Here is a 144,179-nt window from a genome sequence, read left to right on the forward strand (position 1 = left end):
GATGCGTCACGACTATAGAGATAATTGATCGCGTTGTAGCGAGTGCTTAATGACGACTCTGCGGCCAGCTGCTATCAAACTGCGTCTGTCGCTTCATCTGACTGATGCTAGGCGAAACGAATTCCCGAGGCTATTAATCAGACTCAACGTCGATTATTTGCACAGTTGATGTATATTGAATTTGCAAAGGCGAATGAATCTGTTTTTTTTCTAGTGATTAACTTCAGTGTCCATTTACGTATTCTGCGATAATATTAATCTTATATTAACCACTGAAGACGAAATATATGTTCTATTATCATTTCAGAGTTCGAATTATTATATTTTGGTCATTAGTTTGTTAATATATTGTTTTATTTTTATCCAGTTTATGCATTATGAAAATCATTAATGGGGTGGGAAATAGCAAGTGAGCCTCGATTTTTTGTTTACAGATTACATGACATTCGTACGGTGGAAAAGAGTCGTTGTGTTAAAAAAGTAAACTATTGCTGTTAAGATTTATAAAAAGCAACAAGTTTGTTTTGAAAGTCACGTCGTAGATAAGGCACTACTACAAAATACCTCAGAAATCACTGTCAGTCGTAATCCGTCACCGGACATGATCGACGCTGACAGCGCAAAATCAAATCCAGAGCAGGCGGGAATCCATGCAGCGAGATGCAAATGACGAGGCATGACTGTCTTTGTCAACACAACCAAGGCGCGCTATTGGTCGAGCGAGAGGGAAAGAGAGGCAAAGACGTGGAGGCCGCGTAGCGTCACTATGCAATGCGGCTCAGATCCGAATTGCGGCGGTATTGCTTCCCGTATGGCAAAGCAGAAAAACGCGCAGTCGCTTTGCTCGTACTTGCCTTGTCGCGATAAGACCGGCGCCAGATGATGAAGCAGGCCAGTGCTGTCATTCGGACGAGGCTAGAGACTTGTACGGTTTGTCAAAGAGATCGGTTTAAGGTGCAATAGGCAAACAAATCGCAGACCCTATCCTTGCATTTAAACACAAAGGGCGCTTACAGATGTACAGCAAGAAGGGAGAACTTTTTGTCAAATTGCGAATTTTCTGCCGTCACTCACTGTAGTAAAGCAAGGTCAGTAGTTAGATAAATTGTTTGCGTATTTTCAATTTTTAGAAAGGTACTGGCCCCTGAAGAAACTTTTATTGTGTGTAACTTAACTATAACAGTGTGTTTAACACGACATGCGGCTAACGTTGGTAAGCGATGGTTTTAGCGTTATTTCGAGTCAGTCTCCGCGAAATTAGATCTTATATTAAACGTTTATGTGTATTTAAATAACCAAGTGTGGGTAACTTGTTACATTAAAACCGAGCATGTGGCCACCACATTTTAGCTGCCCACTGATAACACTTCATGCAACAAGTCAAGGCGTGCTGTTACTCAACCACACAAGCACGAATTCTTGAATAGCCACATTGCATGGCGTTTGTTAGGTCACTATGACACTGAATAAGTAGGAATGTAGACTTCCAGTGTGAGGAATGTATGCAATACTTTCAGCGATTTTTGCTTAGTTGCCTCGAGAAACAGTATAAAGAACGGCTTTCAGTAGCAACTGTTTAGACAAAATTATAACGAGTTAATTTGTGCATAGTATCGTCCGTGATTTTTTGGATTAGTCTACTTGAATTAATTAGCTGAACACTAATGTTCGCCAAAATAGCCAAAATAGGCTGTAGCGCGTAGTTCTAAAAAAGATTTTAGTTTTGTAGTCTGTAAAAGGCAAGAACCGCATGTTTGCGACTAACTCATTCGTTTATTTACTGCTGTCACTTGGCATGCCTTCCGTCCATAGAAAATTAATGATTGCCGGGAAGGCAAACAGTTGAGTTTGCTGACGGCAGTTTTCTGACAATATGGAGGCAATCGGTTGGTCGGCGCCTCCATCAAGATAACTTATCTATTTTATGTGGTGTGGTATAACCTCTTGTTTATAGGTTCGATACTGTCTTGTTGTCTACCTATATGGTGCGAAAATATCACTATAGTTTGTTTCGTTTTTGGCGGAATGCATTGCATTCAACCTTCATACAATTTAAGTTTTGCCCTAAAGTAATTTCCCCGGTGTACTTCTGGGCTTTTAAATTGACGCAACATACTTTTTATAACCGATGTGTCGCGAAACTCAATCGAGGTGAAAAGTATCGAAATTGTCGTTACCCCATTGGCCGTTTTCGACTTTTATTTTGGTCGCGTGTCCTAAATATTGTTTTTGAAATATTACATTTTTTGTCGATGAAAAATTGTGAATTGTAAGCTGTTGTAGCATACTCGTTAAATGTTTCATAACTTTTGCTCTCAAATAGACGGGACGCAGCAGATACAGATGGTTGAAATCACTCGTATCGCCAAAAGGGAATTCCAACAAATACGTTTCTAAAGCAAATAGGGTCATTTCCTCAATTTTTCGAGATACTCAATAGCCAGAGATACAAACGCTCATTGGTCGGTGTGGGATATTTTCACTTTGGTAAAGTTGAACATCATACAATTTGAAAGTTGTTTGCCTTCAGCAACAAATTTTGGTTGGAGGATTTGTCTATTAGCTGAACCGTATGTTATCTTGTATTTGGTCTACAACAACATAGTTTTACTTTAATACAGCCAACCAAATAACAATAAATAAAACGAAAATAAGTCAGCCGCAATTCTTAACAAATAAAACCAGAGGTATAGGCTTATACATATTTAATTCACTTTGTTTGTAATTCCTACTATATTTCCTGATTAACACCGCACGTTTACAGCCTTAATATTAAAATTAGCACTGCAATGACATTCACGATTTATTTGCATACTGTTTTTTATTGTAAACATGGCACCGCTTTGACAGTTAAATAGCTTGTATAAGTTTTATAAAAAGTCGAATAACTTCCATAATTGCGTTTATAATTTTGCCGGCTCACCATTACCTTTGTAACAAGAAAAGCTGATTTAAACATGCCGTTAAGTGTGACAATAAATCGAATTATAACTTTCTACGTTGTGCAGAGTCGATGTGTGTTGTTCTAGTTCCGTTTATTGTTTCATTATAGTGAATTATCTACGGAAAAATCGTATATGGGTGTCGCAATCTTTTCAGTTATTTCTTAGGAGTGCCACTGGCCATAAAAGACTGAAAAACACTGTGTTAGCCGAAAACGTCGCAACAAAATTAATACCTCTCGTTCCCAGATGCATAGTTTTGTTTGTAAGTTGTTTCTTTTTACCAATAAGTATTTTGCAAGCAATCTTTAATTATAGCACTGTATCGATGCAAACTGCCACAGCGAAAAAGTTAACGGAAAGCGTTACCACGCAAGCCTCTGCGAAGAAGAGGCGCGGTTAGTAATCATTCCGGAGCCACCTTATGCGACGCGCAAATTGGGCGACAAGGGACTTTGGCTTATCTGCCCTTTAAAACCGATGGTGGCCGGTTTGTTTTACCTGGTCTCTTGGCTAAGCCGTGCGGTAAACTGGCGACAAGTTGCCAAATTAACCGCGAGCGCGCGTCGTTCTCCTGTGGCATTGTGGCGATTGGAAAAGGCCAGAAAAGTTTACCTTGCATTATTCACCAGCAACGAATGAGCCCTAAAGCGTTTGCGCCCGGCTAGGATGCGGCTTCGACCGGAAGTCAGAAGACGCTTTGAGCAAAACGACAGACACGCATTTATCTCATCGAAATTTTTTGCACATTTGCACCCGACACTACAGGATTAGAATGCCGTGTGCAACTTCTCGACGTTTTTTATGTGACATTTGGCCTTTCGCTTATTCGAGTCATGTTATCGCAATCAATTCTTGTGTCAATGGCCGTCTTTTGGAAATATCCAATGTATGGAGTAAATTAGGCTTTTTGTAATATTTTGGGCAAAAAATTCGTAGTCTGTTAATTCAAGAATCACATTGTTGTCAACAATCCTGCTATTATAGCAGCTTGTCTTTTGGTATAACTTGAAGAATATCGCTTTGCATCTGCTTGCTTTAAACGGTTGGACTTGTCAGTTTAAAAGTATATTTTTTCGGAAATGTTAAAAGTTGCCGTTATAAGATCGTGTGGTCAAGTGGTGTAGTGAGCAAATACTTTTAATTAAAAGTCCAACATAAGCTGATTTGCTAGAAACAAAACTAATAAAATACAAATATAAAAATGAGCGTTTAGATATAGATTTTACTTTTAAATGAACGCTTAGTGTAATTCAGTTAAGCATTGTTTTTTAAAATAAATACATAGAAAGTGAAGTTATGTGTAGTTTTAAATTAATTGTTAATCTACCACTTGATCGCTGCTACTGTGAAAGTGTAACAGCATATGTGCGATAATAAATTGACGTCTCTTTAAACGACGTATTATAGGTTAGCCTTCATTGTACAAATACTAAAGGTCGTACTCATTTTGCTATATGAAAATATTTAATATAAAGTTATAAATTTTTTATCATTGAACCATCTTACTGTGGATTATTATTATCGATGTCTGTACAACAGTAGTGCTGGCCACTTGTCGTGTAAAGCTGTTTAATAATGTATTTATATTTTGGTGGATTAAACTTAGTCAGTTATTATGCGTCCAGTAAACGTATCCTGAATTGCCCAAAACAAAACTTTTTTCTTCGGTTATACCTAAAGATTGGTTAGTGACCAAGCAAATGATCACGAATTGCTTGCGGTCAACTATTTGCTAATGTTACCCAAAATCATTTGCCCGACGTGTTAAAAAGACACAAAACAAGCTTTTTGTTTCAAACTTTGAACCACAAAAGCCCACCCCATACCAGGGTCCTTGTTTAATATAAAAGCCAGATTTTTTTTTGAAAAAGAAAAAAAAGAGAAAAAAAAAAGATTTAAAAAAAAAAAGAAAATCTGCCACAATATTTCTTATTGAAAAGATCTCAATCCTTCCTTAAATAATTAAGCAACACACTCTTGACGGCACCTATACTTATCCTAAATACAGAGAAAGTTTTACCCATCAGAGAAAATTTGTGAAAAAACAAGGTGAACGGCAACGATCCTTAGTATAAGTAGCCTACACAACTGGACACCAGCTGGCTTAGTTTGCTGTTTACGAAATTCTGTGTAGTGCCAAAATAGAAAAAATAATTAGTATTTATTTTGCCAATTCTTTATTTAGAGAATATTTTTTCTTTCGTTTTAACAACTGCTTGTTGCGCTGCAATTGCCTGGCACCGAGCAAGATGTCGTTTCCCAAACCACAATATATTCAATCCTTCATCGACGAAAAGATGAGAAAGGGAAAGAACACGGAAAAAACGTCCCTAATCAACGAAGATAGCCTTTCGAGGTACAGTTTTTTTTTATACCTGACTGATCAATACAGACGAACGGATTTTAATGATGGTTTAAAAATCGTTCGCTATATATTTTGCCTTTCTGCAAAACTAGAAAAGGAAAACGCTGGTTTAATGAAAACGCTTTTATAGGATTCATGTTGGGATGGTTTAAATTTTTTTAGAGGCATTGTTATAAAACAAAACGAACACTGTTCGTTTCCTGATATTTGTTATGTTTTAGCCTAATTCCGCTTAATTCAGTTATCTTTCTAACAAGTTCTTTTTTTTTTCTTAAACTGGCCTTTCTAGAAACTGCGATATAAAATCAATTGTCACCGCATTTTAAGACACCTTTCTTTTATTAAAAATCGAAAATGTTCTTTTAGTCAACGTTCGATTCGCTTTTCGCCTCTTCTGCAATCAGTGGCGGTCTATCGATTTACAACTTTTTGCCTTCGAACTGAAAGCCGATCCACCACAATGAAAGCAGACGTGCCACGAAAGTGACCCGAAATGTTGGGACTGGCGGAATTGTCGTCACACATAATTCAGCCGTAAACCTCAAATGTGCCATACAACACTATACATCACGGAGCATGTAGCGGTACCGGGCGGCCTCGATATGTCGATCGAAATCGCAATAACCTTCTACGCGTAATTGCACCGTGCAAAGAGAATCCGTGACCAAAGTTTGAAAGGCTTCGAAATGTAATATATATAAACTGTTAAAGGTCAACCTGGTTAACTGGTTAATACATTTTGTGATGGCGACGATTAAAAGTGGTTTGTGCTTTGTTCACTATAAGCTTACAAAAAAATCAGTAAAAAGAATGGAGTCGCCAAAACTTCGCTTTTAAACTTTGGGTCGCCACAAAAATGTTGTAAAACGCTGACTTAAGGAATATTGTCGTTCAATTCACATAGCTTCTTGCAATTAATTATGATTCACTTAAAAAAAATCGCAATTGTTTTGTAATTGTCCAGCCAGCGATAACTGTTACACAGCTATGCACAAACCAAAAAATGTCCATGCCGAGTGATGTCACAATACAATGGAGTAACGGAGTTCAAATGGTCGTTTATTATCTATGTAGTAATACATATATCATTATTTTTGCAAACTGACTAATTGCTAGGTTAAAAAACTATTTTACATTTAAAACGAACGTTCTACCTGTGAAAATATTTAGGCTTTAGAATAAAAAGTAATGCGGCAAGCAATCGTGCGTGCAATACGCACAAAGCGGTTTGGCCTATAGGTGACTCACTACATAATTAATTCATTATTAAACAACCACTCTACCGCAGTTGGCATTTCCAATATCTGACCAAGTTACGCGGACTGGCAAAACTTTACTCCGGGTTTATTGGTTACACCATTCCTCAGTTATTTTATAGCAGTTGACAAAATACCTGGCTAAGTTGTGCGGACTGGTAAAACTTGCCTCCGGGTTTATTTGTTTCACGATTCTTCCGTTATTTTATAGTTCAGAAGCTTACAAACCCCAATAGCTATAATTTTTACCAGATTGTCACAAAATTTTAATGCTTTTCAACTGAAAAATAATTATCTTTCAGATTATAATGCAGCAGCATATAGTCGATTATTTTTAAGCGGTTTAAGGGAAAGTTTAACGCGAAATCGTTTGCTTTGCGCAGAGAAAACGACGAAAACGGCTATAGCAACGGGCACGTCGAGGCCAGGCACCGTGAGCGGCACGACGGGTCGACGGGTTCCGCGTCGCCCTACTCCGGTTCCGAGGACCTACAGACGCGTCGGCGGCGCCACGGCGACAAAACAACTGGCAGCGAGGCCGACTTTGACACCGACGACAGCGCAGTCGGGGCCCGAAGTAAGATCGCGCGCGACCGACACCACAAGAAACAAAAGGACGCGCGGACTCCACTGCGTAGCGCCGACGGCGTGTCGGCGGGGGCTTACGGCGGCACGTCGGCCGTCAACATCGACACAGCCGAGACCCTGGCCAGTTACAGTCCCTCCAACAGCCCCGCTGGCATCCTGAAGGCCGGCGGTGCTAGCTCTAAGGGCGGCGACGCCAGGGAGCTGATCGCTAAGGACGGCCACGGAAAGAGGAGTGAGAAAAAAAGATGGGGAAGAGGCGCCGGCGGAGGAGGTGACAGCACCAGCGATGATGATCACGATCACGGCCACGGACATGACGGTCACGATCACGGACATGCGCACTCGTCGCATCATCACGGTAATTACCTTGTCGGTGTGCCTATTTTTTGTTCTGTTAGCAAAGCATACCATAAACATCGGCTACCTATAGACTTAATGGGTATTGTAGGCCAAGCATTTTTGTAAAAGCGACACTTTTATCGTCCCTTCGCTTATAGATTAGTGGTTCTAATACGATATCGTCTGGCGGACACCTTTTGCTTCCTTGATATATCAAATAACTATAGTCTAACTATAAAACACCACGCTCTATACTCACTTTCAACATTCCAATCAAGCAGACAATGACACAAACACAAGCTGTTAACAAGTTTGTCACCAATAAAGCTAAATTGAAAAAATATTCCGTCTAACTTGTCAGTCAACGGTTTAAAATATGCGCGTGCCCTTTAAACTTATTTATGTGCGTTCAGCGTTCTAGCCATATAAAAATGGCAGTGCATTTTATTAAAATTACATGTCCACACACCGCAACATATGTAGCGCTACGCCAAAGTGCTGGTACCTTTTGCAGTGTCGAATTCCAGTCCAGGTGTGTATAAAAGCGCACTTTGGCCTGTATAGTTTCAACTTGCAGTCGCGCCTGTAAGTCTGAGAAACGTTTACTGGTGCGTACATATTTACAGGCAACAGTTCCAGTTACTGAACTCAACGCATGGCCGTTGGCATTTTCTCGGAGTGCAGCATTGCTGTGTTATTCGTGCAGCGATTCCAAAACAATGATATTAGTGCGCCGGGATTATATGTTATTGCTATCTCGATAGCAAGCCCCATATACCGATATACTGATGATCTAACACATGTGTATGGATTGTTTTAAGATTTGCTGACTTCGATAACTTAGATTACCCACTGGAATTTAGCATGATCTTGATTTTGATATCACAAAGAGGATTTATCTGTCGAAGGAGTACTTCTGCAGCAAACAGTAGTGCAACATTCTACAAACAATTTCGATTTCTTATATCGACTGCACACTAATATAGTAAAAGCACAAACAACTTTAGTTGTTATGCTTGTTCACCTAATGTGCACTTTCCCAAACTGGTCCGTTAAGCAAGCCTTCTTTATACACTCAAAATGGAGTATTTACTTGTTTTTAGCCAATTTATTACACCTATATGCAAGTAACTTGTGAGGGCCTAGATCAGTGGTTCTTAACCGGGGTACCGCGGCGCTCTAGGGTGCCATTTTCAACGCACAAAAGGTGCCGAGAGATATTTCAAATTCTTTAGGATTTCAATCTTTGCTCTATTGGTAAGCTTCGTGATACAATTTTTTGTGTATGGTAAAAGTTTCAAAATTAAACGGGTTTTTAATCCTTGTTGCACAGTTAATGTGCTGTTTCAATCTCGTTTATTGTAACGTTGCTGTTAACCACTCAGCAACAACACGAGCTTCGTGTCGCGAACTATTTATAATTACTTTAAGGTGGCGTAAGCCAAAAAAGGTTTCGAAACACTGGTCTAGATCAAAATACGAATCGGGCCTGTCGTTGTATATACATTTATTGTAATAAATAAATTGCAACGAAGAGAGTGTATTACCCATACAAAACATATGGTTTAAAGCTGCCCAAGCCCATATTACATCCGTCAATCGCGCCTAAAAATATAGATTATATAGCAGGTATAGGAGGGGCATGAAGTCCAGATGCCTGAGTGCGTTTCGTTCTCACAAGTTGTGTTTGTTCCTTAGTATGACGACACGCCAGATAATATTTCGCCGCAGTCGACACGCACAAATAGACGTGCAGCCGGTTGGAAGATTGTCCAGCCAACCATGTGTTGTATGTGTATTGGGTTCCAAAGTTTGTGGCAAAACTTCCAGACTTAATGTGTCTGAGTGATTTTTTCTACAGCGATGTTTTTTTTTTCACTGTTTAAAATGGAAAAGAAACACATTTAACCGCAATAGAGAACATAGTGTGTTTAAATTCAATCTGAGGCAATTGATGGTATATTTTTGCTTGTCTTAAAATTCTGTACAAGATCCCTTAAAACAAAAGTAGTCTATTTACACTTGACAGCGCAGCATAGAACGCGTGAATGTTTCGCAGTTTATTATTATTTTGATCATAAATTGCGAGTAACTCCGATCGTAACAAATTACAAATTGGGGGCACTGGAACTTTTATCAACTTCAAGAGCCGTTCGTTGTCCGCGAGACACGATTTCTATGAAACGATTCCTATTATTGGCAGGGGTTTTTTAACCTTTTTTACTGCGGACCCTTAAACATAATTTTGCAACGCTTGGACCACGGTAGGCAAGAAATTTACAAAAAGGACGTCATAAATTTGACGTCACAATACTTTAGTCCAACTACATTTAGTGCAAACCGTTTTATTTTTGATTGAACTGTTTTCTTTGAAAAAGTGATTACTTCTTAAAGTAGACTAATTTTTCAATCAGGCCTTCATATACCCCCTAAAACTAGTTCACGGACCTCCAGGGGGTCCATGTACCCCAGTTTAAGAAACCCTGCTATAAGACTTTTGTTTTAAAATCCCTATTTAGCCGTAGACAAAATCCGTTTGAACTTAACCGTTTTCCATTTTAGATCAACTCAATCCCTCCGACGTAGAGTCAGAGCACTGTCACGATTCGTCCGATGAGCGCAGCGAAAAAGACCAAAAGAAACGGGACAAGGCCCTGAAGAAGCTAATGATCGCAACCGGGCTAAGCTTTTTCTTTATGGTCGGCGAAATCGTAGGTGGGTGCCGTGAAGTCACTATGACGTAAGAGATCTGCAAGCGCAGCGAAGGTCTGCAATGCTATGTTTGGTGTTCGTTGTGCACATATACGAGCTTTTATAGCACGACCGCACGCGCAAATGTTTACACACACGATAAGCAACAGTTCAAAACACTAGCAGAGCTAGCAATTCAGGTCAGACACAATTAACAGATCTTAAAAAGATATATATATATATATATATTTCACCAACAAAGGCATCGTCAGTATATCTGAATAAAAACAAACGCAACAGTATAGGAATAAGTCAGAAACAAAATAAATAAAACAAAGTAAACTAAAGTAACTAAAACATAAAAAACTGCAAGGCAAAAAGAAAAAAAAGGAAAAAAAGTTTTTTATTCCGATATACTGACGATGAATTTGTTGGCGAAATATATATATATCTTTTAAGATATGTTAAATGTGTCTGACCTGTATTGCTAGCTCTGCTAGTATTTTGAACTGTTACTGATCAGGAATTAAGGTCGACATTTATGTAAACTCAATTTTTCTAAAAAGTCACAAGAATAAGCTTACATAGCACCATTCTGTGGATGTCTGATAATGTTGGATGGGATGCTAAGTTGCAGAATTCGTACTTGTTCTATACAATCTGTGATGATTAGGCACTTTTTCTAATTAACAATAACTATGCTTCCCCTAACGCTAAACCAAATTTTTACGCTCAATAATCCGGAAAACATTACAAAACAAATAAAACTCAACAAATCATCATTCTCCGAATCTGTTTTTAAACAATAAACCCTAAACTTGTCATAACTGCGGCCGATATAATGAAAACGTAACATCATTTAGCAAGTTATTTCGAAATCACTTTTGCAGTATGCCCTAAATTTGACCTACTATTTTAAAATATGGCAAAATATGTTTACAAGAGAAACAAACAACGTCCGCAAAAACTATTTAACTCTAAGATGCAATTTAAGTTTGGTTACATTTGTTTCTCTATTTTTGAACATTTTTATATAACCGTATTGATATATATTTTTAAATAGTGTCGTTTTGAGACCAAGAATACAATAATAGTCACGTGGCTATATTTTCCCTTTTTTAAGCTTTGTTTTACATCATGTTACTAGTCCAACAAGACTGTTTTAGCTGGTAAGCTTATTACTGATAACGATGGGATGAGGAAGATTTATATGTCATGGGCGTCGTTCGAGATTCGACTGGTCACTTTTGACACGGCACGCGGTACAACTACCGCACGAGTTGGATTAGCTGCACGCGGCACGCGACACCTAAATGTTGTTTAGAAGGTTGCTTTGCTCCAATTGGTCCAAATGCACGGCACGCCCGCTGGGATTGATGTATTTGATGCTTATAAGTCATTGTCGGTTGTAAACCAATTAGTTAAGTACATGTCTAACAAAAGTGACATCAGGGGCACCTCCATTAGGCTAATCTTTGTAAGCTAGTAAATTTCAATCTTATCTTGTTTTATACGGCCTATATTGTCTTTAACACACCAACATGTAGCAACTACAGCTTAGCAAAAAAACACGCGTTAATTTACCAGTCTAGTAGAACACAGAAATACAGTAGCAAACAACTACGATAAACATACGATTTTTAGAAAATAGATCGAATTATAAACCACGAAAAACAATTACTATATTACACTTGTATATCGTTTTCCTAACTTAGTCAGCTCACATATACCAATGATGGGCGTGATATTGTACCACAGGTTAAAGGCCACTTCCCGGTTCGGAAAATGGCCTTATGTAGGTTTAAAAGCAGCTAACCGCTGATAAAGGGATGTAATATGGCACAAAGGCGTTTGTGAAAAAAACGGAGCCTGTGTCGAGTAAACTGGTATGATTTTGCAACAGAATGACAAAGACGAATCAACGGAAAATGCTCTGCACCCGAACCTAACGCGCTTAAGTCCGGCGCTCGTGCCTCTGTTTGCATTTCCCAATCCGGTCTTCGCCGAAATGCGGCGACAACTTGTGCTGTGGCAATTTTGTCGATACGCTAACTACTATCAGTTAATTGAATAAAGAGTGCTAATACTAGAAGAACTTACACTAAGTGGCGACTGCGCTAAGTAGAACCTTATAGACAGCATTTGGGTTTGGGAAATCTAGTCATACATGCAAATTACAAATGCTTTGACAAACTACGTATTTATGCTCTCGTCAAGCTCATCTGTCACGATACTATTTATCAATATGATTTAATTAAACGCATAGATAAATGCGGGTGGTGTTCGAGTTTAACCAAATCATCCACGTGCTAAACGTTTATCGAAACATGTGGGTGCCGTTATTGATTAATGTTAGGTTACTGTTTGTACCTTATGGCTTATATCATTTGGTTTACGGTGATTTTTTAAATAGATCACCGCGTCGTTGATTTTTAAATTGAACAACAAATAGATGGATATACGGGTCGGTCTCATCCCCGAAACAATATTGTTTAAAGGAAATTTTATTTTTCGGAAAAAGTTTAATGCTGTGTGAAAAGCAAAACACAGTTATCGGGTCTGCTTTCGTTCAGGACCTAAGAAATGTCGCACAAATCAAAGACTCCGTCACGAATCGATACTGTCTCGTTGTGATAGAAGTATATTGCGCTTCGTTTTCTCGAGCCGGCGTCTCCCCAAACGTCGCAAAAGATTCACCTCTAAGACGACACTTAGTGACGGCAAATCGATGACTGTCGTCGCGAAGCGAGACTCGTCGACCAATCCTTGGTCAGTCGAACGGGCTGCACTCTCCGCGTGTACATAAATTCGTGTCGTCGAACATGTAATTGGCAATCCCCCTTTATATAATCGCCTTCGCTCCAATCGATTTCCGCGGTCATCTGTGTCTCCGGAGAGCTCCTGCGATGATTATACGAAGGCCCGATGAATAAGTAAAGTCAGTCTACGTAGACACGAACGTATACGCATTGCGTAGGCATGTAATCGGGTGTATCCGTATAGAACCAGAAATTGTTGACAGCAGGTTTCTGCCTGACGATCACTTTTTGAAAATCCGTGTAAAGTACAAGATCCGAGAGCTTTGTTTAGCATCATCGATAATTACAACGTTTAATGCTGTTTTTACACTTATTTGTCACACAGACTTTTTTTTGACAAAAAAAACACTCGCTTGTACCGTTTGCAAGGTTATATTCTTGGACTGGTTTTAGTGTAGTCGCGGTCAGTTTTTATGTGAACAGCAGCGTCCTGTTTATGGCCTTTCGCACTAATCGATTGGAGTAATCGGTCAAGCCTCGTGAGAAATAAAGCGTCAATAAAGGGCCGTTTAATAAATAATGCCAATGAGACGTACAGAGCCTGTAGCAGGCTCTGTCTAGTAGCATTAAACATTTGTCATGTTTTGTCACATTGAATTAAGATTTCTACTACGGTAACTCCGTAGAAAGCATGGCCTGAATTGTATACAGTCGTTTTTTCATACCTTTCTTGCGATGCCTTTAGAAAACTTTGTTCTACCTTTTAGAAAACTTTGTTCTATGACTACCGACAATAGACATTTTACTCGTTTTTATTTATTTACCGATATTTAGTATCAAAAAGCATATGCAATTGGTGCAGTTATCTCGTTGAGTTCTAATGCCGATGTTGTGGGATAATAATATTAGTAAGCATTTTGTTACCGCAATTGCTACTAGATACGAAACAGAATCTTTGTGTGCGCCCTTTTTTTAAAAAACGACGGACCAGGGCTGTTAGAGAACCACCGGTATACAACATGATGGACCAGTTTATCGTCAGTGCAGTTCAACAAGGGCGGATCGTATCTCTACTAGTTCAAATGAAAACGGCTGAAAAATAGGACCGACATGGTTCCCAAGAGATCACGGAAACTTGAAACATGGATCCATTTTCTATTCATTTTCTCATATCGGCCTAAATCCGGGTTAGCCGAGAACAGCCGACAAATAAATTACACACAATATTCAAGGCAAAAATGCACCACAAGCCGGCTCGCACCACGTTGTTAACCGCGAAAGTCCGTTATCGATTAGATTAGGGCCAATGTCGCGGGTGCAACGCGAACATGGCAGGGGACACCCCAGGCTGACAGTGACGCTGTCGGGAGCGCGTCATCGCAGTGCGTCATGCGTGGCTCGTTAGTTACAGTTGGTTGTAAGATCAAAGTTTGTTCGGGAACGGGCGCACCGCTTGGACCAAGTGCAATAAGCACCTTTTCGGAAATCATACGGTATAGAAACTTTATACCTTTATCCAGGCCCGTCGGTTTTGGCTAGATTAGGCATTGTAAAGAAAATGCCAACCTATTAATAACTGCATTTGACCCACTTTGTGCGGCGCAGACCTGTCTGCTCATTTTGTACAGATCGCTTTGAAAAGAAGACTTTGTAACCATACCACTTCCAAAATCGGTACGCAAACTTAATTCAATACAACAGTCATTCGAAAAATGCTGTACTTTACTTTTATGGGTAGCGTATTATGCTATTCTTTTCGCTTTATCGTGTTTAGTAGCGGGCATTACGCAGTAAGGACATGGACGCAATCCCAGCTGCCTATCGGAATATCACAGGCGTTTAAAAACGCAAGCACTGGTAATGACTAAATGCAATTAAAAAAAATACGCGATGTATTAGCCTTATTTGTGTTTTATCAACGGATGTTGTGCAGATTGCAAAAAATAGGGTAACAAAAAGGTTAACGGCGAAGAGGATAAGAGGCCACCGCTGATATGCTAATTTGTTTAAGAGGCGTTTTTTAGCTCCTACGGGCAGTCTTCCTGTCGTAAATTTGTCTCACAATGTTTTCACTGGTAGGCGGATCTGTTGTTCTTTGATTTTGTTAGAGGTGGGATTGTTGTATCATTTGCAGGAAATTTAGCCAACTCGGCCAGGAATTTCATTACCTGATGAATGTGGATCATGATTGGGCTACATAAGCATGATCCAAATACTTTACGGAAAAACTCATCTTTGTTAAAGTTTGCAATTAGGTAAAGCAAACATATTGTTATTTAACTGTTAAGGATGGTAAAACTCCCATCAGGTTTGTCTAGGGTTCCAAATTGTTGCAATATTCTACTTTACAGAGAGTATAAGCTTGACTAAAAGTTGCCATAATACACCAACCTTCTGGCTATTTTACCAAACAAAGACGAAAAGGTTAAAATGGTTAAAATGGTTAATAATTCAATTTCGGTTAAGGGAAAAAGTATTTAATTCCATGAACGTTTGCTAGAAATTAACGAAATTAAACCTAAAACTAATGAAAAAAACAATACCGATCTGACTTGCCAATTACCTCAAGAAATACGTACTAAAATGTGCTCCATTAAATGTTCTTTTCATCAGTCTCAATGAGTCGCGAAAGACTTTATTACATTTAAAACCGTCAATAAAATAAAAGTTTAGCCCTTAAGCAAAGAAACTGCACAATTTTAATTACCACATTTTAAAATAAGGCCGACTGCATTTTATGATAATGACTTTTAGCCTCCTAGAGTTAAAAAAACCTTTTGTTATGTCACAGGCGGCTACCTTGCCAACAGTCTAGCGATCATGACCGACGCAAGCCATCTCTTGACGGACGTCAGCAGCTTTCTTATCAGCATCATCGCCTTAAAAATGGCGGCTCGGCCCATTTCGAAGAAAATGACTTTTGGCTGGCACAGAGCCGGTAAGCTTATGCCAATATTTGAGTGGGCATCTACCCCACTAGCAATGCCACTGAGTCTGATTTTATCTCACCTTCGCCATTTCAAGAATATTTTAATTTGCTGTGTGGGCCGATACTTGTTACTTGTTGCTCGCTTCACACTTACTTAATACGAGACTCGATTTACTGGCTTTAAGAGACAACAACTAGTGTTTCGTTGAGAGGTTTTATTACATGAATATGTTTTAATCAGTAGCTCTGCTCTTTACAAATACTTCATTTTTTTTAATTGCAAAATTACCACTATATTCCTTATATGCGTACCACGATTTTCTTACTTTTCGAGTTAAAGAACACATATTGACGATAAGGAATATTAAGTTGTTTCCAACCTGTATACCACTAACTGCTTGTAGATCTCTGAAAACATGAGTATTGACGCAATTTAAAACGTGAGAAACGCTATGGCGCAATAATTTGAACGGATTTTTACTACATTGATAAAAGTAGACCCTGTTTGGGCTGAACGGACAGTTAAATGACAAACCAAACCAAAGTATAATTCTCTTTTGTATTGGCAGAGGTAATTGGTGCATTGATAAGCGTACTGGCCATCTGGGTCGTGACCGCGGTGTTGGTCTACCTCGCTATCATGAGGCTGATCAACAAAGACTACGACGTCGACGGCAAGACTATGCTCATCACTGCCTCCATGGCCGTGGGATTTAATATTGTGTAAGTTCAACGAAAAATGTACATTTATTAAATATTGTACCAAGGTGTACGAAGGTGAAATGCTTCACACAAACTGTATGTTGCAAGTAAAGACCTGTTTTACTCAATATCATTCCATATCTAATTTAAAAATTATACTGTTTCTTTATCAGAATAAACATATTATTTGTTAAAGGATAATATACCTGGAATTAAATCCTGCTTTAGTCAGTAACTTAAGCACAAAACTTGTAAATTAAATTTACCAGTGTTGTAATGACTTAAGTCAATGCCTTGAGTGTGTACTTAAGTCACTGTTTACAAATGACTTGACTTTGAATTGGGTTATTTATCCTAATTTTTCCGAATAAAACAATTGCTTGCCCTCTATTGCCTTTTTGGTATTTTTTAGTTAAGGTATTGCTAATAATTGGATGAGTTTACTCAATTTTAATAGCTTAACATGTATTTTTTTATGAAAAGGACTTGGAATTGGCTTGCTTTAATTAATTATGACTTGACTGGGTCTTGACAAATATTTGTTCAAAAAGACTTGATTTGGACTTAAGTCATTTCAAAAATACTTGTTTACATTACAACACTGTAGTTGCCTTACACTACTGTTTTTGATCTTAGAATGGGCCTGGTCCTTCACGAGGCTCACGGTCACGCCCATGGGCACAGTCACGGACACTCTCACGGCCACAGTCACGGAGGCAGCAGCCACGATCACAATCACGATCACGAGGCCGGGAGCACGGCGAGCAGTGGAGAAGGTGAGAAACGTTGTTAATAAACCTAGATTAAAACAAAAATTGGTAAGGTCAAATGTCGTCGCAGTTTTATTTTATTGTTGTTGGTATATTCGAAATCTGTCACGCTAGTTTTTAACTCAGTATCACGAGATTTTAAATATATATTGCTCATGTTAAAACCTTTGAATGTTAAACTTATTATTTATTTTTTAAAACAGAACCTGCTAATGGGTAGAAAGTGGTGAAATACAAGCCAGTATTTTTAATAGCTTCAGGAAAAGCTAAGATACGCGTTTCCGTACTAAATTAGACTTTACATCTGCAGCGTAGGCCTGGTGTTTTTTAGTCAATGCAAAGCGTAGTCAATCGCTTACATTCAGAACCTATAAAACTATTTTATAACGCAAGGGGTAATTTTCCACCAGCTGGTTCACGATTGAAGGACAGTAGACAATTTATTTCATGTGTTACATATAAACAGGGCACACACGTCAATGAGGGACAGCAGTGCATGGGCCCCAACTTAAGTAGTTGCTTAACCTTAGGCACAGACTTCTTAAAAGCGTTGTGTTCTGTCTGCAGATGAAAGTTCCGGGAATGTGAACGTAAGAGCGGCATTTATTCACGTTATTGGCGATCTGATCCAGAGCCTTGGGGTCCTCGCTGCCGCTTTCATTATTTACTTTAAGGTGAGTTGTTACCTAATTGCAATGGGTATTCTGCCTCAGTTTACTAAACCAGCTTCTTGGCCGGAGTTCGGCTTGTCTTCTTCTGATTGTTTATTAAAGGAAGTAAAAACGTTGATATCCCAACGTTTGACAATGTTTTCAGTTTTAATTCTATATAAATTGATAAGGATAGATTATAGCGCCTGGCTTTTGAGTAACACTGTTTTGCATTTTCATTAAATCCGTTATTATTTCGTATTTCAGCCCGAATACAAGATAGCCGATCCAATCTGCACCTTTCTCTTTTCCATACTCGTCCTTATAACAACGATAACGATATTACGCGACACGATTATCGTTATTATGGAAGGTGAGACGTCTTTTGGTGTACCTGCTTTTATCAAGTATAATGCTATACCGAAGGTGTTTTCGTGATGTTGTTCCATGTTAATCAAAAATAATTCGCTTGGAATTATAATTATTCTATATTGTTTTGGCGACCTATTTAAGTCGCCTTCTGCAAATGTATGACAAATACACAAAGGATACACCTACTGGAGAAGCTAGTTTTGTCTAATATTATACCTGGTAGCAACAGTTAATATATTGTTCCTTTTTTGCTGTGAGAAAAATTTGGCCGCAGAACACTGAAAATGTTTAAATTTCGGACGTTCAGTGTTACTTCTATAAGGTTGAATATATTTAAATGTTAGGGTGCACTACAATTTTGTAGTTCTACATGTACAGCCTTGAACAACATGCGATTATTTTTCTTTTTTTTGTTTAAAGTCAATCAATATGTAAAATAATGAAATAAAATTGTTACGCTATTTTGTCGGTGAAAATCAAGTTGTATTTATAGACATCCTATTTCGTGGTTAACAGGTTCAAATATTGGCTTTTTAGCTCTGCGTTCAGCAATTTCGCTGAAATAATGGAGAGGTGATTTTGAAACTATCTATAGTCCCCGTGTTTATGATCCGTATATTTTAAATTTCATTTAACCCTTGCTTTATTTAAGGCAAAATAACCTTTTTAACGAAACGTTTTTTTTGTTTATTTAGGCTCGCCTGTTGGGGTTGAGTACGAAGTTGTGAAGGAGAAGCTTCTAGAAATCGACGGAGTTACCGCCGTTCACGACCTGCGCATTTGGTCCCTGACGCTGAACCAAACTGTCATGTCGGCACATTTGGCAATAGGTAATCATATTTCGTGCATTTATAAGTGGACCCTAAAAATTAATAGAATTGGAAGCCGTCGCTTAGGTCCTTAGATTAATATTAATATAAGCTTTGTCTAAAACTGCGGCAACCAGTTTTAAAACTGCTTATTGAGTGAGATTGCGCGTTTGGTTTCGCCTATTCGCATTACATAATCAAGTTTTCAACATAACGCTGTAGTATATAAAAATCATGTTATATCTTGGTTTTCAACGTAGCCAGATATCACATCATATTACGTGTGCTGCTGTATAGAGTCAAATACAATAAACACATATTAATTGTTCTTAGCGTACACACTATTCCTGTTAAACTGTATTGTAACCTGGCGGTAATACACACCTGTAAAAATATCCTTCTCTGTCATAACTGTACCTCGCTGTATTTCAGACAAGGCCACGGATTCGAGTGTCGTTTTGAAGAAGGCTACAAGGAAGCTTAAGGGCCTTTACAACTTCCATTCATTGACGTTACAAGTTGAATACTATTCGCTCGACATGGACGACTGTAAAAAATGCAAGCCTGCCTAAAGCTGTACAATAGCAGCAGCAGATGCAGCAGTCTGGCCTGCGTGACACTTTGGCAAGTGCCAAACGCGCGTGGCAACCTGCCGGTTCCACAATCCGTGATCGATGTGTCGGTGTTTTTAGTCAAGTTGCCTACAGGCGATTTATTTTGGTTCATGTCTTGCGAACTTTCTTTTTGAATTATTGCAAGTCTCGTAACTTGGCAGCTTTCGCCGTGCCCTTAACATGCGAATATTTATTTCGACAATTTCCCTCGAATCATGGTGTCTAATTTGTAATTATCCTCCGCCTATTTATTACTGGAAAGAAACTAATTTAGCTGTAATGAAATTTATGGCCAAAGCGAAAAAAAATTCAAGGCGAAAAATAAATCTATTATGTTGCAAATAGGTTCCCACACATCAGAATTGGTGAATTTGTGCTATGGCAATACCGCAATTTCACTGCTAACGTTTTGTGAGCGTTTTGTCACTTTGTCGTCTTTTACAATTATATGCTGTCAAAAATGACTGTAACTCTGTAACGATGTTTTCTTCGCTCAGTCGAATGCACTAAGCTGTTGATGTTGCCGTTGTTTGTCTCCGCCATATGTTTTTTATGATGCAGTTATCGCTCACCCCAGATTCAAATCTCACTTTTAAAAAATTCGAAACCTTAGTAACTTTCAACTCTAACCTGCGATTTTATAGGTTGACCGCTGATCCTAAATCCAACACAACTGTACAACAGTCGCATAATTATTCCGTTTCATATAATACCAATTTCTTTAAGTTGAAAATAGTTTATCTTTATATTATTGTACTCTCTTTCGTCTCTCTCCTAATCGTATTATTTATAACCCGTAAAAACTGTTTGTGCTGGTTTGTTTCTTGTTTCAAACAAGTGGCAAGTTAGGGGCAGGGGACCTTCTTTATTTCGTTCCTGGTGGAAAGTAACAGTTCACCCGATGCTTATCTTTAAACAGACCTAAATCACGAATATTGCCACAAATCACATAAGAACACTCTGTCTTGATTAATTCTTACCGCGATAACCCTATTGACAAGTCTATTGCAAGGTTATTATATTTAATTATAAAAAAATGTTGAGTCGAATTACCTATGAAAAAACAAAACACCGATATTACAGTTCTTGTTTAAATGCGGAATAATTTCACTTGTACTTGCGCCTGCGTATCTTAAAACTGAATGTGATCTTTTTGGTACGCTGACCTTTCACATTGTATTTGGGATCTAGCCAGAACGCGCCATTTTAATCCATCTGTGAATTTTTTAACAACGTTATATGGTTTGGACCGTCTATAGGGTCATGTACCGCATAACTGGGGCATGTACCGTTTTGTTTCTTTCTACGCAAAACGTCTACTTAATTTACTCTGTTATAAACTGGAACAAAATCTGCATCACCCCCATAAGCCATAGTGTTTAGGGTTTGGTGCGAAAGGTTGTTACCCGCTTACGAAATGACTAACATTTTACTAGAATACGTCTACAACACTTAGTCTATAATCGGTGAAAAACCGTATAATGTTTCGTAAAAGGCTGTTTTTTAACTGGATTTAACGTTAGTGTCACAAAACAAATATTTTTTTAAATATGCATTACCGTACGTAAGTTAGTTTTCACCCTACTGCTGACTTTCGTACGTTTCCGAATATTTTGTGATCGTCTTCCGCAACTGAAAACAAAGTACTTATTACTTTATCACCGAATGCTGTGCAATAAAAAGCAAATTGTTTGCTTTTTAGAATATACCGTTGTGTGGCTAATACAGCTCTAAAATGCTAAAAACAATATGCGTGTTGCTTTTCAAATACTTTAGTGCTACTCAAGTCACATTTTGTGAAAATTGAGATTTTGCCAGCAATGAATTTTATGGTTGTTAGTTATCCAATCACAGCGTTTGAAGTGTTGCGAAGAAATAGCTAAATAAAATGCTGTAGGAAAGATATTTGCCGATTTAACGTTTAACTGGGGTTGCCTTTGGCAGAAATCTTGTTAAATTAATTTAGTAAAGGAAAAATAAACCCTGAAGAATGGACTTGCAAAAATACTAAAGTGACCAGAGAGGCCGGTAGGGTCGACCCTAGGCTTAATTTAGCTGGAAATCTACCTGTCAAAGCTTGCTTAGATAAGTTGATTTGCCACCCGAAGTACCCCCTACGAAAACCTACAAGAAAGCAAGAATGTAGATGAAGCTGTACAGTACACGAATACTAGTAAACAGCTGCTATTTTGTAACAGTTTGCAATGTTTTTATTTTGGTAGCCTATTTTCTTTACACGTTTTAGTTTACCGGTAGGCTACTATGAATTTGCGTTTAAAACTACAGATAAGTAACGTTCACACGGTATGGCTAACAGTTTTCACTACGAATGACGTTAGCCATACTAAAAATGAAATGTGCTAAAAATAGCACAAAAAAATATTTTTTTCAAAAAAAAATTGAGTTAGGAGCAAAAAAGATATTTTCTTACTGTTTTATAGTTTTTTCAAAGCTGATATATTGGTAAAAAAGCTAATCAAGTCTAGTATTTTGTTAAAAGATACTACTTAATTCCACCCCTTTTATTCCAAACATAGCCTATATAGGCTACGTTTTTAGTTTCTTTTAAATAAACAAAAATATTATTAGCTAGAAACTAGTGAGTGCCCGTAAGTACTGCAATGTCATAAATCGAAGAAGATTTTAAACCAATCTCGCCAAAAATTATTCACATCAGCTTTACAAATCTTTACATTGATTAGGCTTTTGAGGTATATTATGTGATTTTCTAGTTTTTAAACTCAGGTCTTTAATCATATTACACTTTTTTTGCTTTTATTATACAAATTTAAATATATGCCCTTAGATAGGACACTTTATACAACTCGTTTGCAATGAAATCTTCTATCGTTTGGTATAATAAATAAACTCGTTAAGAAAAATTTTCAATTATTTATTTGCTTCCTTGTTCTTTTGCTAAATCAAAATCCCCGACCCTTACTTCATCACTAACCTCCTAATAATTTAAACCTCAATCCAATTTCTAACCAAACCTATTACCAGCCCCTAACCCTAAAACAACCCAGTGACAAAACAGCGGCGCCCGTTAAACCAAGGCGCCCATGTTTAGAACTTATTCCGACAGGTTTAGGTCTTATTCAGACGATTTCAAATCTTATTCAGTCGTGGTTATTACTGGTATTTGGCTTTATTCGCTCATTGGCCTTATGGTAATATAGATTTTTCTGCTTTATATATTGGTGGTCTTATTGTATCTTTCCCTTCGCTCAATATGATTTAAAAACTTAAAATATATTGTACTGACCTCTTGCAAATATACATTGCTTTCGCCAAGGGGTCCGCGGACACCAGTTTGTAATCTATTGTTTTTTAATAAAAGTCTGTTGGTGTTACACTTTGATTTTAACTTTTTGTGCTGTTTTACTGGTCGTCGTAAGAATCAGAAAGATAGTTACTTCTTACTTGTCTTCCTAGCCCAGATTTTGACAACTAGATAATTCTAGTTTTCTAATTCAATGAACAAAAATGCACAATGCGGCTAATTCTAATTCTAATCTAATTTTTGAATTTCTTGTGTGCACTAATTCTAGTTCTTATCTAATTCGGATTTTAACAAAAATGCTACTTTGTCCAAGGGCATTTTTAGTATCTTAGTCAAAACAAACAATTTAACTCTTTGGTTGGAACGTAATTTTCACAGTCTGAAAAGCACATGCTATGCCGAAAGGCATCAAAATTAGCACACATATATTTACCATTCGCATTCTTATTAGAACACTTCTCGATTTAGTAATCAAATGTAATTCTAGTTTAAATTCGTTTTTTGTTTACAGAATTCGGTAATTCTAATTATCTAATTAGAGAGAAAAAAATGATCTAATTTTAATTCTAATCTAATTTTAAAACGCTAAAATCAAACTAGTTCTCCAAGTATGCCCTGGCACTTCAGAAGAGTAAGAGCAGAAAATGCGCTCGAAAAATTCAGTGTAATAGAGCAATAAATAATAATCAAAACAAACATAATCGCGATTCGTCACAAAAAAGCGAGAAGGTGTGGATAGGAAAGAGACGTACAGTTGAACTTGACAAAGAACGTTAGCGGGTCAGCGAGATAATATGTACAGATATAAGGGAAAAAGATGTCTTCTGCCACAAAATATGTGTGTATATCGATGTTAAAGCATAACGGAATCAGTTGCTATTCGCCTCCTATTTCCGGAAACAAAACTGGAATAGAAGTGTAGACGGCAGTATTTATTTTATTGTCCAGTAACTTTACCATTGCGTTAATTTCCAATTCGTACATAGCGGCTATTTTGAGAGTGAAACTGATTATCTGTGTAACGACGATGCTCACAAAACTATAACATACAGAAGAGTTGCTCATGCGACCAGATGTTTTAATCGGCGTTTTTTAGCTAAAAATAGAACAGTTAAAAAGGATATTCGAAAGCGTAACGGTCGCTATTGCAAAGAACAAAATGTACGAGTTTAAGAGTTCAACGTTAAGGCGAAACAGCCAGAAGCGGCCGCCTTGCTAACTGTCCAGCGCTAGAACAGGAATGTCGCGTAACGTACTTGAGCAGACGCAATTTGGCAAAGGGTTTTAATAAAAAGAGAGAGTAAAAAACAGCCTGCGATTGGCCGATGGTGGATCGAGCGTCTATTAAACAAATAGCACAGCGCACTTGATTTTTGTCGCGATGAAAATATGCTATACAGCGTCGCTTAAACACTCGGACTCATTTGGGAAGCAGACATAGGTAAAATGAGCGCAAATATTTATCAGAAATAAACAAACAAATAAACATCAAGAAAACGTCGTTCGCAACAGGGGACGATCGACACCGCCTAATCCTGAAAACTGTCTGCCAAAAATACAAAAGCGATTTTAATAAGGAGTCCAAAAAAACATTCGACCTCTGTAGTTTGGACTATTATAGCTAACGTTGGTCCAGACATACGTATTTACGATAACCGTTTCTTTATCACACTTAGCTGTATCTAAAAAAGACTGGCGTTGTCAAGGCGATTTTAAATCACTTTATAGATTTTAAAATGGAACTTGCTCGACTAAAAAAACTAAAAATCGGTGCGCTGTACCGATTTTTTGCATGTACCGCAGCCAAGTAGTGTTAAGCACGTTACCATCGTACGCCGAGCCCCTGTGCAGCTTTGAATGGTAATTCTTAAAGTTCGAACTGTCGTTGTTTTTGACGCGCAAGGCAGTGTGATATATGTTTGAATGTTGCGTGCTGTGGTGTTTGGCAAAATTCGGCTGTGCCAAGACAACTTGCGATTATACGAGCGAAACCACGCGATGCACGAATCCATTTTTTAACTGCAGGACGCGCAATCAAATTAAAACAGCATGGATTACTCTATGAAGTGACAATTAAAAGAAAACGGCCCAGAAAATAGGCATTACTGTACTGTACTATATTTACGCAAACGTTCGCAATGCATTAACAATCGGTTGCGATTTTTGTTAAAGCGTAGGTTTTCCAATCTGTTTGAAAATACTGTCATAAAAGCGTTCGTCAGTGCAAATTAGGAGCTTTACATAGGGGGTTAAGTGCTGCAATGGAAATACACGCGCAAAAGAGAAAAAGACGACTTGTTAAAGCACCGTGCAATTTAAAAAAACAAGTATAGAGTGCAATAAAAGCAATATTTCTTCACGGATTGGCACCGCAGAAAACTTGTTGTCACGCAATTGCGCGCCTACTTACAGCGTAAAACTCAGCACCGCAAATAAAGGGCTTTCTATGAAGGAAGGCAATTCTCCGCACAACACAAATAAAATGCTCTCACTTTCAGCCAACTTTTTTTTAAACGTATCAGGTCTGAAACAAATCCTTAATATTTAAAAGAAAATTAAACCCTCCGACAAAAAAGAAATACAAAATCCGCTGCAATCTGTGTGTTTCAAGGCTTGTGTATTCCGGGACAGGCACACCGATTTCTGACCACCAATGCAGACCAGCATAGAACAACACCGTTTCAAAGTGAGCACAACAGACCAATACCAAGAGCAACACTTGGGGGTTGCATTTACCAACTTGGGGGTCGCATTTACCAGCGGCCGCTCTGACTCACAATTCCCTTGCCGCCGCTTAACAATCGACTGGAAGACAAGCTGCCATGAGAGGGATTTTCCCTGACGCGAGAACGGCTGCTAGGCATGATAGGGGCTTCCCCGGCAGAAGAACCCGACTCAAGCAGGCCGCTGAGCTTCTGGTGGAGCAGCATGTTGCCGGCGCGCTGTTGGGGCGGTGCCAATGGCGCCCGAGTTAGGCCCGGGGCGCCCGGAGCGGCGTTCAGGGCGTTGACGCCGCCGTAGAGAAGCCCGCGGTTCTTCTTTAGTTCTGCGTTGTGATAATGCAAAAGAGAAGCGTTAGGTTATGACGCGAAGCACCAAGTTATGCACTGAGTGATGGATTTTTCTTTTTTTTACAGGATTTTATTTCTTGATGCAAAGGTCTGCATATGTGATGTTAAGTTTTATCTTGATATAACCCAGTCGTTCGCAAACTTTTTTAGCTTGCGGCAGACTAAAAAAATCCTAAATATTTCGCGGCACACTTTTAACAGAACAACAATAGAGTATTTTTACAATCGCCCATAACACACAACAAACTAAATGTTAATGTCTCAATATTATAAATTTGTAATGGATAGTGCGTATTTAAGTCTTAAATGCTTGCGTGTATGCCTATTTGTAATGCACATAACTTTCTTTTTTCAAAATTTACAAATTTCTGCGGCACACTTGACAATCTCTTGTGGCAATAGTGTGCCGCGGCACGCAGTTTGGGAATCATTGATATAACATATACCCAATTTTATACAGAGGACGCATCGGGCATAAACCAATGTCCATTACCTTCGATTGCAAGAAGTATTTTCCTCCTCGGTCCAAACACCGTGATGCCCAACTCTGTTAAATCCGACTCAGTCAAGGTAAGGAAAGTCTGTAAGTCAACCTGGATAAAGAAATGCCAAATTCGTTAGATTGGCTCAAAAGTCCCACAAACGCAAAAGGCATGACATTGGCAGCTGGAAACTCGTGCTGTTAACTCGTGTAAAAAGAGTATAAAATGTTTATCGCGTTGTATGTAGTTTCAGTTCCTGTTTGACACAATCAAAGCACACACTTTTTTTAATTTGGCAATTAGAATTGATTAATTTGAAAATGGCAAAATAAACAACACCAAACTTTGGAGCATAATGGTTGGAGGTTGTAGTAAGACGTAATAAGAATATCAAAGCCCATACAGAAGTAGGTATCATTTTGGACGTTTCGAATAACTCTTTATTCATAAACAACACCAAGGATTGCAAATAGAGAAGAGTTTCACAGCCAATGGATAATAACCAAAATGTTAGCCCATGAATAATAACCAAAATGTTAGCCCATGGATAAATAACGAAAAAGGTTGCTGTTTCATTTAAAAAAAGTTAGGTGGCCGATTAATTCGACTTCATTATTTTACATGGTTTACATTAATTAGAATTGATTGTAAGCAAGATTACTGCAAAATTTAGACAACAGCGGGATTAATTCGATGATGTGTACAATCAAATCGATTGATGCTCTTGTCTGATTTGTGCTTTTGTTTAACTGATTAAAAATATTTTTTTTAAAAAGCTTTTTAGCAAATGTTAAAACTAACGTTAAAAAGCATTAAGGTAGAGGAAGCTTTGTAAAGTAAAATTGATAAAGTTTCGAATTGGCAATTTTTGTTTTTTGTTTATATTTTTTATACCGAACAAAATATATTTTACATCTTTGTCAAATTGTATTTCAACCAAGCATAAAAAATACTTTACGGTTCCGTACCTCGAAGTTTGAAAAGGTAAAATTAATGAAGTTTAGAATTGGCAATTATGTTTTTTTGTTTGCAGTTTAAATGAAAAAAAAATTTTTTTTTTTACATTTTTGTCAAATAATGGCAATTTCTGCTTTTTGTCTACAGTTTTTATGATAAAAAAAGTGATTTTTACATTTTTGTCAAATTGTATTTCAACTACGGAGCATAAAAAAAAGCCTTGTCGATTAGGTATATACCTCTTGCTTGGCGAAGACCTCGCTGTACTTTCCGAGGTTCAGGTGTTTCAGCAAATCGTGTAGGTCGACGCAGTTCGGTCCGCCTAGGTGGTTGTCAGTGAGCAGGGACAATGCTGCCTCCAGTGGCTGGTTCTTGAGGCCAGGCGCCGGGGATTTCCCGGCGTCACCGTCCCGGTATTGGGGCGGGGGGCTGGGGTCGTCGTTGGGGTGAGGGGGCGTGGGAATACTGCGGTTGATGTACTCGTAGGGGTCGACTGAAAAATGAAGGAGGGTAATTACTTTGAGAAGTTAAAAAATATATAATGTGATAAAATTAAAATGTTGGCTGCACTAAAATTCTTGCTTTTATTTAACTAAAAAAACATTCTAGTTATAGAACATTAGTTTTTTTCCTAAATGTAACATACTATCTTTTCAGACCAGTTTTATTTATTATATTTTATTAAAGTTTTGTGCTTTTTTTAATAAATTAAGCATTTTGCAGAAAAACATTTGTTTTTGTTAAATTTAGGGTTTCTAGAAAACGTTCAAACATTTTTATTTATAACCGATACATGCACGGAGTTAAGCAATTTAAAAACGCAGACACCATCTCGCAACGTATCGGATAGCCACCAATATCGCCTTAACGTTATACAACGTACCACACTGAAAAATGAAGAGTGGTAAATATGTGAAACATTAAAAATATTTTCTGTAATAAAATTAAAATGTAAGCTGCACTGAAATACTTGTTTCCATTAAATTAAAAAAGGCGTTCTTGAAATCAATTAAAAGAACAATAATTTTTTCCCCTAAATATAGCAATACATGCGCACAACGTGTCAGGTAGGCCTTAATATCTCCTTACTATCAAACAAAGAACCATACTTTAAATTAATATCGGCTGCGAGCTGATCCTGCAATCAAAAAACGTTAATACTCACAAGTGGAATGCTGTCTTCGTTTGGGCGGCAGAGAGTCGCCGAGGTCTGTCACCTGCGAGTGTAAGCTGTGCGAGAGGTTCTGTCGCTCCCGCCACGAAACCAGCGCCGAACCGCCTCGACTCGAGTTGGCCAGGTTTTGGCTCAGTGCCAGCTGGTTGGCCGCCGCGGCCGTCACCGCGTCAGGGCCTTCCCCTTCCTCGAAACTCCCGGAGTCTTCGCGCTAAAAAAGAAGCAATGTTGTGTTGTTTGAGTGCATGGGCTCCTAAGCAAAGCTTTGTACAACATTGACAGTGAATAAAAAGACACGGAATTGATTGAGATAATTGGGAAATCTAGACTGGGAAATTGTAGCTAACGCCATGGCTGACAAACGCTAGTTGTCCGACGGCACAGTTCTGATGACTCCGTCGCGTCACAGCTTATCGCATACTTCAGCGACGCCTAGATTTATTAATTTTACTCTTATAGTCTTTTTATTTTTATTCTTCTTTTATATTAACTGGCTTACGCACTCTCATTTTCATTACTAACCCTGATAAGGTCAGCTGCTATCTGCTGCCGAAACGTCGGTTTATACTTCGATTACACCAGAAGAGCGATTTCTATCTATTTATATGTGGCCTGGTGGAGCTAACTCTATTATTGACAGAGAATTTAAAAAATATTATTTCCCTGAAAAATGACGAAGTACAAAAAGTTGGCCAAGGCAAAATAAGAGGTATCACTACTTCTTCTAACAAAACTGATTTTTAAACGTAAAAGTTTAATGGGTTGATTTATATCAGTAGAGACAGACTGCATGTTTCAACGGTGTGAAGAGGATTTTAGACTGCGCTATTCAGATTTTGAGAAAGAGAAAAAAGAGTATTCAGATTTTTTTGAGAAGAGGATTCTAGAACGCGCTATTCAGATTTTGAGCCCGGATATTGATCGCACAGAATAATATTTAAACTTTAGGCTTTGCAATACGATCTTGGAATCTAAACAAAATCTAAGTTTCATGCTGAGTTGTTTTATAAGCAAGAGGTGACGTCGACCTGATAGAGCCTAAAAACTGAGTTCGGGTACGATTATGTAAATTTGACCTTTCCGTGTTACACCAGCATATTCGAAGGCAAAAACGGGAAAATGGCTTAAAGGAGATGGCCTTTTGCAAGGCGAGCAAACGATAGTGCGTTTGGCAGTCCGAAAGACTCACAAAAGTGGTTTGAGAGTTCGCTTTATCAACCGAAATCGCTACCTCGTAGGTGGTGGCCAGCTGCTGCTGGTACTTGGCCTCCTTAGCCTTCTTCAGTTCCTGTACAGGCATCGAGTGCGAAAAGTAAAGTCCCGACCAGGTGTCTGTGGGCGTTCGCACTTCGGTGGCCACCGGCTGGTGTCGCATCGCCTGGTACGCCTTCTGACGCCAGTTCTCGTAATCGCTGTCGTTCTGAAGGAAGAGAAAAAAAATTGTAACATTCAAAGACGCGTATTTATGTAAAAACAGAAGCATTGGGCCTATGGGTTTCGCGTTGGCCAACGTTAGCGGTGTTCGGTGGACAATGTAATTGTAAATTTTGGAGTTGTACAGTTAGTTGATATCGTTGAAAAATGCAAATATGGGGAAAATCCGCATTTAAATGAACACTATAGTTAGACACGTTCTGTTGTAAAAAAAACTAATATTGGGCATATTGGTTTTGGGTTGGCCAATGCTAGGGGTGCTCGATGGACATTGTAATTGCATACAGAGTTTTAGAGTTAGCTAATATCGTTAAAAAATGCAAACACGGGAAAAACTCCTCCTTTAAATAAACAATAGTTTTTTAATTATGAAAAACATAGGCCTAAGGCCTTTTGGTTTCGCGTTGGCCAATGTTAGCGGTGCTCGGTTGGAATTGTGCATGTAACTATATATTTGCAGTTTTACTGTTAGCCAAAATCGTTCGGTCTTTTACGATTTCATTCAAAAATGGAATCAATCTGTGTGTAAACTTTGACCTTGACAATTTACAGAGCCTTTCAGTATTCTGTTGGACCGCTGTCCATGACCAGTACGATTATAAAAGGATCAAAAGCTTTAACCTTTGGGTTTGTGGTGTTGGTTAGTAGGCCAAATTAAACTACGACCTATGGAAAAAAAATTTAAGGTGATAAAAGTCCAAGCATCTCCATTTTTAACTATATAAAATGGCGTATCTTTATGGAATCCAAAACCATTGGCAGGTTTCTGCACATGTTTTTGACTTTCTGTATATGTGTTTGACTCACTACGTTTTTGAATTTTTTATTAATTTTATTATTACTTTGCTATTATATGCCAGTATAGGCTAAATATACATTCCTTTAAAAAATGTATGACCCTGGTTTTACTCGGGTTTTTATTGAAACTTTTTTTTTTTTATTGTTACTTTTAACTACTCACCAGCGGCGAGTGCGCCGATTTGGGAAAATTCTCGAAGCCGGGCGGAGGCGCTCGAGTCGAGTCTCCGAAGTACTCGGTGAGTTCGCGCAACTCGCTCTCACTCGGCGTCTCGGTGGCACTGCGAGTAAAAAAGACGTGATCAAAACAGATATGTTTACCACTTTTTGAAATGTCCTACACTTGACAAAAATATATGTTTCAAACAATAATGCCTTTAAAAAATAGCTTGTGTTGGCATCTTTTGGTAAAAATATTTTTTACAATAATATTGTCATCATACGTCCTATTTTTTAATCTTACAATAAACAATAAGATCCCCAACTACATACATGTTTTTAAGAGGAATATAAACTCTATGCAAGCCACAGTATTTTTAAATTTACCAAAATACGTACATTACTGTATTTTCATCTGCGCGCGTGTTGAACCAAAAAAGGAAATATATCCAGTCACGAAAAACAGTAACCCAATTCGTCTGTGATATTTAGTTGGGGTCTTATAACTCAGAAAAAAAACTCAAGCATAAACGGAAAGGTAACTAACCTATACAGACATTCGTATAAACAAAAACAAACAAAAAAAGAAATAACAACAACAGCAATGTACCCATGATAGTGGTTCTTGCGTTCTTCGGCCAGCGCCACCATTCTCTGTTCTTTGGCGCGGTCGGGGTGCAAGTACGGTCCGCTCGGCGAGTTTTGGAGATGACGAAGCGCCGCTTGCAACTCGATCGAAGAGGCCGAAGAAGAGGGACTCTTGTGCATCGAGATCACTTTGGTAGCTGAAAGGGCGATAAAGGGTTAAACAGGAAAATAAAAAACACACTACACCGAGTCTATTTGTCCCATTCAAACTACATGTCTTCGTATGAGAGTAATCGTATGACGGAAACGCATAATATAAAAGAAAAATGTTACGTGACTGGGTCAATTTGTCCCATGTACTTTTAAACTACATGTCTTCAAAGGAGAGTATTCAATACATGTCACGGGCACGTTTGTTTTAAAAGAAAAAATATTACGTGTTTTCTTAGACAGGTGTCGGAAATATTTGTCAAATTTGGATCGCCACTACAACGCTGTATTTTTTTATATTCATGTGCATTGTGGGTAACAATTACCATTTGCTATTTAGCAGACGACAATGGCACATCAGAAAACAGTTCCCTAAGATAAACTTTCAGTACGAAAATTTGTCAAACTTGGCTAAAAATAGGAACTTTGCATTCAATACAAGTCAAGTCAACACTGGCCCTTTTCGGTTTGTATTTTTATACGGATAACACCCTTAAAACGGTTTCCAAAAAAAAACACTAAATTAGTTGTCGATTTTTTTCACAAAAAAAACACACTTGCACTAAAATTCTTTGAAGCGCCATTAAAACCAAATTAATGGTAAACAAAAACGAATAAAATATATAAGAGTACAAGCTCGTTTCCATGACAAGAAAATACGTACATCCATCAGGGGACGGTACACGAACATCGCCGATTCTCTCAGATAGAACAGACATCGGGGAGTTTCGATCGCTGCCTGGAGGAGTGTTCTTCGGAATCCCTGACAAACCGAGTCAAATGAAGGGTTGTTTCAGTGCTCAATTATAATGGCACCAGATTATATTATATTATATTAGTTGCTCGAGTGACCGCCATAGGAACGCATTTATCGTAACCTTTACTATGCAACAATCGAAAACATACTTAAAGGGTTCCAAATAAGGTAAAATTTTGGCGCAGTTGTAACAAATGATTTTCTTTGTTCGTTCCGCAAAATAGAATCGAACAAATGTATTTCATACAAAAAGGCAACGGAAACCGTGTACCACTTATTTTGTTTGTGCTTCGGGAAGTGTGTTTAATGGAAAACGTGAGAGCGTGGTTAAGTACCAAAGTATAAATATAGTTGATTCATAGCGCGAGTATAGTTGCCTTTGAAGTGCACAATGATGAACCGTAGAAAATATTTGATTCGATGTGTTGTTTGATGTACAAAGAAAGTGATTCGTCAGCACAAATAAGCAAAGTCCTCCCGACTATTTAACGTTTTTGCTACGTTATGTTCTGTAAGAACTTCTGGGCGATTTTGGGCATTAAAACGGGAAGTACATCGACCCACAAAACTGAATGGCCCCTTTTTGTAAGATAATTTTCCTATTATAATTTGTGTTGTCTTCTTTTGAGTAGCCATTCTATTATCAAAAAGGGGGGTTTCGTATATTGTACGCCGTTAATGACAATGTCATTTTACCAACTACAGCAGGAAACATGTTTGAGTAACAGTTTATTGTGGAAATTATATGCAAGTGTTTAACATCGTGTGGACCAATTAAACGTATAGAAACACAAAAATATGATTATGCTACTTTAGACCCACGAGAAAGAGATATGTCAACATATAACAAAACATTGCCCGTGATTTGGTGTGAGGAGATTTCATACGTTATTTTTGGGAGAAAAACATTTTACAACTGTGAACCAATAAATGTAAACGAGTCTTCATGCAAGATTATATGTACTCTAGTTGCATCTTAATTATTACATTATAACTGCAGCAAACAAACGACTCACTGTTTCTGCTGGCGCTTGATACTTGCAAAAAGACCTTATTGACGATGTCCATTCCGTCGGGCAACGAATGACGCTGGGCTTGGCTCTGCGACAAACAAACGAAACGTTATTCACCTTTTATTTTTATATTTGAAAAAAAAGTATTTTTTTACAAAATATATATATTTTTTGAGGCAATTTTTGTTCTTGTGGCATACAGATGTCAATTTTCAACCCAGTCATTTTTTCACTTGAAAAAAAAAACATTTGGTCATCTCTTAAAACAGCATAGACAAAGCGGAACTTTATCCCAAAATCACCAGCGAATTTTAACAGGTTTCTTTTGTATTACGGAATTTGTTGGCGATGTGGTTTTAAACGTGATATGGGATAGTCTAACCTCGGTAAGAAGTTATAACAAACCACTATACCTTTTTGGTATTTTAACGTGTTTACACCGCTGAACACAACCATCGAAGCATGTTGGCTTTACACGACTTTTCAAGAACTTTTTACAAGGCCTTGTGTCACGAACGTAGGCTGAACTGACTTGAAAATATGTCGTCCAGTATTCGACACAAACAAACCAACGGTAATCTCATGTCGTCTTAACATAGGTCTGCCCAAAGCGACGGTTTTGCATTCATAAACAAAAGCTTGATCCAAATTGCAAGACGCTCGGTTTGATCGCGAGACAAAATATCGGCGTATGTATGTAAGGGATTTTTCAGGATTTATACGATAACTTAATAAGAATATCAAAGCCCATACAGAAGTAGGTATCATTTTGAACGTTTCGAATAACTCTTTATTCATTTTCAACATCATGTTCAACCATTATGCTCCAAAGTTTATTGCCAGCCACTATACGATAACTCTTTTTGCAGAAAAAAATGTGTATATTGGAGTGTTATTAACATCTCTACAACAGTGGTTCTCTTTTTTTGCGACGCCTTTAGGAACGTCAACAAGCGATGGGAATTTCACTGATTTTGACCATTTTTTTATTTCTTGGTTGGTTTGTTTCAAAAAATTTTAATCAATTGCTTTATTCATTTGTTACACTAAGTTACAAATAATCGGGATATAACTAAAGTATAAGCATTAAGCATATTATTACCGCAATAGGGTTTTTTCAACTGTGTTTAAACAAAACGGATTTTTTCTTCGACGCCTTTGGAAAATAAAAACGACGCACCAGGGCAACATTTGTTCTACAAAAAAATATTTCTAACTGCTCTTATTATGTTGTTTAAGCGGGGTGAGATGAAGCTATAGAAATAAAAAACCCGCGGGCAGTAAATAGGAGAAAACAACCCGACATTTTGTAAGGAATACTTACTAACGTATTAATGACGAAAATAATCATTTAACCATATAGTAAAAAGGATTAAAAACACTTGAGAAGAATATCACGAAGATTCTTAAGTTCAATATTTGGCAACAGTAGGAATAAAAAATTCCTGTAAAAATTGACCGTTTTTAAGTAGCCTTAACAAGCACGTCTAGTTTTAGCCAACTTAAGTTACCAAAAGTTTTGTCCCCTCGTACCACAATACAGCGTATCAGGCCGAAAACAAACAAAGACGCCAACTAAATTGTATCGCTGTTAATCTGTCTAACTTACAGCCGCCGCAGTTTCATCCCTGTGATTGGTTAGAAGCTGTCCCATGCTGTGACGATGAGGAAGCACCTTGTCCGAGTTGCCCTTGTTGAAGGAGCTGTTGGCCGATAGGTTACCGCCGTTGCGACGAACCTTAAGGTTAGAAAAAGCGTTTTATTGTGGGGCACGAAAACACGCTAAAATCATTTCGAACAGAGCGTGAAAACTAATGGATCCGATCCGATACTGAAGTCTCTATCGGTGTACAGGAATATATTTATAACACAAAGGCTTACACAAGTGGATTCATATCTTATTCAAATATAATCCAAAACAATGTTATTGAAACAGAAACAGCATCTGTGTAAGGTAAACATCATCACCAAACACACAAGTAACTCATAGTATTAGCTCCTTTGTAAGGACAACTATACAATGTCAAGACCTTTGACCGTTTGACTGCAAGTAATAGAATGCTTTTACAATTAAATAGGGGTTAAATAGGTCTTACATTAAAATGCGCTTTAGTAAACTCACTGCTAATCAAAACGTAGCGTTCGGCACATTATTTTGGGTCATGTTTTATAGAGATTGCGCGCAGATTCGATGCAAACAGAGATCGACAATGACAAGATCACCTTTTTTTAAGTTACGAAAAATGACTATAGCGGGCATTGGATGTCACATAAAACGTTCAAACAACGAAAATGGGTACAACATGTATAATATAGGTATCAGAACATTGTACTTTATGCGCAAGAATTTTTCTTCGCTTACAAATTTTGAGAACGCGTCTTACCTCCATAAGGTGTCGCTGTATGCCACGCACGTTGTCGTCGAACTGGGTGGGTGTGGTGGGGCTACCCTCGCCCCCTCCAGAGGTGGGGTAGTAATTTCCGTTATTGTCGCGATCTTGAAGTTGCTGTTGTTGTTGTTGTTGTTGTTGTTGTTGCTGACGAACCATGTTGTTCTTTTGAATAAATTGCTTTGCCACCTGCATCGGTTCAGGTTTAGTTACAGAAACGGATGCAACAAATAGGTGATATTTTGTATTAGCAACGCATTGGTGTAATGGTTAAGGCAGCTTTTTTATGGTGAACGATTTTATGTCTGCTTAAGGCAACACGTCTCCGGTAAAGTTAGCAATTCCGTGAACTTTAAATGAGACGAGCCCGCAACTATTTTTTTTTTCATTTTACAGTAAATTTTGTTTTGGTTTCCAGCTTGTTTTTGCTATTATTGTTATTTTTAACTCCGCAGACTCCGCAGCCCTGTTATTGTGTACTAACACCAAATTCGCATTACGCAGCCCTGCGAGTCTTTCGAACATGTTCACAGCTCATTTGGTTGGGGTGTGTATTTATTTGGTGTTTAAAGCACGCAAATCCACATTGTTTAGTTGACATTGTGTATTTTTTCAACACAAAGGGAAGTCCTCGGGTTTTACCCATCACCGCGTCATTTGAAAAATGGCACTTTTTTCATAGCAACACAGCAATTATTTTTCCATAATGCGTAATTCAGTTTTTTAAACGTTTATAATACAACTTTTTCGAACCTCAAACTCAAGTTCCAATATGAAGTAAAAACGCATTTTTTTCCTAACCGATATGTGCCTCAAAAAACAGCCACATCCCTGCTGATATGTCTTTTTTTACTCTTGTTGTAAACAAAGGAAACAACTAAACTAATAAAAGTGGAAAACAAAGTTCTCCAAACTTGTACAGCTTCTGGGTTGTTACGTCACCAAACCTGGTTTGCGCAACTTTTTTGTACAACGTCATACATATAATAGAAGCATTCCTTCAAAACCCCAAGTTGTGAGAAAACGCGGCATTTCTTTATACTTCTCTGCCTATACCTGCAACGGTGACGGGTCCATCTCGTCCTCCTGTTTGTTGTGCGACGGCGGAGAGCCGGCGATGCTGCTTGCCCGACTAGCGTTGGCCGAAGCCGCGGCGGCCTGAGCGTTAATTTGGGCCAGTAGAAGGTGCTGCTGCTGTTGGGCGTGAATTGCGGCTACCGTCGCCTGGAATAGAAAGGGAAAAAGTCGGTTAAACTTAAAGCTTTAACGCACATTTAGAATAGGTTTGATATGACTCTTTCAAGTCGTACACGCGCAGTGAGGTAAAACAGGAGCGTTGGGCAGCTAACCGGTCGGCCTATCCATCCAACGAAGGAAAAGACAGAGAGAAAAAACAGAAAATTTGGAAAAAAACAGTAAATCTTTAGTTGAAACCACGGTTGTGGAGAATGAGCCTGACACAGGAAACTCGACGCATCCAGTTAATTTCAGAGATCGATCGATATCGCTTTTTCGTGCCGAAACTGATACCCGCTTTTTTACATTATGGGTATACGGAAATATCGGTCAACCTCAAGGCAATTTAACAAGGGGACGGAGTTAGTTAATCTGAACGGAGTCTGATGTGCGACTGGAGTAAGACTGAAGTGAGCTTCAAAAGTACGATCGAAACCGACAGGCCGCATACCGCAGCTAATAGAGGTCTAATAGCATGAGATGGACTATTTTAATAATATAGTGGGATAAGAGTTATGTGACCATATTTCCACAAAATTATCGTATGACAGAAAACGGCTTTCAATGTTCGAATTAAATAAATACACACTTGTTTTGATTTTTCTCAATGTTCAAGGCTTAGGTCGTAGATTCCTGAAATTGGAGATATTCCTGAAATTGGCCCTTTTGGGCACGGTATTTTGCAAACTTCGTTGAGTCGTTAGCGAAAGTTTTACAATGACACTCTTTCGTATCAACTGTACTAGCTGGTTGGATGCATTTCTTATAAGCAAGCTGTGTCGCTAAAATGTTAAGAAATTTAAACTGCGCGCCATGAGGTTGCGCTAACGTCGGAAAGTTAGATCTTGTCAATGCTTTACTGACGCGTATTTAAACAAGTAAAGCCGTAGGATTAATAACTCAAGTTTTACTTGATCATTAAATTGTCCGCTTTTTACTTTACGCAGAAACCGGCTTGTTTCACACGGTTTGACCACAGAATAAAAAGCTTACAACAATATAAAAAAATAACCTACAGAGGGGCCGAGTATACACAAGCGTCTTTACATCGCACTTGAAAAAACGACCATTAGGCATCCGTAATCTCGCGGTTCCGGTCGGTCAACTGTGTGTACGGGAATATTTTCCCACGGCTGACTTCGCTTTAAAAAAAAATTGAACTCGCGCTTTGCGAGGTTGTTTTCGCGAAAAGGGCGGAGTTATTCTTTTCCCGTGGGCAAAAAAATTAATGGGGTAAACAGGGAGCGTCGTGGTCCGCAAAGTCGTCGACTCATGTTAAATGAAGCGCGGAAAGCCCGACGATACTTTTCCCGACGCTTTTCTTCTCACAGAGGCGACGGTCCGTGCCGGTGCCAAAGGGGTAAATCGCGCGCCAACAGCAAAATTCCCGCGTCTATTTTCGTCCAAATCGCTGCCACAACACGATTGACGGGGTTTCACAAGTTTGCGAAGTTGCGATGGCGAATAAAACGTCGCCGTTGAAGCAACCCTTTATTATTACAGATTGCCGCTCGTTTTGGGGAAGCATCCTTGTTTTTATCTGTTTTTTGGGATTAAATGGGTTCAATTTAGCAACGTCCCGAAACAGGTCTTTAAAATGAGCCAAAAAAAAGGAGTGATATAGAAACTTTGAAATGAACAAATGGGCACCGCCTAAAGCCCTAAAAAGTTACTTTTCATATGTTATGGTCTCAAGTTTCTCAACAATTTCGGAACACGATTGTCTTTAGTTGGATTCCAGGATAGTCTGGATATTTCCAGAATCACACAAAAAGTGTGATCTGATAATGACAGGGACCATTTCAAGTCTTACTGGGGGTACCTTAAAGCAAATATAAACGAAAAGCGTAAAAAAAGCGTATTACCTGTTGCGACAGTGGGAATGGGCTAGGAGAGGGGCTCGGCATGGGGCTGTTGGACCACCCTGTCCTCATTAGGGGTCCGGTAGGCGTGGCGGGTCGGGGTACAACCGTCACCCCGTTCGGGGGAATATAACCTGAAAATGGAATTAACGTAACTCAAGATATACAACACATTTTATTGAATAAGTATAACCTTTGAGTGTATGCGTAAAAATGCCTAGGTTTTGCTGTTTTGCTATTTTTTGTTTGAAAATCAGTGAGAAGAAATTGTTTTTTTATTATATTCTCGGCATAACCTTTGATTGGCAAATTTATTCCGAAATCATTAAAAAGAAAACTTATTTTTATACAAAACTTACTGATTAGCCTGGGCGACGGGGTCAGAATGATCGGCGGTGCGGGCCCCACACTGTTTGATGACGTCAGAGTTAGTGCCGGGGGTGAGGCGGGGGGCGGCGGGGTCTTGAGTCCGGTCGAGTTGAGCTTAAGCAGCTGTCGGCGGGCCTCGAACATGTTGTAGATGTTGCGCTCAACGCTCTTGACGATCACCGACTGTACAGTATTACGTAACAATGGGTAAGTTGCAACGCTGAGAGAAGAGCCGACTGCCGCGGAGTGTATATAAGACGGGAGGGACGCGTTGGTTTCGGGTTTTCCCCGACAAATTCGTGAACGAACGTGAAAAGAAACAGGACTTGAAATTATAGTTGGAATATGGATGTTACAGCGTTGGAAATGTGTTAAGCCACCACAATCGCAGGGGCGGGCAATGGTTTCAAATAGGATGCACACTAGGAAATTTCGTATGTGGAACTTAAAATAAAAAAACGACAAGCAATTTGCATTATAGTACTCGAACTGGGCAGAAAATATAGTTTGGGAGGTGGAGAGATCTATAGTTCCGCCCCGTTGGAGAGCAATGCATCCATATGTTGTAAAAAAGTAAAATGCTTTACAAATGTAATTTTTTTAACTACTTAATTGAAAGCCAAGTTTTTACTTTTGTGTGCGAAGCTGACTTTTACAGTGACGATTTTCAGTAAAAAAAAACGATTTACGTCCGCGGATGTCTCAAATTTGGCGCGGAAATGAACGAAAAAATGTTTCATGGAAAATCGTCGCGGGGATTAAACTGCTTGGTAAGCCGTACTCATCCCGTCAGCCTTATTTTCCCACGCCTGTTGTAAAATGTTAAATGGCTGAACACACAAAAATGCCAGAAATGGATAATTTATCAATCACTCAACGGATTCTTAAAGGTTTTAAAGGGTTAGTAGCAAACAGCCCCTAACGGTGAGTCATCGCAGAAAAAAAATCAACTATATTTAAAGCAAACCGCTTTAGAATTCGTCGGCCGAGGTCAACAAGCAGTAATTTTAAAGCAAGTGGCAACAGCAATGAAATGCTTAGTTCCAGTTTGGAGAGCCGCGTAATGACTTTCGAAAACCGCGCAAAGTGCCAATCCGAACGTTGGTAATTGAAATTTCGGTCAATGCGGTTCTCGATAATGTCCAGGCACCGTAATAGGGGTGCGTTGGGGTGAGACGGTGGCGGGGTGATTTGGGGGTCGGCTGAGGCTTCGTGAGAGTGTATATTTTGCAAGGTGGAAACAACGAAACAGCACAAAAAAGTATTCTTGGCCGAAAACAGAAACGAATGGTAAAAATAGATAATTTAAATCTTAGACTTCTGGTCCAGCCTAATTACTTAAATAATCAACAGGAAAATTCAAACTCGTGGCGACATTTTCGAATCTGGAAGATTTTTAAAGCCTTTTGGCCATCGCACACAACACATTTATATGTCTCGTATTGTATTTTGTAACAAATGCACTAACATGTCCTTTACAATCATAACGGCCCAACGCGATATAGCATAACAATTCATAGTCGGGCACCAAAATTACTTTCGCTGATTGAAGTTAGTTCCCTGTATTATAAGTGTCTGTTTTTAAATTAAAAAGTCCCATTTACGTCCTACCCCTCGTAAAATATAAGGAAGAATATTAGCCCTATAACGGAAAGTACGGCAACATTGCCGCGGACTTTTTGTGGCTTTGAAGCACAGCTTACGAAAAAATCCCACAACAGTCCTATACCTTGCTCGGCTGTTTTGGCTTAAGTTTGATGCTGATGAAAACGTCGAGGGACTCCATGAGCTGGTTGTTCCTGGTGGCTTCCTCGGTTGCACTTTGCAGCTCCTCCTGTTTCATGTCGAACATCAGGACAAGCGGAAGACAGCCCTTGGGGGGAAAAAGCGGTCGTGAGTTAAGGAAAGTTTGCAGAGGTAAAGCACTGTTTGATTTTGCGCTCGTATCCCATCGAGGAAATTTAAGAGACCGAGATAAAATGTTATAGGGTGTTTTTTGACGCGGTCGTCATCAGTCGTATAATGGGGCATCAAGATGTAACTACTGCAATTTTATTTTTTGTCTCATAAGAGAAAGGATACTTGATAATAAATTGCAAAGCCAATTGGAAAGCTACATAACAGTCCCGAGCATAGTGTACCCAATATAAGATACTCTTTTGTAAAATAGAAAAATATTGGGCAGATTTCTGTTCAGTGTTCCAGGAGAACCCTGATTTCTCTCAAGGGGAAACATGTTGCGCGGTTCTAAAGTGTTCTGTATAATTGACTTAAAAAATGTTTAAAAAAAAATAGATTATAACAACACGCTTACCATGAGTCTCTGACGCGCCATCACCACAGCTTCAATTGGACCAGTTACGTATATCGTGCTCTTCTTCGGTACACAGTTCGGATCGGGAAAGCGAATCTGGATAAAACATGCAAAACAATGGTGACGTTAGTGAGAAATATACTGCGGCTTATTCATGCGAGATTGCATGACGAATCAAAATACAAAATCATTTATCACTGTGTTTTGGAAGATTTCAGCACAAAACTTCCCACAACGGGAATAGCACAATATGCACTGATAGTGGTAAAACGGGGAGTTCCAAACCAACAAGTGACTAAAGACAAAACAGATTTATGACAGTTTTGTAGAGATGACGCACTGCCAAAATTAACCTTGACGGAATTACGCAAAGACGATGCCAAACGAAACCAAAATTAAAATCGTCGTTAAGGGGATAAAACGAGTTGCTTTGTTTTTCGTATCTCCTAACGTAAGGCGCTCACAAATGAAATGTGGGATTACATAAGCAGAATAACGATACATAACGGCGTATAGCCGGCGGCGATAAAAGGCCGACATCTAGTTTCGAGACTTGTTGATTTGCTAGTTTACAAGCATATTACCATTTCGTACAGTCCAGACTTTAGTTTTAACCTACAGGTTTGCGCTTTTGCGCCTAAACTAGACCAAGAAAGCACATAACCGCATATTTACCACGCTTAACCTTTAAAAAAACATGGTTAAATCGTGGTGAAAAGTTCCAGCCTATCTACAACAGCCAATGTTGCCGCTACAGCCACGTTAACGGGCCAGCCGCAGAGTCGGGGAAAAAACGCGCTAGGTATTTTATCGCATCTCGGTGTCTTGGCTGCGCTTGTCGTCGTTATAATTCGCGGAAAAAGGAAGACAATGGGACTAGTAGGAAGCCTGACCACAATCGAGCCAAGCCGAGCTAAGCTTACAGCGCCGCCGGCGTAAAACGCACAATTATGCTTTGCCGTGAACTGAAAGTTTACACATATTATCCGCGCGCGGAAAGTTAGGTAACACTTGTGACGATACAATAATGCAACGTATCAAAGATTTAAGCGCAACAAACGTGTATTTGCTGTATTCCTGCTGTCTTTCGAAACAAATACTCTGGTTTAAGAAAAGCTGCAACGTATAATGTAGAACACATTTCTTTGAATAAGCTGTTCTGCTGTTGGTGGTTCTAAACAAAATTCACACGCCATGAATAAGTACGTTTCTTCGGCAAAAGGAAATTAATTAAAAGAAATAACAAAACAAAGGCTGTAGTTTCTCAAGTAATTTTTTTTTTTAGGTTTCTTGTTGTTACAAACAACATGTTTTGGATGGAAAATAACCTAACCCGATAAACCACCGTGGTAATGTGTAAATAGATTTCGTTTTTTATTACACATGCGCAAGAATTGTTTATCAAAAACAATGAACCGTCATTGTTTTATGTGGAGCGGGTAATTTTAGCCGAATAAGTTGCCAACCTTTAAAGATACTCTCTTATCTTTATTTCACATGTGTAAATAATCACTCGACTCGACCTATCCTTTTAAGGTTGTGCTTGTCAAACGTGCCAACATAACCTGGAAAATTTAATATTTTTGCTATTCAACATTTACTCTGGTTTGTTCGGTTCGGTTTGATCCCTTTGTGCGGTTTATACAATTTCGGAGAAGTTTTAGTGAATAAAGTAAGTTTCTATCAGTGTGTCGTGAGCGCTACCCAACGTTCTAGGCATTACAATTGGGTTTAAATTTTAAAAAGAAATTCACATTAGGTTAAGTAAAGTGGATTTGTTCTTGAATTGACCAGGATGAATTGACACCAAGATGCACATGACAACTGTTTACACGTAGGTTACACCTGGTCTGATTTCAATCGGTTTATAAAAACAGTCCTAAATCAGTTTATAAAAACTGAGATATCCTTCGTCGTGCCCAACAGTTGTTCTCAACCTCGCATGAGTGGTGGACCCTTTCATGAGCTCTAAACACTTTGTGCCATCTTGCTTAGGTTTTCCTATAATGCGTCTTTAAACGTTACAAGGAGCCCTATAAAGTTTAAATGAGAATATTGTTTTAAATAACTCTGTGGAGTTATTTCAAACGTTAAAATGACATCCACTTCTGTATGGGCTTTGATATTCTTACTACCCCATTTCGCATTTTTGTTTTGTTGAAAGCTTAGCAACGCTTGGTGGGAATGAGCGATTGCACATCAACATATAACATTACACAACACATGCGGACACGGTAAGCTCATGGATCGAACAGGCAATCTTTTGGAAAAAAACGAAAAGGCAGCCGGTCGAAAGGCGCTTCGACATCTCGAAAGCAAATAAACCTGGATAAATAACTAGTGCTGTCGACAGCAATTGCTTGACAAGCATCACAATCCGAAGAAATTTTGCGAAAACAAGGTTTTGACAAAAGGCTAATGCGGTTTCGGCAATGGCAACAAATTTGGCGCACAAGCCCCGATCCCAACTACACGTCGCATTTACCCCAAACAAAATTTTCTTTTTTTCATTATCTGTAAGTTTTCCATACTTAATATGGCGAAACGCATATTTAATAATATACTTTTAGGACCCTGCCAGTGGGATCGGGGTTATATAAATACACGACTAGGCAAAACTACGTTTCTCGGACGAATAGTTTTCAGTAAATAGGTATGACGTAATTTATTACTTGAATTCGTTAATTATTGCTGATGGTAATAAGGTGAAAATATTTTTGATATTCGCGAATCACATTCCTTAGGATAAGTTTTTATTTTAAATAATTAATAACGGCTTTTAATATTTTTCGTATATTGGAAAATCATTTAAATCAAAAAAACTAGTAAAATTTGTATACGTAGTCCGATCACCCATTTAAACCTGATCAAATTTCTAAACCTTATAGTAAAAAAACAGAAATATTTAGAATTGCCCAAACGCATTAAATTAGGCTATCCGAAAATAGATAATTAATTCAAATGACAAAAACTAACCAACGGCGTGTAACTTAAACGCGCACAACAGTATTTGAGTGGCATAAAAAATATCCCGATCTCAATGGCAATAACAAACGCGAGCGGAATATGACGATGTTCGCGCGTTAGCCGTAAACATCAGGCCGTCAAAGGCCCTTGTCCTCGCCTGTGAAACGTAAACACGGCAGCATATTGACGAACCTTTTGCCGCGGAATGAAATCTATCCCCTGGTTTGTCGCATAAACCCATTATAAAGTGTGAAACGGTTTCCCGGCGGCTGCCTGGGCACGACAAAGGCCTTGGTGTCGAATAACCGAGCGACTCTTTCTATCGCAAGACTGCCATCTTTGACGGCCTTTCTAAGGTCGGCTGGCACTTTTTTATCCGTCATAATTTTACCACCAGCTTTAGATTGGGAGCAGTAGTCCCGATTTTTTTATAGCCTGTGACAAAGTGAAGAAAATATTGGCGGCACAATTTCTGCAAAACAATAATTTTAGAACGTGACAGTCGCCCTTATATTGCGCAGCCAAAATCTCGCATGCCTGTATTCGATGAAAGGTGGATTATTTTTTTAAATTACAAAAACGTGACAAAAAATAAAAGGCCAGCTGTTGTAAAGCAACCCGTGTTTTATATCTGGCCCATTGGTGAAAAAAGCAAGGTCTAGTAGTTCGCAAACTGGCCAATAGGTTCAATACTTTTAAACTATACCGTTACAGCAAAGCAAGCCACTTATTTTGGCAACATGGAATCAAAGAAGTTTAAATAAGAGCAAGATGGAGGTGGCGATAGAGATGACAAGTTCCCCTTTTCAACGACAGCTTTAACAGCGGTGTTTACGTTAGATGCAGTTTCTTGATACGGGCCAACGTTTTACCCCAGCATCGCGACACTTTGTAATCTTAAAACCGATTTCAGTGAAAATATTTTCGGTAACTTGACATCACATGTTTACTCTGTTATCGTGGTAAATATTTCCTTTTTAAGGTAGCGCATTCAAGTCAAATATTTCACGTCAAATAATTCCTAGCGCCTTAATACACACTCTTTTTGATAAAACTTGATTTTGTTAGTCTTTAAGTAAAATTCATATCACTTAATCGAACCCTTTGGTGATAACCACAGTTTACCCCTAAACCTTAAAAATCGACATAAATGCGAAGTCGTGGATTTTAGTAAGAAAGACAAAAGGTCTAATATAGCTTTCATAACCGTAAACCAAACGCAGCTCAAGACACGGGTGTCTGCCCTGGGGTAGTAAAAGGGAAAAATGGCCAACTCCGTTAAACGAAAATACACAACCAAATACACTTAAAGCAAACAGAAAATGGCAAACCGCCATGAAAGCAAAAACACATCGCATTAAATCCACATTGGTCAAATCTGAAGGGCACACGTGTTTCGGCGTGCATTGTAACGAACTGGCTGTTGTTTCAGTTGACTACACAACGCGACAATGTGTACTCTGAGATGAGATCATCGGTCGTGCAAGTCAAAAAACAGAATCAAGAGCAACCACAGCAACAACACGTGGCGAGGGCGCTTGCATTCGCTCAGGGTAATCGGGCTGCGTTAAAACAACAAACATATGTGACGAGCCCTCACCTGCGCTCCAGTACGATGCATGATGTGCTTCACGTTGGACGCGTTGCGACCGAGCATGTAGGAATGCTGCTGCGGCGCCACCTCCATCTGCGACACCACCTGAACCTGAAAATCGGGGGTTGGAGGGATTAGAGTGAGTTTCGTGAACAGTTTTCAGAAGTGTTGGTGTGATTTTTTAACTGAAAAACCATTTCAGCATAATCTTGCCCACATTCGAGTTGTTTTTAACCAATTTAACGGTTTATAACAGAGTCAAATCCCAGTCCCAGCCATTGACATAAAAAATTAACTATTAAGTTATATAGGTAAAATGTATTTAAGTGATATAACGCTTAGTATGTGTTTCTACAACAGAATCTTGCCCTCCAACAAAACACATAATGCCGACGATATAATTTCTAAAATTTTATAATAGCTCAAGAAGCACACCGCTTTGAACAAAAATCAGTCAACAAGGTTTAAAAATTTTAATGCAAATATGCATTTCGCCATATAAAGAAATGGCGTCATTACTTTATCTAAATTCGAAAGAATTTCTTCTTTTTGAAATGCGACAGGTGAATTTCCAGGTCAGAGACGAGATAGATCTCTTAGACTTGTTGCGCAATTCTATCCGCAATCGTACTGCTGTCCAATATTAGTGATTTAAGTTTGTGCCACAACAAAAAATAAGCAACTTACCACGGCTCCGCCGGTCAGATGCTGCATCAACTTGATAGTACCCTCCTAAAATGGAACACGAAGATAAAAATTGCATGAAACATATAAATAAAAATGAAAAATAAACCTTAACTTTATAAAGTATATGATCACCATTTATATCTACTGATTTTAAAGAGCTTACAAAGGTTAAGTGAGAAGAGACAGGATTTTAACTGTCGCAAAAACGAAAAAGACAAATAAAAAGACCTTGAGAGAAATCCGAAAAGTAAGATAAAAGGCTATAAACTCGTGTTTCTCAACATTTCACGGGCCCTTCCAAAGGCTTTAAATAGTCGTGAATCACCTGATATTGAACGCAAGTGCCTAGGTTTGTTTCTATAGTCGAACGAAAGATAGTAAATGTAAAGAACGGCAAAGCTGCCAAGTACTTTGCTCGTGATCCCATAAAATCTGTGGGACCCAAGGAAGGGGGTGAGAGCCCCGATTGAGAAACCCTAAACTAGACAAAAAAGCCAAAAAAGGAACAAAGACTAACCACGAGGCCAGAGACGTTGTCGTTTGAACCGCGAACTGTGCAGGTTGTCGTGCAGTAGACCTTAGCTCTCTGCTTGAACTGGACGCTGACGTTGTAGAGCTGCACCAGGTGCTGGATGGGTGACGAGTTGGGGTCGGGGACGGCCCCCGACATGGCAAGGTCAAAGGTCACGACGATGGGTAGAAGCTCCTGAACGATAAAGTGGTATAAAATTATAGGAATGTTACCAACGTTATAGGTTATGTAGAATTTACGAAATCGCTTGAATGACTGATACCGTTGGGGTAGATGTGTTCTGCGTCATCACTACATAAGGATTGCTTCATATCACTTACAACTCTATTATATAAAGATTCGGTGGTAGGGTTAATTGTGTAGTAAATTCGTGTCGTTATAGTATCACCAATAAATCAATCGCATTAAAATTACCTTGAAATCGCTTAAAAATGCGTGTAATGTTGTGTTTAACGGAAACCTACAGGGACTAGAAACATTTGCATCGCTGTAAGAATTGCTTGAAACAGTTGTCATAGCTTGTTCGGTTGCAATTTACTTGGGATTGCTAACAAAAGTTGTTTTAAGAAGGCCAACGTCTTGGGGCCCAAAACGACCTACTTTGACGTAAAATACAAAATGTTGAGAGCCACAGCACTTACCCTGATCTTGGCTCGGGCGCTTTCGACTCCTGACGGCTGACCAGCGATAGATACCTGCAAAAAAATAAAAACTAAGCGGTACGTTCCGAAAGATCAGCACAGGCTGATTTTTTAGTACGAAATTTCCCCCCAAAAAACATTTTTAAATGTGAAGCCTTTAATGTCAGTGTTGAAATGTATTTTATGACTCGACATAGAAATCCAAAAGTTTTTTTTTATGACTCACTGAACAAAACAGGACAGACATATATTGCTTTTAAAATCAAAAACGTCGCTCCGGAACCCATTCGGTTAAAGCAGATATCCTCAACCGGGAAGAATTCCCACCTTAGGGAATTTTCAAGTTGCAAAGGGGAAAAATTATATTTTCACCATAAATCACATTTTAGTTGGGGGTCAAATATATTGATGTATCGCGTAAAGTCAACTTCAAAATCTAAACAATGTAGGTAGTTTTTTTTCAACGAGATAAAACTGCGTCCTCTCTGTTACTTACTACGACTGCATAATTGTTTTCATCACAATATCATTCAGCAAAGTAGCTAATAATTTTTTAATAATATAGCGGCTAAAATATTGCGATTTTTAGGAAGTTATGTACGTATTTTACAGGTTCTATTTTCTTAAGAGGGCAATTGAGTTTTGAATGCGGTTTAAGGGATACGCGAATTAAAAAAGGTCGAAAGGGTTGAAGAGTAACGTTAAAAGATTTTGTATAAAGCTTTATCCAACAGATGTTTTTACCAACCGTCGACTGACTTTTACTTAAATAAATCTAATTTTGACTGCAATAATGTCGCCTTAAGTTTTGCTGATAACAAGACACTCTCGCCAGCGCCGCGGGCTTATCAGACATTAAATCACGCTCGGGATTGTAAGCAAATGATGCCTTGGCTGTTACGGGCGAGACGCCTCTGTTTTTAAACTAAGACAAAATGGGACACGAGTTCATTAAATGTGTCGCCTGTGTCGAAAACAAGCCAGCCTGAAGCCTTCGGCGAATTTGCGCACATCTTGGTTACGACAGTTTAATCGGTCGCCCTCGATATATTTAAGCGGGAATTGAGTGCCGCTATGTCAGGGGTTCTTAAAGTGGGGTCCGTGAACCCCTTGGGGGTACGTGGACTGCTTTTGTGAGGTCCATGAAAGTCTAATTAAAATCTTGTGTATATAGTTTTAAATATAAATTAAAAGTTTAATTGAAGAAAAAACGCTTTGGAGCCTTATTAAATGTGTTAGGACTCTGTTTCACATTGTTGGACCATACACAGCATGTTTCCTTAAGACTTCTTGTTTTATGGCGCCAATTTATGACGTCATGTCTAGAATTTCCATGCCGACCGTGGTCCACGCAAAGCCAAAGTAATTTTTAGGGGGCCTAACTTATTCCACACCACGAATAAACATTTCAAAAAACCTGATTGCTTTTTTCTGCCGTGCCGTTGCGATTCGAATCGGGAAAGTGAATGTGGCATCCGGTGTCCTCCATTACGCGCTTTATGTTGTTTCCACCTTGACAAAATATAAACGGAAGTTTACCACATTGATGTTTACAATAAGTTTCACCTGTTTTCTTTAAATTGTGACATGAACTAATAATGCAGAGCGTATGTTTATAAATTTGACGCTTAGTATTGTTACTCATTCTGGTAAAGAAAAAAATATCAACTGTTTTTTTCGAAAATTAGAATAAGACATTTTCGATATTATTATTTGTCAGTAACATGCCTAATTAGGCTTAAGAGTAACGAAACCAAGATGTGACAAGTGTGCAATGTCAGGTACAGCGCTTTAGCGGAAGAGAATAACTTTTTTAAACCGTCAAGGCTGATCTAAATAGCCTAGTTCTGTTTACAGCTATTATAAACGTTTTGGAATGGTAGCACTGACTATAAGATAGCGAAAGTAATTAGTGAACGACAATTTACGAGAAGAGGCAAAAATTAGTATTAATTCGTCCAAATCATGATAATCATTGACCAAAGTGTAATTCCAGACCACATGATTAATCCCAAATAACGTAAAATACTAAGTTTAAAGAAATATCAGGGGAGAATGCTAATTATGCCCGATGCTTGGTATCATGATACAATACGCAATTAGATAAAAAAATATTTGGTCATACAATTATCACAAAAAACTTTTTTTTTTCGATGAATACAAACAATTCTTGCTATAGATTATCAAAAATAGTTAATGTTAGTCTTTTAGACAAAGTAACGGATCTTTGGATTCCCGAAGCGTAGTTTATCCGATACGTAATGAGAACGAAAAGAGTTTGCTATTTTATCTACAAAAAAGTAACATGTCTTTAGATAAAAACTATATATATATTTTTTGATTTATTTAATACTTTTACCAGAATTTTTCGAAGAAAATGTAAATCTGTGTCCGCCTACCTTTGCCGATTACGTGCGAGTGCTCGGTGTGCGAAACGTCCATTTTAAGGGTGACCCGGGTGCATTTGGTGTCCAGGACCATCATGGTCAGTTCCTTGGCCCTGGCCACGTCCGCAGGCAAGCCTCGTACTTTGATGTGCGGATCTGCGAAAGAAAAAGTAAGGGGTAAATGAAGCAGGGAAAGTAAAACGACTGAGACTTTCGAAAATTCAACAGGGTCTGTGCGATAAGACGACAAATAACCAAGAACACGGCTGTTATATTTTTTTTTCAGATGGGAAATTTTAGTTTTCCCTATAAAGTCTCTGACATCGAACGTAACTTTTACGCCGCTTGTGAGTAAAAAAATTGTACAATAAACTGGAATTTTTTAATGTTCGGAATCCGAAGCTCTTGTTAGGAGATAGCATATAAAACATGGGTGCGTATAATAATGCGTTTCGGTTGGCTTCCAGGCACACGGCCCGTGAACCAAAAAGTACAAAATGAAGCACTTTTTAATAATCCACGCTATAACAACAAGCTGGTGTTGGGATGGAACATAATCGAGTGTCAGCGCGTTATTGATTGATTTCAATTGAATCCTCGGCCCGGAAAACATAATATCTCAAAGGCACACGCGCACACCTACTCCGAATGCCACTGGGTAAACAATCTTTAAGGCGTTGTGACGTATGACCCATTGGCTGCTTATCGAGCGTAGTGGTGACGTAACAATACCTGCTGCCCTCTCGCCACCGACACGGGTGAAAATGAGATGAGATTGCATTGTTTATTTGGGCCGCTCGCAAAATATTTCGATAAACAATCGAAAGCAAAAGTCCAGGCTTTTCATTACGATAAACAGGGGTTCTAAAAAATAATCAATGCTGCTTGGGTATATACATTTCAAGGCTTTCTCAAAATTCAACCCTACGAAGGATTTAGATCAGAAGAATTCAATGGGCCTTTTGTAATTAAACAGAAATAGTTGAAAACTTGATTTGAAATGGTCGTAATGTATATCTTTAACTGGGTTTTAAGTAAAATTAGGCATGCTTGTGCCCCCTGGAGACTGCTCAGCGTCCCCTCTGGGAGGCGTGGGCCACGGTTTAGAAGCGCTGCGTTAGAATAACTGTGTAGTCCGTAATAAACTGACAAACAAAGGGTATCACCGACCACTAAAAGAAGCAGTAGTGTTTTCTCTCAAGTTTCAATCGAGCTTTTGTGGACGATTGCAATTCTTAACACGGAATAATCTAATCAAGAAGAAACTCCGACAATCGACGTCGCTGAGTTTTCGCTATTTGAAAAATCCTATTGGATTTTTGTTTTTATAGGTTGTTATAGTAACACAACGAAACCGGACGAACGTGAAGTAAAATACGAGGCGGAAGGCAAGTTATAACGCCTCCGAATACACAGTGGTTTTAAAGGGTACCCCAAGGTAAATAAAAGCGATAATGAAAAACTTTTCACAGGAACCGCGCGCTTAGAGACCCCAGACTTCAAATAAAAATAATATACTGTCAAAGGGGACAATGGCAAGTCCTGGTTATTTATTATCAGCACTGGCGCTTTCCTGTGAAGGCGGGACAATAAACAGACCGACCCCCAGTCGCATTCACTGCACATGTACCATGTCCACGCCATCAATGGGCGCCATTGTGACGTAACGCTTCTCCGGTGACGTCACAATGGCGCCTCGCGCTGTCAATCGGACGCGAGGGCACGAAACAATCGAAATCGGAAGGACCGATTTTCCTCGCATTGTGCGAAACCTAAACGACAAAATCGTTGAGCCCTTGCTTTGACGTAAGCTTGTGAACCAGCGAACTGCTTTGGAGGGGATTAACCTTCGGATTGAGATTTCTACAACCGACGACGCGACTTTATAAGGCGTTTTCTTTAACTGTTTTTACCCTATAAAAGAGAGTACACAAACACATCAGGCCGACTTCAAAAGAGTCCAATAGATAACTATATAAAAATCTGTAGATGGAGATAGATACCGGAAATCAATCAGAGCAAGTTAAAGACAAATTCTGAGGGGCGACCTAAGGATTTTGATGCTTTGACTTACTAATACAAGAATTAACCCTGAAAGTTGAGTTCAACCCATACCTTTTGATGCCCTTATATATTTTTTTACGGATTTATTTTAATTTGATGGACGTGTTATCGTTACAAAAGAAAAAAATAGTTTCTCAAAGAAAAAAATAGTTTCCAACTTAAAACAACCGACTAATTACAATAAAACCATGCAAGACCACTGAAATAAGTTGTATCCCGACAACGTTCTGGTGCCAGCAACTCTATACAAATAAAGAATAATGGTTGATGTTTCAATGGAATATCACAGGATCAAATGATATAGATTTATTGACAAACTCTCAACGAAAAAAATTAAGCAGGCAAAGAGCATTTTAGCAGATGTTTTTGAAAAGATAAAACCCTGACTGCCATCGTTCTATACAGCTGTACCGCAAAGCGTATAGTTTTGCAAAAACTGAAACTGTTTGATTAAACGCTAAACTGTTCGAGTATGCAGTTGTGTAAACCGATCTTCCAAATTCCCGAACATCAGGTGGAGGTGGAACGAATCGAGAAACACTGGATCCCATAGACTCAGGGTTTTCCAAACTGTGGTCCGCGACGACTGCACAGGTGGTCCATGGCGATATGACAAGAAATTAAAAAGTCACACATATACGTTGTACAGTACGTAACCTTTCAAAGATAATTGCTGCAGTTGTTCACAACATAATGATTTCACAAGCTTTTGCTATCCAGTATCGTAAATTTTACTTGATGCGCCTTCGTTGTAGTCAAAAAGTTAACTACTAAAAATTCTTGTATTCCTCGTCTATGACGTGATAATATATGCTTATGGCCATTATAAAAAAACACAGGTCCAGACTTTCTGTGGACTCTGACCTACCAGTTTGCGTTTCACAAATAACACAAATAACGAATTGATGATTTATGCAGAAAGAATCTATCGCATCCGTCCCATTGATGCTGTCAGTTTTTTTGTGTTATTTTTTGCTTTGTATTGCGGTCCGCGAAATATCAGATTCATAAATAGTGGTCCGTGGTCCAAAAATGTTTGGGAAACCCTGCCATTGACCATAGATGCAACAAATGAATGTTGGTTGGTGGATCGCAAAATAAACACTTTATATTTTCATGACCACTCTCATACATGGGCTGTTAAAATTAGTTCGGTGTGTATATCTGTGTGCCAAAGCTAATTACCTTATCCACAACATAACACTTTAATCACCATTTAATGTAATTTTGCTTTTTTTCGGCCATAATTCAGATTGGAAGAGGCGAGAATTTGGTGTTTTTATATAGATAAAGACCTGCTTGGTAAAACGGTTTATTTTTTTGCTGTTCAAAGTTATTTACAAATACAAAAATTAACGATTTAAGAAAAATGAGTGAGTTAAGTTTGAAATAAATTGTAAGAAAACCCATTAAATGCCTTGGGTACAGAACCAATACTATTTTACGCAAACAATTTTCGGTAAACATATTTTTGCCCATTATATTTGGGTAAATAATTTTGGGAAACTCAAATGGGGGTAAAAAACAATGGGCACCAAAACATTTTACTCAAATAACTTATGTATGGTGCTCTTGTACCCAAATTCGCCAAAGGCGTTTTACCCAAATTGGTTTACAGTGCAGGACAAAATACTTCGCCCAAGGTCTATTGTATGGGAACGCAAACGGTCGGCGTGAGGGATTAACATGAAAGTATAAGTTTTGGCAGCGGGGGGCCGTACGGCAACATGTTGTATACACAAGTGGGAACGACCCTTTGGTTAAACGGTGATAGGCAAATACACGACCTATGCCACACAAAGAGCGCGTTTCTGTGAAATAATTAGCTTACTTTAAATAAACAGCGGGTGCGTGTGCTTAACTGGGAAAGCAAATGGTGGGGTTGTACAGGAGTGGCAATTTATCCTTCTAGCTGCTGTATTGCGGTTGCAGTTTGCACAATATTTGCAAAATTAACAATAGCTGATTCGGTCATGAAAGGACAAAACAAGCCGCATAGGTGGGTGTAGATTACCGAGATTAAATAGCTTTACAATCCAAGTAGCCTCGATGATTAAAATACATTAAGGCTAATGTCAACTAAGCAACTTCGTCAATAAAACACTATTACTCAAATAAAAAATGTTGAAACAATTTTTGATGTACAACATAATAAAAAGTCGATAATTCGACTAAAATTTAAAATATAAAACACAATAATTTTATAATTTTTACCTTGAAACACGTAAGTAAGGTCCCCCAAAATAATATAGGTAACGATCTGATATACTACTCCATGTATTTCATCTATGTTAACACTTTAAGTCCGAAGCAAAGACATGCTATATACTTGGCACGCTTTTAGTATGTAATGCATTTAAACATTAGACATAATATCGAATCGCGATACCTTATGGTACTTCAAAAATGGGTATCGGATAGCGAACGAATACCCGGCAAATCTTTTTTAGGTTAGCCTAAAACCGAGTCCACCCCTTGAACCACACTGTATAGGGAGAAATGCGGTTCCAAGGACGTCTCAACGACGGACAAACAGTCGCACACAGAGGAAACGGCAATTCTAAGGACTCGGTGAACGCGAGAGCGCAGCAAAGGTAATATAGACGAGCGCACGCAGACAATATACAAATCGGCGCGATCACGGGCATACAGATATGAGCCATAACTCGTGCGCGCGAGAGGGCCCACTTCACTCGGTACTTGGGTTTTGTTTGTTGAGGGCCAGGGAAGCTTCTGTCAAACGAGAAAGCCGCCGCGGGATTGGAAATTATTAACTCCCGAAATGCTGACGAACACCTTTGGAGGATTTAGGACTTGAGATTTGGAGCTTCTTTTTTATCAGGGTTATTTTTCGCCGGTTGCTTGGTTACCGACGCCGAAGTGTTTTTCATTGTTTTCTTTAATTTATTCAAACGGTTGTGGTATTTTAATCCTATAAAGGTCATCTTTATATTAATGCAGTCGGGTGGGCGCAAAAAATTTGCTGTGGCGGAAACTGACAGCCAATCAGCATTTCATATCTCAGGGATATATTGACGCAACATCATTTTAAAGGTTAAGAGCCAACGCTGGCATGGAGACATCCGACAATTCTGAATTGCGACAGCTTGTAATCGAGGACGTTTAATCGCACGTAAGTGAATTAACAAACAGTTACCGAAAAAATCTGCTACGTGATTGCAAGCAAGGTCAAATCACAGATGATACATTCGTCATTCGCGAATTTTCAGTAAAAAAAATCGGCAAATTTTCAATGAATTTTCAAACAACGCCCACTTCAGTAGCCTACATCAGGAGGATTAGGAACATCATTTGGCAAACACACCAGGTGTGCGTGCGTCATGCAACGTCCTTCCGCAAAAAAAGTACCGCATGTCGAGGACAGGTAAACAATCCCAGGTGTTGTGACGTCATACATTGCGTCACCTCGCACCAGCGCTATCAAAAGCGATAAAATCAGCGCGTTCGAGCGTCTAACCTGTTGCATACAGATGTCTTATCGAACGTTTGACAAAGCCGTTTGTCCTTGGAATAAGCGATGTATTCCGTTTTTTGTGGGCGTTTCATATCGATTTGATGCGCTGAATTTGTTTACCACGAAAAAAACAGCGTTGCTAGGTATGGTTTCGGTTCGCAATACAAAAAGTCGACTATAATGGTCGTAAACATGGCAAAACGCGGTAAAATATATAGCTAAAGCCAAGGAAAACCGTAATTTGGCAAGAAAACCCGTTTGAAAAATAAAAGTCAAAATGCTTTTCATTGCGTTTCAAAATTCACTGCGCCCTCTTAACCTTCAAAAATAGAGTTAAAAATTATCGATATTCAACGAACGACAAGTCATTTTTGTATGCTTAGGGTCCTGCCTTAAACCAAAGACAGTTTACCATTGCATGAATGTCAACAAAGTTCATTATTACTGCTGAACGGGGCGGTGACAACGTTAAGGCAAGTCTTGCGACTCTTAAGTAAATAAAACTGTACCAACAAACGGAATTTGGATACCAAATCGTTGATTGGCAGTAATCCAGTAGCTGCATACAAAAACGCATAACTACTGTTAAACCGCTTAGCCAAAACCGAAATAGAACTTTAATCTAAGCAGCATTAGACTTGTTTACGTTCGAAAAAATCGCGGTGGCTTTTTAAGTCTTTCGTCGCCTTGTCCAAATCATCGACCACAGTCCAGGCGAACGCAGTGAAACAAAGGAGGGCGGGCGCATTTTTATTCCGGTTCTGCTATTTATCTAAGCCGCTTATTGACCGAAAAGGCGGGCGCCGAGTGACTTTTGGGTGACATTCGCCCGGCAGCATTTCGGACGTGACTTTCGCGGCGAAACGCGCGGCCTTGTCGGATTTTTCCGCGCGTTCTTTTCACAAACAGCGCCGCGGCTCTTCGCCTTCCGGTGACAGTTTTACGAGCTGCAGCGTTCCTGCTGGGAAACGAGCACGCTGAACCCCGGATTTTGCGAAAACGTTGGCTTAGAAAGAGGTGAGTTGGTTATGGTTAGGTGGTCCACCAATAGCACTCGAAACCTTAACAGGTCACGAAAATTCCCATAGTGCAAATAGCGTCGTACAAAGCCACCAAACTTTTAGGACTTAAAGCCAGGACTCCCGAAAGTTTCCTAAACCGGCTTTTCAGTTTTAAAAATAGCAATGCATTAGCAGGAAACGCCCTAACTAAAAAAATGAAAACTAAATTGCCTACACGACATCAGAAACCCAATGCCGCATAATTATTTGTAAAGACAAATAGATTTTGGGTTCCATACAACTTTAAATGTAGTTTCATAAAACACAACAAAAATGTGAAAATGTGCGACATATCGTTATAATTCGCAGGCATTCATAGTTATAGTTATAGTTCTTTGTTTTTAAGTTTACTCAACCTTTTTTTACTAACTTGTCTACGACTTAGCGATCTAGTTTAATAATTAAAATAGAAACACGTAAAAAATCAGACTGCCATTGCAAAATAAGCTTGTGGTAGCTTTGCCGCGTTGCGCAACAGACACGCAGGCAGGGGCAAAGCTGGAATTAAAAAGATGAAACAACCGTACGCTTTTCCGAACTTAAAAGTTCCGAAAGCATCAACAGCGCAAGTTTTTTCACGGTCGATTGCGCGCAAAAAAGGCATAATTAGCCCGAGAGCGGCGCGCGGCTAAACAGCAGCCGAGAGATGAAGTTATGAGCGTATTTTCGCTCGACCATCAGTATAGTTGATGACGTCATCGCCCAGGTGTCGCTCGTTCGCTCGCGGAGGCACACTTGATCGGCCTCGAGCCGCCAGTGTTGGCCGCTGGCAGTAGAGACACTCAAAACGGGAATCAAGTGTCGGCTCTAGTGGAGCTGTGTGATTGTTTGACCGTCGCTATTAGCTGCGATCCGGTCAACGCCGTTGGCGGCGAGCGACACAGCTCTATATTATACAGTGTTGCCGTTTTCACGAAATCAACTAGCGGCCTCTTTGATTCTCTCAGTAAAAAAAGGCGTTAAAACAACACATATTTCGATAATTGAGGGATCGGCCTAGAGCGGAATCCTTCGCGTTTCGTTGAAATTCCGATTACTCAACTTAGCGAAATGTTTAAGACTTCAAGAAAGGCCGCAGATTTGGGCGATCTGCGTAAAGCAAAGTTAACAAAAACAAACCCAATCCACAACAGTAATGGAAACAAGCAGCAGCAGCAAATGTGAATTAACCAATTACTTTGTAGCAACATCCGTCAAAAAAAACAGTATATCTTTTAAAACCAAGCGGTTTTATCGCACAAATGAGTTTCATTACAACCACAATTATAAAATTGACTTATTGTCATGAAGACATTTTCACCGCAGAAAGCAGCTTTTGCATTAATGTCCAGCACACCCGGCGAAATACTAGATCAAATTACGCACATTTAAAGAAGCATTTCACACTATAAAAGGTACGTCAAAATAAAGGGAGCCGATTTAGTTATGCTTTCTTCCATTTTTATCACACAGCTTCGAATCCATTAAAACATCTAAAACGCCAAGGCTTGTAAGCGTTTAGAACGGTCCGTACCGTCGACAGTCACGGTGGTTGGCATTGAACGAGCTCGCCCGAAAAGTGAAGTGCCTTTCCAATGCACAACAGTCGCCCCTTTCGCTCTTATTTGCGGTACTGACGTCACTGGCGTTGCCGTGACAACCAAACAACGGCAGTGGGGTGTTACACAGCAAAGGTTTGCAGGCGCTACCATCTTACGCGTCGGCTTTATATATTTCAAAATACAGTTTGCTGGCAAATATTAAACAAGAGACGACATTTCTGTTGCTTTTATTCATCTATTTTTTCTTTTTTTTACATTTCTAAACTAAGGTTAACGTTGCCTGTCTGAAAGAAAAAACAGCACTTTACAACACGCTGTAAAATGTGCAAATCCAGCCGAAATCGAGATCTCAAACGTGTGCACTGTGCAGTTCGGGTTATCTGTCGCTTTTGAAACCTAATGCACATTTTAACAATTTCTCACATTCCCCATGAAATGTTTTCGTGTGAAATTTTAAGCGTAAGAAGTCGTCGTACGAAACCCCTGGTCGCAACCACAACCGTTTATACTTAAAATAGTACATGAAGAGAACAACGCGTATCCAACCCTTAATGTGAGACAGTAAACGATATCCTGATCCAATCCAGATAAAAAAGTAGGGCACGCGACGAAAAGCAGAAGACTTGGTCGGAACGATAAATCGTTGGCTCTTTTCGGAAAAGGCAACATAATTATTGGCGGCTCTGCGTTAATCGACCCACGACGACCGTTAGAAGGAATTCGTCAGACAAAACAGACGTGGCCTATTCAAGGGCGCGCAGCCGAAGCGGCGGGCGAACGTGCCGCTAGGCGTTAACTTTCCGCAGTAAACGAAACAGTTGCTCGCATTTGCAACGAGCGTGAAAGGCTGGAATTTCCTTTTTCGTTGTTGTTGGAGTCTGACGGCGCTGCACCGAACGATGCGGTAAAGGACAAAAATAAAGCCGGCGCGTGCCTTCGAACTATGCTTTAAGTTGTAAATTAGGGAGGGCAATGGACTAGATACAGCAAATGACTATAAAGGTTAATGATCAAGCAAAGGCAAAATGTCCCAGATGCGATGAAATTCTTTAGTTCTGGCGGAAAAGTTATAAATGAAGGGTATCATTTTGTGAAGTGTTTTGAGGTACGATAGAAAAGTTATTTGTTAAAAATAATAAGAACAACACTAAAAGCTGCACTTATGTGAAAAACCGGTGTCGCGTTTGACACAAGAAATAAATACAATAACGAAACTGAAACAAAGATTAAATAGCAAATAATTATTTTATGAAGATTTGTCCTGCAGAAAAACTACAAACACATGCGGCCGAAACAAAACTACACCAACAGCCAACATAAACGCGTAGTGTTTGCGTGCAAAAAATACCTTAACCAAAGCATTACGCCATCACGACAGGAATAGTTACGCGGTCGAAAAAAACGGCTTTATTTCAATCCGACGCTTCATTTGCCGAGCAGTTTAACGCGGCTCGCTGGCAAACACGGCACCCGCTTATACGGTGTCGCATTGCAGTACAACGCAACCTAAGGCGACACAAGTGTCGCGAGGGTTAGAGCAACGCCACTTCTCCAAGATTTTCTTTCGATTTTTTAGTTTTTAGTTTTTTTACAATGAAAGCTCAAAACGCGTTCAAGTTGGCATACTATTTAATTTAAAGTAAGGAATAGGCAATTGAACATTCATTCAGGCAGACGACATTTATAACACTCACAAAATGCGTGCCATAATTTATTTAAATATCTCTAAAAAAATAAAGTTAAATAAGAATAAATCGAACACCGCTGGACAACACGTCAGTTAATCTTTCTGGTAGGAAGGTAATGTGCTTGTTCGGTATACAGCAAAAATATGCAACAAATGCCGGTTTTAAGTTTATTTTCACCAGTAAATTACTAATTAAACGATTTGGACTTGGGCTGCGCTATGCATGAGCGCCTTAAACGACTTCGCTAATGCGCTCGCCCGAGTTTAACATGCATTCAGGCAGAAAATCCTCTTCCAGTAAGCACAGCTGATCGGGCAATGCAGCGGTTTATGTGACACAAAAACATGAATATTTTGAGACTGATATCGCTGATATCGACACACAAATAAGGAATAGGGCATTAATTTAGAGTTTAACCGCTATTAAGGATAAAACTTTTTCGACCGTTATTTACGCAAATGCTGTCTTATCATATCGTTGGTCAAAGTGGATTAAAACGACGCAGGTATATTACCGGTTCGGAAGTTTGAATTTGCAACTATAGAAGTGTCTGTCGAAGTTAATACGATAATCCATCGATGCTGTTTTGACGCGTGCCTGGCCGGATCGAATTGTTGCAAACAAGGACAGGCTTACAACGAACGCTGGGCGATGAATGTTAATCTCGTCACTTTTAAAGGGTTTTAATCGAGTTTCTCGCAATCCGTTTTAATTTTCTAAAGGCGTCTATTCACCAAAGCTTTGACAAATATGGTTCTTATAACTTTGTCGCAGTAACAGACGAAACAAATGCCAAACGACTATGCTTTAAGTTAGCAAGTTGACAAAACGGAATGGTTAATCGGATTATCTCCCGGGCCTCATTAAAATATTTCGTCGAAACCAGAGGGAAATCAGATTTTGTAGGAAAAAATGAACGCAAAACAAGAACGCCCATTTAAAACGCAACGCCCTTAATGCTAAACTATCACACTCTCATATTGGACCACTTACGTTAAAAATGCTTCCTGAAGCTAAAGTAGTGTTAGTAATCTGCGAAAATGTTACAAACATCTCGCTGCTGATTTGCAATCATGAAATAAACTCTATAGCTTAAGTTTTTGAGGAATTCTTTGGTGACATCAACCCCTTTCAATTAGAAACAGCAGTTCATATCTTGGTAAATTCATGATATGGAAGTTTTTAATAGCCCAATTCAAAGGGAAGATATTTAGCTAAAGGTACAACCTGGCAGCTAATTCGATAAGCTGCTTAAATAAACCTTAAATTCACTGGGAGCGGAACACGTCAAATTGTCGGAATAATTAAAGTCGTCTTTTCTACGAAGGTTGTCATACTAAACGTAAGTCATGTCGTAGGATTATACAACGCAAGAGGCGACGCGGGTCCAGAAATGCGTCAGAGGGCTACCGGTGACAGCGTAATTTAATGTAAAGCCAGAGATTATACGTTACGAAAATTCCAGGCAAGTGAAGTGGTATGAAACGGAGAGTTTTAAGCAATAGTTTGCGGACAACGCGGCAACGTAGCAGTGATTCTTTACGACTTCACGGGAAAGAAAAATAATGTCATGCTGTGCTGCCAAAACGGAATTCATAAAGGATTGCAAACCAGGCAAGGTTGAACAATATGAGAAACAAAATGACATTAATTTTTTCCGGCTTGTTTTAGTCTGGCAACTATACAAAATAAGTACAATATTGTGTGTAATGGCTGTACAATGCTTGCTTTATAAAGCTATCTGAGCTTTAACGCGAAAAAAAGATCAGGGTAATGGAGTTAGATCGGACGCACCAAAATCAGAGACATTTGCCTTGTTAACGCAGAACCAATGGCAGACCGGATGACACTTAAATATCTAGATGTGTCAAGGCGCGGCTCAATCACGCTTTTGTGCGTTTTTCCTGAACTTGCTTTAAAAGAAGACTCAATTTCCGACGGAGAAGCAGCATGTTAAAGGGCCGACTTCTTTTTATGCGAGCACCTGTATCCATTCAGGATAGCACAACACACTATTTCACACAACGCTAGACAAAAAATCAAGGCGAGTCTTAAATGGGTAGGTAGCCTAAACAAGTTGCCAAAAAATTACAGGACGTGACGATACGAAGGCATACAGGTGAGACAGGCCGCGCGAAAATTGACTTTGACAATAAACCGAAGGGCGACTGGGCGTGCAACGTATACGTACTTGTCGGACAGACCCATGCGACCACTCCCTAGTAATTCGCGATCGCTGGAAAATCAGGTCGGTTACCATTATACTGTACGTCATTAGGTTATTGTGCGTGAAAGGCGGTAATTTTGCCATTGGACGTGAGATTGTAGGCCGCAACCGGGGACACTGTTAAACGAATCAAACCTATTAGCGAAGTTAAATGATCAGTTATTACGTCAGACAGAACGACCCTACAGCGATTGAAAAAGCGTTTAATAAAGGTCGAAAGGAGATACGGTTTTTGAATCTCTTACGGATGGAGGAAACACGAAATTACGTTGTCGTTGGGGTGATAAGGAAGATACTTTCCCGTAGGAGCTGTGCGCAACAAATTATATAAAAGGGTATATCTTTGTACCTACATAAGTGTAAAAAAAGTAGAGATGTACCGATATCACTTTTTTGGTCCGATACCGATACCGGATTTTTTACAATTTTGTCAACCGATACCCGATACCGATTTTTTCTATATACCTAGATTCCTTAATTGAAAATAAAATCCGAAACGTTTTATATTATATACCTTTATTAATTATTAAACTAAACTTGGTGTAGTGCTAAAACTCAATTTAAAAAAAAAAAAAATAGGTAAGTTGTTTGTTGAACAGGAACAATTATATCATACTTTTGTACTAAAATATCGACCAAAGTATCGGCCTACATTAACCGATACCGATATATCGGTAGAGGCCAAATATCGGCCAATATTATCGGTAAACCGATACTTCGGTCTATCTCTAAAAATAAGAGTGGCAATACAGCTGTTTGTAGTGCGGTATCTTTATTGTCTGACGGTAAACAAAAAATTCCAAACGAGGTAATTATTCTACCAGCATAAAATGGCGTTTGATCAAGTAAATGTAAATGTAAACCACCGTAAAGAAATAGGGCGGGTGTGTTTAGTTCGGTTTTAACGACGGGCAATGCAAACACCAGCGAAAAACGGAAACATTTCCTCACGATTCGCCGGCATTAGATTGTTTTTAGGTGTCGTAAAATCTCTCAGCAATGTAGTTCAAAAGAAGTGCTCGGGACGACGGAAAAATACACGCAAACAACGCAACGTGGGGCCATGCCATTAAAAACGTTTTTTTTAGTACAATAAAACTATTTTTATAACGTAGCACATTAAAAACAATCACGGCCCAACAACGCTTCAGTTTTTGCATGTATATGTGCAACACTATACATTTCGGTAATACGAATAGAAAATTACCCAATCGCCTGTATTTTTTACGTTTGATTTTACGACATCCGTTCCAGAATTGAAAAAGGACTATTTGACCCGGCATTCATACAGTTAAACGGGTGTTTATTTTTGGTTTATTTTCAGCATTTTTTTGATTGACAATAAGGCTAACGTGTTGGACAGACTCTATTGTTATAGGAAAAAACGCAAAATCCCAACATCGCGGATTCTTTATTGAATGAGGCGGCTTATTAAAATAAAATATACCGCGACGTTACAACACGATACAGCATGGTCCAGCGCCGTCAAACAAGTAAAAAAGTCAGAAAGGGAATGCTGTGACGGGAAAAAACGCAAAACCGGGCCAGCCTTCGTAGATGACGAGTGGTGCTGGCGTGGCAGCTTTCGAGCGACAATGGGTACCAGAACAGGTAAACAGAAACCGTCACTACACGGGCGTCAACACACACACACGACTTCATAGCGGGGCATAGGCAGGTGAGGTACTTTCGTCGGCGCTACAGTTGTGGCGGACATCGCGCCACAAAGCGTTGCTGGAAAACACAATGGGCGCGTCGAACGACGAACGCGAGAAGCTGTTAAACGTGTGTTGGCCATTCGGCCGAATAAAGACGCCTAAGGCTCGAGTTACGAACGCGTCCATACAGTAGGGTGACTGGTCCGACACCCCCGCTTCAAAGGGCCGCCTGCCGACGCTCAGCGCGCTTCCAAGCTTAAAACAATGAAAAGGGAGACGATTTCGGGCGATGTAAGTGACGTGACCCCGGTTTTGCGGGCGAATTGGAAATGATTAGAATCGCGCTTGGAAGCATTTTGCCTGTTGCGCTGCTGCGTCCTTTCGACACAGGTGTTTTTAGATGCTTGATAACATGTTACAACTTGGGTGCGATCCAGGTTTTACAGCTAAATATTTGCTTTCTTAGTAATAAGGATACATTATAACGGCACTCTTTGGGTTTTCGCAAATAGATTTTCTGCAAAATTTCCAGATTTCGTTTTTCTCTATTTTTATACTGTATGACAAATAACTCCTGTCCGACCCCTTATTAAGTACATGTTATGGCAGTATGGACAATAATTACTCAATAACAAGCATTATTCGACAAACATTGCTCAATACCTTTTGTTGTACCTTACGAGGTAACCATCAAAGGAAAGAGTCTGCAATCGTTTTGTTTGAAAATTTGCAAATACAGCTGGGTTGGCTGCAGAACAAATACTCCTAAAGGTTAATTAGATTTACACTCAACGCGTTGAGCATTTTACGAAACCAAAGGAACGTGGACTCACTCACGCCTGAATTCAAGTAAGGCAGTTACATAAGAACCCAGCATGAAACGATGCACTTAAACCAAACAATGCACATTAACAATAACCTTTTCTATTTATGTCCTTATTTCTAAATCCGTATTTGGAATATTTTCCTATCTCACACAACAACATTAATATTTAACATACTGCATTTTCCGGGTGTACACAAACGCCTGGTTGCGGAGATGCGTCTATCACTGCCTTAATTATAGTCGAATACACGCCCACGCAAATTCACGGGCAATTTGTAGCCCTGTTGCATCTATGGTTATTGAATTGAGCTACAAACACCACTCTAACTACAAGAAATCTAAGGCATCTGTCAGATTATAGGAAAATCGAGATGAGTAATGTGAAAGTGTGACGAAAGATTTTGAGGAACTAAAGCAAGGCAATTACGATTTCCTCAAACTATTACAAAACCAAAATGAGATAAGTGGCACCGATGTTTTACGATTAAGCAAGAGAGGATATACGCCAGCAAACAAGTTTGTGTCGATTTACTATATTTTGTTGATGATTTAGTAAAAATTTGATCCAAACTTGTTTTAAAATTATTTTCGATCTAAATGCAAAATAATTAATCTGTGTTTGTATAAAGTCTGGCCTTGAAACAACCAAGCAGTATTAATATCTATAGTTTAATTAAAGATTTTTCACTAAATAAATGTTAATCGTGTCTGGGAGTAAAAAGAAGCTGTTTATAACATCTAAAATTAACTTTTGTTTGTTTACAGTGACTCTTTAAGTCACAAAACAAAAAGGTGTTTCCATTTTTAAGTCGTAAACGTAAAACACAAGTTTTTTTTTGCGATCTCCCTTCGTAATATCTGCGATTCGGAGCTATTGCCCCAAGCAAATCACGATGAAAAACCGCTTCCACCTGACCCGGTCGCAAAGGAGCTAAGTAAAAGTCTATGAGAGCACAAATTAGTACATACAGGACACGACGTGAATATCTACTAAAGGCGTACCATTTTGGTTGAAAGTGTGCCGTTAGTGTTAGACAGTTAACACAAAAAAGACTAAGTCACAAGCCTAAATCTATTTAGGCAGGAATATTGCGAAACCGCGATATAAGAATCATGATGCCGTATTCCTAACTGTAAAAATGGGCATTTCTAAACTGTACCACTATTTTGCAAAAACAAAACTGTGACGCAAATAATTTCGGTTACTGGAATTTAACCCGAAATGCGACACTCATAAAGAGACGAACACAAAAAATCTCGGCTTGTTTTATATGGGCGAGACGTAATTAAACAAGCGGCTGGCGCAAAAAGACCCGATTAAGCCCGCGTCAAGGCGAAAGTTCTTTATGCGTGCGTCGAAGCCACCGCCGTCCAAACATTTAGCACAAAGCGCGCGACCCAACGCACAAAAGCAGCGGGCGAAATGGGCGAGACGGAACGAGAGCGGGTGTTGGGCCAAACGGAAGTCCGCCGCGCGTCGGTCGGGTATTTATAACCTTGTTTCGACACCTTCTATTACCACAGCGGCGGCCGGGAAGCGAGATTTGGTGAAACCCGACGCCGGTTTTATACTAATTTTACGTTGCCGTCCCTGCAGCGTGGTATTTTCTATACTGTAACGAGCGGCTGCGTTAAGAGCGTCAAGGACTTTGTTTTCGCTGGATATCGACTCCGGTGCTCGCCGTTTCCGAGTTAAATTTGTTTGGTGCGCCACCACGCATAAGAACACTTAAAGCAGGGGTCAATGAACTTTTTCAAAGGCCCGATAACAGCAAAGAACTGGCGATCGCGGGCCGGATAGAATTGTTTTTGTTTAATTTAATTAACATGAAAATATCGCTACAAGTAGGAAATATAAATTACAATTCAGCAAAAACCTGTAGTTAGCTTTTTTTAGTAAAGTAGCCACTCAGTTTTAAATTAAAGTTTTCAAATTGAAGTTTTCAATTGCATCCGACAAAAAGTCCATCAGTGCAATACATCTGTCGTAGTTTGGTGACACTGGCATAAATAAATCGAAGGTGTTGGATGTATACAGATTGCATAAAATGTTCAGCTTTTAACGTTTCCATTTTGCTAGATTGTTTTGTTGCATTTAGATTGGGCTCATTTTCAAGGCGCGGTTGGGAGCTATATGTAAGATAAAAGCTTTCCTATCGCAGCAGGACACATTCAACTCGTTCGTTCCTAGGTAAAATGTGTAAATAAAGACAACGTAATGCTAATGCGTTGAATTAGGAACTAAAACTGGCTTTAATTGCTTTACTCATGTGTGTTAAAAAAAATCGACCAATATTTACAAACCATCCACATAGGTCAATCTATCTTTTATAAAGCAAAATTCGATTTCTGCTATCATGGCTTGACAACATGCGATCAGGTTTGAAGCAACTAAGCAGGTAATAATTTACTCCAGGCAGTAATTCGCTGGAGTCCAGTTAATGCAAAACAAACGCGGTGTTCTTTCAACGGCAAAGCGGGACAGCGGGTGTTTTTGCGGGTCTTCGATAGACATCAGTTATCCGTGTGCCCAATGCAGCCGCAGACGCTTCAATTGTACGTGACAGGTAGGCATTGCGGAGCCGCTAATTTCCATAACTCGACGGCGGCACTTGAATAGTAGCAAAGTGGGGGCTGGCAATAACGCGACCCGCACTTCGATTTGTCTCGATTGTTTACCTACCGGGAACTCGCGCCGACTTGTTTTCGATCGATAGTTATACGGCCATTGTCTGTCTCCTGACCGGCATTTAAACGACAAAAGCGGAGGAGAAATTACTGAAAACGTGGGTAGGACTGACGAATATCAAGATCGCTCGTGGTATTGTTTAAATAGAAAATTTGGGGCCCGATGATTTTGCGACACAAGTTTTAGCGTTAGCTCACATGAAAGGAAAACTACGGTTTCACAAACAATAACGCTTGACTTTCAGCAATTTTTTCTAGAGCTCGATAGTTTGCAAGCTTTACGACAAAGGTCTGATTTAAATTCATCGCTATGCTGTATGCTTGATAGATATACAATCGACTTGCGTTTAACTTGTTTAAATCTAAAGTTGACTTTACCTTTCTTCGACTTGGCACCAATCTTCAGCTTGGAAGGCCACGTGATTTCCGTGCTCGTCTGCTTCATTATCTAAATCGTAAAAAAGTTTGGCGTAAGCAAGCAATCGCGACAACAAAATCCTTACAAATTTGCTATCTGGGGCGCACTTTGCTTCGCTAGGTGAGATCTTGCGAAACAATATAGTCAAAGAAACCGATATGAATTACACTTCGTGACACAACATGGGTATAGACTTTAGAACGCGGTCAATTGTTGTTTCTCTTTTATTGTTTGTCTAGTATATATATATTTTTTCGCCTATAGTGGCAATTATATTGCCCTGAAGAACATTGCGTAAATAGGTAATCGAAACGTTGACACTCAAAAAAAATTTAGCCGGAAGAACAATTTTACAATTGACAACATAGTAAATAAGCGCAAAAAGGCATAAAAATGACTTTAACTTACCGAATCGAAAAAAGCTTCACCCGTTTGGCCACGTCCATCTGACGCTGCTGCAATATAAAGTATTACAACTTAAATTCTTATTGAAACAAAAATTTTACAAAACTATTTCGCCTCGCCCTTGAAAATAAATGAAAATATTCACTTTAAATGAAATCTACTACTCAGACTTTTTCAAGTCTTCGGTTTTAAAAACAATCATGTTTTAATAAAAATGAACAATTACGTTCAAAATCTATGTGTCAAGACTCAAGAGGGTCGCGTGATCACTGTATTACAAACTATTGAAAAATGAAACCCAACCCCGAACGTTTTCAGAAAAGCAAGGTGCGCTGCATCATTAAAAAACGGCGCTTGAAATTGTGATCGATGAGTGTATTCAAGGCGGAACAGTCTTACGGGCCAAACGACCCGCAACAGTCTTTACATCCTCGGTCAGTCTTTCTTACTCATTTTTGTACCACGAAACCGACTAGTTGTTAAACCAAGAAACCCTTGACTTTGAATGCAAAAACTATTTTTTCCAATGACAACATAATGTTGGGCTTAAAACATGTATAAAGAGGGGAGTATTGCATTTCTTACTATTTATACAATTGCATAACTTATGCCTTTTCTAATCTAAAACTATGAGCCACAATAGCAATTAGTATGCAAAAGTCGGAGAGCAAATTAAACAAATTAGCAGCAAGATAAATAATATATCTCACCAGTCTTGAATAGATTTTACCGATGAAACAAGTAGTGTTAAAGAGTACTACTGGGATTATATATGTGTTTAAGGTATGTTTGAAAGGTAATTCGTGATCCTCCGGACCACAATGACTAAATTGGTTGTTTTGGATTGTTTTTTTTATAGACGCAATTAAAATCACGATTCGAATAGTATTTCCAGCATCATTAGTGTTACATACGAAAGGGCGACCTGCGGTAAATTGCTATTGCTTACATTTAGAAAACACCAGCTGGTTTGTGAAAAGTCTGGTGGGCACAAAAACTAAATTCTTGTCCACCGTCGCACTTGGCATGGAATAGAGCCTTTGCTGTAATCGCAATCACCGACAGATTGGCGATAAGTAAATCAAAGGGGCGGTTAGCTGCGCTTGCTTCAAGGCTAACTCGTCAATCGTTCGAGATGTTTTGGAACGTGGTGGCTGCCAGGCGGAACGGTCGCGCGCCACTTACGCCAAATGTTGCGCTATTACAGCGCAGTGTTTTCCTCATTTTTACCAAAGTGAATTATATTGCTTGGCCCAGCTTGTTAAATTGGAATAACAGAAAAACAAGCCAAACTTATTACTGGCCACATAACAAGGAAATGTACAACAAAATATAAAATGTCAGTTTGGTGCTTTCTCAACTGACTGATTGTAAATCATATATATAATATTGACTATAAAAAAACAAGTTGTTGATGCAAAACTTATGCAATGTAATAGGATTATCGTGTTTCATGCAATTAGCGTGACATATGTATATATATGACATGACATAGAGAAATCAGAAAGCGTAAAACACCAAAATACTGTATTAAACCTATAACCTATACCTCCAACCATTTAGGTTGATAATGGGACAAGTCAGCTTACAGTTATAAATAGATTAGTTTCTTGAAGAATACCAACAATAGATAATTTGAGCAAGTTTAAAAGATGAGAACATGGCTTGATTTTAAATGAAGCGCTGAATTCAATGTATGATTTCCCCCGATTTACAGTGCTATTTAATTACACTGTCACAAAGATTTCTTTGTGACAGTCAGAACATAGGCTTGGTCAGCCCTCAATTCTCACAACACCCAGCTATTGTCTTTGAGAATCTGATATGTGAGCCTACACAAAAACACAAAATGTTCAACTCAGACACATTTTTTGAATGGTTTTGGAATTTTTAGCAGTTGAAAACAAAGAACTATATTTAGTATAATGTTTTTTTTTTGGACAATTTACAATCACTACAATTTTTATTTTGTGGTATTCATCTACATGAAAACATGAAAATATGGAATTAGTTTAAATTGGCTGTAAAAGAATAACTATGTTACAAGTTTATCTGTTGTCTTACATGTTACAGAAATACTACATTTGCTGCAGTTCCACAACACACATTGTAATCTACTAGTTTTAAAATGTGTAATTTTGAAAGTTGCATGATAATAAATGGACTTCCAAAAATAATTTTATAAGCGCCATGGTATTTGTTTATGGTAATCTATTAGATATGCAAAAGTGTTACTTCTCTGATATCAAATTATATCTATTTGCCTTTAAAACTAATACTATTAACTAATGGAAAAGAAGGGTTTATTGATAAAACAACATTAAAATTGTATTACCTTGTAACATTTGCTCCAGTTTTCTTCTATCTACCTTAAATCTCTCCTCTATCCAATCAGGATGTGGATTTTCTTCCTCTTCTTGGGATGTTGTCGTTTGGTTATTACCATCTATAGCTTCTTCACTGGCCGGTCGCTTTTCTGTTTCAAACACTTCGGAATTATGCCTTGAGTGTGCTGCTCCAGAACTTAAACTGGTCGGAGAAAACTGGTTTTCTGTGCTTAGCAAACTGTCAGCCCGTTTCTGATCTAGCTCTAAAGAGGAGGAAGATCTGTCTCTTTTGATATCAACAGCATCCTCGGAAGTGGAAGAAAGATTTGGACCACCACCAACACCGTTGTGCAATACATTGTGGCTGTCCAGTGTTTCCAGCACAGGGCCATTAGGCTGGCATGCTTCCACTGCACAACCAGGCATTTGTTTCAATGCCTTGCTTTCACTGGCGATAATGTCGCTGTTGTTGTTATTCGAGTTTAGGTTACGATTATTATCCGGCGTTGATGTTGCTGCTGTCGGCTGACTGGCGACGTTGTTAGGTGGTTGTTTGAGAAATTTAGCTTCTTGCGCGGGCAGGACCAGACCTGCAACGGCTTTCGTCGTGTTCAGCCCTCCGATGGTTGTTGTTACTTCGCTGCTGCTCCAAGCAGATGCTTCGTCGAGTAAATTGCAAGAGTTCACCGCCATCTAGATATAGCTGTGTCGACTGCCAACTGTGCCTGGCATCGCGTGTCCCGTGTTAACGACGCTCGCTACGCTTGTGTTGCTGTGTGTGGTTGGCGCTCGCCAATTGCTGCCGGGCAAACGCGACGCGAGAGAGCTTTTTTCCTTTTCGCCGCGTCGCTCGAGTTTAGCGAACACCTGTCGCGATTCGCTTTTTCGCTCCAGATTTTTTCAGTAAACAAAAATGAACCTAACCTACGGATAGATTGTCTTGCGAATTCTCGACAAAATCGACCGCTCTGAATCTAAAAGAGTTATCGTAGTATCATTTTTGTTAATAGATGGAACACTATGCTTTTAAAAGTTGTCACTCGTGTTATTGCAGCTCTGCTCATTTTTTGGGAATTGCAATTGCTTGTGTGTATTTATTAGGCAGTTTTCTTCTATATATTGATACCCACTCTAAAGAAACCAACAGGGTATTTTTAAGTTGAAAAGAAAACATGATAAAGTTAGCCAGAAACTACCCCTGATATTTTTAGTTTTACCATGAAAGTAACCAAATTTAACAGCACAAAGTAGAATATTTGTCTTACCGGAACGAATAAAAATGTTTGTATATGAGGTCATAACGTTATGTCACGTGGTGTTATAAACGGGGGAACTAAGAGATCTGCTGTTCTTTCTTGAGCAAGTATGCAACAAAGGCTAAATATGTTCAAGGAGATAGGCTATATCTATTACTAAAAAATGATTAACTATTTTGCGGCACGACTGAGAGACTTTTTCGGGTAACTTTAAGATAGACATATTCCCCACTATAACAGAACAAGAAATCGCCTTGTGTTTCGAACTATTTGCTCTAACTGACGTGGTAATACCGCCCCCCTGTGAGCGTTAAATAGTTACAAGAAGTCGTTAGGTCGGGTGTTCATCAAATTTTATCGTATCACAAATTACTGTGTAAAACACGGTACCAGCTATATTAACAAAATGTTTAAGAAACCATCTGTTGGTAAAAATTCAAAAACTCTAAAAGTGACCCATTATTCTTTTAATTATCTTGCTCTTGTTATAATTTTTTCATTTTAAATAACTAAAAAAATACACAGACTTAACGTTTAGTAAAAATTATGCGAGTTTTGTTTTACTTTTTTTATTCTTTTACCTTGTTTTGTTAAATGTATTTAATAACCCTTTGATCAATACCGGTATTAAATTACAGGTCATGCTCACTTAAAAGTTTTTTTTTGTCTATGTAGGTTAGACTAAATCTGAAAAAATGTCGTGTAAACCTTTCCTTGCCTTCATACAAATCTATGGCTTTTGATAACATTTCTTTTAGTGCGGTTTGACCTATCAAGGGCATTTCATGGTTCCGCTTAACGGTTAAAATATTCGTCAATTTAACCTATTCTTGAAAAAAACGAATTTGTTTTCTTTTCTACGCGCGAATGTGTGCAAATGTTTACCACCTTTCTAATCTGACACCCGTCATTTGTGTCACCAGGTTGGCCAACCAAATCAAAGGCCAAGAGCCGCATTTTTTACATTGCTAACCACAATGAGCCTCACCTTGCAAATGGGTAGAATTAGTAGAAATAAATATCACCATGTTTATTTCTCACGCACATACTTATACCTTTGTTCCGCTAGATATACTGTTTCAGCGTGGTCCAACGTGAATCTTGACGTTTTTTCAGCCGCGCCCCGCTTTGGTAATTTTCCTATGCTTTTCGCCCCCCTATGAAAAGCAATTCGGCATTTTCAATTAAATATCACTAAGACAATTTGAAAATAGTAAAGTCTGTTGTTGGCCGCGCGAAGCGCAAAAAAAATGCTGTTTCAATGTTGAAGTTGGCAAAAACAGACTTTGTAGCCTACAGCGCTGTAGGAGTGCTGTAAATCCTAAACGAAACCATTAGATTCAATGCAAAAAAATTTAAATATTAACTTGGAGCTCACGCCCCCCTAGGCCCACCAGGTTAAGAACCGCTAGCCTATGGCATATATACTAACTTTATGAAATGTACACCTTTATTCAGCTACGGTAGTAATGAAATCACAAAGGATCATTTACGAAGTTGTTTTGTCAATAACAATAACAAAAAAAAAGTTGATGTTGCTAGATTGCAGCAAAGCTGACTATCAGTTCGCGGGCCAAAAAAGAGGAACTCGGGCCTGCACTACACGAACTTTGATTCATCCTCCACTAAGCTGTCGAAACTTCTAAAACTTGGATACATAACGATTTTTTATTTGTCTGTTTTTGTTTGCAGACCGGTGTCTTTTAATATAACACGTAGGCTAAGTTTGGAGAGCGAGGAATTTTGCGATCACCACTTGCAACAGTTTTAGGATTAGTATATTAGGCTACTCATCTTCTATATTTTCTGTTTATTCGGTCAATCTTATTCAGATTTTTTTCTTTAATGGCTTAAGTTTAGCGTCGTTTTGTAAAACCTTACGTGGTACAACTTTAAGTTATTCGTGTGCTATTTTGTTTTTTGAGATGAATAGGCTAATAAGCTTCCAAAATGAATGACAAATCAGAGAAAAATGAAATGACAGTTAAAATGAATGACAAATCAGAGTAGTGTCTATGCATGTTTCATGCTGTTAATACAAAACGTTTATATACATTTTTTTAATGTGCTTAAGTTAATTTTTTTAATAAAATTTAGATTTGTATAATAAAATTGAACCTAAAGTAGTAAGACAATTATGGTAAGCGGAGGTTTAAAGTTATTCAAAAATATCGAAATCGAAAGTGCTGAGTCATGTACAGTGCATACAGCAGCTTTGTTTATCTTTTCGGGCCAATCCAGAACGGCGTATTAAATAATGGATTATATTTGGTACTTACACATACATGCTAAACAAGTATGATTAAATAATCTTGTAAATATGTTGTATTTCAATAGGTTGATTTAGTATTTATTATATATTTTATATTAGAATGGCATGCAAAGTAGGTTTAAGAACTTGCTTACACTTTCTCAAAACTCCGGGACACCGCATTAAGACTTTTTATCAAATACCAAAGAATAGATTATCTGCTAGGAAATTTTCTACAAGTTCTAAGGCCAATGACGACTTTTCAGGGCGGCCAAACATATATGACCAACTTGCAGAATCAAATAAAACGTTTGATAAAAATCACACCAGGACTACATTTGCAAATTTGAAAAACACATCTGCAGATGAGTTCATTGCTCGGTTGATGTTGTCTGAAGTTCACAAAACATCAATTGAAACTCGTAAATTGTCTTTGGACATTACAAAGGCACAACAAGATAAAGACGAGGGATTTCCAATGAGAAATTCAGACATATTTTGGAATTCATTTTCAAGAAAAACGTGTGACAAGGACACCCAGTTGCCCAACCCCTACAATGAATATATAAACTACAGTTCAGGTGTGTTGAGAAAATCAACTGTATTTAACATTTTTATTTATGTTTTAATTGCAATTGTTCAGTAATTTTAGTGTGAATTAAGTGAAGTGTTTTTTTTAAACATCTATGTAGAATGTAGATAATGAACACATCAAAGATTAAATTACATACCCAAGCCACTGTGAAAAGTATGCTTGGTCAACAAATCCACTGACCTTAAATAACACCCTCAAAAAAAGAAAAAAAATATGACAACAGTCCACAGCATCCTCTCCCCTGAAAAAACTCCCATACATTAAATAACTGCCCGGGTCGTTCCGTGTAGTAAACTTGTGGTGTACTTTTAATCTCATCTCACATTCGACTGGCATCGCAGATATGTTGGTCATACACTCACAAATCTAATATAAAATTAAGTAACATCTGCTTTTTCATAATGTTTAAAAATCTATTAATGGTCAAAATCATAATGGATGTGCTTTTAAAGTGTATATAAGGTCTTAATGAAAATAACATAGTCACTGATAAAAACAAATAAATAGCAGTTTAGCACTTTACCCTTTTGTTGAAGGATTGATTTACAAAATTTATTATTATTAGGAGTACGGCACTACAGCACTCAGCCAAAAGCACCACAGCCTGATGAGACCTCCAATGATTCAAAACTTAAACAACCACCCTCTGCTGATGTTGGATCCGAAGAGATTAGTAAGAAGTCAAAAAAGGAACAATTAAAGATAATTTTTGCACAATACGGAGCATTTGGAGTCGCCTTTCATATTGCCATTTCCCTGGCTTCACTGGGATTCTTTTATTTGCTTGTTTCAAGGTATGTATTGTTTGGTTTACTTTGTGTGCTTTCACATTTAGTGATCAATGCATGCAATAGAGGAATAACATGTCAAAAAAATAAAAAAAGTATTTGGTTAACAAATGGGCTACTAGCATTCGTAGTTTCAGATTATTTGGTAAAAACATTGATATTTCTGCTTTTTAAATGTTCACTATAATAATAATGTCTTACGACAATTTTGCAATATTTATCATAAAACTTGTAAAGGCTATTGATGCAAAAGTTTTATGTCTAATTAACAAGTATGCTATGACAAGATTGTATAAATATGAACAGAATTTTGTGTTTAATAGTTATTAGAAAATTTTAATTTTTTACCTTGCCCTTTGTGAAGTGATGTTATCTTAGTATGGTATACCTATGCTGTTCAAAGGGTTTTTGTTACCTTTTGAGTCACTTAGTCATACTAAATTAATTTTCAATAATTTAGTGCTAATTTTATGTCTGCCTTTTCAGTGGTATCGATGTGATAGGATTGTTGGCGAAAATGGGCATTGAACTTTCCAGCGTCGTTAGTGGAGCGAGCACCTTTGTTATTGCCTATACTGTGCACAAGGTAAGCAATCATAAGGGAAAGGTCAAATTGTTTGACCTAGTCTAGTGATTATTAACAGGGGGGCAAAAATAATCCTAAAAAAATTATACATATATTTTTGTATTGTGATTTTAACCATATATTGCTGTCTAATTTCTGCCAAGTCACCGTTTTGGTACATAACATAAAAAATATAAATTTGTAGTTTTATCAAGTGAAAAACAATGGTTCGTGATTTTCCTGCCGGGACTCCAGGCCTTAGTCCTTCTAAATTAATGCCCCAGCAATAGCCCATAAACTTTTTTTAAATGTTATATATTATTAAATCAAAAACATATTTTAACAAAAAAACACAACCGAAAAATATAACAGACTTATTTAAATTGCAGTATTCCTTAGTAAAAAATAATAAACTTACTGTGTAAATCGCCTAAAAACAAAATGATTTTTCACATAATACTTATTTTAATATAAAAGGGTGCAATGGACATGATTATAACAACAAGTGGGAGGGGGAAAGCCAATGTGAGTGAAATTTGCTACTTGGTAGACACTCGTCCGATTTGCGAGGGTAAATTTTAATTCAAGGCCAACCCTGGGTTTTACATATAGTTAAGTTGTGGCGTTGTCAACTTAATATCCTGCAATTATTTTAGCAATTTAAGGCCTTCCCACAATGTTTTATAAACTTTATTGAAATGCAACTATGTTTTTTATGGCAAGGCAGTTGTCAGTCTCCCGCATAGCATACATCTTGTGATGAGGTTAAGTTATATGTATGCTTTTGTTTTTTAGCTTGCGATGCCTGTACGAGTCAGTATCACAGTTGTTTCGGTTCCAATTCTGGTGCGTTACCTAAGAAGAATTGGACTTTTCAGAAAATAAAGCACGCGTTAAAGACTTTTTCCAAGCTTGGCATTTGACACTAAAAATATTTTCGAGATATTCCGACTTGCTCACCTTTATACCAAACCGTGTTCCCGTCGTAATGGGAGAATTATGCATTTGCTTTGTTAATTGTTATGCTCTTATTTTTATGCTGCTTAATTTCTGGGTAAATTTAAATCACACAACAAAAGCATTGCTGTAAGCAAAGAATATTTTCCTAACAATACTTATTAAATGATCTCAATTAACTTGCGGTGTTTTGTGTGTGTATTATATTTACAAAAATTTACATCATATTTTAGGAGCTTTAAAATTGAAGGCTGGACCTCCTATTTTTACTACGTTTACCTGTACCATGATCGCCACTCGTAGTCCTATACGTTGTTGTCATTCCTTAAATTCGTTTTTACGCCTTTGTGCTTTGGTGACATTCACTAAGTAATTACATTAACGTTTATCGTATTACTCAAAATTAATAATAAAAAGGCCATATTGTGACAAAGAAATAATTTGTTAAAGGTATTCGCTTCTCAAGTAAATTATAGCTTGCAAGCACATGATTGGTCAAATTATCGGTTGGCCAATATAGCCATTTTAAATTTTAAAGTCAATTCTTTTCGATTTTATGTCAAATATAACTTCTCCATAAAAGTTTAATAGAATCTTTTCGCTACAAATCGTTTCACGGTAATGTCATTTTCCAATCAACGTTAATGCGCCATAGCGACCTTACGGCATATACGTAACCCCTTTAACCAGTGATTCTCAAACTGTGTGCCTCGCCAAATTGTTAGTGTCCCGTAAAACTTTTTCTAAATTTCGAAACTAACTTATTTGTATTACAAATAATCATAAAAAATTAGTGTGCCGCAAGCCAAAACAATTTGACAACCACTGCCTTAAACGTTTCAATAAAACTATAAAAAGCATTGGAAAAAAGTTTCATTATCGGCCGTACTGGTAGGCTACGTAAATTCAAAAGTTGCTTGTTATTCGGGTTAAAGCAATGGTAAAGGTTAACCGAAACGCTGTTCCGATAAGGCGATTTTTGCAGGTGCACAAAAAATGTTTTTTAGCGGGCCATGTCATATTCAAAAACGAGGATATAATTAAAATTGCAATCTAAACCCTTTCAGTTTGTCACAGTGGCGAAAGTAAGCGGAAACTATATTTAAAGCAGGTTCCTCTGGCAAAATATATTATTTTCTACCAACGTTTCGGCTTACTATTCGGCAAGCCTTCGTAAGCGGAAACTGTCTGAAACGGCTTCCAGTAAAACTGTTGTTCCAAACCAATGGGGGGAATTTTTTAATTTCTAGGGGGTGGGGGTTGTGTCACAATAATAATCTCTTACTGGTTGTCTGTTCTATGTTATTGCTGCATTTTCCATTTATGTGCTGAAAAAAAAGTTTTCGTATAATTGATTCAAGGCAGCAGTGTAGAAATGGAAAGACGAAGAAATTTCGAGAAAAGAAAAAAAATACAGAGCGTAAACCTTGTTTACGAACTATTGAAAACCCGGATTTAAGTTGCAAGATAAGATTTTGAACGAAATGCATTTATCACGGTAAAAAAACAAATCGACCTTAATAATGAGACGCCTTTGCAAAAGAATAATTCTTATCGTAGTTAGATTTGATGTAAATTTAGCTTGCTTTAAAAAATTCTTTTTATTTCAACCGATCCCCGAAAGTTTAAAAACTTCAAAGCTCATTTGTTAGTCATGAAGAATGTCTAATTTAAATTTTTGGACTCTGAAAAAGGCGATAAAACCAAAAGTCTGACCTGAAGCAGCCGAGCGGGTTATCGCGGCACGAGTCAGCATTTGACACGCAGTCGACCCGCGAATCGTTGACCATGTACTGGGGCAGCACACACACCCTCGCCTCACCCACTTCGTCCGAAACGGGGCACTTGAACCCAGGACCAGGGCCGGATTAACCATTAGGCTAATAAGGTTTCGGCCCTCAGTTATTTATTTTTTGTTTTCAATAGTTGAAATTTAATACAGTTGTGGCGTCTGATTCTGCGAATTAGGTTTGGCAACCTGTCACATTGTTGCATCATCATCATTGAATTATTGACATTCATTTTTTTTATTTTACGAGATAGCAGACTTAATTGACTTATATGTTATATGTCTTTGCTAGCCTAGTTAGAATGACAATCGTTTTTTTGCCTATTACGGAACTGGCTAAGTTGTAAATTTGATGGACTAGCTTTTAACATCTTGCATTTTGCAATTGAGATATGAAATTATAATATATTTGGCGGACCGACGTGAAAGTTGACGTGGTCCTGCGGTTGAGAACCATGTAGTGAGTTAGACTGTTTTTAAGTTAGGTCTAGGGCTCTAGGCTTATGCAAGTTATGGTAATTAGGCCCTTCTCAAGTAAACAGCCTTAGGCCTGCAGTACCCTTAATCCGGCCCTGCCCAGGACCGATCACTTGTTGAAACCAACTCAATTAATATTTATGAGGGCGACATGTCTGGTATTGACAGCAATGTAATTAATATATAGGGACGGCGCTGTGCCATGTATCGCAAATACACAGTCGATTTATGGCATGTCGGCAAGCCCTATAGCCCTAATCGTAAGTTACCGAAGTCAAGTCAAGCCGCTGTTGAAGCCAGTCTGATGATTTGTACTAAAATAGTATTGTACATAATAGAAATGGGTGCCGACATATAGGTAGTGATGTCCGACAAAATCGGACTGAAGACGAACTATTGGAATTTCGGCCATGAATTGCGATCCAACCTAGAGTTTTGCAATTTCGATACACCATTTGTTGTAAAACTTATATTAGGGTTTCCTAATGCTTTACCTTATTTTGGCTTGATATAATGTCGTGATTTTCTAAGTAACATCCCTAATTTAAAGAATACTGCTACAATTCAACAACAAATAGAAACTAAAACTAAATATAAACAAGTAAATCTGCTTTACGGACATTTAACTGAAACAACATTCAACTAAATAGGAACTTTAGTCCAAGTAAAGTCACACGTATGATGAGTCAAGCCATTGGCCCTCCAACTAGCTAAGGCGAGACTCCTAGAAGTCACCGTTACCTGTGCGGCGTTCCGAATTAGGAGAACGCGCGACCTTAAAACGAGGATATTCATACACTTGAAATTGAATACCCTGACATTTTCCAAAAGATTCTGACTCAGATATTAAATGAAACTCGTCAAAATGCAAATCCGAGATGCAAGTCATGTTTTTTTTTTTAAGAAGACAATCCATGTGGATAGATATTAACAGAGTTGTAGGCCTACTACTAAAATCTTTTCTGGTGCAGAAGTTGCATTTATACAACTAGCCTACACGGGCAAAATAAGTGAAAATCAAAGTCGAACGAAGTATTGTAAAACAATAAAGCTTGTAGGCTATCTCTAAGGTACAAAATTATGTATACGCCAAGCAGCAAAATAATAACAGACAAATACATACAACTATTGGATTACAATCAGAAAATCTCGTCGATTTCTATATTTTCAGGAATTATTGCTTCTAAAGATTTGGAGATCACTTTAGAAGGGTTGGTACGATAACTCACCAGAAGTAGATCACTCCATCTTTATCCTTTCCATCTCTTTTATTATAGTTGTTTGATACGATTTAAGAATCCTCTGAGCCTTTTGGTTTTAAAATACGAATTTGTCCCCATATTCTTTAAGGTTGGATTTTCGCAGTATGATAAGGGTAAATAGTTCGCCTGGAAAATCAACATGTTATTAAATATATTTTTATACACCAAAATCGGACGATGCGTATATCCTAGCAGCCGAGGCTTTCGAGTTTCAGGTGGACCCCGTTGGCCGACCTGAGGACCAGGCCCTGCCTCATCTGCGGCGCCGGACACTCGCCGTCCACCGAGAGCCTGAAGTTCCTCAGCACGTGACAAAGCGTCACCTTGATCTCGCACATGGCGAACGTCTTCCCGATGCAGTTGCGCGACCCTGCCGAGAAGGCGACAAAGGCTAGCGGGTCGCGTTTGGCCACGTTCTCGGGCGAGAAGCGCTCCGGGTCGTACAGCTCCGGATTTTCCCATAACGCGGTCGATCGATGGACCACGACGATGTGAATCAGGGAAGACGTGCCCGCCTCCACCTCTAGCCTGCCTCCGGGGACGTCCTTGTCCACGAAGGTGGTATTTTCGTTCAGCTTGCGCGCGATTGTGGGCACGGGCGGATGCAGACGCAGACTCTCCTTAATGCACATGTCGAGGTAGGCGAGCTGGTGGAGGTCATCCCACTTAATTTCTTTCTTGTCCCCCATGATCCGCATAACTTCCTCTCTGCATCGACGCTGGTAGTCAGGGTGGCGAGACAGGTTGTATAGGAGCCACGAGATTCCGCTCGTGGTCGTGTCATGCCCCTCAAAGAGGAACGTGTCCACTTCGTCCCGGATCTCCTTGATCGAGAGTCCTCTTCCGCGCTCGTCTTTGCTTCGGAGAAGGATGTCAATGAAGTCCAAGTACTTTCGTGGCGGCGATTCGTTGTCGAGTGTCCTGCAATCCAACATGTCGTTATTTAGGGTTTATGGTGCAAACGAGATAAGCGTGATGAAACTAGCAAACGATTTTCAAAAAAAAAAAATCAAGTATAGCAGGCAAAACAAGTTTATCAAACATCAACACATATTTAGTTATTGAGTGGAGTCAGTCGAATACCTGGCTAATTTATTCCTCTTGTTTAGGATAAGTTTGTCCTCATCTAAGTAATTCTCGTGTAAGGGTAATTTTAAAAATAATGTAAACCCTTTTTACTTACGCTTGTTTTGGCCAGCTTAGCATTAAAGACCAAAAGTCACGAATAAATCAAATAAAAACTTTGGATTATAAAAGTGTAAAAACCCTTGTAAAAATACTACTGAAATTTCCCTAAACCGTTTGTATGGTAAAGCTTCGTTGCGGTTGACCACCTGTGTTGTTTTTCGTCGGTTCCGATTTTAAAACGAATCCCAAACGCAGCGAACAAAGAAAAGAAACACTCACCCTTGGTCCTCGCGCGTCGATTCGCGTTCCAGCTCTTCTTTCCTCTGCCGGATCATCCTTTCTCCTTCGGTGTGCACATAATTGCTCGCTCTCCTGAACCTCCGGCCGGCCGGCGACAGCCAGTAAATCCAGTCGACGTGCATAAGCGGCTGGTAAGCCCGGGTCGCCGTCAGCTCTGCCAGTTCGCTCACCGCTCTCACGTACCGATGCTGCCCGGCGTCCAGCTGGCAGTTGGACTTGGTCGACATCGCGCACCTCAGCATCACGTCCATCGTCATTTGCGCCACGTCACCGGTGACGTCAATAGCGTGCTGGTGGCCGCGCCGCCACTTGCCGACTAGCACGCGGGCACACTCGTTGTACACGGTCGCGCAGGGCTTTAGAACGTTAAAGTGGAAAGCGGGCGTTAACAGCTTGCGGTTGCGTCGCCACTTTTCCCCGGAGGAGACCAGCAGCCCGTCGCCGATCCAGGGACGCACCAGGCCGTAGATGAGGTCGTCTTTCGGTGCCCCGCTGTACAGCACCTTGGCCAGCGTGGTGGGCGAGAGCGGGTCGACGAAGACCTTAAGCGGGCCAAACCAGGTGACGCAGGTGCCCTTCAGACGCATTCGCTCGCTGACGAGGTTGTCCAAGCCGCGATCGTCGTTCGAGAAGAGCTTTAGGTGTCCGTAGAACCAGTGACGCGGCGAGGAACAAGCTCGAGCTGTCAGGTCCACGCAATTGCGATAATGTAGCGCGAGCGGTAGGAGGTACCGGTGCACGACGTAAGCCAGCAGCGCCGCGAACAGTACGCGAACGGCCGCCGACGGGAGACTCGACGGCAAAAGCACACCGAACAGGATTTCAAGTGTCATTACTGTACTGTAGAAACTGGCAACTGAAACATGCATAACTGCATATACACAGTGTGTATTATCTATGGGTGTCGTTATGTTTAGCCAATACGACTCAAGAGGGGTCTTGGTCACAGAATACACATTGTGTATAAGTATGTTTCAGTTGCTGTAATACGGGCTGTTAGTCCACTTCGATTGATATTGTATGTACGAACAACATGCAGCAGGCAATGGTGCTGTGGTTGTTTCTAGACTCGCTTCCTTCTAATCCTGCGTAGCTCAGATGGTAGAGCGACGTTCCCTGTATGAGCAGGGGTCGTGAGTTCGAATCAAGCTATTGCTTTTCTAGCCTGACCTTGCTTGCACTACAATCCTGATCAGGCTGACTGGTTTTGGAAAGCCTATCCGAGGCATCTTGTGTAGCCTACTATTAGAACCGGTTAAGGAAAAATACCGCCGCTCGCAGGTTTGCTATCAAAATGTGCATATTGCCTACAATTTATTTTGCTTACAAACTGGATATAGAACGCCACTGTTTTAGGCCACTGGTGTGATTTTTTACTTGGCTTTCGATCGCAAACTACCTTTAGCCGACGCCTTAATTAGTACCAGCTTATCACTAAGTTTAAGTTAAACTTATTCAGTAATGCTGCATTATGTTTAACTCTACAAGCTTGCGAAACGCTGCCTTTGAACTGAACGTGACATAAATACATGGTGATTTTAGACTATGGTGATCTATTTGGCCGAGCAATCTGCGTAGTAACTGTCATATCGCAAATACGTGCTGTTTGATATACGTGCAATTCGAAAAATAAAACCACGAATAGCAACTACAATTGCCTTGTTGTTGAAAAGTCACTTCCAGCAAAAAATTTCATAAAAACTCTAGCAGCCGAGTCGAGGATTTCGGTTAAAAACATTATTGTGTCGTTGTAACGCTAATTGTTTTCAGTAGTGTTTGACGTTACATAACAATCTAACGACCATAGATGAAGTGTCGTACTTGGTTGACAGCGTCAAATAAGCCATAGCTTTTATAAAAAGTGTAATAACTTATGTCGTTTACATAACAACAGTTGTGGTTTCTGCAAAACGCCCAGTCCGGCAAAGCATTCCGGCAGGAACGTGGCACCCACCTTTTCTCGCACTGATCCAGGCCGTCTCACATATAGCATTGTGGCAGCACGCAGCGGCCTCCACATTTGTTGTACGAGTTGTTGTACATCACTCCGCCATGTTGCAATAACTTTTTTTCCGTCATCTTGTCACTGCCGTCGCCGCAGTAGTCCACTCCTGCGCGTATAAGGGAACGGTGTTCTAAACTAATTTGGAAATTGCTTGTGTGCCGTAACTCTAGTTGCAATCTAATTCAGATTTTACCAAAAACATACTTTGTTCAACAGCATTTTTTCCTTTTCTCAGTCATAACAAAGAATTTTAATTAATGCTATTCGGTTGGAACAACTTTTTGGTGATTTTTACAGTCTGAAAGGCATATGCTTTATATGCTAAAACATATAAAATAATCACACAAATATTAACCATTCAAATTCTTATGAGACTAAATTGCGATTTAAATAAAATTGATTGTGAATAAGTAAATGTAATTTTAGTTCAAATTCTAGTACAATTCTGGTATTCAAGAATTTGGTAATTCTAATTCTAATCTAAATTGAACTTAAATGTTGTATTTCTAATTTTATTCTAATTTCAGAAAGCTAGTTGTCCAAGTGTATTTGTGACGTTACTCGCCGCAAATACAGCAATTGCAGTTTGGGCCGAAAATGTCGTTTACATTATATTTCATTATAGTTTTACTTAAGATAGACTAACGTTATGGCTTCCAACCCTATAAAAACACAAGTTTTGCAGTTTCAATTTAATATTTTTAAAGGTTAGGCCAGCATTTCTCAACCTTTTATGGCTAGCGGCACCCTTCAGAAACAACAAAAAGATTGTGGCACCCCTACAAGAATTTTCCGTAGGTAATTCACTAGAATGTCACAATAAACAGAACTGCCAATACGCATCAACTCTACTCAACGTAGGAAGCTATATATAATTGGATTTATTCCACTCTAATCTTTACAAAACCAGTTGTAAGAGTTGAGCAAAAATCAGATTTTTAAAATTCTTAAATATCTCTTGACACCCTTGAGCATTGAAATGGATCCCCAGGGTGCCGCGGCACCCCGGTTGAGAACCATTGGAGTAGGCCCTACGTTATACGCAGATATAAGTCGATAGAACACGCAGCTAAAAAATGATTCCTAAGCCAGTGGTTCCCAAATTGTGGGCCATGGCCAACGAGTGGGCCACAAAACTGTTTTCTTCTTCTTCTTTCGTGTTGGTTAGATATCTGGGCAGTGGCTTGTGAGCCACTGCGTGGTAGAGGGTTTTGTGGCCAATATCGCTGCCCAACCACCGGGACAGGAAAAGTTTGGACATTCTTCCACGATGTGGTTTGCCGTTTGTGTGGCTCCGCACTCACATAGTGGGGAAGGGCAAGGCCCCATTGAAACATAGAGGAGGCAAAACGGCCGACTCCTGTTAATAAGCGGTTGCGTCTCACATTCGCTGTTCTCGACAGCTCTGGGGCGTGGTAGCGAGCCGCAGAGATGGATGCGTGTAGCTTTGTCTTGTTTGTTGACCATTCTTCTTCCCAGGTTTCCTCCTTCCATTTTGACGCAGTTTTGCCATCAAGGATTGCTTTCTTGAATGACTGTGCTGCGGTTACAAAGGAGTGTCGTGACTTCAGTCGCGTTGCCTGCGCACAGCCTGAGATTTTGCTGTGCAGTAGATGGTCAGGCCACAAGAGTGCCTTGCGCGATTGAGCAAAGGTTGCTCCCTTTCGCCTTATGTCAGTTGGCACAATCCCTGCTAGCACTGGGAGGTTGTTTACTGGAGTCGCTGTTAGACAGCCAGTGATGGTCCGCAAGCAGTTATTTATTGGCACGTCCAGTAGTTTGGTGTGTGCACTCCTGGACCATGCGGCCGCACAGTATTCTGCTGGCGCGTATCAAGCGCGAGTGCAGTAGATCGCAAAACATTGCTGCTGGAACCCCATGTTGTGCCAGCGAGTCTTCTAATTAGAGCTGCTCGGGATGAGACCTTGTTCCTCAAACCCTCCAGGTGTTTTCGATACGTGAGGGAACGGTCCAGTTTGACTCCAAGGTAGGTTGGGCACGGGTCAAAGGGAAGGTTGGAGCCGTTACATATGATGCGTATCTCCCTGGAGGCTTCCCTGTTGTTTAAGTGGAAGGCGGAGGCGACAGACTTTGTTTCGCTCAGCACCAGTCTCCATTTTTCAAGGTATGTTGAGAGTGTGCCGACATCCTTGATGAGAGTACCTTCGACCGTTTCCCAACTCCGGCTTGACGTAAGTATTGCGATGTCATCTGCGTATGAGTATTTGAGGGCAGTGGTTTGGGGAAGGTCATACATGTATATGTTAAAGAGCATCGGTGCAAGCACAGAACCCTGTGGGACCCCATTTCTTAGCCGCCTTAAACGACTTTGTTGGCCGTCGCTGGTACGGAGAATGAAACTCCTGTTAGATACCAGTTCCATGATAAACTGTACCATGCGTTTGTCAGGGACGGTTTTCAGGAGCTTGTAGGTTAGGACCTGGTGCCATATGGTGTCATAGGCAGCTGTCAGGTCTAAGAATACAGCGCCTGTTTTGTTGTTGGCTTGGTAACCGTCTTCAATATTCTGCGTCAGGAGGGTGACTTGGTCTGATGTGCACCTACCACGTCTGAAGCCTGCTTGCTCTGATGGTAATTGGGGATCAACGACAGGTTCTAATCGTGAGTGTATGATTCGCTCAAGGATCTTGAAAGGGATGCTTAGCAGGGATATTGGGCGGTAGCTCTTCGCATCGTCGGTTGGCTTGTTTGGCTTGGGTATGGCTATCACAAGGGCTCTTCTCCATATCCTTGGAATTTTTAGCCGGTTCATGCACGACGAGAGGAACTTTGCAAGCCAATGGATTGCAGAGTCCCCCATGTGTATGAGGAATTCTGGATGGAGATGATCGGGGCCAGGTGCTTTGCCGGGCTTTAGCTTCCGAAGGGCGTTGCGGACTTCTTCGGGTGTAAACTCGCTAGAGAGGTTTGCGTCTGCAGTCGGTGATCTCCAAAGCTCTGATAGTTTCTTTACCAGAGTTGTCTTTGATTGCCGATGGATTTTGGCATTGCGACCATTTTTCTCTAGACGCGAAGCTATAGCGTTTGCTGTGACAGGACACTTGCCCGGAGCAGCCTTCCCACGGCCCGTGAGTCGATTAATGGTGAGCCACGCCTTTCGGCTAGAGTGTGTGAAGTCGATGGACTCTATACTGTCTCGATCCAGCGAGCTTGGCGCTTTCGGTCTAGGTGGTTTACCAGTTCATCGGTTGCTGATTTGGTTTCTTCCAAATTGCTGGAGCGTTTAAACTGGCTATACAGGTCCTGGCAGTCCTGGCCCCAGCATGGGACGTAGTTATTGTTTTGCCGCGCGTGTCAGCATTCCTGCGAAAGCGTAAGAGGCCTTATTTTGGTCTTGCGAGTCTGGGCTTGGCAAGGTTTTTGCCATGTGGTGTGTTGCCTTGTTGTAGAGCAACCAACGTGTCTTTCGGAAATTCCACCGTCTCACAGGTTTGCTTGGGGTGGGTTTTAAATGACCGGCAATTGATGTTATTGAAACTCTGTGCTGTGACCGAGGGAACCGACTGATGACGTGTCGTTCAGAAAGGGCTTGTCCAGAAGTCACTCTCGCAAAAGCAAGGTCTGGATTGCTTCCAGTGCTCCAGCGTCCCGAGGTAAAACTGTCGGGGTCTTTTGGGCCATACAAGAGCGACAGGTTGTTAGTTGATGCCCAGTTGGAAAGGGTTTCTCCATCGCGATTGCTGGTCTGGTACCCCCAGTCCGTGTGGTGACAATTGAAGTCACCTACATACAGGCAAGGGGCAGGGAGTATGGGCAGCGAATTTAAACTGTTTTCATTGGGCCATATAAGAGCTATTTGAAAATATTGCTAAGTTAGCATATTTAAAACTATAAAAGGAACGAAGCATTTTTTTGCGATTTGTAAACTATACCTAAAGGAAAAATCTCACGACGTATGTTTGTTTCGCTACGCAGTTAGCACGGCAGTTTACTTTAAATTCAGTTTGTTTTCATCGAGATATTTAATTCCAATCTAAAAATGAGCCGAAACTAAAAAAAGGATTATTTCGATGTTGTTATATAGAATCAACGTATTTATTGGAAAGTTGTCCGACTATGTAGGCGTAAATTGGGATAACAAAAAAAGGTAACGGCACATGGTGGGCCACAAACTGTTTTATCAGAAAAAATTAGGCCACGGAATAAAAAAGCTTGGAGACCACTGCCCTATGCCATAACAAGACAACTCAAGTAAAGCAATTTGCGATAATAAGTGTAAAAAACGTTGGTTCTGAATACCAGTTGCAGAGAAAATATTAAACACGAAGCAATACCAACACCTTTGTAAAATAAATATTTGACTTAAATTGCCAAATTTTTCTAAAATATTAATCATTAAAGCACTTAATTTAAACCACTTAAGTATAAATCAAGTCATTTTGCCCCGAAGACTTTAGTCAATGTAAGTCATTTAAAACCAGTGACTTAAGTGTAATTAAGTCAAGTGATTGACGTAATTCATTGCAACACTAAAGAAAAGTTTAGAATTGACATTTACTTTTCAACAATAATTGTGGCACTGGCTACATTTCAAGAACAACAATGTACACCGGGTACACCGGGAAGTCTTACCGGAATCAATTAGCTTATCTTGATCTTGACTATCTTGATAAGACCACTAATATTGTAAGATTTTCCGGTTTCCGATGTTCTGTTAATAAGTGCCACTAATATTGTAAGATTTTCCGGTTTCCGATGTTCTGTCGATAAGTGTAGGTTACTGTTATTATTGTCCTTGACAAATGCGTGCAGGCTAAATGCTTCTGTCGCCATACAAATAGAATGCGCAACTTTTAGAAGCATAAGTTCGTTTTATCAATGGATGACATCGGGTAAATTATACAATCACTAGTTGAACTTAAAACAAATAAAGTGAACAGTTTTTTTTTGTTTATCACTTTTAGGTACTGTACTCGGTTACAATATTTGAAAGCACGCCCGTCTTATTTCATTTCTGTCAGTATTAATAAGTTGCACTACTTTTGAAATAGAAGCGAAGTTTCGAATCGAATTGATTTTTGTTTTTCTTGCACCGCAAATTATCCATGACATGTTTTCGCCATTAACGCTTGCCGATTACTGAAGCAAGATTGGAATAGTACTAAAAAAGTTTATAAAATATAATTGACAGCCTATAAGCATACTTGTGTATGACGCAGTTGACTGTTGCACGGACCCGAAATTAAAAATTATGCCATTTAGTATGCCTTTGTTTATTAACAGGCTGAAACTAACCGGTGTTTTTGTGTGAGTTGTAATAACAGAAAACATTGCTTGACAACATCGCACTGAGTATATAAATGTTTAAATCGAGGATTAATCTTTGTCGCGAAATTTACTTCTTGCACTTCTTTAATTAGTCTCAACAAATAAATAAAGTATGACACACAAGGTCGTATTTAAAAAAAAATCACACATTATATGTTTTAAATTCCAACCAAAACAGCATCTTCTTGTCAATAAGATACAAATTTGTACCCTTTTTATATCTAATTTGGTCAATAACCCCGAAAATCCATTCTGTATAGCGGCTTTACTGTTGTCCACCAAACGCACCAAGAAAGTTAAAAGTTGAACTATACTTTTTGAAAAATATTGTTTGATTTTACATTTGTTTTCTGTATATTGACATTTCGTCAACAGCGAAACTTATAATTCGCTGCCACATTTGGCCCATCTTCAGGCAGGACGATTTCTAATTCCCCGACCCGATGACTAATTAACATGGTCCCAAATGTGACCAACTTACAACACGATGACGTCATGTGTGACGTCATATAACGCGACAACAACAGGGTAGAAGCGAATTTCGCCGCGGTGGTGTCATATTAAATTTTGATGAGTCTCTCTAAGAGGGTGTTTATATGTTTCTCCCAGCTGATTTAAAAAAAGCAGTGCGTTTAAAAGAAATTTAACACGTCGCAAGGACTTACGTTCCGAGGACCGCAACTTATACGAACTATTCCACTTTCCGTGAACGAATTGACCAGGCAGGTTATAAGAGTTGAAAAAACTCAAATTAGCCGGTTATACTATGAGCAAAGGAATACAGTTTAGTTGCCTATGAAGCAGCTCACAAAATAAGAATTGAGGTAAATATCTTTAAAAGCTTATGTTTTTAACCATAATCAGTTTTGGAGCCACCCGTAGATCAGTCACACGAAAGCTTTTTAAAGGGTACGTGAACACTGAGCAGCTGTATTGGTCTTATGCTGACCAGAAATGGCTTAAAGTGATTAAAGCGTATTATATCGTCAATTATATTCACTCTTGCTACATTAGATGGACATATAATCTGTAATTCGCTCTTCGCGCTGATGGCGAGGTACCTTTATTTAATTAATTTATTTGACTAAATATAAGTAAATTAAGCAAAATGATTTATTTTCGAAATCAGCTAGTGTGCGTATACGGTAAAAAGCCAGAATAGCTGGTACGCAGACGAAAAGTTGGGAACCACTGGTTAAAAACATCCAAGTAATTCAGCTGCGTGTAAACTGTTGTTTGGCCAATACTCTTAACCAGGGCTAGGGAGTCGGATTCGGATTAGGGACTCGGGACTCGAGTAGTCGGTTTGTTTTGATGGAGTCGGAGTCGGGACTCGAGTAAGACCACATAAAACTACCCGAGTCCCGAGTTCGACATTTAAAAACTGATATGGCCGCCATCTGGAAATTGTAAAGGTGGAATAGCATATGGTGGACCGTGTAGGCTATTGTGAGTGAATAAAATATAAGACACCCCTATAAGTGGATTGGTGAATATCCACGTTATTTTAGTTACGTAATTTGGCGGAATACAGGCTGTATATAGTCAGGGCCAGACCCGGGACTCGACGAAATCGCACATTTACCGGAGTCGGACTCGGGTTATTTTTAACCGACTCCGCAGTCCTGCTCTAAACACGAAAATTGTTTCAAATTCGAAATGTTTTTGATCAGTAAAGGGTTTGACAACCAGTCGGATCGTGTTTAGAGCAACTATAGGCTAGAATCAGCCTAGATAAACACCTTTCGTCGTATTCTTTATAGGTGTATTTAACTTTTTCGTTCAAGTTCATTTTTTGTGCAAGCTTGCGCTCCAACACTTTTAGTGCGCTATCTTATTATGGTGACGTTTTAATTTTTCGCAGGGTACTAAAAGTTGTTTAATGAATCTTCATCTCGATTAATATCGTCTTAAATAAATATACATCAGTGAGCTATGGTAACACATGTGTCAGACAAAGCTTAAAACGAAAATTTGAGACAACCGTAAGGTGTCCTAAATATTCTAATCCTAGTTTTATTAGCAAGTTTTTTCATTTATTGCACTGCATTATATAAAGGAATTACAGCACAAAATCATTTAGAACACGAAAAAAATAAACAGGTATGCGATTCCTGAGCAGCAAGTTTAGAAAACGATTTCCATTTCCGACCAGAAACCATTTCCATTTCCGACCAGTAGTTTAACGAATAACCCAAACAAGAGATTAAATAAAAGGGTCGAAAGTTCAAATAAGTATTATTAAATATATCTATGGGGTTTTCTTTCAGAACAAAATTTAGCTTTTTTTATGAGTTTTAGCTTGGAAATCAGTAGTAAACGGTGGCATTAAGTAGCAAAAATATCTATTTACAGGGACCTATCAATTAACAGCTCTAGCGTATATTAGCTGTCATATGGTTAATCTTGTGCTCCGCATTTGCTTGTTTCCGGGAAGCTCAATCAAAATACCCCGTCTTGTTTGGCTCATACTTTAATTATTTATGCGAGGCCCGTGTTATTGGGTATTAAAGTGTATTGGTCGGCGAGCGTGCAGTCAAAGGAGGTGTCGCGGCAACTAATTAGGCGTTTTTACTGCCAGTGCTGATTCTGCGACACTTTAATATTGCCCTGGATGAATCTATGGCCTACAGTTAATACGATTAAGTTTTTACAATATTCATTAGCTCCATACCTACATCGCCAAATCAATTTTGTCAAGAGAAATGAATCTCTTCCAAATAAACTGACATTGATTAGTAAAATGATTGCCACAAGATAGTTTGGCAGTGGGATTCAGAAACTTCTTACCTTAGACCTACAAAGGCGTTAAAGGCGACAAACTCTTAACTATCCACCTAAAAATCAATAAAATCGTAAAAAAATCCAATCCCTGATCAATAAATACAGTTTGCCAAAATCGACGATCAACACAAAGCCGTATAAGTGCACTGTTTGGCCATCTTTTAGAATAAGTGATAAGTTACGGTGATGTCATATTTAAAAATCAGGTTAGGATTAAAATCGAACCCTTTTAGTTGGTCACAGTGGTAGAAGTGAACGGGGACTGTCTAAAAAGGCTTTCAGTAAAACAAATGATGCCGGAACAGGGGACGTTAATGGATTTCTTGCATCAAAACAAGTTTTACATGGCAGCAAACAATAAATATAACGTAATTAACGAAAATGGACACAAAAGTGGCTAAATCGCTTTCAACGTAAGGCGGGCTGTTAGATTCGCGCCCAGCTGGTTGCAAAGGCAATTAGCGGTCGGTGCAAAGAGAGGCCCAAGATTGACTTAGCGCCGTCAGCGGCGTTCGGGCGACCTTGCTAAGGAATGCCTTATGCTCCCTCACAGGGCGACGATTCCCTGCGGATTCAAAATCGTCGGCATCGGAGCTGGCATGACAGACAGCCGGGCGTCATGCAGAAGCAAGAGGCTTTGTACTGAGATGCACTGTGGCTCCCGTATGCATACAACTTGATGCACAGGCGGCTTCACGCTTTTTTTTTTTCATTGCTTTTCAAGACTACGGGATTCAAGACGACTCAAACTCACGGCCGGGTCTAAAAAGATAAGATATGGGGCCTAAAATTTTCTTGTCCTGTTAGTTTGGGCATTTTTCATATCTACTGACACCAAACTGCACGAAAATTGTTGTGTGTGTTCAGCACTTAAATATAGCATTTTCCGCACTAAACAAAGTTTAGGGCGAAATGCAGGCGAGGCATTTAGCATTTCTAGAAACACGGTTGACGTGAAAAAGCTTAGTAACCAGTTGCAGGCAATTAAACGTCATATACAATAATGCCATATGAGCTTACTCTAGGTATGCCGCCAGGCAGGAAACAGGGTCTGTAAGTCGGCAGCACGTAGTAAGGAAACCTATAACACTACAAAAAACACATTGCTTTTTACTTGGGTGTTGCTGTTTTACATAAGTTAATTTACCCGGCGAAAAGAACGCCGGTTTCCACTTTGTTATCGCTTTCTATATCTATATATAATAGAGCAGGGGTTCTTAAACTTATTTTACTGCGGATCCCTATTTCTTTATGCTTCGCGTGCAAGAAATTTTCAGACATCACGTCATAAATTAATGTAACAATACAAATAGGCCTCTAAAATCTGCTAATTTCGGTCAAAAAATTTTAAAGTAAAAAGGAGTCTGTAAATACATTCAGTGCAAAACCGTTTTATTTTAATTAAACTCTTTTCTTTTAAAAATTTACTACTTTTTTAATAAACGCTAATATTTCACTTTGACCTCATGGATCCCCCCCAAAAAATGGGTTTTTTCATCGGGCACGTTTCATCGGCCGCCTGTGCGTGCGCTGTGTGGCCACGTCGCGGCGCAAAGGGTTTCCGTCTGGCCTCCTTTTACGATTGTTGTTGTTTTGCTGCTGCGAAGTGCCCGGACTTGCAAAACACGCGGGAGCACGTGCGTCGTGCGATGGCCGACCTTGCTTGCTAAAGCGCGCCGACGAAGAACGACGGGGCAATATTTAAGCGAACGCGCTGGCTTGACTGGTTTAGAAAGCGACTTGGTGCACTAAACGCCAGTAGTGTACCCAGGTCACCATTTGCAGTAAAGTGGCCTATGAAGATAGGCCTTGTTTGAATAAGCCAACCAGCAAGAATAGATTGCTTTTTCGCGGAAATAGGGTCAACTGCTCTTGAATATGTTGTGCTCGAGGTTTTATTGTCAGCCTAATTCGAGTTGCGCAGCAGGGGCCCGATGTTACAAGCACATATGCTAATTTGTACAAGTCAATAGTGTAAGCAGATATAGTCGTAGCAAGGCATTGCGTCGTTTTTGCAAAGCGCATTGGCCAAAAAGTGTTTGCGTTTCTTCACTTAAAATTACAAAAAATCAAGGTTTAGAAGCCATCAGAATGAGCTGATTGATCAACTTGCAAAACTAATTGGGCAAGTACCAAGCTTCTTATATGCCCGCGATTGTTGCGACTAAACAAAATTGTACCAAAGATGTAGCGTACTTCGAGTTGCATTATGTAGGAAGGCGCGACAGGCCAGTTAAGCGTTTAGTATGTTAGTCAAATATAATGTTTGCAAAGATGTGGGGCGCTTACTTTGCTTCGAAGTGTGTGACAACTTTCGCTATGGACACCCAAACAAAATTTCGCGTGTGAACAACGCACTGAAAAGAAATGCTTTTACGCTACAATTATTTAATTAAAACAAACACATTGTGTTTAGCAGTATTATTGAGCTAAACCTTTTTTTAAACTAAAAAAGGTGATTCATTTAGCAATTTCTAAACGTTTAGAAAATTTAAATTATAAATAGCCATAGAAAATAGTTATCATAACTGAAAATTCTTTGTGGAGCTACCGAATGACAAGCGTATAAAAAAACTAAGATCGGCCTCCAAGATTAAAAATAATAAGCTTGCCGTCATACTGTATTACCTCGACAAGGACAGTCTGAAGACTTTTCAACCGTTGGATCTGCTATCTCTATATGATAGCAAAATAACAAAAAGAGTTATCGGCGAAAAGCTAACAGGCCGCTTGCTCCCAGCAGGAAGGCAGAGTCACCAGGGATTGTTAAATCCTCAAATAGGACAGTGATGTTGCTGAATGCGATCAATTGGCGTTCAATGGCGACAGTTCTTTAAAAGCCTCTCTGTCTCTCTTGAGACTTGTTTTGACAAAAACAAGAATAACGAAACACAAATAGTTTAAACACGCTTGCTGGAGTGGTAAACCAAGTTATGACTCGTGGTTGGAGCATAGTTGATTAGTATTTTATTTCTTTATTTATTTTTCGATCCATTGAAATTCATCATGTCATTACAAACGGAAGCCTGGCCACCCATCTATGATCATGAGCCATTTTCTGTGAATTATGTATGGGAGATCTCACATTGAAATAACACACGACATAGATTACTAAGTATTGCAACCGCAAAACCATTTAATGTATTTTTTAAATAGTTGCTAACTTAAATAACACGTTTATGATAACGTGACGTCATCAAACCATTATTCTTTAACATAACTGTTGTTTTCCAGCCAACACATGCGCAAGTAACCTTAGGTGACCAGGAACGCCGGAGAAGGAGGGCGCGGGGGGCAAAAGTGCCCTTTTTATGAAAAAAGAGCTACGGAAAAATGCAAAAAAATCGTAAAATGACATGGTTGACATTTGTTAAAACAATTTTGGTACCATTTTAAGCCAATCTACATTTTAAGCCAATCCAATCTAGTACCCCCGAGCCCCCAATATTTCGGCTCGCTACGCTCGCCTGCGGTCTATGTTGCCCTTACCAAAAAAGTCGCCCCCCTTACCCTGAAATCGCTCCGGCGTCCCTGGGTGAAACCCGGTATAATTGCACTTTTGGGTTTAAATTGGTTAAACTTTCAATTTAAAATGATACATAAACGTATTAGGCACAGAAAATATTTCACATCTCTCTCGAAATAATGGCCTTCATACTCCAGTTTAAGACAAAATGCAGTTTATAGAGTATAAGAGTCACACGGCCCAACGTGCCATGGTATGCAAATTGCATAAGCTAAATAGATTTCCTCAAAACGAAAAAAAGCTAAAAAAAATTGAAAAAGAAATCCTTAAAAAAAGCAAAGAAGTCACAAACGGCCCAAAAACAAAATAAAATCTACTTACATAATAAAATCTGCAATGGCTTTCAGTGTACATAATAAAAGTTATTATTATAGTTTGTTGGGGTATGTAAAGGCAATATTACAGTGTGTAGGGTATGTGAAACTATGTTGTTTTAGTTTTCCATATGAAACAATTTTTAGTGATTAATTCAGTTTAGGTGAAAAATCATTACTGTACCGGGAATCTATGTTTGCTGTTTTATTAAAAGGAACATATAATGGCATACTTGACGGCTTGAAAACTTAATTTGGTTCTGTAAATTAAGGTTTTGATTAGAATACCTCTTTGGTAATATTGGTGGAAAGGTCTGTGAACAATATGATATGATGTTACGCCACAAAGGCATTAAAAGAACGCCATTCCTGCCCCGGAACGAAATGTGCTATCAGTTTTGCAGGCATAGCGCCTCGAGAATTTGTCTCGGATTTAGGGATTTGGGTGCGCACCGTTTTTTTTTCTTTGTTTTGACCTGCTTTTTAAGGATGCAAGCTGGTAAGTTTAATATCGCAGGATGTCAAACTAGGATTTACTTTGTAACAAGAGTGAGCGCTAGAGTTACCGACCGTCTTTTGGCCTTTCGTGGGATCAGGGTCTTGACCTTTTTATGACTTTTATGCGTTGGCTGTCGGCCGTTATTTGAAAGGCCTCTCCGGGCTTACTGTATGTGTTAAAGAAAATAGTATTATAAGTGACGTTTTTAGCAAGTTTTGCTCTTGCGTTCCATCGGGCAGATAAAAGGGGGGGGGGGGGGGGGGGTTACGTAAACCTGATGCCCAGATAAGCCTATAAGACAACAAGTTAATGTTGTACTCATTTTGTTTTTCACAATCTAGAGGAAGTTGTGCGATAGAAGGCTGTTTTCCATCTGGAAAAGATAACCTATCTATGCTACTTTTCGTACTTTTTGTTATTAAATTAAAAACTTTTATTCTCTGTTTACAGGAGCTTTGTGCGAAGGTGATATGCGCCTTTTGCAATACATATTTACACAGATACTTTAAAGTTATCAGGGTTGACTCGTGTTTATAATGATTGATTGCGTATAATTAGGGCGCAGGTCTGTATTTGCGCGAATATAAGCATGTGTGTTTGGATTAGGGATAAAAATGCGAATGTGTTTCACTGTTACGTTACCATTTGTATTTGTATCTTTTCAAAGGTTTCAAAGGTTTCAAAGGTCCAAATTACATCGCTTGCGTTCTAATGGTTGTGCAGTCGCTCCTAATCGTGTAGTTCGCCTGATTAAGCATTAAAAGGCAATGTTTCGTGTCTCGTTATGTATCAAGGTTCACACGGCATGTTCGTGGCAAGCTGCTCTGGTGTGCCATTCTTAAAGGTTGTGTTAATCCGAACGCTATAATTTATTTGAATTGCAGCTAAAGCCCCTTTATTTAGATAAAAATAAATTCTTTATACTGTATATGAAGTTTTACCCGCTTCATTTAACGCTTTATGACGACACAATGGTGATGACAGAGAAATGGCGGCGAACTGTTGAATTGGGCTTTGGAGTCTGCTGGTTGCTGCTAAACCTAACAGAAGCTTTTGACAACTCTACCAACGGTAAGTTGATATGCTAAGTGCTCTTTTGGTCGTCCTTTTTGCGGCACCACGGAATGGCCCGCGTTAAACAGGTGCAGCGAGTTTTACAACCGCCGCGAACTGCCCTTTGGCTGAACCGTGCAAAGGCAATTTACTCCCAAGTCACCAATGTGTTAGTTCATTGCAGTTTTCGTGTGACGTGCGGATGTTGCACAAGCAGTAAACTCGACACTGTTCCTCCTGTTTTGGCTTAATGAGTTTATACAGCCACTCAAGAACCTTAACGGGACGACTTGGCCTGTGTGATCTTTATGACGCAATAGAGCTACCACGTGCAAAGTCGCTGCCAAAGTAAAGTCAAATTTGATATTTCCAGTGTTGTAAAGAAGTCATTTTGAAATGACTTAGGTCCTATTTAAGTCATTTGAAAAATAACTAAGTCAAGTCAAGTTCCAGTCAAGTCGTGGTGAGAGCAAGTCATGTTATTGATATAAAAGTAAAACTGTTAAACTATTAAAATTGGTAAACTCGTACGATTATTAGCAACAATTTAACTAAAAAAATAACACAAACGTTATATACAGCATTAATAGTGTTTAATGTGCAAAACTTGAGATAAATTCTAATTAAAAACACTTAATTTAATCCCAAGTTATTTGACAAAATGACTTGAACGCACTTAAGTCAACTCATGCATTACAACTAGGGATGTTCAAAGTAGAATCCCAAGGTATTCTAGAATAATAGGTTTCGAATCTAGAATAACGAATCCAGAATAGCGAATCCTAGTATATTTTTATTAAATTATTTATCCTCAATTTTGTTTGGGGAAGGGATTAATCTTAATCTACCCTACAGGGCCCACAATCACAGCAATAAATCGCCCAAACAATTTGCTAACATGTGTACATTATAAAAAAATCTCCCATATGTTTAGCATTCTTAACAACTGTCATCTGAAGCCGTTCTGTAAACTGTAATATTTAAACTGTCCAGGTTGTTGCCAAAACTTTTTGCCAATAGTGAGTACAATGCAACACTGCACACAGAAGTCTTAAGCAATTCGGTCCTGTTTTTGAAAGTATTGTTGAGTCTTCTTAGTGATTCTTTTTTGACTAGTCAAATGATGTACTGCAAAGAATACAAAGTTACTATTGATATAACGAATTCTTGACAATTACGTTGTGCATAACTGCATAACTTCGCTGAATATTGGCCTAAAGTTGACCTTAAGTAACCCCATAGAGTATTTTGTGGGCGGCCAGCACGTTTTGCAACGTAATATTACTTTTGCAACTTAACACATTTAGGGAATTTGCGAACTCCACACCAGACATTACATGTTAGCCTCTCGCCCAATAACGCTTGATTGACACTTAATTATTAGACGAACGTTATCGCGAGACGCGGTAATTGGTCGCCCAAAAAACGCTGACACTGCACTACCAGGTTACATTTAAAGCAAGCACTATAAATTGGTCGCCGCAGCGACAGGCCAACTTACCACACGCGTTTGTACAATTAGGCGCGACGGTCGGCGGTAAAACGTTAAATTATATCGGTTCCAATTACCCGAAATAAACGGCAGAATTGGATTCGAATCTCATCTGGATTCGAATCCAAGGATTCGATATTGTACTTTGAGCATCCCTAATTACAACACTGGATATTTCTGCACAAGCGTATTTTGTATACTTTGTGCTTATGTCGGTGATTCACTTCGAATGAAAGCCACTTGTGATAAACATATTTCCGGGCGACTATTGACTGCAAAAATACTACGACTTGGTGATTGTTTCAAGAATAAACGTCCTTGCAATAAGTGTCAAAAAATCCCACATTCAAGTGTTAAGCGGCAAGCTTCAGCGGTGTTTTGATTTCGAACCTAAATTAACCGTTTTATGTAGGTTTAAAAGGCACAAAACTTTCCTTCTTTGCAGTCAATGTTCTGCGACATCCCAGTCAACTGTAAATCTAATTGTGTCAACAGTTGGCTGCGGCCCGTGGCTCGTTCAGTAAATCGCGACCACAAATTGTTTTGTTATCCTTTCAACCGCGTCGCGGTCTCATCCATCACCAAGTCCACGAAGGCGGCTTGAATGCAAGTTGTTTGGTTAAACGCAACTTTCTTGCTCAATTTGTCACGAAGTGTGTTATCTTAGTATGGACCACAATCGGTATGCTGGCTTCAGGACTTCCTTTTTTTTAATTTAGCTGCATGTTTTTGTTTACTCGCGCACATGGAACGCGATACTATGCGAAAAACCCAAGCTGCGCGATTTACGTTTTACGAGGAATGGCACATATTACCAGACAGTCAAACTGATCGAGTAACGGGTTGCGATCTTACTCGTCTGAGTAAAGTATTGTGCACTAGAATTTTTAGGGTAACGCGTGACCAACCACGCGAAATTTATCCGAGTACTATACTGGCCCGAGTAATGAGTAAGGCGCTGTTAGGTTATGCAGAATTTACCCTAATACTAGACTCACATTAATGGCGATTTTGGCGCGAAAATCTAAGTATATGCGGACCTAAGTACGTGCTTATATACTGGCCCAATGACCCCCAAATCTCTATAGTTTTGAAGCAATCCACAACATTTCCTTTGTGCATTTTGCCAAAGCCGTTAAAAGTAGTTTCATGGAATAAAATTAATAGCAGGAGAAATATATTCCACCGATTGCCCGACAAGTGTTGACATATCGTTGATAAAATCGGCAAGGAATGGTTTAGCGTTGCATACGACGGTAGCAAAATCGTTTCATCCATACGCTCAGCTTGGCATGTTTAAAAAGCCTCATAAAACTGTCAAATGAGTTTTTCTGCACCACTATATATTAAATCACATGACTTTGTGTTTTAAGAAGAAACTACTATAACGTAGATTGCAAATTAAAGCCTACTTAAATTGACATGTAATAAAAAAAAACCTCAAAACTGTTAAATTTGTACTTGTTAAGATATTATATAATGAATTACATTAAGTTGTGGTTGAAAGTTAAAGAATAAAAAACAATAACATAGAATGTAGATTAAAGCCTACATAAATTAGCATGTAAAAAGTCACTTAAGTCTGATTTGTATTCCTTCACCATTGTATAATAAATTACATGACATGTGCTTAAAGATCAAAATGTAATTGCATAGATTACAGCTTAAGCTTGCCTAAATTGGGTTAATTCAATCCAGGCCCCCTAATGTGTGCTAAGGTATTTTTTGCCTGAGTTTGGACCGCGGATTTTATTTTTGCCCTACCTTGCCGTTGTCAAACTTATCGTATAACGCCGCTCGGTCGCTCGCACATAAAAGCATGCTGAGGGCTTTTGCGGGGTCGAAAATAGGTCAAACGCGAAACGTCCCGGACAGTTATATTTCCGCCACATCGCAAACGCGTTGCACGTCTGCCTTGCGGCTTAAGTGAGTGCGACACCGAGCCGATATCAGAGAGAACTTCGTTACAAATCGAATAAACCGGGACAGCTGTCGAGACCGTGGCCAAAATGACATCGCAATCGATTGCCGCTTGCCGAACACCGAAAGCGCGCGCCTCGATTTCTTTATTGTCGAAGTTTACCGCAGGCGGATCGCGCCTTTTATCACGTGCACTCTTGGATCGATATGATCGAATGTGTTTATCTGTATATCGTATGCTAAAGTTTGTGTGTGACTCTATGGCAGAGGTGTCCAACACGCGACCGGCGTACAAATGTGGCACGCAACCTAATAAATATTGGCACGCAAACCCCCGGAAAATACTAAATTTGTTAGACAGCCAATTGCCATTGTTTATTCACAGTATAAAATAATCGCGGCAATCACGACAACTAACAATTACTTTTGATATTATAAAATTATACTGTAGTGGAGGCTAGCATTCACTTAACTATAATAGCTTGGTGTGAAGAAGCGAAAGTCAGCTCACCGACGGACACTTGATGCAGAAATGCGCATTTCTACTACACAACTTAAGGCCAATCTATCTTTAGATATGGCTGAAAACAAAGTTTGCCAAGCGGCAATTTGGTCAATTATGAATGGTTTACTTGATTAAGTAAACAAATGTTTTTTCATGTGTAAATAAATGTTTTTTCGAAAAAGGCGCTTTTAAGATTAAAAAGAATTGTTACGAAACTTTGGCACGGCAAGAAGTTATCAGATAAAAATTGGCACGCCGGCTTGTTTGAATTGTACATCCCTGCATGGCGTACTTCTGTCGGTTCGGCAAACGACATGCCAACGTCATGAACAATTTCCCTTTGTAAAAGTTGGAAAGTACAGGCACCGCTTCTTGACCCCATAACGTATCGAATAAGGTACCAGGTCGCGAGACGAAAAAGGTGTGAAGTCACTGGGCGATGTGCAACCTTGCCCTTCGAATTTGAACACGCCGTAGCAATACAACTTACTCGCTACAGCTTGAATTATTCTTATCAATGCAGCGGAAGTATTCGGTCGGTGCCCACCCTCCTTTGTCGTTAACAAAGGTCACTTTTTGATCTTTGACAAAATGATTCGTTATCCGAACTAGGTTGCAAAAAACGATATGCAGTATATGTTAATGCAATAGCTTAATTGAAAGTTGGAAAACTTACCTTTCTTGGGCGTATAACACAGCGTTAACAGAGTGAGAAAAAATAAATGTTGTTGTATGAACAAGTAAGCAATCCGAATTTTAAACACGACTTAAAATATCGGTTACTTTTGTCACCATATTGTTTGCCGCTAAATTGAATACGAGTAAATCGCGCATGAAGAACGGTCTAAAAACAACTAAAAAGTGTGTAAAGTTTCACTTTAGGAAGTTTGTCTAATACGTTTTTTTCTGACGTACCACGTAGTAGAAAAGTCCATCTGATTCTTATAGTATTCAAATCTGATGAAAAAAAACAGTAAATAACTTATCAGGGCTGGGCAACAACGTGTGTATTTTTTTTCCTACCAAGATTTATTTAATGTTTTGTATAGTTTTTCCAAATCACATATTCTCTTCTACTGGCAACAATCCAACAGTTTTTTTCTAATATGCTGCGAAAATATTCTGTTGCTAATATATATTTATGGGATTACGCACCATTCCCGCTTTTTAATAATTTTTTTACGTATGCGTAGTATTCGACCTTGTTTCGACGCTTAGGGTGCAGTTGTACCCTTTAAAATGTTTCATGTGAAATTGCTTTGCGTTGAACAAGCAAGCGGAAATTACTAACGATTCGCCTGGCTTGACAAAAGACTGGTTACCTTTAGCTCGATCCAGTTTTAAAGTTCGCAACGGTTTCGCGTTTCTTTAATCGCCAATACATATGCTTAAGTTAAAATTTCATCTTGGCCAGAAAAAGCAAAGCGTTTTATTTTAGTGTCTTTTTGAAGAATTTAAAGTCTTACCGTTGATACAGTTATTTGTTGTGTTGTTAATTGTTTTAAATTGGGAAACGATTGTTTTTTACACGGTAAATCCACAAACAACGGTAGCTTATCGTAACGAAATAAATCAGTCGCGAGTATAAGAATTTATTTCATGAAGACATTTCTTTTTGAATAGTAAAATACAGTGTTAGGTCTAGCTCGTTGGCAAACGCGCAATCAAAGATGCATTAACATAGAGTTTGGGTAAGCAATATAAAACTTAAAATTTAATATTTTGTACGACTGGGTGATATCGAGAAATGACAGTTTTTTACAAGGTTGAGTTGACGAAAATCGCTGATGTATTAATTACCCTCTCGAAATTTCGAGTTAGTTGCTTATACTTTCAACAAGACTTTTTTTTGGCGAGACCAATAAATACTAGTTTTTTGGCGAAGCTAGTATTTATTTCCAAAAAATTACTATAGCCATGAAACATGCTGAATTGCCGGTTTAAATAAGGTTTTCCAACAAATTGCAAATTGATCTCGTTAAAAAACGATCATTCCTTATTGGCAAAAGTTAAGGGAACCGCAAATTATCCATGGACTGCATCTGTAAAATGAATTTAATTTTTTGTTTTTTTTGTCTGTTTTTGTAACCTTTGCCTGCAACTACCAAGGAAATGTGAAACATCATCAAACCCAAACGTAAAAACTCTACTTTCGTTTTACTTGCCGTAAAAAAATGTCCTCTTTTTGTGTGCTAAAATATGGTAGCCCTACCTATAACCCTACCGCCGGTTGTTCATCATATAAATTTCTAGGCTTCATAACACGCAGCAACGCAAATTAGGCTTATCCAAACTGTCGTTTGCTCGTCAGCTGCTCTGCGACAGGTTAATCCTGCTTGTTTTTTCAATTGTTTTATACTCTTGAATCTCCAGAATATGGATCTTGCGCCCTGGCCGTCCGCCGCTGTGAGTTCTGGGAGTTTCAGTGCGACAACATGCGATGCATTAACATGCGCAAGTTCTGCGACGGATTTCCAGATTGTCCAGGCGGAGAAGACGAGATACAAGTCAACTACACCGTTCCAGGTAAGATACGTAAATATTCAAGGCGAGTTGTTGCTGATTTGCATGAAATCATGAACCAGCGATCATAAATTTAAGTTACCTGATATGGTGTATCGTATGTTATTTTTTTTTTTATTCGACGTTTGTACTAATAACTATAGCGCTAATTGATTAGCGCTACGAATAACTATAGCGCTAATCCAAGTTATTTTGATAACGGTGAGCTTACAATCATTACGATCCGTTTTTAATTGGCTTTTGAAAATCAATTCGATAATTCACTTATTTTTAGCTTGTGAAGTGCCGTGTGTTTCCACTTTGATTCAATGACATTTACGAATGACTATTTAATTTGAATTTTTTCTAAAATTATTGTTTGAAGTTAAATGCGCCTTGGGTCAGTTTGCGTTTAAACCAGTCGGGTGGATTTAACCGCTCGATGTATCACTCACAACAGAAAAGGTTCGATTTGCAAACGGACGCGTTGCACCAAATCAACATGCGGTGCGTGTTTCACGGCAATTTGCGATTCGGGGTTGCAATTAGCTTGTAATTGGCCCTTTATGCTTCGAAAATCGATGCCGCTGATTGTCCGCCTCCAATGTTTCTCAGCTAAAGAAGCGATACAAACGGAGTGATCACCAACAAAAAGCACAATTCTTTAAGGCATCGCGTCGGATGTTTACTGTCGACATTATCCGAAATTTGACGCCGCCATGCGTTAAATTAGTCATGTTTTAATTTTTTCGCATGTACTTTCGCAAAGGGTTTTATAAAATTGACCATTCAGCTCGAAAACGCGCATGGTGAGTTTAGGACATCGTCGTGTATGAGCTTGTATTTGAAAAGGCTAACTTGACGTGCTACACAAGAATAAGATGTACACACAAATGTAAGACTGTCTACAGCAAATTGCCATATACTGGTTTAATATCACGCGGTCTCTACGAAATCGCTAAACGGAATAAAAAGTAAATGGAATCAGCAACTTCATAAATCAGTTTTCTTGCAGGCTGGTCGTTTCCTTAGGTAATCTATCGCTTTTTATATTTTGTTGGCGGCCTCCTAATTTCCGGTGTTGAGTTTCGTGGGTGTGCAGTGCACGGTGACTAACATGCGGAAAAAAAACAAACATGCGGAAATTATACTATTTGGATACCTATGGTTGTTTAAAAGTGGTGCCACAAGCCTACAAATGCCTTTTTTCTGCCTACAGCCTTTAAAACCTACATGCCTTTAGCTTATATCCAACGTTCATATGCATTGAGCTGTGTTGACAAAACTGAGTTAAGCGTTTTCAATATACACCTATATTGGAAACTTGACTTAGGATATACGTGTTTCTCACACGCGTCACAGTTTTTGTGTGTTTTTCTCTCGCCAGACATAGTTTTCCCAGTAGCTTTACGCAATAGTTTTTAGAAAACCATCCCGCCACGAAATGTTTCATCAGAAAAAAAACAATTCCCTGTAGGTTCATAGTAACGTCTCTCGTGTGACGAAAACCGATCTTAAACAGCTATTTTAGTCAATCGTACCCCCACAGGCTGTGGTGGGTGGCGGGCGGATTTGACTACGTCACTGGTTGCACGCCGCTGTTTTGTGTTCAATGACGCGAAACAGCTCGCAATCTCTCTTTGCTCAAAGCGTTACAGCTGGACTGTTGTTGCTAATGCTGTAGTTATAAACGCTAGGTTGCGATTTGTTGGTTAGTTGATTTGCTAATACGGTGTTACTTATAAGATTGGTAACAGGTAGGGTTAGCTAACTTGTTAACAATATTTTCGACATGTTGTTATTTTTTGTAGATATACTGCTCAGCAAAAACGTATATTTTTTATTTGTTGTGCTTGTGCCTATGGTGTTATTGCAAACGTAGTTCTTTTAACAGATTCAGTTTTTATTCTATACTTAATAAGATGGTAATATATATATATATATATATAGCCAATGAAATGGCAAAGTAAGAGTTTATTTGCTAGTCAGCTCAGCTTAAGACAGTCATATATATTTTTTAAATTGACCCATAGGTCAACCAGATAATCTACAGAGTAGTCAGTAGTATTATGTTTTTTATCCAACATCCCAATATTTTTTACACAAATAATATAGGATTTCAAGAAATTCTATATATTTAACAGATATATATTTATTTCACTATTGATGACATAAGCATTAATTTTGATTTAACAGGAAAACAGCAGCTAATAAAAATGACCATTATTAGGATTAATAATTTGGCGAGACAAATTACAAAGTACAAACAATGGAAATCACACATTGGGGCCATAAGAAGACAGTCAACAGTGCAAACAAGTCTGGTATCAAGTGCAAAGGCTCAGGGTTTGCAATCTTCAGAGATCTCACGGAAGTCTAAAATTTTAACAAGAGATGACCTGAACGATGTAGAAAGAGTTGTGGTGAAGCTGGGCAGTGCTGTGCTAACACGAAGCGACCAAGGAGGAATCGCTCTTGGAAGACTCGCTTCAATTGTAGAGCAGGTGGCCGAACTGCATGCTCAAGGAAAAGAAGTTATGATTGTTACTAGCGGCGCTGTTGCCTTTGGTAAGCAACGCCTTGGACGGGAGCTTATGATGAGTCAAAGTGTGAGAGACACCATTCGCAGTCGAAATCCCATCAGTTCCAACACAAGAAGCAACAAAATGAACCAGCAAGTGGACTCCAGGTCTTGTGCTGCTGCTGGCCAGAGTGGCCTTATGTCTTTGTATGAGTCTATGTTTTCTCAGTACGGCATTACAACAGCTCAGGTTCTTGTATCAAAAAGAGATCTTGACAGAGAGCACCGCTCATACTTGCAATCCACACTTGATAATCTACTTGCAATGTCAATTGTGCCGATCATCAACACAAATGATGCTGTTGTGCCTTTGCCTGATCCTGAAGTGGATGTTGATGGTGCTATTTCAATTAAAGACAATGACAGTCTTGCAGCTAGGTTGGCAGTACAAACCAGTACTGACTTATTAGTGCTTATGTCGGATGTAGATGGACTTTTCACTGCACCCCCAGGAACTGAAAACTCAAAGCTTATCAGCACCTTTTCTTTAACTGACAATACTGATTCTATAGAGTTCGGGAAAAAGTCTTCTGTTGGTACCGGAGGAATGGACTCCAAGCTACAAGCAGCTGTATGGTCACTTCAGCATGGCACATCTGTTGTTATTTGCAATGGCTTTAGCAGAGGCTTGGCCATATTGGATATTGTAAGGGGACGCAAAGTTGGAACGTTTTTCACAGAAGCAGATAATGGAAATACGGATACCAGCAGTCAAGCCAGTTCTGCCAAAGAAGGGAGCAGAAAGTTGCAGCAGCTGGCTGTTGCAGATAGAAAGGAAATTCTATACAAGCTAGCCGACCTGTTGGAAGAAAAAGAGCAAGATATAATGTCTGCAAATCATATTGATGTTGCTGCGGCCAAGAAGTTTTGCAATCTCTCACAAGCACTCATGGATAGGCTGGTGCTGTCGCCTGCCCGTCTGAGAGAACTTGCAAAAGGAGTTCGCCAGGTGGCTGACAAAAGTGCTCAGCTTGTGGGGCGCGTTTTGTCTAAACGCAAGCTTGCCAATGGTATTTTTGCAGAGCAGATTACCGTGCCAATCGGCGTGCTGTTAATTATATTTGAATCCCGACCAGATTGTTTGCCCCAGATCGCTTCTCTAGCTATTGCAACAGGCAATGGTGTGCTTTTAAAAGGTGGAAGTGAGAGTAAAAATACCAACAGATGTCTTAATGCTATCGTGGAAGAGGCCCTTGCTTTACATGGCTGTTCAGATGCAGCACAGCTAATCGAAGGCAGAGACAAGGTATCGGACCTCATTGAAGATGCCGCTGGGAACATTGACCTCATTATCCCCAGAGGTTCTTCAGACATGGTCCGCGGAATTCAGAATATGGCGGCAGGTACCTCTGTGCCAGTACTGGGCCATAGCGAGGGCATTTGCCATGTATATGTAGATCGAGACTGTAGCGTAGACATGGCTACCAGAGTGGTGCAGGATGCCAAGTGTAACTATCCAGCTGCTTGCAATGCCCTGGAGACTCTACTGATCCACAAGGATTTGATACACACGTCCATGTTCAAACAGATCAATGATGTTTTGCAAGCTGAAGGCGTGAAAATCCACTTGGGCCCAGAATTAGCCTCAAGGCTACTTTTTTCGCCAGCAACTGCTGCCTCCTTAAAAAAAGAATACTCTGCTCTTGAGTGTACCGTTGAGGTCGTCGACAATGTCGAGGACGCTGTCCAACACATACATGACTACGGTAGCTCACACACTGACACAATAGTCACTAACAATGAGGAAAACGCTGAATACTTCTTAAATAATGTTGACAGTGCCTGTGTGTTTCATAATGTCAGTACAAGATTTGCCGATGGCCAAAGATTAGGGCTTGGGGCTGAAGTAGGGGTGAGCACAACCAGGATTCATGCAAGGGGGCCAGTAGGGGCAGAGGGCCTGCTTACTTACAAGTGGATTGTCAGAGGGGACGGACACATTGTTCGGGACTTTGGGCCGGATGGAACTCTGGAGTTTGAACATTTGGACTTGCCAATTTGCAACAAATAAAAATGTGTATAGTTTTAGGTTTTACCGTTGTGTTATTTCATAACTGCACAAATATACTTTGCTATTTATATTACTGGCGGCTTTTTAAATGTGTATGTTTTCATAGATTGGTGCCAAACAACTGTGTTGTACTTTTACTGCTTTTTTAAACTAAGGTTGTTTTTAATGAAGCCTAACTAAAAACTTTTTGTATTTTATTTTTTGGGTACTTTTATCTTATGTTTTGTGCTGTGCAGTACCTATCCTGGTTTTAAATCCATAAATCTCTATTTTACAAACTAAATATCTTAGTTTTTAATTTATGGTATTATCTTGTTTAAAAGTAAGTGTTTAATGTGTGACAGGAATTGGTACTTTTCTACAGTTCCATTTTAAAATAAAGGCATTTTTCCCTATCCCAACATAAAAAAAACTTGCTAATGTTACTTAACCTTATTCCAAAATACTACTGCCATTATTTCTAGTAATGCTTTGCTGGTGGTCACCAAGTAAATCACAATTATTTTTCATACATTCATACTATGAATATGTAAATCATTTAGCAGGTTTACCTACACAACCCTTTTTACAATACCTATTCTATTTTGTCATGTCTTATTTCCACCCCTTTGGTGCCATTTGTGCCTGATTTATTTCTCAATTTTTGTGAAAACAATGATATATTGCATATAAACCTATTTATGTTCATTATGTTTTGTTATTGTTGTTTCATGATTGCATATAATTGGTGCCTTTTATTGGGTAGTTAGTTAATTTGATTTTATTCTCTTTGCATAGCTAAATATTTCTATTGTTATAATTTACTATTTGGTGTCTCTTGTGGTATGATACAATTGTGTATTTTTGGTTATGCTCGTAACTTAGGAGGTAAGCTCATGACATGCGTTTAACACTTTTGCAATATATTATATTGTTATTTTTAATTCTTGTAAGCTGTGCTGTACTGCTTTTGTGTTTTATTAAATTGTCAATCAGTCAATAAAATCATAATAAATCGAAAAAAGCATAGCCGACAAAAAAGCCATTGAAGCCAGGGTTGTTTAAAACGATTATTACTATATAACTTACAAATCAGAAAAAGCAATCATTTTTTCAATTAAGCGGCAAGTTTGAAAGTCATGTAAAAATAACACTATGAAACGTCTAATCCTTTCAGGAAAAGGATTGTTCGCATTAACTTCCCGTGTTATCATCTCTATTCTATCTATGTTCGCTGTTATATCGCAATAACTAATTTTAGTCAATATAATGTGCTATGTCAGCTTGTGTGTAACCTAAGGCCCGCAGAACAGAAACATGTCGCTCGCGGCAAGCTTTAATTTTAGGCACGCGACACTACTCCTAGTTTTATGGCAAATTTAAATGAAAAAAAAGGCATGTACGGCAAAATCAAACCATTATGCGGTATTTACGACATAGGTAACAAACACACAAATAATATTGAAATTGCACAAATAATACAGAAATACAAGAAATACAATTCATTGTCAAAATTAATTTGCCGGATTTTGACCTTGAATATTTGGTTGATCCCATCTATTTTCAACAAGAAAAATTATTCGACATTTTAGTGTCCTCGGAGCACAATTCATTTTATTTTTTAAGTTGGAAATACTCTTCAAACATTTTAGGTAGCCTATTTATCTTCGAATCTACCGGGAATAAGGCCACTAATTCGGTTTTATGATTTTTTTCGCTCGCTTTATTATTTCTTCTGTGTATGACCTTGCAAATTGAAATGTCTGATCTTCATAAGATATCTGGCCCATCAGTATATAATAATAGGTTGTAACCCCGGCTAAAGGATTGCAGGGATAAACTAAAGTAGTTTCGAAAGAAGTCGTGTTTTCATTTACGGTATACTGTAATTGTTAAAGGAATACTAGGAAGCTGAAATAGAACGGTTGGTATTATTTTTTTTTATTGCAGTTACGTTGTTAAACGAGTAATATTACACTTATGTATTACATATTTTTTGAATCCGCTTCGTACCAAAAAACCCACATAAAACTAGAGTTGCTGCTTCAAAACGCAATACACTTACAAATTACAAATCGAGTTTCGCTCCAAAGCCAGGCTACTGTTTTTTGGTGACCCTCTGCTTATTGAACAATTTCGAACCAATTGCCAATTAAAATCTCTCTTTAAAATGTCAATTTCCGAATCGCACCACTTAAAAGTTTTCGTGACCTTCTCTATGTGGTCTTTCGCGCGTCAAAAAGCCATCCCAGTATGGCCTTTTTCCGCCCTGTGCGCGGGTCGCGTCTTGGCAAGTTCGCAAGTACGTGTGCCTGTCGCTGATACCCTATCAAACGACTGGGGCTCGAGTTGGCAGAGAGGTCAGGCCGTCTTAGACCACTGCAGGCGCCCGTTGCCAAATCCGCTGAGACAATTAAACTCTATTGGCTTGCGGGACGATTAAAGCGCCTTCGCCATCCGCAACCAGTCAGAAAGAGTCCCGGAATAACCCGCAGGGAGTCTGATTCACCTTCGTTGTGCTTTATTTGGGATGGAAGGGGCGATGCCTAATTTGGCAAACGGACCCAAGAAAATGACAAATATTAAATAAATGTTAAAATGTACGTTTACAAATTTAAACGATTTCTTAAACTTAAAAATGTATATCAGAGTAAAATAGCCAGCCTAGCTTGCTTTACATGGGTATATTACAAGGATTTTTGTTTAGGCTGGGCATAAAAATCAGGTATGACGTCACAAGATTCGTCATATCGTGAAGTCCTAATTTCAGTAATCTTGAAAGTTGGTGTGCAAACATGTAACTTAGGTTAAGAGAAATTGCGTTTATTTGATATAAAATGGCAAACTTTTTATCTTAGAAGGGGATTTGATGCATTATGCACATAGGAAATGAGCAAACTGCTCTTTTTATATGAAAGCTATTGACTCATCAGCTGAACGGCACCTAATGAAATCACCTAAAAAGGTCGCACGAAATTGAAAAAGCATACATTGCGCGTATCATGTCTTAAAAGTTTGATTGGTGTTAATCACGATACAATGGCCTTATTGTAAAGACGTTATAGATTTTCTTAAACGTCAAAAAATGTATTTATTGGATAACTTGGCAAAAATCGCTGTAAATCCACACGGCGCTGGGCTTTGGATACATAAACAAGATAAATAAAAAAGAAAGGCAAAACAAGATATGTTTTAATATGTAAAATATATTTTCGGTCCATGTAATTAAACGACGCCTTTAGGCTGAAATGATTCCCTTATATGGCCAAAACATACTATTAAATTGACAATATTTTGTTTCCCTGTCATGCTCTTCTGTAACGAGGTTAAACTTACGTTTATCGGTAACTCCCAATGAAACAACAGCAAGTTCGTTTTGTGAAACAACGAAAGAACATAAAAACGCATATAACAAAAGAAACACATGAAACGCATTATTAGTAACTCTGAAAAGGAAGTTAACTGTGAAATTTGTGCCAGACTATATTGCCTTTGATTTTCGAAATGAATCTAAAGCATTCGTGCGAATTTTGGTCAAGGATTTGCCCGCAATTAAGACCTCTTCGACAGCCTTTTGAGGAACAAGGCACCTGAGAAAATAAGCGGCAACTTCTAAACAATATATATAAAATTTTGCGCAATGTATGTTTCAACGAACTTTGTAGGTGATTTCATTAGGTGCCGTTCAGCTGTTAGTTTGCTGATTTTTCTATGTGCGGAATGCATCAAATCTCCTTCTAAGGTGAAAAGTTTTTTAATTTAAAACAAATAAAACGCAATTGTCTCTTAACTTAGGTTCCATGTTTATAAAATTTAGACAAGTATTAAAAGTCATGGTGTCATCTATTTGATGATTCATATATTAGAAAGTGTTACAACAATGTGCCATTGACATAAGAAGCTGACCTTCTTAAATTTCGTGCTGCAAATAGTTTGCATTCCTCTGCCAGCGAGTTTCATTCACATCTTATGCTTGTTGCCGCGTAAAAACGTTTTGTCGGTTGCTGTGGTCAAAAAATGTGCTCAACATGATGTAAAAGAAATATCGAAATGTTGGCGTTATGCCGGCTGTGATATTAAACACGCAAAGACATAACAATCATAAACACATTTGGCTGTTATAAAAACAAATATTTTACGATACAATCGGCATGGAATGTTTACGTTTCGCTGGATTACAATCGGTAAAAGTTTGTTTATGCCCAACTTGTTTCTGTTATGCTGTCAGGCCATTTAGCAATCGCATTTCAGCCACTTAGCAATCGCATTTCAGCCACTTAGCAGTTTAAGTGGTGCAGTAGACACGTTTGTGGGTTTGGTATGTTACCTTTCCACCAATTTATCAAATAAAACCTTAAGGGACACTCATTTTAAAGCAATTTAACTGTCGTATTATGTCAGTGGCACATTGTTATAACACTGTTTAATATATGAATCATCAAATAGGTGACATCATACCTTTAAATAACTGTCTAAATTTTATAAAGCTAAGCGTCTTGCGTGGAATGTCGCGGGCAGTAGTAGTGTATAGCTTAGCCGTAGTCAATGACTTGACTTAAGTGAACTTCTGTCGCTGTTTTCGAATGACTAGACTTGACTTTAGGGGAAAAATGAGTTGACCTTATTCAATTAGACTAATAACTATACTTGGACTTGACTTTGTAGATGACTAAGAAATTCTGAAGGAAATTATAAATAAAAACAACAATGTAATTTTCTAAAAAACGTTAATATTTCTACAACGCCTAACTAAAACGTCCAGTCGTCCAACCATTACGCTCCAAACTTCTTATCTACGTTTATGTGTACGCAGACACCTCGGGAGAAGTTTAGGGCCTGTGCACATTCCCAAACGCTCGTTATATCACGGCGCAATTTGGTTATCGTGTCGAAGTAAAACCCCGAGCAAATAGATGGCGGGAACGCATCCGCAACGCGCGTACACCTTTCTGCGTGCACGTCAGTAGCGTAGGAACCGCGCGCGCAACGCAAGCCGGTCGGCCAACAGGGCGAACAACAGTTATCCTGGCGGCACGCGTCAGTCCGCAAAAGCGCAGGCATATCGCGCACGGCGTTTTTTTGGGTGGGAGCGGTGGGGGAAAAAAGTTTGAACTTTTTTTGTTTAGCTTCTGCCATTGTATAAACTGCTGTATCGAAAACAAATAAATATGCTAGCAAACCGTTTCAAGCAGCAAGTGACTGCCATTTAACGCAATACTCAAAAATCGTTCAGAGAGCAACAATGAAATGACTAAAAAGTAGTAAAACTACATTATTGAGTATAGCAAACGTAATAATAACTAAACCGTTTATGACGCAACAGTGCATGACAATTGAAGGTGTGGCATGCCTGCGATCGACTGTTGTGGTACTGCTCATAAATGCTAAGAAACAAATTATTAAGAGTACAATATTTATAAATTTTAGGGGGGTGGTCTGTGGACCCCTGGCTACGCCTATGGCCGCATGCCGTGTTGTTTTCTTCGCGCGCACGTACGTAATGTTCGCGCGATTCCAAACCTGCAAATGACGGCATGACTTGTCCTTCTGCGCCGCGCCCCAGCCAAGAACGCCCGCGGCCGCGCCTTTGATACGACAGCGATGCTGCGCCGCCGCAAGCAGCTGCATTAGGCAGACCTGTGTGGTGACAGAGGTGCAAGCGAGCGACTGTATGTGAGTGGGAGGGTGTTTTCCAACGGCGTACGCCTAAAGGGCCGGGAAGGTTTTTCTAACTGTGGCCCCTGCTCCTTTTTGGGGGCCACAGGGCAGTGTTTTTTTAGGGGGTGAGGTATTAATTTGTTGGTTGAACTAAATTTGTGGTTTTTAATATGACTTTTATTTTCACGTGACGTGGGGGTTATACTTTGAATGATTGTAAGTTCAACTCAAATTTGTGATTTGTGATATATGTGACGTTTTTTTCAACGCGGAAACTGGGCAAAAGTTCTTGAGAATCCTTATAAGGGGGACGCGCCCCACGAAAGTTTGAAAACCACTACGTTAGGGGTATTATTCTTAAGTGGTCCTTAAAGTAAGCATTCGCCTCTTTAAAGTGCGGAACGATGGTGTAAAAGGTAACGTTGCAGTTGAGCTGTTTTCGAATATGCGTTTACTATATTCGAGCACAAGTGCAAGTACCGTGCCAAAACAAAACTCAAACGACCTGCAGACGCTAGAAATAGGTTATACAGCCCACTGCAAAAGTTTGAAGCATCCCTATGGCCGAATAGGTTTGTAGCTTTTTCGCACAGCCAAGATGAATAGCATTGTGCACCCCCATACATACTGACCCAGTTAAGAACTAGCACGCCGTTCTGCCACGCCAAGTTCAGTTTCAAGGGACAAACTGCACAGCCGCTTAATTGCCCGGTGACTAAGTGCTTGGCGCCTCGACGGTCACGATTTTGCCGCCACTCTTGAAGGAATATCGCATCTACCCGCGATTCAGTGCCAAAGGGGCGCCGCACCGCTCCCCTGTGGGAAATGCGCTTTCTAGTTCTCGTTTAAACCGGTTCGAGGCGGCGCGATGTTGACGCCGATCAGACGTTTGATCGGCGCGCATTTCACGCGTCACGTCACGTCCTAAGATTAGCGCCACAAGTTGTTTGCCCTCGTGAAAGCAAAGCTGAAACACTGAAGACAGAACTCGCTTTTATGTGACCCTCATTTAGACGAATGACTATACGCAGAATTCTTGTAGGCTTCAGGAGGCTTTTGGGTTTGACTTTGTTGGCCACTGGGTTTGACTTTATCCGGAGGAAGTTGTAAATAAAAGCAACAATATAATTTTTTAAAGAATGTTGATATTTCTCAAACGTCTAACCAAAACGTCCAACCATCCAAACTCCGCATCGAAGCAGAACTCGCTTTTATGCGACCCTGAGAGATTTATTAAGGGATACACGGCGGTAAACATTACCTGATCAGGTTTTCCGAAGGAACCCAAGACTGTAAGTGTAACGCGATGTTACAACTTACGGGTAAAAACCAGCAACATATGGCAAACCATTACTACCACGCTCATCATCTGCGTCTCGAAGGATTTTTAGCACCATGAAGTACGCCTGAAAAACACTTTTTGCCATCGATTTGCGCGCCGGTCGAACTGGGTAGATGCCTACCTCGAAAGCATATGAATCACAAACATCTCGCCACCGCATGAGGTTTATCCTGCCCTGATGGCCTTGTGCGATTGGGGGACGAACAAGGCCAGGTTTCGACAAATTGGCCCCATCTTCCGACCTTGCCCTTTCCACGAGGCCGCGAACGAAGTTTATACAAGTCCTATCTTCGCTCGCATCGCAGCGGCTTCGCACTTTTGGTGTCGGTAATTCGCATTTATCGTGTCATCGAACGCCGCATAGTTCTGTGTCATGGAGTTGGAGCGGCGGCGAATCGGCAGTCGCCAAGCCGCCTGTGGGAAACCGGCATGCGTTAAGTATTTGAAAACTATGCAGAATATGCACTCTGTACTGGTCTCTTAGCGCATTGCTGATTTTGTGTGCTGCATTGGAAAAGTGTCTTTATCTTGGTGGCCATTTGGCAAAGTTAACGTGATTAAAAGTGTGGTAATAAATCCGTGCACTTTTGGTCATTTTGCTAAACAACGCTAAAGTATTGTTTGTACTTTACTACCGATCTTCCCAATAGCAACTAGGTCAGACTTGCTGGAATGTTTCGTCTCTTCTGGTATTATCAACCTCTTATATCTAAATGGTCCTATGTAGTACCAGCTTAACGGCCACAATATTTGCGTTTTGCACGGGGCAATAAGCTATAAACTCCCGTAGTGGCACTTGTTTGAAATTCGTGTAAGTGGATAAACTTTAGTTGCTTTAAAGTTAGGTTTTTAATTTTCTTTCCAATAAAGTTAACTCGCAAACACTTTTTAAATTCCGGAAATGATACGCTAATAAAAATGGATTTTAAAAGGACCTCGGTTTCTACAACCCTGGTGGGTAACAAACCTCTGAAGTCTCCAACGAATTTATTATTTTTTGTTTAATGTAAGTCAAAAGTGTGCGCAAATGTAAACTATCCGTACAGCTCTGTCACGTAAAATCGAAATTTTGTTAAAAGACTTTAGCGAGACCCAAATTTGCTGTTGTTGATTTAAAATTATTTTTGCAACACAGCTATAAATAGAAAAAAAATCAGACATCGTATAGTTGTCATAGCGTGTAACGCACCGTCTTAAAACTAGAGCAAAAACAAAATTGTTCCGAGGTTGTTTTTTCCTTACCTTCGTGTCTTCTGGTGAATTTTATTGCCTTCTTGCGGATAAATTTGTGAGGTTCTTGCATTCGTTCTTACGTACATTTGCGCAGAGAAGTGTCGCGCCGTGCTCGTTAGCGTGTTTTGCAAACCGAGGTAAATTTGTTGCTACTAGATTTACTTTCCATTTGCGCGTTATTGCCTGCTTTGGTCCGGTTCACACCGCGAACCGTAGTCAAGGCGAGTGGCAGGTTTTACGAGCACCAGCTTTGTTTTCACCATAAACCAGTGGCTTCCAACCTTTTTGTTCTCGCGACCCCCTTTCACGTTTTCAAAACCTACGCGCCCCCATTTGGTTGTATAAAACCGAATTGCAATTATCATATACAATTTGGCAAAATGTTCACATTTTTGACAGATTGTTTCCAAGTTTAACAAAATGTCCGGATTTACGGCTTAAGCATGCGCAGCACAACTAATTTAATTTACGGTTTAAGGTTTATTTTCGTAATAAACAAAAGTGTATTGTGTGCTTATGTCGTAACAATGAACAGTTGACTGCCGTGAACTCGTGAAGTTACTTTAACTCAGTGGTTCTCAAACTGGGGTCCGCGAGACAATTTTCTGGGACCGTGAAACACCTAACAAAAAAGCAACACGACGCTCCTGAAGAAGAAAATGGCAACTTACGTTTCCAAACCAAGCTGATTATTATCATTAGTTGTTGATTCACGCTATTGCCCCATTTAAATTGTCCATTATGACGTCATGATGTTGCGTTCTCCAAATGAGAATTACGTTTTTACAGTTTGCTGCGCTGACACTGTGCCTGTACTGTCAGTCGGTCACGGTTTTAAAACTGTTCGTGATTGCTTCACTAAATAAAGTGATTCGTTAGAGGTTAGCGTAGCCGATCATGAAGCAAAGAAGCAAGTTCTCCTGTTCCATGAATACTATTAAAAACAACGTGTTGTTTTGTGTTTATTGGGTAGATTTATAAGGGACCGTGAGCAATTACAAAAATTGCTGGGGACCGTTTCGTAATTTTTTAAAAAAGTTTGAGAACTGATATACATAAAATAAAATATTTAATAACAGTATTTTTTATGCACGTTTTTATATAACCTTGTTTCAATAATTTGTTTAAGTGGGGGAAAATGTTGTTACAGAGAATTCAATTGTCTATAAATGTTTCTAAACGGGTCTTCGCTGGTCAAGTGGCCACGGTTTATATTTACATTTGTCAAGGCTATAAGACCTGAGCTTCAGCCGTTCATGGAAACAAGTAGTTGTATAGGCTAAATGTTATTAAGACAAGTGTTAGTCTGGCGGTGGTTTTTGCTCTTCTGCTGCTAAATTGATAGTTTTAAATTTTTTTTTTTTGGTCAAGTTTTCGTTTGAAAAATACTATACGGTGACCCCCCTGACAACCTTTTTCGACCCCGGGTAAACCTAATTATTGTCGTTTCCCAATATACTCTGTTAACGGGTCTAGCAACCAAGGATGAACTATCTCGGTAACTACACATCTCCTATTTTAACGGCGCTATGATTTATTTGCAACTTAAATGCTAAGCGTTGAAAGCGCTGTTGTTGAGAAAAGGTTTGGTCGAGATCAAATTTCTAATTTCACAGCAGGACAGTCTTATCTTAAAGTATCGCGTTTTTGAAGTCCGGAGGTCATCTGGTTTTGGCAAGCCCTCCGGGTCCGTCATGTGTATTATTCATCGTCCAATTCTGAAAGTAGCGAACCGGATATATCTTTAAACTCTACGAAACCTTTTTTGCGGTGTTTGCAATACTGAAAAACACACTAACGGTGAGATGCTGTTTCTGGAACACTTCGCACGATCATTTTAAACAAGGTTGGACAGGTAACGGGAGGTAGTAATGCAATTGCCAATTTACTGTCCATGAGATTTCTATTCGCTTTCACTTGTTACACGATTCGCCGAACTTCTATAGCTAATAACATTACAGGTTGGCGCAGTTGGAACTATCGATGAAATAATGAGCTTTCAATGCTAAACTGAAATCCACACAAATTCTGTTGTGTTGTTACAAATCATATCTGTTTTTCTGGAGGGAATAAAGCTCATGTTTAATACTGCTTCCACGGACAGCGTAATTGGCTGAACCCATGAACTGGTTATTCTTCTTCCACCACTAACGATAATGACGTCCACAAGAATCACGCGACCACAGGGTCATGTTGCACTACTGTGGGTTAGTAAGTCCGCTCTAAACGAAAAGCACAGCACACATAGAACTACACGTATTTGCGATTTTTTTGTCACATTTGGTACTTGGCAGGTAACGTAGCGAGACTTAAGGTCATTTAGAAAAAAACGTCGAACAACACTAACGAATTCCACTCCAAGTCGCAGGGATGCGACAATAGATCCTGATCACTCATGGTAACAACATAAACACAAATTGATCAAACAACAATAAACCTTAGCTTTAAAGTACAACATTAAACCTAGTTACACACACTAAAAAAAGGCTGGAAAATATATGCATTTTTAAAATGTATCATAACTTCAAATTAGTTAGTTATAAACCATCAAAGGATGATTATCCCATAATTTTTAAAAATGCAGTATTAAGAAGATAAATCACAACACACACAGTGCTACACGTATTGCGGTTTAGTTTGGATTTTTAACGTCGGATTGTAAATGTAGAAGAAACGTGCATAAGCTACTGCTAATGGTTTAAATCATTTGGCAATTGGCTTGTAACGTAGCGCAACCGTGGCTTCGGTTTAGGGCTTTTGGAAAATTACTTAGAAACAAAAACAAACAAAAAGTTTTTCGACTACTTTTAAAACTTTATGTGGTGATTGCGCGATTTAATTTTACCTTATGAATTTATATCCGCTGTGCTTATCGATCGCTTGGCTCGACCGAAGTACACTAAATCTTGCATTGCAGCGCGTTCGGCACCAAACATTTTAGAGCCAGGACATTGCGTTTAGGACTTATACGAAACACGGTAAATAGGCGTTTCTGCGTTTCCCCACAAACCAGAATATATCGGATTTCTGTATGTAAAGCGCCCTCCATTCAAAGGACGGAAATATCGCATTTACAAGCTTTGGTTCACGATCAGCTTCCAGTAAGCGTGCCCATAAAAGAATTTAACGTGGAATTGCATGTTTAGTGTGAACCTGCTGTACGGCGTATCCTAGCAATTACCTGTTTATTTCTTGGTACAGCTGCAACCTGATCGCATATTTCGAACAACTGCAGGTTGTGGTGCGCATATAGTTTCTGCACGATAAAGTCAAATTGTCATTCTAAAATATCCGTTTTACTTGGTCGAAGGTGGTCTATATCAAAAAAGAGACGAAATGCGAAAATTTTTTTGAGATGAATGTGGTAATTTTTTGTTTACTTTGTACGGAAGGGGACACCATTGGCCATTGCACATAATAAATAAGCATGGGACATGACAAGCAGCTGTAATCCAAGCATGATTGCGTTAGCGGTTTGCAGCTCAATATTAAGTTCAATTTTAAGAATAATAGACTGTATTGAGTACGGGATAGTCACAAGCACTTATGTTTTGTACGTCATTACAGCAGCTCGCTCCCGTAACGTAACACAAGCACTGAAGCAGACGTGCGAAATTTAATAAGCGCGGTGTTGCGAGCTTGAAAGTGAAACGGTGCAATGTAATTCGACAAGTGTCGTGTGCAGTTTAAACGCGACCTTGCCAAGTCCGTAACGAAACCTGTAATTCTGCAGGAATTGTGTGCATAAAAAGGTGATTGACACAGTTATTGTAGATATTGGCAAGCTGGTAGCATATTTTGTTTAATTGCGTGTCTATTGTTTTGATACTCCCACCCGATTCGCTCGAGGTAAGAAAATCCTTCCCTTTATTCGGATGTGCTTATTTTCACCACGGCGTTATTTTGCAATTAGTTTTTGTAGTTTAGCAGAATTTATAAATTTGGGTAAATGTGCACGATAATACAATCAAATGGTATAAACAGATAGTTCAAAACTGTTTGTTTGTTTCAAATTAAAAAACAATTTTCGATCTTAATGCCTCCTACGTATACGTGCGATTGAGGAGACAACCGATGACGTCAGTCGCTCGCAATAGTCGGGCATTGACGTCATCACACCCGTTTGCGGGCTGCTGCCAACCCATCGAAAACAAAACCCGCCTTTCTAGGGCAAACCACACAATTCGGCTTCTACCGCCGCTTATCCGATTTCAATCGATCGAAAGGCGCCGCCCTTCGAGTCTCATTACAACCTTTATGTGATTTGCGGTGCTGCTTGCTCATGTAACGTGGTCATGGCCGCCCGGTCCATGTTTTTTGATCGTTATCAGTTGGTTATTGCGGCGCGGTCGGTTGAGTGCTGTAACCCGAACTATACATGTGATATATCTATATTAGCCGTATTTCGGTGCGAGGCCGTGCGCCGTTGAAGCAACAGCCTAAACCTATAAGATTTCCGGCTGAAACGGGTCGTTTGGTGGTAACTGCCCAAGAAGATTTTGTTTTGGATGTTTTTTGATAAGAAACAAGGCACGGTACACTGACACATTTCATTTTATTGGTATTTTCGATTTGATGTACTATTTTACAACAATTACTAAATTGGAAAATTTTGATGGACGATTATGCTATATATATATAAAGTTTTACAAATTGCGGTTTAGGTTACGGAAAAATAATTTAAATATTGTTAGCTATTGCCTTATGCTAAGTTATATTACCCCCACAGTCATTTAACCATTGTCAGTCATTTAACCCCACAGTCATTTAACCATTGTGTCATATGTTTTTTTTCTAATAAGATCAGCATTTTGATTTCGCATTACCGCACATCAATGGTAAAATTGCCATAAACTGGTGTATTTCTGCGGCTACCCCATTTTTATGCCACAGCGCATTTAGCCTGGTTTTGAACGATGGTTCCTTACAATTTTTTTCCGGAAAGGGTTCGTTTATTCAACCGTTATAATATATATTTACTATCATATACAAAGCCTAATATGATGTAATACACTTTGCAAACCGAATTCGAAATTAATATGTTGCATTGCGTGGCCGGTCTTGTATAACCTTCCTTTAGACAAAATACACAAATAGAATAAACCTTTACACAAATAGAATAAACAAGTTCATCATATGGTAACGCATCGGCGTAAAAACTAATCCTCTTAACTCACTAAATTTTTAAACATTTTTATTGCTTTAGCGTCGCTAATGGCTATTGCGTTTATTTGCAAGAAATGGCTTCACTTTATTGATTGTTAGGCTGACAGGCCAGTCGATTTTTTACACTAACTGAATGTTGTTTCATTCAACCAATTTTAAGTTAAACATTACAACGACTGTATCTGTATGTCAGAAATTTAATTATCACAGCCCGTTTGTGCCTAACTATTGAGCGATCGTAATGCAAGCACTTGGGGTGCATATGTGTTAGCCTTATACTGATTGTCGTACTTTCCAATAAACGTGTACGTAAAGTCAATTCTTATCCTTAGTTGCTACTTAGGGATGGTGTCTCGAACTAGTCTGCGACACTGTATAAAGTCGCATATCCTGAGATGAAAATACCAAATATTATCGCAAAAAATAATTTCAATATTCCAGTGCTTCCTAACGGCATTTTAAATATTTAAGAATGCCGATCCAGGATTTTATTTGGGTTAGGGTCATGCATTTTTTTCGAGTGACGTCACAGCGTTACGTTATTATACCATTAATATAAAAAACACCTGTTGTTTTTAAGCAAACTAATGTGCAAATGTGTAGCCAAAACCCAGTCTAATTGCTCGCAGCCCGATAAAAAATGTGTTAATTTGTTTTAAATTGGCAAAACTTTAATACGACACGTTACGCATGAGCCATATAAAAGAGATTCGTATATTGACCGAAATAATGGGATTCATAGTGGAATTTAACATAAATTGGGCTGTAAAGTTTATGAGTCACACGACGCAAGGTGCCATATGATGCATATCCTCTTTGGGCTGAATAAATTAAAGTAAACTGAGAAGTTCGCGCTAAGCACGAATAATAAATTGTGTATATTTAAAAAAAAAAATATTTTAAATAGCTCGCCGCCCACTAAAAGTCGCTAAAAGGCCCATATTTATGCCGCAGCTCACAATTTGCCGACCACTGACCTAATGGGAGGTTTGAGTTCCTATTTTGGCCCGTCTCGATGTTTACCCCGTTCAATTAATCACCCATGCTTACGTCACTAATCCCAGGAACTGTGGCATGCAACAACGTGCGGAATGATGACGTAACACGTTTCTGCCTGCTGCCGCGGAGACACATCTGCGACGGGACGACCGATTGCGCCGACTTCGCCGACGAGAGCCCTGCGCAGTGCGGCTACAAATCACCGTAAGTGCCTTGTTTTTTGTTTATGTGCAGACGTGTTTTGAGTAAAACTGAAAGAAAACAAGATAGTTACTGCAAAAAAAAAAAAAAAAAACGTTTTTAATTGCTAGGCCACACACCCTGACTCGTTTACAAAATACATTCAGTAAAAAAGGTGGGCAAAGAGACACATTGAAAAAGTTACGTCCTCCTATATGCTTTAAAACTAAGCGGGAGGTACATTTTATTCCGATACCTATATCGGAAATTATGGACTGAAAGTATCGCGATCCGATCTGATAACAAATGACGTTATTATTATGCTCAAACAAGCAAAGTAGGTTAAATTTAAACATTCCAAGTTAGTCTTTCAGGTTGTTGGGACTAAATTATTTTTAGCCCTAGAAAATTTAGTTACAACCATTGGTTAAACTCATTTTTTTCTTCATTAATTTATCATTTAAGATAGAATAGCTGCGTTTAAACGCACATGATTACTGCTCTATTTTGTATTAATTTGGTATCGGATAGCACAGTTCCACCTTCGTATTGGACAAGTACCGATACTGCTTGGCATCGGGTATCGGCTCCGATCTAATATTATCGGACATCGCTAGTCTTAAACGTTCGACAAAGTAGTGGTGTAGGCAAATCATCTTTATGAGTTATCTAATGCAGTGGTTCTCAACCTTTTCAGCTTGCGGACCGGTAAAATTTCAAAACAAATTTTGCGGACCGGTGGACCTTCAATTTAACTACGACACATGTATGCAACTAAACTTAAAAGCAAAAAATAGAAACTTCAATTTAATGGGCAATTTACTGCTGTCTTTTTGATATCATACCTGTTATACGTGGTTCTAGTGACGTTTTTGACATACAACTGGTCCTAAAGTTTAACAATTAAGTGAGCTGTAGCCTACTTTTAAACACTTGGGCACAACACTTGGGCAGCAGTGTAGCGTACGATAAAGTTCAAAGTAAACCATTAACTCTATGTATTTTGCGGACCGGCAGGAAAGTTGACGCGGACCGGCACCTGTCCGGCAGGAAAGTTGACGCGGACCGGCACCTTGTCTTCTTGATATCATACCTGTTATACGTGGTTCTAGTGACGTTTTCGACATACAACTGGTCCTAAAGTTTAACAATTAAGTGAGCTGTAGCCTACTTTTAAACACTTGGGCAGCAGTGTAGCGTACGATAAAGTTCAAAGTAAACCATTAACTCTATGTATTTTGCGGACCGGCAGGAAAGTTGACGCGGACCGGCACCGGTCCACGGACCGGCGTTTGAGAACCACTGATCTAATGTATAGTGTGCATTGAAGTCTAGCATGTTTGGCTGCATGCCTTTTCGTAATAGAAATATACTACACAAAATTATAAAAATGGCCCGCGACACACTGACATATATAGCCGCGGTGGCAGTTTGAAATCACAAACCTGGAAGCACATTTCACACCAAACAATACGACGTATTCGTTGTTGCGAGGTGCCCCCTGCTGAAATAACAAAGGATTTCCGCTTAACCTCCATCGCTTTCAGGGAAAACCGTATAAATGTTGGCCCTCACAGCGCTGTCTAATCAAGTTACCCACGATCCTTTCACATTCGCCAGTCTTACCTTCAAACCGGCTCAAGGTGAATCCTCCGGTCCTCGGAAAATCCTATCAAGGTTTTATTTGCGTGCATAATAAATCAGTCTCTATTTGGACGGCGCCTTGAAAAGTCGACAGCGGCCGCCGGAAAGCGACTTGCAGAGCCGCGCTGAATCGATTTTGCTTCTAACTTCAAAACGTATTTGTCTGTGGTGCGCTAAAATTTGCTCCTTCGTTCGTCGCGTAGAAAAACGACGCGTAGCCGAAAATCTGGAGCCAAACCGATCCCGGGCTTTTCTTGAGCGCGTAGATTACTAATCACGCGATAATTTAGTGCGTTTGTAGCTTGTTTAAAAAAAAGGTACATTAATTACATTCAGTGTGGTTAGAATACGGCACATCTTCAGCTTGAGCTACCCACCTCCCATTAATAAACTTGAAGTATTTGTTATTGATCATAGACGCCGACCTTTTAAATTTACAGGGCGTTATTTTCTAAGCATTGCGCTGTTGCATGTTGTCAGTGAAACAAACCACTTTACCTTTTACAACTATATAGCGACTTTAGGCTAAAAATGTTTCCATTGAAATGCGTAAAACGTACCATCAAATTGAAAAAAAAATGCATTTGCGTATACCTTAAAAGTATAGTTTGGAGGTTCGATGGCATAACGGCAAATCAGGAAACTTTGTAACAGTTTTGCTGTGCTTTAGGAATTAATTTTGTACATTTATTGATTACTTGGTCGAAAGACGTTTTAACGCCCTGTCAGAAATCCAGGGCGTATAAAAACGCTCTGCACACCCACGGCGCTTATGTTGATAATATTTGATAACACGTCTCAGCCAGCAACATATCAATCGATAACAAACCTTTATTTTTTTGCTTATCATAAAGTTAACCACACGAAGTTTAAATGTTTTATTTTGTCTTAAGGTACAAGAAACAACCCAGTCGATACCTCCCCTTAAACAACCTTGTAATCGATTGCCCGGAATGCTCGACTCTGATTGGCTGCGAGGGCGGCAAGTGCATCTACAAGGGAACCAATCAGGATCACCCGTGTGCTTCGTATATTTTCAGGTTGAGTTCAAGGCCGCTGCAAAATCTTTATCCGTAACTTGGCTAATGACCGCGGTGATATACCATGTGCTTGATTTCTCAGGGTTTGACGAATTAGGATAACTCTACGCATATATGTGAAATGTAAATAAAACAAACACCCCAAAAAACATGGTGAAGTTAATTGTTGATTGCCAAAAATTCTAATCGATTATAATTCACTCTTTGTTCTGTCTCATCGACCGAGAAGGATTTAGGCCGTGCAAACGCATCCGCAGATCTCTGCAGGGGGAAGTGAGATTTTAATTTAGTTACGTTTTTTAACAACGTAGCGTAGAAAGTTCGTTTCAAATAACTGTGATAGGTTGCGCTTCGGTCAGATAAATTTAAAGTGCACTTATTTTAAACTTTAAGATACCTAAAGCCCAGCGTAAAGTAATTCCAAAGTGGAAAGTATTGGGTGGTTGTGCGCTTTATCGAGAATCGCGCCCTTTCGCCTGATCGCAATGACTTGGCCACTGACCCGTTGTTGTTAAACTTTAATGAGTTGCTTCCGAGAAACAGGAAAAGGCTATCAAATAGTTAACTCTGAGGTAAATGTAAGGCTTAGTTTGTTCCTGAACAGAAAACTCAATTTATTAGGTAATAGACGACTCGAAATCGGTACGCGCATCGTTTTATATTCGATTTAATGGAGAGATTTGGCCTGGATGCAAAACATGTTTGAAACTGAAATAACTAAAAATATTAAATTATGTGTCATACAGTTCCAAAATACCTTATATATAAAACTAATATTAATAAGTTTTTAAATTAAAATTTTTATCGAACTTTTTATTATCAAGTCATATTATTATGGTTATTATAGGCTACATTCTCGACTATTATTTGGTGCAGAAACATTATATACATTTTCGGCCGAGTTTGATAAAAAGTAATCAGGATATTTTTAAGTCTGATGTACACAACATGCGAGCATTTAAAATTTTAGTTTGAGTCTAAAAAGCAACCACCTCGCCTATTTGGTTGAACTATAACTACATCTAATAGAAGCATGGTTATTATTATGATGTAAACATCATAACATGAGCATGGTTAGTTTAATGATAATCAGGTGTGGCGACTTTATTGATTTAAAAAATGGTGAAATGATTGTCGAACATGTCTTTCGCGGTTACTAATAATAACGTGCGGTACGCAACTGCTTAAGTATGAAGTTACAAAGCCAGGATTTGTGCGGCCTTGGCTGTAAAATAGTGTTACCAATAAATAATACATTCGACAGTGTTTTTACGGTCAGTTTTTTTAATAGTCCGTTGGTTGGCATGTTTCCCCAGAATCGTTTTTTTGTTGTTTTTTGCCGCTAAATTATATACTTCTCAAATTTTAAACAACTGTTTTTGCTGTGAGGTTTATTTAATATAAGCCGCCTTGTTGTCTAGGTTGCTAAATAATTTGGTCCTCATTTAGTACTCCACTATACCATCAACGACCTTGTTTGCGTTTGGCAAAGTTTTCTTTCATTATAGGAAAGTGCCTTTCCGCCACTGTTATCTTATCTAACTGCAACATTAATGTGCCAATTTTAACACGTCAAATTAGCGTTCTAAAACCAAACCTTCTTTCAAATAAAAACGTTTTTATGGGCACAACTCACGAATCTGTTATGTATCTTAATAACAAATGCCAAAGCCAACATTTTTAAATTCACATTCAATGATGATACAAGTGCCAGTGCGTACCAAAACGTCTGTATCAAGATGATATCGATTTGCTCGAACTCTATCGTTAAAAAATATTTTTATTGGTATTTTAATTGCATAAAAAATACCGTGTTTTTGTTCAATTGAAAATCAGATGTGAATTCGAATAAGCTTTATCGCGTCAGTTTACGTTTGTAAATTGTTTTTCGCGTGTTTCCTCTTTATCTAGGTGTTTGTCGGACGGCAAGTGCTTACGCGCGGAGCAGTTTTGTGACGGCATAACGGACTGTGCGGACGGCAGTGACGAATCCACCACGCCTCTTTCAACCGACGGTAAAATAAGACAAATCTTCTAAGAATTTTTTTACTGAGCAAATCTTAGTTTTAGTGAGCGTGGATATTCTAAATGGCTAGCAAAGTCCGAAATAGATAGCAAACTTTGCCCGTTGGTATTATTCCTTTAAAAGTTTATCAAAATACGAACCAAGGCAAGTTTAATTCACGTAGAATCTCTTTGTTTTTCTACTTTTTCAATGTTCATAGACTTTGTTCGTGTTCATCACTGAATGGTAATATAGCGATTAGAACACTCAGCAATAGCTCAAGAAGCGAATTTCACTGCTCAAACGTTCAGGTGGTGTTACGAATATTAGAGGAAACCATGACGACAGTGGTTCCATTTCTCTTGAGAAAGTGTCTTTTACACACTATAAAAACACATTTCTCAACGTTGTTTAGCAAACATTTGGTGAGGTCGTTTGTATAGTTTGTTTCAAGCGCCGTGCGTCCATCCAGGATTGCCAGTTAAGATTTTTTAAAGCCAAATTTGAAAATGTAGGCTTTTTTTAAACCCCTTTGGATTTTATTTGAAAAAAATCCAAATTAAATTTGGCTTTTTTAGTTTTATTTAAAAAAATCATGAGCGGTATGTTTAACTAACAAAGCTAACAAAGAAAACTTGCCAAAAAAATCACAAAAAGAGAAAAATTGCCTATATAAAAAAAAAGTTGAGAAAATTGCCACCAAAACAGAAATGCAATTTACCAGCATGACCATTTATTGCATTTTTTTTGGTAAGTTTTCTTTTATTGGCCCATCTCGCAACTCTGCGTCCATCGGTGGTGATTAAGTTTTACATGCATACTTCCACATAGCAAAAATACAAACAGGAAAACATTTTACCGACCGCTCTTAACCTAATTTTTTAATAATTTTACCCCAACAGTCGAATCGATCGTCCCAAGGCTGTTGCTTTTGGTCTAATCTTATGTTTTTAAACCATCTTTGCTTAATCCCCGTTGGGAAACACTGATATAACCGGATCGTTGACCTTCATTGCGACAACCTGACATTTTTCATTTAATTAACGTCTTAGTGTCAATTAATTAAAACAACACAATGCCATGAATGCCTTCGACAACGTCAAAATGTCTTTAAAAGGCCTGATCCCGATATTTATCGTATTTAAGTACAAGTGTGGAAACAAACTTTTCAACCGATAATGCTTCGAGTGTACATATTTATACGATACAGAAAATATTACTGTTCTAGAAAATATTTACTGGCTTTGCAAAAAAACGATATAATCAGGAAAATTTGTAATGACTGCGATGTTATCTCTAAAATACATTTCTGTTGTTGTTGTTATAGCTGTCATCAAATCCCTATAAAGCCTAGATCAGTGGTTCTCAACCTTTTTTTACACGTGGCCCCTTTTTGATGCTGTTAAATAGTCGCGGACCCCTTACATTTTTCTGGTGTAATATCTGCGTTTAGTGCTTTTTAATTATTCAGTAGCCTATATATGCCTAGTGCACCTTAGTAATAGACAATGCCAAATTAATTGATGACAGGCTTATTTTAATGTGATTTCTGCTGATGCATCTCCGAAGCAAGTCTTAAAATGCGCGGTTGTGTTTTTGACAATGCTAGACGCATGTCATCATTGCGAGCAATAGCATAAACTAAAATCCAGTACATGTGAACTGCTGTAATGTTGTCTTCCATTTTTACAATCTATTTGTGTTACGTAATATTGTGATGAAGGATGTTTCCCAGCGTTAATCAATTCAATAAAGGTATATTTAGAAGTTTTTGCGGACCCCCTAAAAACGTTTTCCGGACCCCAAGGGATCCGTGGACCCCCGGTTGAGAACCACTGACCTAGATTATGTTAACCTTTACAGGCTAATCAGCCGCTAATGTATAGGCAATTGTTTAACATTGGGAGTTTATGTACATACCACTAAATGTTATTTAATGAAAGTAGCTGGCAATCAAGGATTTTAATGAACTTGATTTAAACTTTAGCACCAATATGTTCGGCTGGTCAAGTATGTTAACACATTTTAATTTTTTATACATAAATAATTGCGTTTATCCCTGTTATTCGCTTTCGTTATTGTGCTTACGCGAGATTGATACTCTTGCCTGAAAAAAGGCGTGTCGAAGCTTTCCCTATTAAATTTGTTATTACACGCCTGACTTAAGTCGTAGCGATGGTTACGTTTTGCGCAATTCCGAATTCCCCAAAGTTCTGTTGCGCAATTGCACTAGATGAATTATAGATGTAAGCAATTTGCCAAACATAAGTCGAAACGGAAAACTTGAAACGACTCGTCTACTTATACGATGATCGAAAGGGCATGATATTATACTCCGTCTCGATATTGCCTTAGCAAGATGATTACAAACTACATATTATCGACATCTGTCAATACTTAATTCTCAACTAAAGTATAGGCCCCTTGATTGACAAAGCAATATTGCCATTTTGTGGTTTTAATTGCGTTTTAAAGTTTGTTATATACCTTTAATTGCGTTTTGAATGTGACGCCTATTGTCCCGTGAAATGAAACAATATGTCAAGCGTAACGACATCGGTTAATTGCGATTTCTAAGTATTCAGTACAATATCCTGTATACCTATATACTTAAATGGAAATTGTTTTGGCAGAATTGGGGTATACACAATGTATATACACAAATCATACTAGCATTAAGAAATATGGGCGATATGCACAGGGTAATGGCTTATAGTTTATTTTTTTAATGAAATAAAACTGTTTAAACATGTGTTAGAATTTTGGAGGAAATAACCAAGGATATATGTTGCACGTTGTATACCAATCAAGCAAACTATCATTTTGTTAATTAACCTTGTCCTTTGGTTTGAAACAATCGCCGTTTTTATATGCTTCCAAGTATTACATTTTGTTTTTAAAATATAAAAACACGCAAAAGAATGGAAAAATTGCCCCAAACCGAAAAAGTATTTGTCCATAGAAAACAAGGACGAAGTATGTTTGAACAAACGCCAACAATAATTTTTTACAACCCCAATGGTAATATATGACGGAAATTGGCCTCGCAAACCGATATAACCGAATCACCGTCTTTCATTTTGACAACCTGACGTTTGATATAATTAGAGATTCCAAGAGTGAATTAGCTAGGATCGCATTTTGCCGTAAGTCCTAAGTTAAGCGCCCAAAGAGGGCTACCCAAGACGCAGTTCGAAGAATTCGCTCAAACAAGCGCAAAGCAAAATAACGTGTGGTGTTTTCGATTTGCAGGCATCATGTGCAGCAGCAAGTGGAATAACGAGACCAAGCAGTGCTACCTGCCGCCCATCTACATTTGCGACGGGATTGACCACTGCAGCGAGAGAGCAGACGAGTGTGTCGCCAATTGCTCGCGTTCCCAAATATGCCTAAACGGCAACTGCATAGCTGGGGTGAGTGGGTTTTCCCTGCTCTAACGTACAAACAAGTGGTAGCCAATCTTTTTGGCGTTCGACGCCCTACAAAAAAGATATAAATATTTTGGCAGCATAAATAGCGTTTTCGATCTAGGTCACCTAAATGTTACAATGAACGAGATTAAGGTAACACAAACCAACTGCACACAGTGTAAAACAATATGTTTTGGCGCGTTGCACTTTAATTGTACGCAAACAATTAAATCACGAGGCTTACCAAAACACCAAATTAAAATCATATATTTGGAACACAATGTACGTTTTTTGTTTAGTAATTTCAATAAAAATATTAAAGTCATTAAATTCAATAAAATCGAACTTTTTACGACATTTTTATTAAAATTATGACGAATTCAAAATGTTCTTACGCACCCTTAAGCAAAAGAAACCGCGCACCGAAATACTTTTTCTATTTGTCAGGTCACTGTTGTAATTTCGGAAAGTTGTGAGTAGGGGAGATACACGCAAGCAAATCTTTCTATTTCTTTTTTCGCGACTGCGCCGTTTGATTGTATGTTGTGTTTAAAACATAAAATATGCGGAATTGTCGGAGTTTTTTTACTTGTTTTTTACACAACACATTTAAATAATTAGTGTATTTAACACAAATAATTACACCAAGACAGGCATTTTGACAGTGTGCAATAATCCAGGTGTAACTTTACGAACTTTTACGTCATATTGTAAACTTGAAAACCTATGTTACGTTTAGTTACTGAAAGTCACATTCCGAAATAAATGTTTAACAAACTCAACTACGAGATGATCTCAAAGTTTACAACAAAACTATACAGCAATGGTTTTCAATATTTACCAAAAGCCGAAAGGGAGACTATTGAAACGCTCATAACCCATGAAAAACAATTTTAAAATTGTCAACTTATTCAAGTTTTAGGTTTAGTTCGAATGGGATTTGAAAGCTTGCCTCTAATTTCCTAGCGTGATAGAGTACAATTTTTAAGGATTTTTTAATATATTTTAGGAAGACGGTATAACTGCTTAATTAAAAGCTCAAGGATTGTAAAACGTCTATTTGTGTGTGCCTTTAGCGGATTTTATTAAAACCCTTTTGGTCATATGTCTATTCGCAATCGACATATTTTTTCGACATGTTTTGTGTAGCCGATTTTTTAGCTCTGGTATTGTGCCACGAGTAAAAAAAGGGTTCCTGAGCATGGTTAACGATGATGCTTATTTAACGATGATGCTTATTTACGTTTATATGTTACTTTTACAAGTTAAAACGGTAAAACCAGAGAATGGCTAATTTAACCTTGGCGCTTTAAGTAAACTGTGCTTTAGGTTAACTGGCATCTGATAACAATATGGTACTTTATCGTTGCAGCACTACTTTGGCGACGGGAGGGACGACTGCGGCGATTCGAGCGACGAATGCCCGTCGAGTTTCGGGCTCAAGACACGAGTGTTTACTTGCTTAGACGGAACTTGTCTGGCGTACGAGAAGTAAGTTGGTTTAACGCTGTTAAAGTGGTCAAACGCATAGGATTTTGATTTAGAAAGAGAGGGATTTACAATGTTGGACTAAAGCTACAAAAACTGACCGAATCAAATGAATTTTTGTATATTCAAATGATTGTCACACTTTTTATCAAAATAATATGAAAGCTTAGTTTAATTGTAATTTTACCCTCCCGAAGATTCCTGGTCCAATGTAGAGTAGCTCCAATTGTGTTTAATAGGATTTTAACAAAACGACCCTAAAATAAAGCTTTATAAAAGTCCGACCACTGAGCCTGATGCGTAACTTTAAACGCTTTTTGAGAACCATTTTGGCAGAAAATGTTAAGATAGTTGCCTTCGAATGTGAGGTCAATTTGCGATTGGCTTTCAACAGCAAAATAAGTTCCATTAAATATTAAGTTTTGTCGCACACTACTTGGGTAATTATTAAAGAAAAGATTTACTTTTTCTTTCTCAAACAAGACGATTACGCGAGTCACTGCAGCTCCGACGTAATATCCATTTCGCCACATTGTGAACAAGCCGATTAAATTCGCTGAACTTTTAACAGAAATCAACAGCTCATGTATGAGTTCGTTCGTAATACGGATATCCGTTCCTTACGTACTTGACCAAATACCGATATTCGATACTTTGCTCAAAAAGTTATTCCGACTAATGCGTAATACATTGACACCCTTGTCATGGCCTAAAAACATTTATAAAGTTAAACCCTGCAAATGCACAGTTTTTTCAGGCTATCAAGACAAAATTTGCCAGCGACGGAATTTACCTTTGATTGGTAATTTATTATTCACTTGGTAGATAACGAATGTACTTTTTTATGGTCGAAAATGGTCGTTGGATCATAAACCATGGCTAAAATGCCAGTTTTAAATCGGATCGGCACCGATGCCATTTTAATATCGGACAATAGACCACCATATACCTCTCGGCATTGCGTATCGGCTGTATGTAATCAATGTTAATATAGTTACTATGCCGCTAACATCACATTTCCTTTCAGATTCTGCGACGGGCGAACGGACTGCCCAGACGGCAGCGATGAAATACATCCGAGGAACGGCTCTTTGTGGAATGTCTCAGACAAAGCACTTCCCTGCAGCAATATGTGAGCTTAAGTAAAGTGTTAAACTGACATAAAGAAGCCTTATTTACAAAAACATTACGTTTGTTCGAGGCCAAAACGCATGATGTTTGTCCACTTTTAAAGAGTGCCATGATACGTTGACGACATTGCGTATACTGGATAAAAGATGACTTACCCCTGCAAAACTAAACATATTTAATTTGAAAAATACTACAAATGGAAAAAAATGGAAAAAAACTAATCAGTTCAATAATATTATTGGAAAGCTGAACTTAGATGAATCTACTAGAATATCATACAGCTACAATTTAATACGGTTTTAGTGTTGTCTACCACATAAATATTTTGCTTTCAAAGAGTAATGCTATAGGTTATTTTATCGTACAAACATTTTTTTGGAAAGTGTATGGTTTGGGCGCGTTAAATTTGCGATGACAGACCACGTATGACACCGGCCGATGGTCTAGCGTGCGTTACGCAACCTTTTTTTTGGCTTGCGGCACGCTACAAAACTTTTAAATAGTTCGCGGCACCCTTGCTCGTACCATGCTGAGTGGTTAATTGTGACGTTACAATAAACGACGTTAAAACAGCTCATTAACTGTGAAATAAGGTTGTAAGGTTGGAAAACTTTTTAATTTTGGGCTTCTAATAGAGCAAAAATTGCAATCCTAAACAATTTGAAACATCTCTCGGCCCTCTTGAATACCGCGGCACACCGGTTGAGAACCACTGCGTTAAACGCTTTCGGTGTATTTTTTTACTAACTAAAATGAAGTAACATGTTAAGCAAGGGGTGTATGTTTGGCACTTTTTCCATTGGCCAAAAAGTTGGCCGGAAAACTAAAATGTCAGAAATGGTCGGACCCATTCCTCAGATAACCAGTCTCCGTTTAAGGAGCTGGTTTCGCCACTGAATATACGACCAGAGTTATAACTGCGCATCGGCAGAAGGTTAACATTTTTACTTTTTTGTTATGGTGTTAGCGTAAAGTGTCAACATAAATGGTCAGTGTAATTTTAGTATTTACTGCCCCCCGAAAAGACGTGTTTTTTTTGCGAAAAAAATGGCAAGACACTACCCCCAGTAATCAGTGAAGACCACCGTCAGGCGTCAGGTAAGTATGGAACGCTTTCTCTGTCTTTCAATTCACAGCTTAAAAAACTAAAAAACTAAAAATATGCTTTACAGCGGCCTTCTTGCACCCGCTAGCGGTCATGACCTAAGCGCCCACATTTCCAAGTGCATTGCGCGCCAGCGCCTTACTGTAGAAACTTATATCGTTCAAGGTCGCGGCCCGATTTTTTTCGTTCTGTCGCGAATCTTTAATGGACATCGACCCAGGCGAGGATGAAAAACAGTGACAGGCCGACTTGAATCGAAAATGCACCAGAAGTCACTTTATACATATCGGCATAGTGTGGCCCGGATACGCCCTTGATAATGGCCATTGATTCCACCGCGTCCGAGAAACTTCGATCCAATCGACATTTGAAGCACACGTGCTTTGGTTTAATGCGTATCATTGCAGCAGAAAATGTAAAACATCGAATAAATAAATAAAATGTTGTTATACAACTAATTCCTCGTCTAAATTCTTCTGCAACTTTCTGCCAAAAAGCGATGACGTACAACCGTGAATCGCATTCGCCGTTTCATTTATTACGTATAGTGTCTTGGGATTTCGAAATGTAGAATATATGGCTTAACAATCCACTAATTTTTCTAAATGTTTTCAGTCAACACAAATGAGGGACTAATACTTTTTTGGAGCATAATGCCTAAAAGGTTGCAGTTAGACTTGCTGTATAACAAATATCAAGTCCCATCTAAAAAAGGTATACCATTCCTAATATGCGACCTTCTTCTGTATGCGCTTTGATATTCGTTATACGTCTGAAGACAAATATGCTTCGTCAAAAAATCTACTATTGCTAATATTTGTGAAACGACAAAATATACCCCTGTCCGAACTTAAGCATTTCGAGTCTTACTGGGTTACACCAGGCTCGACCCTATAAGATAGCCTTCGAAAACGAGTCACCTTCTAAATCCGAGCTTATGTTGCCAGCATCAACGCGCTGAACCTGACCTGTCTCCTGCCCGGACACCATGTTTGTGACGATTTCGAGCACTGCTCGGACCACAGCGACGAGTGGCAATGCGACAACTCACAGAACATAAAGTGCCACAACAAACGCGTCGTCTTGTCGCTAAAGGTATAGAGTCGTGTTTTGCACCCGCAATAATATAAAGCGATTTTTTACACACTTTGTGTCGAAAGATTTGTTGATCGCCTAATCTTTGTGCAGCTTCAGGTACTTATTTTAAGACCAAAAATTGTCAACACCCAATTTGAACTCTTGGGGGGCCAGAGATTTTTTTGTAAAAAAACATTTTTATGACGTCCTTTGGCAGCAGGTTTTTGCCTGTTGATAACTGTTTGAACTAAACGTATACTAAAACAAATAATAATACTATTTTAATAAAACAGAACCAGTTTTTTTATCTAAACATTGTTTAAACGCCATGTTGTTTGACAGGGGCGGATCCTGGATTTTAAGGGTGCAGAAAAATAACAACTGATTCTGTCATCGCTATTCTCTATTAACCTTCACGGGACACACTATAAAAGCTAATTTAGAAAGAGTCAGCATTTTAACTTTAGTGCGGCGTCTAAAAAAGGTATATTTCGCCAGAAATGCAACTTCGTGGACGACTGCCACGATTCTTCGGACGAGTGCATGTATCCGGACTGCAACCGCACCTTCACCTGTCTACGCACGCGCAAGTGCATCGCCTTTTCCCGCTTTTGCGACGGTAGGTTTTTTGTCGTTGACATGGTGTGACGTATGTGACGCCGCCAGTTTCTTCCATATGTAAGAGTTAATTGCGCTGTGTCTTTTTTGGCAGCCTTGTTTTTTTATTGAATACTTAAATTTGGTGGTTTTGTCAAGATAAAATCGTTAAACTAAAGAATAAAACTAAAGGGTATACTTTACAGTTACACTGATACAAATTATAACAAGAACATTTTTTACCTATCTTTTTAAAGTCAACGTTATAACAACTTTTTGAAAATTGCAAGTAAAACGTCCTAGAGTTATTTTAATACAAAGTACACTCGGGTCAAGTAAAAGATCTAAATTAGGTCAAAGAATTATAACAAATTAAATGTTTTAATCAAGTTAATAAGCCATGTCAAATATTTACGCCAAGTGAAAGACTTAACTTTACAAGTCATATGTTAAAATGCCAAGGACGCAAGTCAAGTCGAGCGAAATGAATACAGTCGGGCACTTCTAAGCACAAGTCACCTCATTGAACAAGTCATTAACACCGCATATATGTTATATCAACAAAATCGTCTTATACGCGCAGGAGTGGACGACTGCGGCGACGGCAGTGACGAGATGACGGAAGAAGAGTTATCGCAACACGGCGGAGTGATGTGCAACAACTCGCACAACGAATGCAGAGGCCGCTGCGTGCTGCCACAGCGCTACGTGTGCGACGGCCTAGATCACTGCGAGAATAGGTGGGTGCCCCTTTGCGCTGCAAAGCTAGATATATAGATTTATTTTGATAATGAATTTCAAAGCAAAAAAGGTTGAGTAGATCGACATCATCTTCAGTTAATTTGACTGAGAAGCAATTCAAACATCACTTATTAAAGGTGGAACGCTTTTTGGCTTTGCAATTCATTATCAATATACATTACAGATCTGTGCATAGTGTACCCTAGATAAATTTTATGTTTTGGAACCGCAACCACTAGAACGCAGTATAAAGTTTGCAAAGAAAAATGCAGTTGTTTGTTCCAGGATGCAGCAAATGACCGTAAGGTAGATCGAGTCAACTGTGCAGTGTGCACCCTGTTTGCACAAATGTTCGTTATAAAAAAGCATTTTATACACAACACACAAGTAATAATGATACATTGAAAAGCAAGTAATATAAGAGAAGACAAAGATCATATTTAAAATAAAAAAACAGTGTTGTTTGATAAATAGTTTGATCAAATAAGCTTTATAGCCGGAATGCGCTGCCTTTAAAAAAGTAGGCTTATGCTTTACAGGACAGGACGGTTGTGTCTGTTTTGCGAATCACGAAAGCACTGTTGGTTTAATTTTTTTTAAATGGGCATTGATTTAATTTTGATTACAAGGCACAGGTTTTTGCAACAATTCCAATAAAAAAATTCAAGACCTAAAACTAGCTAAATCGACATACTATTTCTATTTTTGGCCGCCCAATTGATTTTTAGTCGCAATACAATACCATATCGCACAAATCTAAGCATTTTTTCACCCACTGTTTATCCTGCCTCTCTTTTCCTTTTAGAGCGGACGAATGCCACGCGGGTTGCACGCATTCGTTCACATGCGACGACGGTCAGTGTATCGAGAGACATCGCTTCTGCGATGGTAAATTGGACTGCAAAGACAAGAGCGACGAACAGGTGCGATTTTGCTGATGTACTTGTTTAGATTTAGACAGCAGGCAAATTTAATTTATTAACTATAAATCTCACAGCAAGCGCCTAAAACAGGAATGCCGAACATGACCCAGAACAGATTTTAAATGACTCAATTGTTTCAATATATTTTAGAAATACCGAAATGTAATCAAAGATTCCAGAAAAGGCTAACTTTTTAACCAATTCTTTGTTAGATATCACTACTGTTTAAATAATGGCTGCCCAACATGTGCGTCGTAAAAAGTGTTTTAGTGGTAACGGGTACTGCGCTTCAACTGATGCGTGCATATAAGCAGACTTATATAAACTGTTGCTTCCAGGCATAGTAATATAAATCAAAAACAGCTCCTCTGGTAATTTCAATTCTTTACCAACGTTTCGGTAACCTATGCAAGCCGCCTTCGTCAGGGTGAATAACACTGAACGCTCGTAAAATAAATGGAAAACACACAAAGGAAAAAAGCAGAAAAAAATACATGCTACCTGTCATATTTCTAGGTCAAACTGCGTTGCAAATAATTAATTTTTACTATGACTAAGACGACTAACAACGTTTGGTTAAATAAAATAAAACGGTTTTAAAAGCCGTTTAATGAGGAATTTGACAAGCGAGAAATAATTCAGGTTAAAAAAATAAATAGGCCTATATATTCTAGGTTTATTCTGCGACGTGCAGTTTTTTATTTGTTTTTCTACAAATTTTGCTGGCAATCCCCAGGTATTTTTTTCCTTATCCTACTGCTACTTTATTGCTTTATGTTGCTTTCATCTTAACAGTACATTGCGACTCCCAGATTGAAAACCACTGCTACAAAGTGTCGCCGTAAAACGTAAAGCCGCTCCTTTAAGGAAATTAAAAGAGCTCGCAGACTAAAATTTTTTAAAGCCCTTGTTAAACCATTCTTAACAGCTTTCTGTTTAATCCCTGTGATCCCATAAAAATGATGCAGCATTGTTAGGTTCTTAACATTCGTGGGAACCCTAGTTTGGAAATCGCCCATCTTGAATTGCCAACCCGAAGACAGTAACACTAAGATAGAACGCAGCAGCAAAGTTTGATGTTAAATTAGCATATAATTAGATATTTTACACACTTGTGATTTTTTGTAAGGGTCAAGGTCGTGTTTGAGACCCGCGCGATGAAAAGGTTCACCATTCCTGGCCTAAATCAAACAGAAAAAAGAACAAGTTACAATCAAATAAACGTTACTACAGTCAAAGAAAACGATTTGCAGTCAAACAAACGTAGAGTTGTCACCGTCAAATAAACGTAGAGTATTTTGACATCTTGCTTTGCTCAGTTGGCTATGGAATATACCAGACTGTTTTCAGCTATGGTCACGCTAACTGCATCGGTAAGGGACCTGCAGCAAGAATTGTCCCGCAGATCTTGGGAATATAGCTTTTGCGACGTGTAATAGACCAGTGCTTCCCAACCAGTGGGTCGCGACTCATTAGTTGGTCGCGAAGCATTTCTAAATGTTTCAGTTTTCTATTAGATCGAGAAATTAATGCCTTATGATTACGTAACGTTTATGCAACAATCTAACAAATACGTAACAAGTAGATGTGTTGTGTCGCATTAACTATTTTAGTACATACGCCAGAAGTAAATATGCAGGTTTTGTGTAACTTTATTCGCTTGGTGATATCTCATTGTCGGTCTCACAATAAAACTTGCATTAAAAGTGGGTCGCGAACGCAAAATGAAGTCTAATGTAAATTTATAAGTTCAAGCAAAATTGCTTTTCGCAATTACAAAACTCAAGGTTGTATCGCAAATCATGTCTAAAATTCCAATACTAGTTGTTCTGCAGACCGATTTTTTTGGACATCACCACCTTTGTCTGCACCAATTACTATTATGCCCAATATAATTTTACTACAAATGATCTGACTGGCTTAAATAGCGTCTTGATTGAAGCTTGGCTTTGATAACTTACGATTAGGGCTAAGGCTTGGCTTTCCATTAATTGCTTGTGTATTTACGACACAAGGCACATTGTCGTCATAGATTAATTACATTGCTTTCAATACAAGACATGTCGCCCTCTTAAATATTGATTAAATTGCTTTTAACAGGTGATCGGTCCTGGGTTTAAGTGCCCCGTTTCGGACGAAGTGGGTGAGGCGAGGGTGTGCGTGCTGCCCCAGTACATGGTCAACGATTCGCGGGTCGACTGCGTGTCAAATGCTGACTCGTGCCGCGATAACCCGCTCGGCTGCTTCAGGTCAGACTTTTGGTTTTATCGCCTTTTCCGTTGTTCATAAATTTAAATTAGAAATTCTCCATGGCTAAAAAATTAGCTTCGAAGTTTTCAAACTTTGGGTGATGAGCTAAAATGAAAATAATTTAGATTTAAACTAAGTTTAACGCCAGCTAAATTCACGTCAAATCGGATCATAGATATATATGCATATATAAACTGTTGCTACCAGGCATGGTAATACAAAACCTTTTTGTGCTTTAGTGTCATTCACCCTGACGAAGGCGGCTTGCATAGGTTGCCGAAACGTTGGTATAGAATTAAAATTACCAGAGGAGCTTTTTTGGATATATATATATGCATGATAAGGAGAATTTATATGCAAAGGCGTCTCATTAGGATTGATGTTTTTTGTTTTGACCGTAGCAAATGCATTTTAATTGAAGTCTTACCTTACAACTTAAATCCGGGTTTATAATTAAAAAAGCAGCAACTCTTCCTCGGCTGCATTACGTTTAATCTTAAAAATGCTGTAATTAAAGTAAGACTAATTTTTTCCCATTAAGAAAATGAAAATATTTTCAAATTGCCCATCATTTAAAGTCATTGCTTTGCTCAATACGTATTACAAACCAAACATTTCTCGTATGGTACACCGAAAAGCCATCGCAGACTCGCCGAATCTGTCGATCTATGATGCAAGCAGAGCAAGCCAGAAAAACAACTGGCCTGCAGTGAGGTTCGAACTCACGACCTCCGGTCAAGCCGGGGCCGTCGCTCTACCAACTGAGCTACGCAGGCTCAGAGAGGAGCGAGTCGAGAAACAACCATGCGCCAATACTTGCACATTTTGTTAGTACAAGCAACTTCACACTGGGGGATCATCAGTCCGTATCAATCAATGAAAGACTTCCGAGGGGCTAGATCACAGATGTTATTAAACACATATGTTTGTGTGTGTCTTTCAAGTATTGGCGCATGGTTGTTTCTCGACTCGCTCCTCTCTGAGCCAGCATAGCTCAGTTGGTAGAACGACGGTCCCGGCTTGACCGGAGGTCGTGAGTTCGAACCTCACTGCAGGCCAGTTGTTTTTCTGGCTTGCTCTGCTTGCCTCATAGATCGACAGATTCGGCGAGTCTGCGATGGCTTTTCGGTGTACTATTGATACGGAAGCCGTAATCGTTGGTCATAAAGCAACTTCCGAGTGGCTAGATCACAGATGTTATTAAACACATATGTTTGTGTGTGTCTTTCATTTCTCGTATGATGTTTCAGATTTCGTTCCCACTGCAAGTATACTTGATAAAACTATTTCTGCTAAAAATATTTTTATATTTGTTAAAAATTGACAGTTCTATTAGAAATCTTTTTTTTTGCAATCGTTGAAAATAGATGCCTGGACCGGCGGTTGATGATCTCAGACACGCAAGTGTGCGATGGTGTGTTCGATTGCCTCGATCTTTCTGACGAATGCGCGTGCGAGAGAAACTCTTCACTTCTGGTGCCCAAGCTCTGTCAGTGCATGCATTCTGGTCAGTTCTACTTTTGTGTTCCGTTTTCAAGGCAATGATTTTTAAGTGCGCCGTGGAGTTTTTGATATTTCGGAAAAACACCTATTCACATTGCTAACAAGTATTCAGACAAGCATTTGCGACTAAAATGCACACTGTGCAATATAACTGGTAACAATATTAGGGTTTATTTGCATATTCCCTTGTAATAAGGGTGGCTGTCAAGTAATAACCGTATTTTGTTTTTAAGAAAGTGTGCCGCGCAGTTGTTTAATTTTTTTTGTACGCTGAAAAAGTTTAAGAACCACTGGGTCATGCACGGTTTGAGCCCAGACAAATCTGTTTTTGTATAGGCCATTTCGCTCAATTTAATCCTAACGTTTGATGCCATATCGATGTATTTCGACCTGTTAGATTGCTGAGGGTGAATTGGATTACACTGGTGGTAAAAAGCAAAATGAACGTTATTTGCTTTTAAGGAACATTGTGGAGCCCCGTATTACAGAAGAGTGTTTTGTTCTTGTTTTTTTTTAAATGCCACATGCTGTTTATATTCGACTATTTGTTCACCTTAGCTATTTACAACAAGTCAATGTTAATCATTTTTTTTTGCCATTTTCGAATTACAAGGAAGCAAAAGACTTTAAACACTTAATGTTATAAAATAATTCAAGATGTAATTTCTTCCCAATAGCCTTAATCATTTGACAATTATGAAATATAAGCGATATAGTTTCAGGGGCGTTTCGAAAGAAAACACATTGGCCGGGGTCAGTTTTTCCAAAGAAGTGTAATGCTTCGTTTGTTACTATGGCACTGCTTGTATTAACCTACCTATACTGAGTTGCCCGTATGCTCACAGACGCCCACTGCAGTTTGTGTCTTCACGACCAGCTCTCGTGCGGTGGTGACCAGTGCATCGGTCAAAGTCAGGTGTGTGACGGCCGACGGAATTGCGGCAACAATGCGGACGAGGAAAATTGCTACAAAAAGGTACGCAATGTTTATGGGATTTCGTAAAAATAAATCTTTTCGGTTTTTGTTTACCGGTGGAGAATATGTATTACGTTTAAAGTGTAATATGGAATAAAGATAATTATCTATAAGATTTATTGTCGAGTTTTTCCACATTGTTTGCTACTCCTGTACGAGCTTGGATTTTCTTATGTCAATTCACAAATTTAAAACATCAATTTGTATAATTTTTTTCAAAGTTAATGAAAATACATCCCGAGCTGGTCTGACTTTTATTATTTGAGTCTAGTTTAATTGTTATCGAAACCACGACAAAGATGAAAAAGCCTTTAACTCAAAGTTTAAAAACCTGAGTAAAACCAGGATCGGACATTTTTTTTAAAAGGAATATATATTTCGCCTATGCTGGCATCGTCAGTTCCTTGATTCGAATAAATCTACGTTCGGATTCATTAGGCGAAATATACATTCATTTTAAAAAAAATGTCTGATCCTGGTTTTTACTCGGATTTTTAAGCTTTGAGTTTTATTGTTTATATACTCTTCAGTGGAACAGTAATCGACAAGCAGAAACTGCTTCCAATTGTTTTGGATTCCATAAAGATACGCCCTTCTATAATTGCGTAAGGTACAAACGACTCGAGCCGTTAAACAATAACCGACAAATATTATGACGTTCGTTTTTTTCTACCCAACTTTTGTCGCTTTAGTCGAGTTCGAAAGAAACGCAAGAGAAGCAATTCCCGTGTCCGTTGGAGGGCGATCTAAAAGCGGTGGAGTGCGACGGGATACCGGAATGCTCCCTACACTTTGCCGACGAGTGCTCTTT

The 144,179-nt window shown here is 39.0% G+C and overlaps 5 protein-coding genes and 1 pseudogene across 6 annotated transcripts in view; 4 read left to right on the forward strand and 2 right to left on the reverse strand.

Moving 5' to 3' along the window:
* Positions 1-5,141: 5,141 nt before the first annotated feature.
* LOC146145265 (proton-coupled zinc antiporter SLC30A2-like) lies at positions 5,142-21,512 on the forward strand. The gene is made up of 10 exons (XM_083389440.1): positions 5,142-5,301; positions 6,950-7,512; positions 10,056-10,208; positions 15,735-15,881; positions 16,442-16,595; positions 17,211-17,350; positions 17,912-18,018; positions 18,262-18,367; positions 19,062-19,196; positions 19,608-21,512. Exons 1-10 carry the CDS (start codon positions 5,195-5,197, stop codon positions 19,745-19,747), a joined length of 1,752 nt encoding a protein of 583 aa, XP_083245566.1. The 5' UTR covers positions 5,142-5,194; the 3' UTR covers positions 19,748-21,512.
* Positions 21,513-23,717: 2,205 nt separating this feature from the next.
* LOC146145266 (protein bicaudal C homolog 1-like) lies at positions 23,718-71,833 on the reverse strand. The gene is made up of 25 exons (XM_083390786.1): positions 71,081-71,833; positions 68,749-68,795; positions 68,301-68,370; positions 50,707-50,850; positions 49,725-49,819; positions 48,308-48,361; positions 47,652-47,840; positions 47,135-47,179; positions 46,454-46,558; positions 41,887-41,982; positions 41,302-41,445; positions 39,563-39,755; positions 39,207-39,337; positions 37,162-37,329; positions 36,100-36,294; positions 35,325-35,453; positions 33,719-33,803; positions 32,610-32,708; positions 31,758-31,932; positions 31,152-31,269; positions 29,988-30,176; positions 28,748-28,967; positions 27,822-28,075; positions 26,637-26,736; positions 23,718-26,118 (listed from the first exon to the last, which is right to left on the reverse strand). The coding sequence occupies exons 1-25, from the start codon at positions 71,763-71,765 to the stop codon at positions 25,826-25,828; spliced, it is 4,023 nt and encodes a 1,340-aa protein (XP_083246912.1). The 5' UTR covers positions 71,766-71,833; the 3' UTR covers positions 23,718-25,825.
* A 2,838-nt stretch (positions 71,834-74,671) lies between these two features.
* On the forward strand, positions 74,672-77,412 carry LOC146145267 (uncharacterized). Its single transcript, XM_083390213.1, has 4 exons — positions 74,672-75,160; positions 75,740-75,968; positions 76,449-76,548; positions 77,323-77,412. Exons 1-4 carry the CDS (start codon positions 74,701-74,703, stop codon positions 77,410-77,412), a joined length of 879 nt encoding a protein of 292 aa, XP_083246339.1. The 5' UTR covers positions 74,672-74,700.
* A 3,788-nt stretch (positions 77,413-81,200) lies between these two features.
* LOC146145268 (cytochrome P450 4F3 pseudogene) lies at positions 81,201-83,273 on the reverse strand (annotated as a pseudogene).
* Positions 83,274-97,771: 14,498 nt separating this feature from the next.
* Positions 97,772-144,179, forward strand: part of LOC146145269 (uncharacterized) — a 60,528-nt gene continuing 14,120 nt past the window's right edge. For both annotated transcript variants that reach the window (XM_083390013.1, XM_083390014.1), the window contains exons 1-16: positions 97,772-97,928; positions 104,201-104,353; positions 123,364-123,502; positions 126,016-126,162; positions 128,074-128,177; positions 131,420-131,580; positions 132,950-133,068; positions 134,093-134,197; positions 136,249-136,396; positions 136,877-136,997; positions 137,559-137,715; positions 138,522-138,639; positions 140,740-140,888; positions 142,257-142,396; positions 143,238-143,368; positions 144,061-144,179. The exon at positions 144,061-144,179 is cut by the window's right edge and continues 10 nt beyond it. In XM_083390013.1, coding sequence (XP_083246139.1) covers positions 97,787-97,928; positions 104,201-104,353; positions 123,364-123,502; positions 126,016-126,162; positions 128,074-128,177; positions 131,420-131,580; positions 132,950-133,068; positions 134,093-134,197; positions 136,249-136,396; positions 136,877-136,997; positions 137,559-137,715; positions 138,522-138,639; positions 140,740-140,888; positions 142,257-142,396; positions 143,238-143,368; positions 144,061-144,179 — 2,153 coding nt within the window. In that variant the 5' untranslated portion in view covers positions 97,772-97,786. The remainder of the gene's footprint in view (positions 97,929-104,200; positions 104,354-123,363; positions 123,503-126,015; positions 126,163-128,073; positions 128,178-131,419; positions 131,581-132,949; positions 133,069-134,092; positions 134,198-136,248; positions 136,397-136,876; positions 136,998-137,558; positions 137,716-138,521; positions 138,640-140,739; positions 140,889-142,256; positions 142,397-143,237; positions 143,369-144,060) is intronic.
* Positions 106,532-109,848, forward strand: LOC146145270 (delta-1-pyrroline-5-carboxylate synthase-like). Its single transcript, XM_083390015.1, has one exon. It carries the CDS (start codon positions 106,546-106,548, stop codon positions 108,919-108,921), a length of 2,376 nt encoding a protein of 791 aa, XP_083246141.1. The 5' UTR covers positions 106,532-106,545; the 3' UTR covers positions 108,922-109,848.

Source organism: Ascidiella aspersa, chromosome 5 (genome assembly GCF_963924565.1).
Source record: "Ascidiella aspersa chromosome 5, kaAscAspe10.2, whole genome shotgun sequence".
Lineage (NCBI taxonomy): Eukaryota > Metazoa > Chordata > Ascidiacea > Phlebobranchia > Ascidiidae > Ascidiella > Ascidiella aspersa.

Coding starts and splice junctions, on each gene's coding strand:
- LOC146145265 (XM_083389440.1), top strand. CDS start 5,195: ATGTCGTTTCCCAAACCACAATATATTCAATCCTTCATCGACGAAAAG. Junction 5,302..6,949: donor AACGAAGATAGCCTTTCGAG/GTACAGTTTTTT, acceptor TGCTTTGCGCAG/AGAAAACGACGAAAACGGCT. Junction 15,882..16,441: donor TTTTGGCTGGCACAGAGCCG/GTAAGCTTATGC, acceptor TTGTATTGGCAG/AGGTAATTGGTGCATTGATA.
- LOC146145266 (XM_083390786.1), bottom strand. CDS start 71,765: ATGGCGGTGAACTCTTGCAATTTACTCGACGAAGCATCTGCTTGGAGC. Junction 30,177..31,151: donor AATCGGCGCACTCGCCGCTG/GTGAGTAGTTAA, acceptor CTCTTCCTTCAG/AACGACAGCGATTACGAGAA. Junction 28,968..29,987: donor AGCTGGCCACCACCTACGAG/GTAGCGATTTCG, acceptor CTTCTTTTTTAG/CGCGAAGACTCCGGGAGTTT.
- LOC146145267 (XM_083390213.1), top strand. CDS start 74,701: ATGGCATGCAAAGTAGGTTTAAGAACTTGCTTACACTTTCTCAAAACT. Junction 75,969..76,448: donor TTTTATTTGCTTGTTTCAAG/GTATGTATTGTT, acceptor CTGCCTTTTCAG/TGGTATCGATGTGATAGGAT. Junction 76,549..77,322: donor TTGCCTATACTGTGCACAAG/GTAAGCAATCAT, acceptor TTTGTTTTTTAG/CTTGCGATGCCTGTACGAGT.
- LOC146145270 (XM_083390015.1), top strand. CDS start 106,546: ATGACCATTATTAGGATTAATAATTTGGCGAGACAAATTACAAAGTAC.